Genomic DNA, 139,796 nt, shown 5'->3' with positions numbered 1-139,796 from the left:
TCTTGGACTGAGTTTGGGACCCCGTTGCCATGTGATGTTCAGAATGTGTCAAGAGAAACTACAGCATGAATGAATCAAACAGAAACAGTGAGAAAAAGAAAAAAATGTAGAAGGGGGGAAATAATCTTGCATGGGATGAGAGATGGAGCTTGGTCAAGAAAACCCAAGTACTGACCCCACACCTGTTGAGCAGTCAGTCATACATTGACTTTATCACACTGCCCAGTTCTGTTTTGTATTCAGAAAGATGCCTGTATCCAGAAGTTATGGCAAAGTTATTATGAGTTCTAGTTCAGGTTTTTCTTTTGTGAAATGCCAGAGCTCATTCCAGTCAGAATGGAACAGAATCCCTAATTCAGAATACTTTTGATATGAATGCAGATGTTAATCCAAGAATCTGTGTAAAAACTAGGAACACTTGCTTTAGTTTTATAAATGGATATAATCCCACTGAAATTAACAATACAACTCATCCCAGCTGCAGGATTAAATGTACATTCTCTGCTCTTTTGTGATCAACACCATTATTTAGTACCATGTCTTTAGTAATAATTGGCTAAATCCCCTCTCCTGTGCCTTTGACAGCAATGTCCCTGGCACAAGCAGAGCCCCAGGGTCAGTGCTGGCCAGAGCAGAGCCCAGGCTGTGTGCCTGAGCCAGCTCCTGCCCGTTTGGCTGCTTGGCTGGCAGGAGCCGCAGCCCAGCTCCCTGACTGGGGCACGGATGCTGAGCGATGCAGGCAGGGCTAGCAAGGAAGCTGCTCTGGGCTCGGGGAAGCTCTGTTTGCCTTTGGCCTGCAAGGCTGAGCCTCAGTTGTGCTGCCAAGCCTCGCAGCTCTCGCCCCACGGACAGACGCACAAGGCTTTTCCCAGCAGCTCCATCAGAGTAAATAAAACTGTGCTGTGGTTTCTTGTTATAAACTCTTTACAGAAGCTAATTACCGCTGGCACGGAATTAACCACCAGTTGTTGAAGTGAAATTTTGCTCCGCTCTGGATGCTGCCAGCGCTCACAGTATGGTGAGAGGAACGTGCTGCCCACAGGTGCTCTGCCAGGGCAAGATCAACCCCTCTGCCCTTCAGGTACAATTAAAAATCCTCTATTTACCTTTCCAATAAGCAGGGGATGAATCCCAGCGTCCTTGCCAACATTTCCCCTCTAAACAAGCTCCATTCTAACGCTCAGACTGCAGCAGCCTGCAAATGCTCTGGCACCTTTGCCTGTGTGCTCGATCTGCTCTGTTCCAGGGGCACATGTGGCGTGCAAGGCTGCAGGGAGAGGGTCCCTTTCAGGCTGCTTTGCTGCTCAGGGCTGAGCAGGTGTTTTTGTACCATTCTGAAGAGCTGCTCTGACTGTGAAAATGAAGGGGAAAAAAATCTGTCCTGTAGAGACCAACCTGTGAGGTTTGCACTTTATTTATGGGAAAATAATTCAGCAGGGTCAATGGGGCATCGGTTTACAGGGTGCCCTATCTCCACTGATGAGTAATCTGCTAATTAATAGCTTTGGAAATGCTGCCAAGGTGCTGCCAGGGTGATTACAGCACTCCAGCACAGAGCTTGTCCTCCAGACCATTACAGTGGTTACTGGGGCACCTTTTCCATGAGTTTCCAGATCAAGAATGGAATTCTCCTCATGTTCTTACTGGGTGTGCACCTCGTACTCGACACTTCTTTCCTCTTTCAGTAGTGGATGTGGATCCCAGTCCCTTATGACAAACTTTTCATTTTTATCACTGAAGTGCTATCTTTTCCTTGCTTCTGTCACCTTCAGGAAACCTGTTACCCAACTCTGGGTGCTCTTTGAGGAAGCAAGGATTAAGTAATAGGCAGCAACAGGGGATGTATGACAGTGCACTGAGAAACTGCATCTCTGGGGGACAGCGGGTTCCGTAAACGCCGCGCGGAGCAGGGCACCGCTGCATGCTTCCCTGTCTGCAGTTCCTTTCTGGGCGCTTTCTTCACCCCCTCGGCGTTCGTTCTCCTGCAACAGCAAGGGAGCGGCAAGGGGAAGGAAAGGAGGCAATGAGCACACATCCCAGGGGGAGGGGGCAGAGGAAGGTACCAGGGGTGCCCTTGTGCAACTGCCCTGTGCCCAGCAGCAGTGTGCCAACCGGGCCAGGGCAGCTTTCCTGTTAGACAAGGGCCTTGAGGAGGAAAGCAGAAGTGGGGCCCTGTGGCTTACAGGAATCAGCAGGGACCAACCAACGCCCTGTCCAGCCAGCACAGCCCTGCCTCTGCCCTCACCCACCATCCCGAGGGCTCCATCCGCCGCCCAGCAATGCTGGGTGTTGTTCAGCACGGCTAATGAGGGATCTCTGTCCCGGGTGGAGCAATCTGGAGACCATTCCTGCTGTGTGACTTGCCCGGAGCCCTGGGGGCAATTCCAGGGACCAGTTTTGCAGCCTGTTCACTCTGTTATTTTTGCTAGGCCCGGTCTAATAAGGCAGTGGCTGCTCAAGCGGAGCCTGGAGGGGCAGAGCCCCTTCTCCCCAGGGCACGGGGCAGAGGGCAGCGCTGCCTGGCCAGGGAGGCTGCGGGCAGCAGGGCCGGCCCCAGCCCCGGAGCCCCTTTCCTGCCCAGAGGGATGCCTGCCCTGCAGAGGAGCCCCTCGAGCTGAGCCCTCTGCTCCTTGTGCTGGACCCCGAGGGTCCTGTGGCTATGAATCTCTCCTGCTGGACCTGCCAGATGGAAACCCTGCCCTTCTCCAGAGCTTCAAGCTGTACACGTTGATTTCTGGTAGCTGCTGCAACCATACTTTTGAATGGCTAACCACAGTTGCATTTTTTCCCCTGAAATGACATGATTTTTATGCACTGTTGTATTTTTGCCAGGTGTCTGAGCTTTCCAAGAGCCATGGCTACCAGGCCCAAAGGAAACAATCTGTTTTTTCCTGTTACATCTGTCATCACAAAGTTTAAAAAGGACCTGGAAACACACCTGGAGAGCCACTCTCAAGACAAGATGTCAAACCTTGTATTCTCGGTGTCTTCTCAGATATTTTTGTTACTTAATTATGTTGGCTATAGTAATGCTTTGAAATTCTTGCTGTATTTAATTGTCAGTGACAGAGCTGATGTTTTAGTTTCTGGTTTTTAGAGTACAGTGAGTTGTGCTTGAGCTCCCTGCTCAGTCTGCTGAAGTTGAAGGGCTGTGGTTTGAAATGAACTTGTTTGCAGCTTAGATCTCTAATAAAAGAGGTATCCAGTATCGCAGGCTGCTGGACCACCAGCTTCATCTCCCAGCAAAGCCTGCAGGGCTCAGCTTCATCCTGGGAGTGCTCAGCACCTTGCTGGCTTAAATCATTTCATGTGAACGTGTGTGGGACTGGCAAATGCCCCCGACCCTGCTGGGCACACCTGGGTCATTTGTATGGATCATAAACGTGTTGAAGAGTGCCAGTGCTCACCTGAACTCTGCAGTGCTGCGTGCAGGACGGACAGAGCGCCAAAGCTGGCCCTGCCCAGCAGGTTCTGTGAGTGGGGGCCTTGTTTTGCACTGGGGAGAACATGGGGTTTGAAATGTGTCAGCCCCAGCACTGCCATTCAGCTGAGTCAAAGGCCCCAGCTGAGTGGGTGGATTTTTACAGAAGGCCTGGCTGATTTTTAGACCATTAGTAATGGAGCTGAGGAAGATAAGGTAATGAACAGTGTGCTCCAGTCTCATGCTGCAGAGTGCAGAGAGTTCAGCTGCAAGAGTTAAGAAAGAATGGGATTCTTTTCCCCATCTGTGCCATTGCACAAGAGCTGAGGTGCCTGAGCCAGGGGACAGCAGCAGGAGCTGGGTGTGGGACATGGGGGACATTGGTGAGCGTATGGAAAACACATTTCTCCTGACCCCCCACAGGTGGGATCTGGGCAACATTGCCCAGGGGACTGTGCCACGGTGCTGTGAAACACCTTTAGTGCTTGTGAGCACTTCACAAAGGGACCAAAGGCCACAAAGAAAGGGATCGTTTAATATTTGGATGCATCAATTGCAAAGCTTAAAATACGGGATTCTTTCCTCAGTGTGGTTTAGATGGATTAGTGTCATGTCTCAAAACAAGTGATCTGGATTTCTCTGTGATTGTGAAGCTGCTAGAAAAGTACAAAAATTGCCTTTGCTTTCTATACAAATCTTAGCAGTTTTCTTCTTAATATGTGCATCTGTGATTGAAGGTAAAAATTATCATGCAGATCTCTAGACGTGCTTCCAGCCAAGAAAATGGTGTAAATTCAGCTCTAATTTCACCTTCCAAAGAAAAGGTAGAAATGTTGAGTGACAGAGTGCACATAACTCTCCCTACATCAGATATTTTATTGAAGGCTCCATTGGGGCACTAATTTATTTTAATATTTTCATGCAGTGCTGTGCAGATCCCAGCCTTCTTCACTGTCTCTAGCCCCCCCAAATACATCAGCTAATGCTCTCTTCACACACAGCACACGCACAGGTGGTTATAGGCCTGTGTCTACTGTTACAGGACATTTTTTTCTTGAAGTTAGATTACAGCACAGTGCAAGTAATTAAACAGTGATCTCTACACAAATTAAAAGGGTTGGTGCATACTTTATTTTGGAAGCACAATTACAGTAATTTCAGTGCATGTTGACAGCATAACAGCACGCTCAGGACCCGGGGCCCATTGGGGATGTGTGAGTGCTGCTTGCACATGCAAATGTGAGGCTTACTCACCTCCTGCCTTTGAAGTGCCACCGCTGCACAATCCCCAGGGAAATGGGCCTGCCCTCCAAGGCTCCCCAATTTTCAAATGGTTTGGGAAACAATACTTGAAAATTAAGACTCTTCTTCCCATTTCCTGCTAAGCATCACCACATCTGAGCAACACACAATACACAGGTGAACAGATGTATTTCCCTTTTCTCCTTGCCGGGCGCTGCCGGAGCTGCCCTGGGAGGCACGGCGGGGCAGGCTGCCGCAGAGCAGCTCCCGGTGCAGTTCGTCACTGCCGGGCTCCTCACCAGCTCTGTGCCCGCCGTGAACAGCCCCTGGCACAGCTGGGGCCAGCCCGGGCACCAGCACACGCTGTGGGCAGGCGGGGTTAGAGTGTATTGGGGATTGAGCTGCTCCCCACGCCACTGCCCTGCTGCCTGGAGCGCACTCCCGGTGTTCTTCCCTCATGACCCGGCTCCAAGCCGGAGCGGGCGTCCTGGAGCAGGGCGAGGAGCCCGGCAGGCTTGCCTGGCTGATGGCATGTGCGGCAGGCAGGGGCAGCACAGCACTGAACACCCTGCCCGAGCTAAAGTCTGATCTCAAAATCAGCTGGGAAGGCAATGTGGTTCCGAGCGGCTGCTTACAATGTAGGTCAGTTGAATGCAAAAGTGAAAGCAGATGCACCGTGGGATTCCCACGTCTGCAGAGGGAGGGGATGCCAGGCTGCCAGCGCAAAAAGCCCCAGAACCCATGTGTGCCTCGTGCTTTGCGAGGAGTGACAAGCGCTGCCCTCCTGCCACGATGGGAAGTGGCAGAATCCAAGTGCGGGCATGAACGCGAGAGTGCAGCCCCCAGGAGGGGCGAACGGCGAGTGTTGCTGTGCGCACACATCCCCCTGCATCCCCCGGCATCCTCCGGCATCCCCCTGCATCCCCGGCATCCCCCTGCATCCCCCTGCATTCCCCGGCATCCCTCCGGCATCCTCCGGGATCCCATCCTCTGGGATCGCACCCTGCCGGGATCCATCCCTCATGGATCCATCCCTCCGGGATGCGGGTGCAGCCCCGGCCCGCCCGGCGGTGCCCGGTGGAGGCCGGAGGAGCCCGGTGGATCCCGGTGGAGCCCGGTGGAGCCCGGTGGATCCCGTGCGGTGCCCGGTGGAGCCCGGCGGTGCCCGGTGGAGCCCGGAGCCCGGTGGATCCGGGGAGCCCGGTGGACGGTGGAGCCGGCGGTGCCGGCGGTGCGTACCGGTGGAGCCCGGGGTGGTGCCCGGTGGATCCCGGCGGTGCCCGGTGGACCCGGTGGAGCCGGCGGAGCCCGTGCGGTGCCCGGCGGAGCCCGGTGGAGCCCGCGGGCGGAGCCGGCGGGTGGCGCGCGGTGCCCGCCGGTGCCCGCGGCGGAGCCCGGTGGAGCCCGGTGGATCCCGGCGGTGCCCGGTGGATCCCGGTGGAGCCCGGTGGAGCCCGGCGGAGCCCGGTGGATCCCGGTGGAGCCCGGTGGAGCCCGGTGGAGCCCGGTGGATCCCGGCGGTGCCCGGTGGATCCCGGCGGTGCCCGGCGGAGCCCAGTGGCCGCTCGGGGGCCGCAGGGACAGGACCGCTCCCGTCCCGGCTGCTGCCGCGGGGGCTGCGGGAAATCCCCGGCGCTGCCCGAGCCCGGCCCCGCCGCACCGAGCAGGGCCGGGGAGGCACCCAAGGGCACCACGGGGACCTTCTCCCCGTGCCTCAGAAATTATTAGTTCGTACGGTCGTTAATTGATATTAAATCTATGTGTGAATTTTAAACGGAACGCTGTAACACGGATACTCTTGCAGGATGTAAGCATTGCAATGCAAATTAATTTTTCTTACTTCCAAAGTGGATTCCAAATTTACATCCACACAGGGAATTAATTAGGATGAGCTGTTGCCTCTGCAAAAAAAAAAAAAAAAAAGCCTTGAAACCCACAGTTCTGTGGGTGTCCCAGGGCACCACAGGTTGATGGGACAGATCTTTGAAACATGCCACTTGCCTCAGCCATTGCTTTCAGAAAGTCAGAATGCTCTGAGCAGAAAGGCTTTCTTTGCATTAAACCACTGAGATCGATCACCTGATTTTAAATTTCTTCTAGACAGCATAATGTATTAGTAAAAGCTCCCAGGGGAGTATTAAAAGGAATTCTTTCTGCAGGCATGGAGATGTAGGTGTGTTGCTGTGGGGTAAGGTAAGGTGAGGTGTGCTCCTGCTGCACAGCATCTCTGCTGTGGTTTGCCTCGTGTTCTTGCTTTTACCCTGTGGTAAATGAGAAGCTCCCCCAGGATGAAACAGGAAGTATCTCTCTAACTTGAAACATCTTGGTAAGCGCTGCAGCAAAACAGTAATATTTTTATTTCTCCTTAATGACTCAAGAATATTTTTAATTCTCCCACATCTAATGTACGAGTGCCGTCAAATTCGGACTACAACAGCGTCCTGTGGCAGTGTGCTTCTCCATTTGACCAAAAAGAGCTGTCAAAGGAGGTGATGGATAGAGAGTTCAAGCTTCAGTGCTGAGGGAGGTCAGCCTGTGAGTGATGATCTGCCACTGGCCTCAGATCATGAGCTGTTTGCACAACTTGGGCTCAGGACAAGCCCAGGCTGAGGATGACAGATGATGCCATGTAAGCTGTCCCAGGTGGCTCATTCCAGTCTGATCCAGACCATCTGCACCCAAGGTCATGAGCACTCCAGAGCCAGTCACTGGAAGGGTGACAGGCTCAGTGGCCTCCCTCCCACTGCTCTGAAGGATGACAAAAGGGAAGATAAACAAATAACAGGAGTTCTCTGCCACTCATGGCCTCCTCTGAAGCTTCAGCAGTGGGAAGGGAAGGGGTGAGACCCTGCTGAGTAACACAGGCCAATGCTGCTTCTTCTCAGAAGTCACTGCCCAGCTGATGGCCCTGCTGGGCATGTGATTGCTGTATGCACAGATGAGAACAGTATCACACTCTTCTCAGGATTTAGCCACTTCCTAAATTTGTGGTTTGGTGAGCAGAATAGAATCTTGTGTTTGGTGGCCTCAGAAAGTGACTAAAATTAGAAATAGAGGTGGATGTATTTTTCAACTTTTTTGGATGGAGTGTCTTGGCTGGCATTTCCCCATTCTGCTCTTTCCTTGCCCTATGAGTTAGGTCTGTTTGGTCTGTGGCTGGCATTTCCTCATTCCCCTTCTTCCCTGCCCTGTGAGTTAGGTCTGTCTGGTCCATGGAGAGCCCTTCTCCCTGGCAGATGGTATCAGGCTTCACCACGTCTTCCTTGACCTTCCCTCTCTCTTCACTTTGGGTTGAGATTCAAGCAAAAACAGACACTGAAGTTTCACAACCCAGCTAACCCAATTTTCATCATTAATCCTCCCTCCTTTTTGCCTGGCCTTCTCTGGAAACAATCACATGGTGGAATCATGGTCATGGGGGAACTGTCTCGAGGGTTCTGGTAAAGTACCCACCCCTCTTCCCTGTGGTCAGGCTCGGGCTACTCCTCTTTGCTATATTTTCACTACAAAAAAAAGAAAGGAAACCGTTAGGTCAGCAGCCCAAAAAATCAGGGAAGGAAAAGGCTGCTCAGCCAAGGCAGGGCTGCAGGGAAAGAAAAGGAGAAGGAAGAGCCCCTTCACCCAGGCTGTGACTCTGGGAACGCTGCCACAGGGGCACTGGGTGCCTTGGCTGGTGCATTTCAGTGGGTGGGGAAGTTCAGAGTGAGGGGGCTCCCTGTTGTTTGTCCACACTCTGGGGTTGGCAAGGGTCTGGTGAATAATTGTTCCCTGGTGCTCACATCCTCTCCTCTGCTCAGCGCTGACTGCAGGAGAGCCACAGCCTCCCTCCTTTTTCCTCTTTCCCGTTTACTCATGATCTAAGTGTGGCAGCCCTGGTGAGTGTAATCTGCTCCTAATACTCACGTCTGGGGCCTGGTGCAGTTCAGCTGGTTCCTTTCAGATCCCCATGGCATTATTTTCTTCTGGGACTCAGGCAAAGCCTTCTCTGTGACACCATGCGAGGTGCCCCCTGCTCCCCTGCTCCCATCATCTCATCTCATCTCATCTCATCTCATCTCATCTCATCTCATCTCATCTCATCTCATCTCATCTCATCTCATCTCATCTCATCTCATCTCAATCTGCAGCAAGGCCCTCTCCAGACTTTGGCCTGAACACCAAAAGACCCTCAAGGGGAGATTTTCATTCCTCACCCCTATCATTGTCCATCTGGGTTTAATCCCTCTGCTCTCCCCAGAGACCTCTACCATCCATTTTGTGCTGAAGGGCCCAGTAAATCCAGAACTTTAGTTCTGCTCACTTCTGCTTCTATTTCTGTCAGAATCCACTGGACTCTGAGGTAAATCCTTTGGAGAAAGGAGATCATTTTAGTCAGTCTTTTTAAATCTCTGAAATTTGTGCTCATGTCAGGACCCAGAAGGGAAGAAAGTTTCATGTGGATGGGGCCTTTGCTGAAAGAATGTAACCCATGTCTGACTTTGTGACCTCATATTTTGGGGAGCTGCAGTTTGGAATCAAACAGCAGCACTAAAAATAAATATGTTTTGCCCTCATCTCCACACTGTTAGTATAAAAGGATGGCTGAGTGGGAGGACTGACTCCTCTGTGCTCCTTTTTCTTTCGGTTCTTTTTTTGTTTAACTCAAGAATGTGTCATGTTCACGTTCACGAGGCTTGACCCCACCCGGGCCTTTTCTCTTCTTTCCTTGCTCTCAAGCAGGACCACTCTGTCCCCCTTGCAGGCAGCCCTGGCCTCAGGCATAAGGTGCAGAGTGAGGGGTTCCTGCTCTGATTTCTCAGTGCAGCTTCTTTGCAGTTGTTCTAGCTCTGGAGCACCAGTACAAGTCTCCCCCATTCTCCTCCCTCCTGCCTTATCAGAAACCCAGCCCAAGACCCGTAAGGGCCACCTGCCAACACATAACTCTGCTCTACCATGGATGAAACTCTTGATACTGCCTTTTTTAACTTGTTTTTCAGGTAGTTCCTACCCTTTGAACGCTGTCATTTTTCAGACTGTCATTCACAAAGTTCATCGGGTCTCAACCACAGCCTCTGAACAGAAAAAATTTATGTGCCTCATTTTTGTGGGCTAGAGTAAAATAGAGCAGAAATTTTGAAAGTGCTGAATGTTTTCTGTCCTGGAGAATTCCTCTAGAAACTGCTACACATGCACAAAATACTGCTTCCAAAGTGGGTGCACAGAAATGTTCCCCTTCCTCCAGGAGTGGTTAAGCTGGGATTCCCAGCAGGAGATGACCATGAGCTCCAAGGCACTGTGGTGTGGCTGAGGGGGGCCAGGGTTACCAGAGCCAGGGGTAACAAATGGGTCTTGTAAAGGACATAAAATCTCATGTTTCTCAATTAGGGTCAGCCTGTTGGGAGTTGAAAATCCCTTCATGTGGAGCATCATGTGTGCCCTTAATGAGAATCATGGCAGCCCTTTAAGCTCAACACTGAGCTCTGTGATTAGCATGAGCCCTGCTGGAAGGAATGAAGGCAAAGGGCCAGGCCTGGCCTTGCCAGCTCCATCCCCACTCCCACCCCCAGTGCCCTGTCACCGAGTGCTTGCTGGGTGTGGGTGCTGCAGCACATCCCTGCACCGTGTTCTGCGGCAGAACGGGAATTCTGAGCTCCTCTGAGACAGAGGGGCCTGAATTAGAGCAAGGAGGCAAGAATCACTGGGCTCTGATGGCCAGGGGGAGTGCCAGCTCCAGTTCTGCTTGCAGGAACCTTTCGGTGGGCAGTCGCTCGTTTTTGGTCTCCTCCCAGAGAAAAGAGTGGTGTGTGTTGGGTCATTAGAGCAGTGCCTGCTGTGGGAACCAGGCCCACAGAAAGGACAGAAGGTCTCCTGGCAGCTAGGACACGGAGCAGAAGCTAATCCCACAGAAATGCACGTGTGTGTGGAAGATTTCAGAATGGCCAGCTTGAACAGAGAGGTGGAACCTGATCAAAGACAACAAACTCCATCATTGAAGCTGGTTTTGTAATTGTGGTGTTCTATTAACAAGCAGATACTGTTGGAAGGGCTGGTCGTGCAGATGTGTAACATCTGCACACATTAGGCCTCTGGAAAGTGTGCTGGTGATAGTTCATTCCAGAAATGTCATTGGTTTCTAGCTTTTCTCTTGACTGGAAAAAGGAAGAAAGCTTTTCCCAGGGTCATTTTTGGTGGAAGTGTTTTCTGGTTCAGACCAAAGGAATGAGGGGAGACAGACCCCAACAGCAGAGCCAGGGTTCAGTTCTCCTGGTGAAGATGAGCTCCACAGCCTTGTCACGAGGGTCACTGGTGGAGGAGAAGGACAGTGCAAAACCCCATGGCTTTGCTATTTCCCTTCGTTTTGATGAGTGTGTTCTGTGGTTTCTAAATTCCTTCCCAAGGACAGGTCCTGAGCTAGTAAAACGTGGAGGTTTGGGTGGGAATCTCCTGAACAGCCTGAGAGGGATATGGCTCATGACAGGCTGCTTGCTCAGCTCCAAAATTCAGGGAAACCTGAACTTTACACAGGGGACAAGAAATTTATCCCCCAGTGTGATCTTCCCTGGCCAACTCTGCTTTCCACCCCCCACGAGCAGTAAACTGAATGATCCTTTATGAAATGCAGACTTTATGGGTAACTTGGTTATTGATTGTTCAAGGGGATTTTTGTCAGGATGTTCCTCTATGACCTTGGGGTGGGGGGAAACCAGCCAGGCCAGCTAATGAATGATTTAATATCAGTGGTTTAAATTTACGCATCTGCACTTTGTCCAAACAGCTGTAAGTGCTTTAGGAAAGGTGATATTCCCCCATTTTGTGGAAAGAGAAACTGAGGCACAGTGCAGCTCAGTTATTTGTCCAGAATCACTTGCTGTTGGGAATAGAAAACACCATTCAGGCTCATGTGAGAATCATTAAATAATACTTCTTATTAAGGAAATTCACTCCTGTCCAGAATATGACTGAATTTTGAGATCTTAGAGACATATAAGCTCTGTAAGTTGGGCAAGGCAGCTCTTGGTTCTCTGTTCAGCTCTCTGCAGCGTGTAACCCTTTGTTTAAACACAGCAAGAACATTAACTAGAACACAGCTCTGCCTTTCCTCCTTTTGCCTTCTCTCCCAAATTCCACAGATCTGGTCTTATGTGCCCGAACCAATCCTCGTACTTGGGGCAATCAGGTGCTGTGGCCAGGGCGCGCTGATTGCTCGGGAGCGCCTTTGGGCGCTGCCATCAGCGCCGCGCAGCCGGGCCGGGCCGAGCCGGCCGAGCCGAGCCGGGCCGAGCCGAAGCCGAAGCGGGCCGAAGCGAAGCCGAGCCGAAGCCGAGGGCTGAGCGGAGCTGGGCTGAGCCGAAGCCGAGCCGAGCCGAGCCGAAGCTGAGCCGAGCCGGAAGCTGAGCTGAGCCGAAGCCGAAGCCGAAGCCGCTGGCCGAGCCGAGCTGAGCGGGCCGAAGCCGGAAGCCGAGCGAGCCGAGCCGAGCCGAGCCGAGCCGAGCTGAGCTGAGCCGAGCCGAGCGAGCCGAAGCCGCGCTGGGCCGAGCTGAGCCGGGCTGAGCCGAGCCGGGCCGAGCCGAAGCCGAAGCCGAAGCCGAGCTGAGCCGAAGCCGAGCCGAAGCCGAAGCCGAAGCCGAGCCGAGCCGGGCCGAAGCCGAGCCGAAGCCGAGCCGAGCCGAAGCCGAGCCGAGCTGAGCCGAAGCCGAAGCCGAGCCGAAGCCGGGCCGAAGCCGAGCCGAGCCGAAGCCGCGGAGCCGGGATGCGCCCAGCGCTCCGCGGCTCCCGTAACCGAGCATGGGATCGGCTCGGCCCCGGCAGCCGGCTGGCGACCGGGCTGGTCCTGGGCTGGCCTTTGGGCTTTTGCCTCGCTGGTTTTGTTTGCCGAGGGATGTGAGCACTTTGTCCCCGGATGAGCACTGAGGGATGAGCACTTTGTCCCCACAGATGAGCGGGGATGAGAACTTTGTCCCCAGATGAGCACGAGGGATGTGAGCACTTTGTCCCCAGATGAGCACTGAGGGATGAGCACTTTGTCCCCACAGATGAGCGCTTTGCCGAGGGATGTGAGCACTTTGTCCCCAGATGAGCACTGAGGGATGAGCACTTTGTCCCCAGATGAGCGCTTTGCCGAGGGATGTGAGCACTTTGTCCCCAGATGAGCACTTTGCCGAGGGATGAGCACTTTGTCCCCAGTGGATGAGCGCTTTGCCGACGGATGAGCACTGAGGGATGAGCACTTTGTCCCCGGATGAGCATTTGCCGAGGGATGAGCACTTTGTCCCCAGATGAGCGCTTTGCCGAGGGATGTGAGCACTTTGTCCCCGGTGCCAAACTGGCCGCTTCACACCAGCCACTCCGCAGCAGCTGATTGCACCACAGCTCCTGGAAAGCTTCTGACATCAACAGCTTTTTGAAAGACATGTTCAGGAGGCGATTTGGAGCAGTTTGGCTGGTAGGGGTGGGTTTGTCTAACTCCTGTGAATGCCCTCGGGCATACGGAGGGACTCTTGGGGCTGTCCTGTGCCGGAGTTGGACTTTGCTGTTCCTTCTGGGTCCCTTCCAGCTCAGGACATTCCATGATTCTGTGTCTGACCCAGTGAATATGACTCCAAAGACATCCTGGCTGGATCTCTATCTGCACAGTAGCTGCCTTGCATGGTGTTTGCAATCTGTCTGCCACCACTACTACACTATAAATGTAGGGTATACATGTAGGTCATCCTAAAAGCACAGCAAAATAGGATTCAAGTTACTTTGGCTTGGTGGGATTTATTTTGGGGTTTGGATATTTTTGGGGGGTGGGGTTTAAATGATTTTCCTTCAATATTTAACATTTCTCCTGTTTTGCTGGCTTCCAGCCAAGCCCTCCTTCCACTGCAGGTACAGAGAGCCGAGCTGGGCTGGCAGCCTGCTCCGCTCCCTGGGAGGGTGTGCCTGTCACCCCCTTGCAACTGGGACTTTCACCTCCCTAGACACCAAGGTATGGCACAAGACCATCCTTTAACTGTCACATGAGGTTCTGGGAATAGTCTCCCTGGTCCCAGAACACTTCCAGCACTGTTTATCTAAGCTCTCTCATGGTACGCCAGCACCAGGTGCTCTGTGTGCCTGAGGCCCCACGTGTTCTGGAAGGCTTCCTTGGTTTTTGTTTGTACAGAGTTATCCTGCTCTGCACAGTGGGCTCGGTGAGCCTCTCCCATGCTCTCTGCATATTCCTGCTGATGGAGAGAACCTTCTTGTGCTTTCCTAAATGACCCATGGCAGGATTGCTGTGACCACACTCCAGCGTCCACCTCTGGCCAAGCAGGCAGTGGGACAGGGCTGTGCCATGGCTCTTTGAGCTGTGTCTGCCCTGATCCTCTTAAACACCACCTGTGGGCATCTCTTGCTTCTGCACAGCCCATTCCTTCTCAGGCACCTGGCTGTGCATTTCTAAACGTGTTTGTTTTTGTTCCGCAGCAGCCACCATGTTGTGCTTATTCCAGTGAAAACTGGGTGAAATTCCACAGCCTCGTGTTATGCAGAAGGACAAACAAGGTCACATCCAGGAAACTATAAACAGAAACTGTACAAAAGTCAGCAGGGATGACTAGAGGAGAGGTGGGTGTATGAAACTGTCCAAATTTATGTGCCCGGTTTGGGAACTAAAGGTAAGGTTCCCCCGTGGAAAGAGATACATTTCCTTTGAATTGCCCCCTGGAAGAGAATTCCTTGACTCTTTCCCTAGGTGCTAGAAGGGTCTGGGTCAGCGCACACAGGATCAACCATCAGCACTCAGCTCCAAAGCAAACAGGTCCCAAAGGAAACAGCTCCCAGGCACTGTCCTGCTCGTGTAGGTCTCAGGCCAAATTGTACCAGGGGGAAAACCAGCAGAATGATGAGGCCAGGAAGAACAAATTACAGCTCTTGGCTACCACATCAACACCCTCATTTTTGTCCTTTAGAAGGACAATTATGTGTTTAATTGTTCTGTCATCTCAAATAATAGTCCCGAGCTGCTCTGTGGCACCTGGGCCGGCCGTGGTTTTGGTGGGAGCGCCCTGCGTGCTCCCCTGTATTTACACACAATCTGCCTTGTGCATTTGCAGAGATTACTCTCCCTTTCCAAACAGAAACCAGTGACTGGACCAAGCCCAAGCATTGTTTAAGAGTGGGCTGTGACTCTGTGATTTGTTTTCTTGTTTTGTTTGTAAAGGTCAGAGATGTAATGATTTTTTTGAGGTAAAAGTTGTACTCAGGTCTTTAACTGGGCTGAGATGGAGGGGAAGTGAAAAGTCTTGGTCAAAAGCATGGTATTTCTTTGTTGATTTCTCTCATCAAATATGTGCCCAAAGTGGAAGCTGGCTGTGTCTCCCAGAGGCCACATTACCTTCCCTAATGCCCCAGTCTGCCTGCCTAAATGTAACCCCTGCATGTGGGCTCACATCTGATAAAAATCCTGGTTCTGATCGGATTTCCCAGGCGTGCCAGACTGCTGTGAGCTGCAGCGAGGCATGTTCCCTAGCAAGCACTTCCCAGCACTGCAGCCCTGCCTTATCTGGGCGGTGAGTGGGCCAGGCAGGAGGATTTGGACTCTGCTTTGCACCAGGGATTTTCACTGAGCAGCCTCTCCGAGGCGCCTGGCAAAGTGACAGGAGGAGGAAACTGCTCACGACTAACAAATGCTTCCCGCTCCTCTGGGGTGAAAGAGACCTGCAGCGGATCATTCTTAGCTTGTTTTCAAGGCCATAGCATGTGTAACATTTTTAGTAAGGGATTGCTTGTTGCAGACGAGTGAGTCGAAGTGCCAGTGATATTTTCTGTGGGGTCTGATACTTGTGGGAGGTCTGGGCTTTCAGGGTTGTTTGCTTGGAAATACCATGGACATTGTACAGAAACACTGGTACAAAAAGGCTTAAGAACTAACCCCCACTTTTTACAACTTTCTGCATGCTCAGTAATAGCTACATGATGCAGACACACATTCAAAGTACAATTGTTGTTGGACATTCTTCTGAATATGTCAGATTCTTAAAACTGAGGTATTGAGAGATGGAGAAATGGTGTCAGTGAATGGTTTATATTGGAAAAAAACAACCAAGATATGTTTTTGAAACAAAACTTTTAATCGACTCATCCAATTAATTTTTTTTTAGTCCATCCCAATTTTCTTTTGTAAATTTCAAAGCAGGTACCAGAAAAGCTTCTGACATCTCAAAATTATTCACAGGAAAGGAAAAGCATTTCCTGTTGATCTCAGCTTGGATGCTTGAGGGAGTGTGACATTTTCTGCAAAACTGACAGAAAGCAGGTAGGATTTTCACTGCCTGCCAGGCAGGTTTGGAAACCTGCTTGATTTCCTTCCAGCTCACCCGCCCAGCTCCCGGGGATGCTGACAGAGGGAGCTGCGAGCCGGAGGCCCAGCCAGGTTCTGGCTGTCACCTGTCCTCTCCTGGGTGCCAGGGGGCGGGTGCCCTGTGCAGCCCTCGGTGGGCTCTCCCCAGCTGTGCTTTCAGACTGCCGGCTGTCCGGGCGCTGCTGGCGCCTCTGGGGCTCTGGGCAGCCCCGGCTGCTCCTGCCCTGCAGGGCGGGTGTGCCGCTCTCCAGCTGCCCCACGGCCTCTTCAGCTGCAACCCCGCGCTCCATTTTTCTCAGGAATGTGAATTTGGCCACAAATTCACAGCAATTTCACTGAAATAACTTTCGAAATTGAAATGACGCCAGTTGAGGAATATTCTTTAGGGTGTATCTAGGAGTGTTCTGTGAGAAATATTAATCCTTTGGAAGCTAGAGATGAATTGCCTCCTGGATCACTCTGGGAACTGAATCTTCCCATCCTTGAACACCTTCTGCCCTAACATCAGTATTTAGCCAAAGCTGATGTGGGTCAGAATCACAATACTCAAACCACATTGCTGGCTCACGTGGAATGCATCACCATCAGAAAAAGTGTGAAGATAAAGAAACCTGGTCTAGGATGCTGCAAATGTTTGGTTTCAGACATGAAATTTTAAATTTGAGGAAGTTATCTGGCAAAGAGCCTGGGGGGTTTGTGTCCTTGTTCCAGCTGCCTTGGCCAACAGAACTGCCACGGTGCTCACAGTTCCAGCAGCTGAGTGAGGGTCCCTCCGGGCGTGGCAGGAGAAGGTGGCTCAGTCCCACACAGCTCACTCACTCCCTGTGGCTGGGATGGGGGGAGAAACAGCAAGGGTAAAAGTGAGAAAATGTGTGGGTTGAGCTAAAGACAGTTCAGTAGGTGAAGCCAAAGCTGTGTGTGAAAGCAAAGCGACAGCAGGAATTGGCTGCCCACATGCCGCGGGCAGGGAGGTGCTCAGGAGAGCCAGGACAGCCGGGCTCCGTGGCACAGAGCCGTGCCTGGGCACAGGAACAGCATCACTCTGCTTGTCCCCTCCCTCCCTCTATCCCTCCTTCCCGGGCTCCCCGCGCTGCTGGGCACCGGGCCATATGGCCTGGATGTCCCTGCGCTCAGCTGGGCTCCCCCAGCCCCCTGTGCTCCCCCAGCCCCCTGGAGGAGCAGAACAGGCCTTGGCTCTGTGCAGGGGCTGCTCAGCAGTGAGGAAAACATCCCTGTGCTATCAGCACTGTTCCAGCACAACTCCAAAGCACAGCCCCACACCGGCTACCGGGAAGGAAATTAACCCTTTGCCAGCCAAGGCCAGCACAGAGATCTGTGGGAGCCCTGCAGAGGCTGTGCCATGTTCCTGACTGTCTGGGACCACAGGAGCTCATTTGGTGCAAGCAGTTTCCTGAGCTGTTCCCAGCAGCTGGAGGGTGAAGCCTGGAGATAAAATGTCTGTACAGCTCCACTGGAGAATCACAGGGACCCTGTGGAACATGGCTTGTGTTCAAAAGCTCACAACATTTAACCTCGCAGAGCTCTTGGGCACTGGGACCTGAGTGCTTTAGCCTTTACTAAACAAATACTTTTAATGATTTGAGTCTTAACAGGAAAGCCCAGTGGGGGCTGTTGAACTCTGGAATTCGCTGCAGGGGGGCATAGGAGAGATTAGAGGCCACGGCTAATCAAAGAAAATCTGCTTTACATTGTACTGCTGCTTGCACAGCTCCAATTCATATCTGTGACTCCCTTTTGCCTTAGAGGGAGCTGCATGTGTAGACTGACCCTTTCTGTGCTGAGCTTTCCTATCAAGATCTCCCAGGCCAGGCTCAGTTCCTCAGGCAGTGGATTCATGACCGTTTTTGCAGGGACACTTCTCTGCCTGCAGCCAGCCATCCCAGCTCCTGCCCTGCTCCTTTCTGGAGCAGCACACCTTTGCCATGGTTGTGGGCAAACGGAACTGTCAGCCAGAAGGAATTTTGCAGCTGTTCTGGTGGAGTGTGCAGCTGCACTGCCAGCTGTGCCAGCAGCACGGGGAGTGCAGGCCCCGGAGGTGAGGCCACAGCTTCCCTGGTGGAACCCAAACGCGATGGCACCGAGCTGCCAACGGCTCCTTCTGCCAGGCAGGGAGAGGGAGAGGGAGATGGAGCCTCAGGGGCTGTGCAGCCAGCAGCTCCTCAGCCCAGAAGCTGCAGACATTTGACATAAGAGCCTCCTGGCTGAGGTGTGGGTGTCAGCTGGTTTGTTCCAGGGCTCATTCCCAGCCAGCTCTCGCTGGGGTCTCACGGTAGCCCTGGGGCTGTGGGTCTGTGATGATCCCAGCAGGTCCCGCTGTGGAAATGTGAAACTCCACTGCCCACAAGCTGCGTGTGATGTTCCCACATCACTGCCAGAGCCCCTGCCTCTGGAGCACAGCTGGCAGGGCTCTGTGGCATTGCTGCACATCAGCTTTGGGCAAAGCCTCACCTAAAGCTTGAGGTAGTTGAGGTAGATGAGTTTGTACCAAAGCAGATGAGGCAAATGCACGTTGCTGTGCTAACTCATCTTCCTTCAAGCACTGTGGAGCAATAACTTTCAGAAACACAGTGGAAAGATGAAACCAGCGTGAAGAAACAGCTCAAACAGCTTCCTCTGTTTCTGCAGTGCTTCTCTAGCTGTGTTTGTAAACAGGTTTGAAAACCTGAGCTCTGTACCCACACTGATCCCTCAAATCCTCCTTGCCCCTGGCTAAAATTCACATTGATGGGCCTGAGCACCAGAGCACAGCCACACACACCCCTGAGTGTCCTTTGGCAGCATCTACATCCCAGTTGGAACATGTCTTTTAGAAGGCAGCTTTTTGCAGTTTCATACTTCAACTACCAACTAAACTCCTTATCAGTGTGATTCTATCAACAGGAAACTGGTAAGAAAAAAAAGAAGTACCCACCCCATAGCCCACGATGTTATCTAATCTCTGTCCAATCTGCTTTCTGCTTGGGGACACATGCAACAGGCTGCAGAGCCATGTGTCAGAAGGTCAGAGAATGCAGACAGGGGACAGCAGTGCAAACAACCAGCTGGGACCCAAAGAATCCAAAGTTGAAGCAGATTTTTAAAGCTGCTTAGTAATCAAAATATCTCACTGTGCAAATCAGCCTTTTTTTTGTGATCACAGCTCCTCTGTTTGTGCTCCCTGGAGTGTTTGTCACTGTGCCACAGGTGTGACAAGAGTCTCCTGAGCACGGAAAGAAACTCGGGACATGGGCTGTGGTGGGCTTGGCAGGCCAGGGTCAACAGCTGGACATGATGGCCCTAAAGGTCTTTTCCAGCTTAAACATTTCTGTGATTCTATGGTAGAAACACAGTTTGGGGTTAAACCATGTACCTGTACTTGGCAGGAAGAAAGTGGTTTCACTTACAGTAAAAAAGACTTTCTGAGCGCAAAAGTCAGTTCCTGAAGTGTCCAGCTGCTGCAGTTGTGTGGGGATATCAGACTTAGCTAAAAACTCTTACAAAAAGCATATTATAAAATGATGTATAGGTGTGCAGTTGCTACAGGTGGCTGATTGTTGGTCTTTGCAATTACAGCAGTCTGCTCTTGGCACTGGAAGATGCTCTAGAACTCCTTTATTTTTCTACATATTAGAAAATATTCACTCTCTGGTGCTTCTTTTCAGTTGAGGTTCTGTCACAGACTGGATGTCAGCTGCAATGAGTGAAACAAGGCCCCCAGGTGAGCCTCAGCCTGGCTAAAGCTAAGCCTGGTGCCTCTCCTGCCCCGCAGACAGGGTGCAGTGAGAATGACAAAACACAGGCCAAGGCACCTCTGACCAGCTGCAGCAGTGGCACAGCAACCTCGTCATCCCTTCCCACTGACCCCAGGGCTGCCTGAAACCTCTGCAATCCCATTATTGGTGTTAATCTGTTGGTGTTGTTGCACTAAGCATATTATTGAAGGACTGTACAGGTATGGTGAGCTGGAATTTGTGTGGGGCTGGGGAATTAAACAGATTAATGGAAGTGTGTGTGTCAACATCCATTTCCCAGGAGAATGAGGAGCAACCAAAGTGGGAAGGTTGAGAATGAGAATTCAGAATCAAAGTTTCGTAGCACTTTCATGGATTATGGAATTAACTAATTCCCAGTTCTTGGAATTGGTAGAGTAACAAAAGAGCCTAAGGCTAAATGTACACAATCCTGCCACACTGCTGGGGTGAATACAGAAAGTGACAATAGGTCTTCAGTGTGAAAAGGCCTAGAACATTTTTATTCAGAAAAAGTAATAATTGGAACAATTTGCTTAGCTGGTCTAGGAGATTTGCAGAGTTCAGTAGGAAAACTTGTTATCACCAAAGCAGCAATCACACTCCAAAGGACTTTAACCCACCTGCTCTCTTCTCCCTGGAAAGGATGAGGTGTTTGCTTTTTTTCTGGCTATGGCACTTCTTAGTATTCTATTTCTAAGCACTTAGTTATTTCAACAAAATGTGTCATTAAGGTCTGTTTTAGAAGGAGAGCTCTGACTTGGGTTTCACAATCCTGAAACCTATGAAAATTGTCCTGTTTTCCATTGCTGTGTTTGACAGCCAACGTTCAACCTGTGTTACTGGTGTCATCTCCTTGGCTGGCTGGCCCTGTGCTCACTTCCCTTCGAGTGGTTAAGGCAGTGGTTGGCTTGGGTCTCTAATTTAGCCATGGGAAACAGATCTTCCTAGCAATATGCTACTAGAAAACTCCCTAGAACTATTTCATGTTTTTTGCTTCCCACTCAGTATTATGAAACATTCATGGTAATTACTGAACACTGGCGAATGCTGTGCTCTGATGATTGTGCAGCAAGGCTGATAATATGCTTTTTATAGCATAGGTAAGTCCATAACAAGGACCTCTAAGATCCTCCTCTGCTCTGGGTGACACAGTGGGGTGGCACCTCACTGTTGTTTCTGCCCACAGCTTTAGCTAAAGAAACCCCTATTAGACATGAAGGGAGAGGGATTGTTTATATCACTTTAGAGCTAAAGATAACTCTAATTACATTCCTTTAAGGTGCCTTTATCAATGTCACTTCTTGTAGCAAGTTAATTTAGGCCTGTTAATTCAGTGATATTTATGGGTTTGGATTGGGGTCTTTCTGTAGAGATAGCTGTATGGGTGTGAAAATACAGAGTGAAACGATTGCATTAAAAGAGCCCACACATCCTTCCTAACTCTTGCTGCTTGCTCCTTCCAGCTTGGACAGGCTCCCAGCAGTCAGAGAGATTCTGTTGCACAGGAAATGCTGCTCTTGAGGATCTGCAGAGTCCAGGCGGGCCCTGGGATCTCCCATGTCCCAGAGCATCCTCTGAGGCTCAGGGGCAGCTGAGGGGAAGGGGAGTTGGGGAATATGAGGTGCTAGACTGTCAATTCCAGGTGTAAGTAGTTCTTTCTGAAGTTCGTGCTGGCTGAGGGAGGTCCAGCTCCAGGAGCCCTGAGCTGTGCTGTACCCAGGGTCCGTGTCACGGGTGGCCCTGGGACATGGACCTGCACAGAGCAGCCCAGACAGGGATGTGCGGGGTGGGTGAGGCCTCAGCAAAGAGCAGGGGTTACATAAACCCTGTCCCCTGCACTGCAGAGAGAGTGTTTGTGAAAGGAATGTGCCAGAGCCCACAAGAGGTGAAGGGACACGCAGAGCAGCCTCCACCCTCACACGCAGTCCCTGCAAAAACAAACAAACAAGACGCGACTGGCTTGGCCCCAACGGTGTCAGAGCCTGACTCAGGCCCAGCGTTCTGGCTGTGAACAAAGGGGAATCTGCTTTATTTGGGCAGGGAACGGACTGGCACCAGGACCTGGGTGCAGAGATCGGTGCCTGGGAGCGCCTGTGCCTGGCTGGGCACCGGGGCCGTGTGCCCGCGGGGGGGACAGCCAGGTGTGAGCACAGGTGGGCACAGACAGCTAGGTGTGAGCACAGGTGGGCACAGACAGGTGTGTGTGTGAGCACAGGTGTGTGTGTGTGAGCACAGGTGTGTGTGTGTGAGCACAGGTGGGCACAGACAGCCAGGTGTGAGCACAGGTGGCACAGACAGGTGTGTACAGACAGGTGTGCACAGACAGGTGTGTGCACAGACAGGTGTGTGCTGCACACAGGTGTGTGTGTGTGTGAGCACAGGTGGGCACAGACAGGTGTGTGTGTGAGCACAGGTGTGTGTGTGTGAGCACAGGTGTGTGTGTGAGCACAGGTGTGTGTAGGTGTGCACAGACAGGTGTGTGTATGAGCACAGGTGTGTGTGTGAGCACAGGTGGGCACAGACAGCCAGGTGTGAGCACAGGTGGGCACAGACAGGTGTACAGGGCCAGGTGTGTGCACAGACAGGTGTGTGCTGCACGCAGGTGTATGTGAGAGCACAGGTGTGTATGTGAGCACAGGTGTGCACAGACAGGTGTGTGCACAGACAGGTGTGTGTACAGACAGGTGTGTGCTGCACACAGGTGTGTGTGTGTGTGAGCACAGGTGTGTGTGTGTGAGCACAGGTGTGCAGGGCCAGGTGTGTGCCCCTGCTGCAATGCCAGGTGGAGCAGTACCTGCGGGCAGGCCCCTGAGGTGTCGGGGGCAGGGCTGTGCTCTGCATGTGGCTGTGCAGGAGTCTGGCTTTGTGTGCGCTGCTGCCTGCACCTGTGCAGGTGCTCGTCCAGCCCTGCAGTGCGGATACCCCGGGTGTCTGCTGCTCACGGCCCCAGGGCTGGGCTGTTTGTGCGCTGCTGGGCAGTGTGGGCAGTGCCAGGGTGTGGGGCTGTGCAGGGGCAGGGGCACAGCTGCCCTGCTCATTCCCTGGGACACTGAGGGCCCAGCTTGGCCAGGCACTGATATCCCTGCCCGGTCTGGCAGTTTCCTACTGGAAATTCTTCCTTTGCTCTGCTGGATCCATCTGTATTGTGTTTTATTTCTGTAAGTGCACAGAGCCACATCGTATTTCAGGGCAGACCTGAGTGGTTTGGGCCTTTCTGTGCCCCAGCTGGGATCCCTCTGGCAGAAGGGCTTCTTCCCTGGTTTCCCCAGCTATAAAATTAAACAAATCCTCAAAAACAAGTTAATTGCCAAGGACTGTGTAGTAACAATGATCAGTGTTTAATTGGCTTTAGATTCCAGACAATGTGTAACAAATTAGCCTCAGCCCAAGGAATCCATCTGTCTGCAGGCAAATTAAAGAGCTGCACACAGATCCTGATGACCCAGCAGTGATGTGGTGTGCCTCTCTTGTGTTATTCAAGTGCACAGTATTGTGGTTCACTTTTGACTTCATAATTAAAACAAGTCAAAATAATGCTCAATGATTTTAACTATTTTACTTGACTGGTTGTTCAAACAGTACCTGATTCTTGAAAAAAAAAAAAGAAAAAGAAAGAAAGTTAAAAGCATGTGCATGTGTAGAAAATAGTTACTGCCCAATTTTTGCATGCACAATTACCCCGATGGCAAATGCAATTACACACTGAGCACCTCCAGCTGCAGGCACACATTGGCAAGTGCTCAGCCTGGCTTTTTGTGTAGTCTGGTGAATTTATCTGGCATGAGAGGATTTCAGGAATGGAATGTCTCAGTCTGTGGACACAAGCAGCTCCCTTTCTGTAAGCCATGCCCTGTCCTGGCTCCCCTCAGGAGTGAGCCCTGAGTTCCATGCCCGTTGCCTGCTCTGGCCAGGGCCTTTTCCCTGGAAAGCAGTGATGAATTTTGCACTCCGCAGGATGCTCCTGTGGCCCTGTGGAGCACACAGCACTGCTGAGTGACTCAGGGACAGGTTCCTGCCCAGGACTGTGTCCTCATGAGCAGAAATGCCCTGGATCTGTTTGGATCTTTGCTAAATGCTCTGGGAGGGTCACTACTGGTGTTTGCATGGTGCTCCATGAGAGAGCACTACAATTACTTTGCTGGCTTACACAGTGGATCTGATTCTCCTGTAACTTATGGAAGCTTTGTAATCTTATCTGAGCTGCTTCATTTACCTCCATGCAAGAGAAAGGAGAATCCAGGCTGCTGCTGCTCAGAGAAGTGAGCAAGCTGGGACAGTGTTTGGCTCCATCAGCTCCTACTTTTTGAGTGTGTCCTATCAGTAAATAATTGTGTTCAATATGTGAAAAGAATGGGGCTGAGAGGATTCTCTGTGCAAGGATAGAGACAAGCAAGCCCTCCCATTTGTGACATGACCTTAGGCAGCCTGTCCTGCTGATGGACTCCTTAAGGGAAAGAGGAAGGAAGTGGCAGGGCTTAGCCCCCCTCCCTGGGGGCTGGTGAGTTCCCATGTGGTGGGAGAGCATCTGGCTGATTACACAACCTCCCCGCCAAGGCAGCTCCTGTGCCCTGCTCAGCCCCGCTGCAGGGCCTTCCTGGTCATTGCTCCTGCCTGTCCCTCCTCCTGAGCCTCAGAAAAGCACAAACCTCCCACTGAACCCTGCACAGAGCCCTGCTGGGGGCAAACACAGGGAAGTGCCACTGCCCCTCTCCTCAGGGCAAGGTTTGTCACTCGTCCCTCCCAGGGAGAGTCGGGGAGCAGCTCCCAGCTGGCAGCAGCAGGACCAGCCAGGGCCAGGACTTGTGGCAGCACAAGACCTTGGAGAGGAGGGCAGCAGTCCGCAGTCCTGAATTTAGCTGCAGTTCCCTGAGCCTGGCAATATCGGGGGGAAAAGGACTATTTTTAATGCTCTTCCAGCCTAGCATTATAAATCAGCAACTGCTCTGATTCAGTTACAGCACAAGTAGAAAGACGTTTTCTCCTGTTGCTGTGCCAAGGAATTCACTCGGAGATCTAAATGTCAGGGTCTGTCTTTTGTTTCTTGCTTGAAATGTGCCCTTATCTCCAGATCTGGATGGGAAGTGTTCTGCCATCCTGACAAGCTCCTCAGAAACTGGAGAGTGTTCCTGTGTTCATGCTGAGCTGAAGCTCCCATCCCCTCATGCTCTGCACAGCACCCAAGGCAGATGCTGTGCTGTGAGAGGAGCAGCCTGGTGGTGCTGGCACCCTCCTGGCACAGGGACACGCCAGGTGCTGCTGTTGGTTCTCCCTCCCCTGGCAAGTGTCATGCTCTTCCTAATCCATCTGGGAGCTGGGAAGCCTTTCTCTGCCATCATTTCCTTACAAAATATGTACCAAAATGTAGCTAGATAGAGATCTCTTTCCTCTGTTGAAAAATCCTTTCCACTGAAGGTTCCCAAGCAGCTGCAGCTGACAGAGTGAAGGCTCCCCTGGCCCATGCAGGGCTGGGCTTTGGCTTTGCCAGGAGAGCAGCGAGGCCAGCAGCGCTGATTGCCAGGTGCCAGAGCCCATTTTCCTCCTGTCTGCTTTGTTTTCTGTAGAATCCCACTGCTGCAGCTCTTCTGGGCAGGAGTGGGCTGAGCTGTAACCCTGACCACAGCAGGCTGACAGAGTCCCTGGAGGAGCCCAGTCCAGCTGGGCCAGAGCTCCCAGTTCATGCTGGGCCTGAGTCCATGGCAGGTGGTGGCTGAGCTGTGCTGGTGAGGTAACAGACACAGGTACTCCGTGCCTGAATCATACACAGAGGATTTGTTTACAACATGAACAACAAACTCTTTGCTTGTCCTTTTAGTCAAAGAAGAGTCACTATGTAAATGGGGTAATTTACCACTATTTAACTATATATCAGTTTTCACCTTCAAAGGCTGTCCAAGTGGTTTATTTACCATAAATTTAACCTTGGACTAAAGCTGAGATGCTTAGATACTCGAGTGATAGGGACCTTAGAAATGCTAAGGCAGAGATAAAGAGAGCTCCATCAGATTGAGGGAAATGAGAACTGTCTGGCCCCTTCACAAATACTGAGGATTAACAATAGGGATCTTTGTGCTTGGGCTGTAGGCGTGTTGTCAAGGTAAATGGGACCTGGCAGAGGGCCCTATTGTCTCCTTTCCCACAACTCATTAAGATTTACTTGTTTTATCATCAATGAATATAATCACCAGAGCTCTGATTATGCCACAAAGACATCCCAATGCCAGTGATTCATGAGACAGAGATTGTGTGAGTCATCACAAGGGTCTCCTCAGAGGTGTCCCCGTGCCTGCTGGGGGTAGGAACAGCATCTCAGAGTGGGCTGCTGGGCAGGGAGCAGCAGGCCGGTCCTTTCTGTCCTTTATCCAGCTCAGCCCTCACGTTTATCCAGCAGTGACACCCTTCCCTGGTGTGCAGCACCCACACCCCCGCAGAGCTGAGCTGCAATAGGGCTGGAGGCTGCTTTGCCTCAGAGGCTTTGCCAGAAATGATTGCAGCACATAATGAATCAGCTGGATCATGCTTACCTGGAACAGGTCTGCCAAAAACTCTGACCTGATTTCCTCTCCCCCCACTCTCATTTCACTGTGAGGAGCCAAATGGGCTCTGGGTGCAATACAGTGCCACTAGATAAGTTGCCAACCCACAAAATTTTGCAATAATACACTTTTGTCTTTCAGTAGCATCTCTTATCAAACAGGTCAGAGTTATTGTTACAGACCTCAGTGCAGCAGATAAGTGTTGTTCCCCAAGCTACAGAGGGCCAAATGAGATAGTGAAAGATGAACAAGACCTCAGAGTAGCTCAGTAGTAAAAGTAAGACCACTGTGGGCTGCTCTGCCAGCTGAGCTGTTGATGAGCATGCACCCAGTGATTCCCAGGTGCAGTGAGATCCCAGCACAGCTCCCGTGCTGCTCCAGGTGTTCGGGGGGCAGTGCAAGGTCTGTGAGCTCCTGAATGCAGGTGGGCTCGTTCCTCTGCAGAGGGAAGCTCAGTGCAGCTGTCCCAGCACCTCCCCTGGAGCCCAGCTCAGGAGCAGTTACCACTGCCCATGCCAGCCTTGGCAGAACCCATGACAGAGGCAAATTCAGAATGCCTGCTTGGACACACAATCTGTAATATTGGAATAGTGTGTGTAAACCCTGGCCTGTCTGTGGAAGGGGAGCAACCCTATGAAGCCTTTAGTCTGTAAATCTGGGTTTGTGTTTTCCTGGTGGTTATTTTGCTGGAGATAATGCTTGCAAACCAGCAAATATAACATACCTATCTCTCCTAGTTTCTAGCTGAACTGTGTATGTACCCTAGTTATTGAAGAGTTAATTACATAACTCATGTGTTGTTTTGTCCCCACTCCCATATATATGGTGTATTAGATAAAAAGACAATTTTTGAGGATTAACTGTCTCCAAAACATCTTTAAAATCACGTAAGTGGTCATAACTGAATTATTTTCTTGAATAAGATAAATTGTTTATTTGCGTCTATTTGGGTTTATTTGTATCTATTAAAAAAAATTGAGGCTAGTGCTGCATAATTTTGTGAAAGAAAAAACTGACAAAGCTTTTTTCATAAGTGATTTTTGCATCAATTGTTTCAGCAGAAGTGAAGTAGCCCTGAAATGGCCATCGTGCCACTTGCAGAATTGTGCTTCCCAGAAGCCAAGCACTGGACATCACTGCAGGCACGTCCTGCATTTGGACCTTGTCAAAATTAGTTCAGAAACTGGATGTGGTTTTTATCGATATGAATTTTAGCAAGAGAGTGCTTTTCAGAGTAAAAGTCATCAAGGCTCTTTGCAGGAAATCTTAACATGGCGTTTTTCTCCACATCCACTCCAAAGCTTTCCCATGAGTGAGACTCTATTGGTGTATTTTTCCAGCCATTTGAAAAACATATTTGCAATAATATGCAAAATAGAAGCAGGCAACACCTTACACAACCCAGTCTATAATGCAGCAGCCACCTTAGCTCCCAGCATATCCAAAGGCTCTATAAAACAGGGCAAACTTCAGGATTGTTTGCAGGACAAATCCAATGAAATTTTCAGTAAAGATTATGTTCAACATAGGGCAGAGAAAAATTCCTGCTGGTTTTCTGTGGGAAGAGATGGCCTTTTGGCCAAGCATCCTCCAAAAGGAGGTGGAATGTAACAACCAGTTTTAAATATCATAGTTTTAGCCCCTGGGTGGGTCGTACCATTGCCTCCCCCCAGTCAGATATATTTGGGCAGAATTCCCCCACTGGCTAATAGGAAAGTGCTTCTGCCTATGGATCACTCTCAAAATATTTGCCCCCACATAATTAGTGGTGTAATTAACAGTGGCCATCGAATTCCTGGCCCTGTGACGGGGTGAGCTGCCAGGACACTGTGAATGGAATATACAACAAAGCAGGGCAGGGGAAGGCAGGGCGGGCTGAGGCTGACCCAGAGGAGAGCAGGACGCCCCTGTGCCCCTCTGCCACGGGGTGTTCGTGCTGCTCCTGGCAAACACTGTCTCCTGGCTAGGCCCTGTGCCTCAGACTTGCACTTCTCATGCTCACCCAGCTGTACTTTGAATTGCTTTCCTGAAAACTACTGGGAAAATCCCAGCTGCCTCTGGGAGCTGAGGAAGGTCCTGGCTGGCATAATGAGGCAGAAGTCAATTGACTCTTTCAGAGTGCCCCTTGCTGATGCCAGCAGTGTAATTTGGTTTATTAGTCTGTATGGGCTTGATCTAGCTCTTGCTGAAGTGGAGGAGTGAATGCAGAGCCTGTCCTGACAGTCAGCCTTATCACCATCAGGAGAGATGGGGCTTGCAGCACTTGCTGTCTGCTGCCAAGAATTTGTTGTGTTCAAGTTAATGCCTGAGTTAAGATTAAGCTCTGCCTGATTGACAACTATTGCCATGGCAGGAAGCATGAGCCACGAGGAGCTAAGTTAGAAATTGGCCATTTTGTCTGGGTCGCCTCTGCAGATGGGGAAAAGGAGGAATGCTGCTTTGCTGGTGTGTGGAAATGCAGCACGGTGTGTGCAGGGCTGCAGGCAGGTGTCCCTGCACAGACAGGGCCCTGGCTGGCACCCAGCGCTGCTGGGGCACAAAGGGACAGGCAGGCAAAGGGGCTCCTTGGTGCCAGCCAGGGAGTGGGCAGAGCAGTGGCAAGGGTGGGGAGCAGGCAGGGCTCCAGCCCTGAGCCCTCTGGGGGAATGTGACAGTCTGGGACTGGCTGCTCATTAAGGGGCAGAGCAGTTGGGGATAAACTAAGCCTTGAGTCATCAGCGTATCTGTGTGTAGGAACAAAATCCCCCAGGACAGAACAGGGCCTGGCGAGGGGCCAGGCAAGGAGCAGGGAGAATGGGGGAAAGTAGAAGTGGTTTAGGGGTGGGCAGTGGGGCTGTGTGCTCTTATTCTGGGTGTCCAGTGAGGTTTCCCCACTGCTGGGTAGGTTCTATGATGAGAATTGTTTTAGAGTTCAATAATAATCAGAAGTTTAACTTTACAGCCCTTAACACTATGTCAGATGTGCCCTGTTCTTGGGTTTGTGCCAGGCCTGAGGTAGGTCAGATTAAGCATTCAAACACTTCAGCAGTGTCTGCTCAGTTCTGGGCCTGAGCGGCCAGGGAACATTACAGCGTTGGAACACAGAGCTCTGCAGGGATTGGAAACAGCAGCACTTCTGAGAAATGTTTTCTTCATTATGAATGTGTTTTGTTGGGTTGTTTTGGGTTGTTTTTTGTTTTTTGTTTTGGTTTGTGTTATGAGTTATGAATATAGATGGCAGGGACAGTTTCTGGCTCAGAGCCTGCAGCTGGTACAGACTGGCCAGGGATCAGTCCCTGGTGTCAGACACACAAAGGGCCTCGAGTGCTCCTGGTCTTTGCTTTGGTGCAGTTGTTGAGGGCCGTGCCCAGTGCACACAGGGCTGGTGGGTGAGTCTGCCCAGCCTGACACCCTGCTGCTACCTGCGGTGGCTCTATGGGAATAAGCAGGGATATTTTATTTTTCCATTAGAGATTACTATTATTTACAAGTATTATTGTTCCATTTCAAAGCGCAGCTCAGCAATTGCAACATTTCCCACTTCTCCCTTGGCATATCTGATGGCATTTCAGACTGGACTGGGCAGCGCTGTCAGGAGGGACCAGACGGGATGGCCCAGGTGGGAAAAGGCGCCGGCCTCAGTCAGGAGAGCATTTCTGACCCCCGGATTGCCAGTGGTTCTGGGCACTCAGGGCAGTGCCCGCTGGGAGCTGAGCCCCTTTGGGAGCAGGGGAGCGGGGCCAGGATGGCCGGGCTGGGGCAGGACAGGGATGGCCGGGCTGGGGCAGGATGGGGATGGCCGAGGCTGGACAGGGATGGCCGAGGCTGGACAGGGATGGCCAGGCCGGGGCAGGATGGGGATGGCCGGGGCAGGACAGGGATGGCCGGGCTGGGGCAGGACAGGGATGGCCGGGCTGGGGCAGGATGGGGATGGCCGGGCTGGGGCAGGATGGGCATGGCCGAGGCTGGACAGGGATGGCCGGGCTGGGGCAGGACAGGGATGGCCGGGCCGGGGCAGGACAGGGATGGCCGGGCCGGGGCAGGACAGGGATGGCCGGGCTGGGGCAGGACAGGGATGGCCGGGCTGGGGCAGGACAGGGATGGCCGGGCCGGGGCAGGATGGGCATGGCCGAGGCTGGACAGGGATGGCCAGGCCGGGGCAGGATGGGGATGGCTGGGCTGGGGCAGGATGGGCATGGCCGAGGCTGGACAGGGATGGCCGGGCTGGGGCAGGACAGGGATGGCCGGGCTGGGGCAGGACAGGGATGGCCGGGCCGGGGCAGGACAGGGATGGCCGGGGCAGAACAGGGATGGCCGGGCTGGGGCAGGACAGGGATGGCCGGGCTGGGGCAGGACAGGGATGGCCGGGCTGGGGCAGGATGGGGATGGCCGGGCCGGGGCAGGGCCGGGCTGGGGCAGGACAGGGATGGCCGGGCCGGGGCAGGACAGGGATGGCCGGGCCGGGGCAGGACAGGGATGGCCGGGGCAGAACAGGGATGGCCGGGCTGGGGCAGGACAGGGATGGCCGGGCTGGGGCAGGACAGGGATGGCCGGGCCGGGGCAGGGCCGGGCTGGATCTGCTGCTGCCCGGCACTCCTTGCCCTTCACAGCTCCTGCTGTGCCTCCCTGCCCTCCACAGTGCTCAGCCGCACCGGGAAGGAGCTGAGAGGGGACAGACACTGCAGGGAAAGGGCTGTGCTTTCCCCGTCCCTCCCGAGGGAACCAGTTCGGTGTCCAGCCTGTCTGAAGCCGGAGCTCTTCAGGCCAAGAACGTGTATTATCTAGTTTGTATTTTATGGCAGTATATGAATGTTTTGTTACAATAACAACGACAACAATAATAATTAGGGCCGTGAGAGCCCTGGAGGGCTGGAAGGGAACCAAGCCCTGCAGGTTCTCTCGGATGTTCGAGTTTGACGAGGTTGAACCATGCAGGTTTAACCCCCATGGCTGGTGCCCTCTCTCACCCTCCCCACCACCAGCAGGAAGTCTGAGCCCTGGCAGCTGGAGCTGGGATACCCTGGGGCTTCCCGAGGGAGGAACCCGCAGTTGCTGAGGAGGATGTGAGTGAAACTCTCTGAAATTTCGGGAGTGTGGGCTGAGGGTCGTGAATCATCCGAGCTCCAGCCGCTGCCAATGCCGAGTGGGACCGAGCCGGCCCAGAGCCGGGATCGGGGACTGCAGCCCTGTCCTCTGTGCCCCTCTGCTCGGGGGTCTCTGGGTGAGAGTGCCCTTTGTGCCCCTCTGAAAGCTCCATGGCGGCGCTGAAGCTGGCCGTGTCAGGTGTGCCATAGGTAACTGCAGCCGTCCTCTCCAGAACCTCAGTCCCAGCGTCCTTATCTCAGTCTGCCCTCCGGGTGACAGCAGGAGCTGCACTTGACACTGGAAGATGAAAAAGATGGCATTTTTCAGATCCCCACACAGAATACCTGTGTGTGCCTGGAAGGTCGGATGTTGCTGGTGCACCCGAGGGTCAGCAGTGCTGTGTTTAAGGTGCTGCAGTGAGCTGAGGCCCCGTTCATTTCCCAGTGACACAGCCAGGCAGTCGCTGTGTGGGACGGGGGTCCAGGCACCCCGAGTTCCCTGAGCGCTAATCCCAATTCCCACAGTGTTGCCTCAGCTAATCGCTGCCTCAGTTTTCCTCACTTGTAAAATGTGGGGGTAATAACTGTGCATACCTCACAGAGGGCTGTGAGGATTCATTAATTAAACGATGTTGGGGAAGTGCTTTGAAGATGAAAAGCCCTATATAAATGCTGGGTGTTACTGGTGCTTAGTGAGTACCTTCACAGCCACAAGCAGGGTGTGCCTGCAGGAAGCAGAGCCATAGGCTGAGGCTTATGGCTAAGTGCCTTTAAAAATAAATATGATCAGTAAATGCTCTAGGGAGGTCAGCTTCCCTCTCGTCCCCCTGGGGCTGAGCTCCCACCTCAAAGCAACCAGGGTTTCTCTTTGCCTCCTCCACTTCTGGAAAACCAGAAGAGGTTTGGGAGTGCTGAGGAGAGAGCTGTGCTTGGACTCGTGGTGGTGATGCTGGGAGCTGGGACAGCACGGGCAGGCAGAGTGCTCTGAGCCAAGAGGCCCAAAGAGCCTGCTTGCTTCAGAGCCAGGGCTGCACACTGGCACTGCCACTGGGGTGGGCAGGGGACACTGACACTGGCACTGGGTGGGCAGGGGGCACTGGCACTGGCACTGGGGTGGGCAGGGGACACTGACACTGGCACTGGGTGGGCAGGGGGCACTGGCACTGGCACTGGGGTGGGCAGGGGGCACTGACACTGGCACTGGGTGGGCAGGGGGCACTGGCCCTGGCATTGGCACTGGCTGGGCAGGGGGCCGGTGCTGCCATGACCGCCCTGCACTCAGCTAATGACATGCATGCTTTGGGGAGACAGAGGCAAATCTGTACTTGCTGCTTCTACACCTGTTGGACTGAAAACATAGATGCTGATTTCCTCTTCTCTGTGCCCCTGGAAAATCTAGTATTTAATATTCACCTGACTAGGCAGAAAGAAGAGAAAAGGGATTTTTGATTAGGTTAATTGTTTTTAATGACAGCCTGCCACATTTGACAGATCCCTCTTGTGAAGCCTCAAGACAAGCAGCCTGTTCTCTCAGATGCACTCTGTGCATTTCTGTATTTTGTAAGCTGAAGTTTCATTTTCTGATTTGGGCAGGGAGGTGAGTTCTTTCACAGGTTTCTCTGGGAACTCCAGACCTAAGCAATAACATGTTACCTGGGGGAAATATCCAGGTGGGACTAATGGCAGAAACTGGTAAGGGAAAAGCTGCATTTCCTGGCCTAAACTGGCCTTGCTGAGTGAAAATTAACAACTTAAGACCAAATGTTGAACCAGATTCAAATGCTTCTATATTAGACTGTGGCAAAAACTGGACATTCTTCTGGGACAGATGTGTTAAGTGCTTCAAAAACCCTGCGAGTTATTAAATGATATCTAACAGTAAAATCCATCAGATCTATGATTAGTTCCTTATAATCTAAAACTATAAAAAAAAAAAAAAACAAAAAAACATGTAAATACCTGAGTCCTAACTGAGGCTGAGAGCAGGGGTATCTATCACATCAGGAATTCTTACTGATGGACTGCTGAAGGGATCACAGGAACAAGGGGATGTTCCAAAGGCAGGACAGATGTGCTGGGTTTGAGGACACAGAGACCTGCAGGGAGCAGCCAGTGGTTAGCAGGCTCTGTGCAGTCTGAAGGGAGTTTGATTTCAGCCATCCTGGAATGCCCCTTGGTTTGTCCCTTATCATAGAGCCTATCAGGTGGCTGGGGCAGGCTGTGGAGCACAGGCTGGGACACAGGCCTGCTGTGATACTGCGAATCTTTGTGCCTCACTTTACCCATTGATTGGGATGATAGCCTTCCCAGAGTGTTGTGGTGATTAATTATTAATGTTAGTAAAGCGTTTTGAAGATGAGGAGTGCATGCTGGCTAAAGATCTTAATTACCTCAGCCTCATGATTAAATTTTTATATTTACATAATGAACCAGTCACAGAAGAGGTGCAGAGATGGTCTCTCCTGGTGGACAGATTCTTATGGCTTAGTTATCCCTGCCATTATCACTATCTAAGTCGAATCAAATCCCTTTTTCCATGGGGAATCTGCTTTTGGAGTGAGCAAAGCCCACATGCTCCATGTGAGACTGTGACATGGCAAACAGCCAGGGCACCTTGGCTAATTTCAGTCCCTGCCCATGAAACTCACCTCACCCAGAACTTGTTTCAACTTCTCCAGCTGTTCTTGGCATGTGTTGAGATTTCATAAAGTTGATGCCATCAACTCCCACACATATGGCAAGGCAGAGTGAGAGAGAAAACCCACACACAGTAACTAATATATAGGGAGAAGAGGTATTTGCATGGGAGAGCACAAACACGAGGCTTTTCTCGCTGGCTCCTGGCTGCTGTGCCGAGATGCACAGGGATATGCAGATGGGGAGGGTGACTCACAGAGCCCTTGCCAGTGCACAGCTCCAGGAAAACACTTGGTGCTTCCATGCATTAATCCTGCTGGTCAGAGGGGGCATTTTCACTGCTGCCCATCAGTGTGCAGGGCACGGGGACAAGGCAGCTGCTCCCTGACTCTGCTGAGGAGGGCCCAGGGTGGCACATGGCTGGGCCACTGTGGGAGCTCTGATTCACTAAACCATCTCCCCTTGGAGTTAGTTTTGCTGAGACGTTTTGCCTGTGATACAGAAGGTTTGTTCTCCTTGTGTGTCCTTTTTCCTTTTCCTTTGGAGACAAGTGCATAATTTTTCAAACTTTCAATGAGACTCATTTTCAATCCATAATTCATTATCAAGATGACACTCAATTATTATCAATTTACAATCTCAGGCGAGTCAGGAAAAGTCTGGAAAATGCAGGCAAGGGAGAGTTTGGTGACAAACACAGAGTGCAGGCAATAACAGCCATTTCCATATGCACCTTCAGGTCTGGGCACATCTCCAGGGGAATCCATGCTTGTCTCCTAGAGATGACTTCAGGAGAGGCAGAGGGGTTTTTTCAGCACTGAGCACTCACAGCAAACTTTTTCTTGGGAATTTGATCTGCCAGGTACAGGGCAGGGAGTTGGGGTGCGGGGGATAGAGCCAGACTGGGAGCAGCCCCAGGACTCAGAACAGCCCGGGGGATGAACCCCAGGCTCCTCTGCTCGCTCAGCCCCCAGGCCAGGGGGGCGAAGGGGCCCTGGACATGCTGGCTGTGTGGGATGAGCCCTTGGCAGTGCCCTCCCTTGCCAGTGTCCCCAGCTGAGACGAGACTCTCCCCTGGGAGCTCCTCAGCCCCGTGCACCTGCCCTGCCGTGGGACCTGGGCAGTGCAGCACCCAGCCCAGCACTGCAGCCACTGCCTCAGTCACTAATGGGATGCACACTTAGAAAGCATTTAAATCTCTTTTATAGTGAATGAAAGACTGCAATGAGATTTTGCTAATTAGCTCACTGCATACCCAGCGAGCCCTGTATCGTGGGGTTTATTGGACCCCAAGTATCAGGCTTTCCATTTCCTCTTCTATTTATATTCTCTGTTCAAATGCAAGCCACAAATCTTTCCAGGTGACCTGTTTATTAAGTGAATTTAGAGCACTTAGCATTTGCATTTATTAATTTTCTAGAAAAACTGGTATTACTAGTTACTGAGAACTAAGTGCTATCTCAGATTTCAGTGGATACCAGCTGCAATTCTTGGTAATAAGACTTTGGTGATGATTAAGCCAATGATGTGATTTTTCAGTGGCACCTGTAGCCAGCTCCAGCTTTGCAGTGACCTGGGAGGACTCAGCACCTCGGACAACACCTCCACAACCCCTGGGCTCAGATGAAAGAAATGCAAAGTCTGTATGAGCAGATTGTTCCCACCTGTGAGCACAGAGAGCTGTTGGTGTGACCTGGGTGTGCAGCTGCTCTGACCCCTGAGAGCTGGGAGGGGATGGCACCCTGGAATTATTTGTATGAATTGCCTGCTCAAGCAGAACCTCAGAGCCAAGTCCCTAAAGCTGCTCCTGTCCCAGTACGTGAGCATGATCTGATTGGATTTTTAGTGAGAATGTTTGGGTTTCTGAGCTCAGGCCCTGGGTTCTGAGATGCTCTCTTCTGAAGAAGAACCTGGGGTACCTCCTTCCCAGGCTGGGACTCACAGACCCCTCCATGCTCTGGAGTTCTGTTCTGTATTTCCTTGGTTGCATGATCAGAAATGCTCTTCCAGTAATTTCATCTCATTTCTTTTCAGTAATGACAGATCATTTCTCTTGACAAAACCACCTTTATATTCCTTTACTGGGTCACTGTTAACTCTTCTACCCTCTCCATAATAACACTGGAGATTTTTTGTAGATAGGCTTTCTGCCAGTCTCCTTCATAAAAATGAATTACATCTGGAGCAGGTAGGAACTTGGAACAATTCCTACCTCCCAGGTAAAATAACTCATCTGATGCACAGACATACCATGAATCCTGCACAGACTGAAGAGCCTGGGAAGGTGGAAGAAAATGTTTCTAATTCATAGCTGAATTTCTTCTGATGAAGGACATGTACAACCAACTGCAAGAAAACAAATGATTGTTCTGATTATTCTTCACTGTAGGAATAATTGGTAACATTGTTCTTCTTGGCAAAGATGAATAGTTGGAACCAGACTATTTCACAGAGACAAAATATCCACAGGGAGAGATTTTTGAGGCAGTCATAGGATGCACCCTACAGAGTGTGATTCTCATGACATTAAAGCTGTGCTAATGGTGCTGAGATTGACTTCTAATGAAGAGAGAAATGGACCTGATAAACACAGCGTAAATGTTCTATGGAAAGGACAATAAAAATATCACATTTTGGGCAAGGTCTGCCTCTCATTGAAGCCAAAAGGGTTGAATTTATTGAACTTATCCAAAATGGGAAAAAGAATTTATGACTGTGAAGGACGAAGAAGCGCTGCTGTGAGTCCGAGGCACTGAATAACTCCATACCACAGAAGAGATCCCCCAGAGTTTTGCAATAGTAACTGTTGTGTTACTTTGTGGAATTTTCTGATCCTTTGATAATGTTTCCTCCTTTTAACAGCAAAATCCACACTGCTTCTTGAAAGCTTTTAGAATATTTTTCCTTATGCTTTTATCCTCGGGAAGGCAGGACCACATTTGGTATTTAGGACAGGGAGCTGGCAGTCTGGATTCTTTTCAGCTTTGTCACCAACCCGTGGTATGGCTTTGATCTCCTCACTGCACAGCTCCACTTGGAGAAGGCCTGGGGAGGCTCCTGTGCCTCAGAGAGGGCCCTGGCTGTGCCCCCAGAGGCAGCCCTGGCACTGCCAGCTCCCGTGCTGGCTCTTGGCAGCCTGGCAATGCCCAGCGCTGCTGCAGAGGCTCCTGGAGCTGTGCTGGGGCTGCTCAGGGGTATCTGTGTGCGGGGCTTTCCCCCCTCTGGGATCCCCACGGGGCTGTAGCCCCACAGCTTTGGCTCCGCTCACCTCTCCCCCAAGGCCAGGCAAAGCAAGTGTTTATTTAGAAACAATTAAAATTGAAAATTTAGATACTAGACTGGGAGGAAGTAAACAAGTAAAATGTAAAGTAAACAAATATAAAAGATTTCAATTCTGGCCTCAGTTTTGCAACCAGAGGCCAATCTTTCAAACGCTGTCCCCTGGAATCTCAAAGAATGCTGACATGCTCAGAGACTGGCATCCACTGGTCCCAGGCTGAATATACACTGTGCTCCAGCCTTCTTTGGACAACCCTTTCAAGTTCTCCACTCTTCTATTTCCTAAAATTAGCTTTTATAATATAAATGGGTCTCTAATTGACTTTTACCAAAGCCAGCAGCAATGGATATTTTAGCAGTGGTTCCTCTAGGTTTAGACCTAATTGACCAGAAGGTGTGTGACCTCTGTAAATACACCTCTGGCCCTTCCTGGGAACCAGGTGCCTTATTATTTCTGCCTTCCTCCTAGCCAGCCTGCTGGCTACTGCTTCCCACCCACTCTGAGCTGCTCCCTTTGTTCCTTTATTCAGAGTTATTAGTCTCATTCAAGACACTGCTTACACACAGATTCCATTAACTTATGGCTTGTGGTGTTACCAGTTTCTTATAGAGACCTGTATATGCTGCTCTGTATGAGTGGAGATTATTGATTGCTAACCCTGTTCTGACAGGACTTGTCTGGGAGTGCAGTAATTCCTCAGCTTCATCCCCTCTCCCAGTTTCAGGCTAAAATTCTGAAAACCCCTCAAAATTCCTTCACTTTTGCTGCCTGCCTTGAAAGGAGTCCCTGAGCACCTCGAGGTTCTGTTGGCTGTGCTTGATTTTGGGAGCTTTGTTTGAGGTGGGGCTGCTGCCCCTGGGTGCCTTGGGGCTCTGACTGCTGGGATGTGGGGTGCTTGCTCTGGGGGAGGAACAGGCTGGAAACAACAAGCTAAATAAAAACATGGGCTTTCTGTAAATGCCTTCAACTTTAAAATGGGACTTTCAGTTTCTAAAGGCTGGCAGGGAGTTAGTTTTGAGTCAGTCTTTGTGTGGTCATTTTCATTCTGGAATGAGAGTGTTCTTGCACAGAATTACACTAAAATGTGTTGTCAAGAGACATTGTCTTTTGTTTCCATGAGTTTGCAAATATTCCCAAACAAGTTTGATGTAAGCCAGAGTGTCCCAGCTTTTATCTTGCTGAAGAAAAGCTTCTCCCTGAACACCACGAGCCCTGGGCTGGCTGGGAGCTCTGGAACGAGCACATTCCTGACCTGCCGGTGCCAGGCTCTGTGCCACAGCCCCACTGAGGTGGTTTGCAGCTGCTTCAGGGGGTCTCCTCTAGTGCTGCCATGTCGTGATGAGACTTTAATGAACTTTCTGAGCTGCCTGAATTCCTCTGATGAGGGGCGTTATATGTGTACAGTTTGTTTGTATTGTTGCCTAATTATGAGCAGCAATTAAGACTTCACACCTACAATTTGTATTCACAATTTGTAAAATTCCCTTGCCTGGAGTTCTCTGCTACTGCTGCCAGCAAGGCATACAGCAAATTTTATTCTTCCCCCCAGTGCCACAGAACAAGGCTCTTCATTAGCCTCCAGCAGCAGCACAAAGGCCCAGAGCCGAAGCTGCTGACTCGAAGCCACTGGTGCTTACGTGTCCCTGAGCAGGGCTTGTCCCCAGTCAGCCCAGAGAGTGGCAGTGACAGTGCCAGACTGTGCCCAGCACACAGCACCAGGCCTGAGCCTCGTCCTCACTCAGCCCAGAGAATGGCAGTGACAGTGCCAGGCTGGGCCCAGCACACAGCACCAGGCCTGATCCTGCAGGTGCCCAGAGAACAGCAGTGACAGTGCCAGGCTGGGCCCAGCACACAGCACCAGGCCTGATCCTTGTCCTCACTCAGCCCAGAGAATGGCAGTGACAGTGCCAGGCTGGGCCCAGCACACAGCACCAGGCCTGATCCTGCAGGTGCCCAGAGAACAGCAGTGACAGTGCCAGGCTGGGCCCAGCACACAGCACCAGGCCTGATCCTGCAGATGCCCAGAGAACAGCAGTGACAGTGCCAGGCTGGGCCCAGCACACAGCACCAGGCCTGATCCTGCGTGCCCAGAAACAGCAGTACCCCCCCACACAGCCCAGTCCGCAGATGCGAGAAAGCAGTGACAGTGCCAGGCTGTGCCCAGCACACAGCACCAGGCCTGATCCTGCAGGTGCCCAGAGAACAGCAGTGACAGTGCCAGACTGTGCCCAGCACACAGCACCAGGCCTGATCCTGCAGATGCCCAGAAGCAGTGGTGCCAGCGGCTCTGCACACAGCACCAGGCCTGATCCTGCAGATGCCCAGAGCAGGAGGGGCTCTGCCACAGGACAGGCTGGCCTGGGCACGGCCCCAGCCCTGCAGGGAGGGCATTTGCAGAAAATGGGTTGTGTGGGGCATTCTTGTGCTCATTCAATGCTGCACTCCCCAGGTACCACCAGCTGTCAGTGACTTTCCCAGGAGCTGGCACTGGTTAGGGCTGTGCTGTGTTCCAAGCACCAGTCCTAATCCATTTAACTGTGTCCATACACATCCTGAAATGGTTTGTGGAATGGGGAACACACTGAGCACATTTATACACATCCAATCTGCAATTCAGCTGTACTTTAAAAACATCACTTTGGAAGCAGTTCTCCTGGGGAAGGATAAAGCCAATGCTTTTTTTTTGAGCTTTCCTGCGGTGCTATTAGGTTGGGTGTGGTTGGGCAGTCCTGAGCAGGAGGGAGCAGCAGGAAGGAGCAGTCAATCCAGCTGTTAATGGCACTGTTTGGGGAGCTCCCAGTGCCACAGAGCCAGAGCACACATGCCTTACCCAAGCGTGGCACTTACTCATGGGAGCGCTTACCTTGGAGCCACAGGCACTGACCAGGGCTCTGGGCTGTATTATTAATTTTGTTGCTGATTGTGTATGTTGTGATCAGAGTCAGAGGCAAACCAGAGCATGGCAGCATTGTTTGGACAAACAGAACAGCACCAGTCCTTCCTTCGTGGATGCATCTCCTGGAAAATGCTCCTTTTCTGACTCTGCTCGGGAGTTTTGCAACAGTATCTGGGGAATATATTCCAATAGGAATGCCTCCAAATGGTGACTATAACATGAGTATAAAATGTTGTTAATAAATTAATTGACTTTGGGTTTTTTAGCTAGAAAAATAAACCCCGGCTCATGTTGTTTGAGTGAAACTCAATTCAGCACAGGCAACATCAAGAGCACAACCAGGATAAAAACTACCACACAGTAAATCAAAGAACAAGAAAAGTACAAGGCTATTAATGCTTTACTATAACATTCCTCACAGCCTCTCTGCACTGTGGATAACTGCAAGCCAACATTTTTCAACTGTCCTAAAGTATGTGAAATGTAAATGTTTAGAAGAATGTTTTTGTGCCAAGCTGAGAGTGATCATAAACATCAGCTTCTAATAGAAACATTTTCAGAAGATGCGCTCTGTGCTGCCAGCTTTTGAGAGCAACACCATGTAAATTAGGCCGGAGTCTCCTCGGATTCCTGACACTCCATTGCTGCCTTTTAATTGCCAAAAATTGTTGGATTGATGCTGTGTTTGAATTTAAAGTATGAACTGCAACTGTATTAAATACGCTGCTTAAATGTCGTGTGGATAAACAATAAATCACCTGCCTGGGATTTGTTCTGGGGACAGGCCTAAAGAAAATCTGGAGGGGAAAGAAGAACTGTTCTAATTATGACCCTTTATTTCTGTGGCATCACCAGTGTGCCTGGTGCTGTGCTGCCAGGTGGAGTTTATGGGCTGGATAACTCTGCCATGCTAATGATACACCCGCAGCAGAGCGTGACCGACTCCTGATGGGGCCACCCCACCCTGCCCAGCAGGGAGGGACAGTGCCCAGTGCCTGCACGTGCTGAAACTGAAACCCTGGCTCTGGCAGCACTCTGCTCCTTCTCAGTAATAACCTCCTCCACCATTAGCATCAGAGAATCCCAGCCACGATGTTCAGGTCCAGGAAAAAGCCTTGGGAACTGTAACCAGGTTCAGCTGACTGGTTTGGTTATATCATCCCAAGATTGCAAACAAATTCACATTTTGTAAGTGAAACATTTTAGCTTTGGGATTTAGAGTTTCCATTTTAGTTTAGTGCTTAATTATATTTTAAAAACCCTTAAAGCAAAATTAAATATTTGGATCAAAGTATCAAATGTCTTTCTTGTCGCTGCTGCTAGTGAATCCAATTTAGTATCTTGCTAGAAACAGAGCTATCTCTGATCACAACTCAGAGCATCTCCTTATATAATCAGTGTTCAAATTCTTCCACTTCCCATCGTCCATGACAGCAGATGGTCATTGATGACATGAGGTTAGACATGACATGGTTGTTAGTGGATTGTGGTTACAGATCTTTGCCGGGTTTATTTTGATAAAAGCCTTGAAATAACTTCAGAAAAATCTGGTTTTAGATAAACTTTCCAGGTTTTATGTACAGCCTGGCCCCTGTTTGGAAGCAATTTAAAAGGAGATGTTGGGAGGCAGGGAGGGCAGCTGTAGGTACTGAGCCCAGGTGCTCAGAGCAGGACCCCAAAGCCAGGGCTGGTTTGGAGCCCTCCCTGCTGAAATAGCAGTGCACAGAAGTGCAGCCCTGGCATTTCATTCTCAAGAGCAGCCATAGGGTTTTGGCTCATCCTTCTCTTGTTTCTGTGTCAGTGCTTTGGGATGTTCACATGGACAGCCTGCCTGTGGAGGTGTGGCAGGCAGGACAGTCCAGGGGCCCGTTCCCCAAAACCCTCTGGGAACAGCTGAACCTGACTGTAAAGCTGATGGGAAAAGCCAGGAGGAAACACTGTCACTGTGAGCAGGAGACGCTGTTTGAATTAATTTCCCCTTTTTACTGTTTCGGTTGCTACAGAAACAAATATGATGGAGTTAGCACCTGTGTCAAAGAAAGAGCTCCCAAGAATGAGCAGGAGAGGGCAGGGGACCAGCCAAGCCTCACAGCATGGGAGGATGGGGAAAGGACTGAAGAGCAGGGAATAAGAGGATGTGAGCTGTGCTCACAATGAAATCACTGGGAATTCTGCCATGGAAGCAGAACTGAGTTGTTCTTTCAGGTATGAAAAGTACTGTGAATGACAAACTGAACTCCCATTAAGAGGTTAGGACAGGAAGCTGTTTTCTTCCAGCGGTGAGCCAAGAAGCTGCAAAAGCTGAGTCCCTAAATGTGTGTGCTCAAGCCAAGCCTTGACAGAAGCCTTGCTTTCAGCATCCCCTGGGGGGGTCTTTTAATTCCCATTAATATCTCTTGCAGTCCTTCCACCTCTCCCTTGATTCCGACTGGCCTTCCTTCTCGTTTCCATCTGATCAAGGACTGCACTGCAATCCAAGGCATACAGGGATCAAGGATGTCTTTGCATTGTCTTTGAATCAGAGCAGGGAGGTCACAGTTCTTAGGTTTATAATCTGTTTTGCAGATGAATCAGGATATTTTGCTATTGTTTTGATTTGAGCCTCAGAAAGCCCTGGAAATAACACAAGCAGCAAATAGATAAAACAAGGTTTGTGCCAATGGGACAACCAAAATATGTCATCCCAATAAAAACAGGGCTTGGTGCAGAACTAGGAATGATGGATAAGTTAAGTATTCCCTCCTTGTGCTTTTACCACTCCATCGTGCAAACTCCCCCAGATTATCATAAAACTGTGCAAAGAGTAACAGCCAGCAGAGACCAGCTCTGCCTGGCTCCTGTGAGCCTGCCAAGGCTGTTGGGGTAGCGAGGGAAGGGACACACAATCCATTTTGAGAAGGTTTTTTCCCCCTCTTTTTGTCGTCTTCTTTGTGGTGGTTTGTGAAACGCTGGGAAGGAGCAGGACAATGAAGGGGAAATGTTCCAAGGAAGCCAGGCTGCTCCATGCCATTGCCCAAGCAGCACCCAGCGTACCAACACGGAGTGTGGGACACACATGGGGACTGCATTCTGCTGGCAGGAGCCTCCCCTCCCCTCTGAATCACAGAGCAGGGACAGGGCACACGCTCAGAGCCTCTCCATGCCTGGCTGGGGCTCTCCCTCCCTCCAGCACAAATGCAGGTGCAGAGTTATCGAGTGCAGAACGTTTTTGCACAATTTAGAGCCATAAAATGGAAGCTGCCTCTGAGCACTTGGCTCTTCCTCCCTTGCAAGTTTGGGCCAGATGCAAACGAGGACTTAAGCACTTGCAATTCCATAGGTTACTCCCTGCTCAGGATAACATTTCTTCCAGTAGCAGCAGCTTTGCGTCTGGACATGCCCAGAGCTGCTGGGATCTGAGCAGCTTAGTGCAGAGTTCCCACCTGAAACCCACGGGGATCCTCGGAGGAGGAAGGAGCGTTCCTTTTCTCAGGACAGCCAGAGAAACATTCTCAGGAACATTCCAGAGCCGGGGCACAGCAGCAGGAGCAGCGTGCTCAGGCTGAGGGGTTGGTGAGCGCTGCAAGCTCAGCACAGGGACAGTCCTGGGCTGTCGGCAGGAGAACAAGCATTCCCTCCAGGACTGGGACAGGGAATCTGAACGATGCCAGCACAAAGAAACAAAAACTCCAGGCCCTTTCAAGGAAAACATAAATGTAGTGAATTAGAACAAAACCAAAACAAAACCAGAAAAACAACCAACCAGAAAAACACACCACCAAAAAACTGAATAAACCACAGTTATTCTGCTGGCTAATATCATGAAGACATGATGGTACTTGCAGCTTCCTGCTTGGACCTGGCTTGCTCCAAAGTTATTTTGTGTGTTAATCCTGTGGTTTAGATGATGAAGATTAGGTCTGAGTGAGCTGGTTCAGATAAAAGGGGGAAAGGCAGCAACCAAACCTTCACCCAAACTCCAACCTAAACTTTTCGGAGCTTTAAATAAAATCAAAAATGTATTAACTTTTCTTTATTATTCATTTGTTTTGCAATTAAGATTTTATTTGTAGGTACTGTTATTCATCAGCTGCAGTTATTCATTGAGAGCTTTGGAAGTCACAGTGCTATGAGGAGGAGAGCTCTTACTCCTGCAAACACAACAACACACATTCCAGGTTCACAAAAGAGTGTTTCTGCTGCCTCTCCTGAACTTGGCTTTTTGATGGAACTGGGATTTTTAATCCTAGTTACTGCTTCCAGTGTAACTGCCACCATACCATGCAAGTTTCCTCCCAGTTTTGGTTTCTGTGCATCTTGGCCTGGAATGTTCAGTTACAGATTTCCTGATAAAGATCCCAGCTGACAGCCAGCAATTGGGCCAATGTTCCTCAAATAAATAGGAATATAAAATCATGTTCCAAAATCTAGGCAGAAATGAGTGATTGATTCTGAAAAAAATCCCCAAACCCAAAACTAAACAAACAAGAGCTGCCTGCTGCTTGGCAATTTTGAAAATTAAATTAATACTCTGTTCTTTTGCTTTACTACGTAATAATTTCAGTGCCTATTTTTAAATGGTTGCCTCAGCCAATAGCACACTTTAGTGCTTGATTAGCACATGTTTGGCACACAGAGCACCAGGGAAAACACACTTACTGCATTTCTTCTCAAGCCGAACCACTCTCTGCAGAGGTCAAATACACACACAACAAAGGCAGTGCTTGCCCCTGTGCAAGGGCACTGGGTGTGCTGCTCCAGCTCTGGTAGCTCCTGGCCCCATCCAGGGTAGGTCCCAGACAGGTCCTGGCAGCCCTGGGGTGCCTGGCAGCCCTTTGCACACACCGTGGGTTTGGCTGCAGGGAGTTGTCCGTGGGCACCTCTGTGCAGAGAATGCACTCTGCCTTGCTGCAGCCCATGGAAGCACAGCCCGGGCAGGAAAACCCACGGGGCTATCCCATGAGGGCTACAAACAAACCCCATCAGGGGTACAAACCCCATGAGGGATAAAAACCCCATGAGGGGTACAAACCCCAGGAGGGGTACAAACAAACCCCATTTGGGATACAAAACCCATGAGGGCTACAAACAAAGCCCAGGGAGGAGCTCTGGGCCAGGTCACCACCTCAGCATCTCACAAGGCAGCAGCACCTTGGCCTTTCCAAGGAGCAGGCACAGAAATGAGATGCTCAAACTGGAGCCTGGCTGTCGCACTGAGTCACTGGCAAGAGGCAAGTGCCTTCCAAAAGGGGCTGAGCTCCCAAATGGCAAGGAAATGAGGATTCTAACAGGTCAGCAGGATCAATCCAAGCCTTCCAGCCCTAAAGCTGGGTAAAGTGTCACAGGAGGGCACAAGGCTGCAGGAAGGGCTGTGTGCAGACTGCTCTCACACCTGCAGTCACTGATTTTGGGGGGACACAAAGGAGGGAGCTGCCTTCTGTGCCAGCTGCTGTTTGTGCAGTGCTGCAGTCAGAAATATTAAAAATGGGAAGAGTGAGCCAGCTCCAGAGAGTGACTTCCATCATTGTAACCAAAGAGCCTTTGCTTAACATTTGAACTTTCTGAGTGCTTATTCTAATTCAACCACAGAATCTTCTGAGAGTTCAGCAGTCACTAATTAAGACCTGCAAGGATTTATCTGTGGTTGATCCGTGCACTTGGCAGCTTTTGCTTCAGTGGGGCTGAGCACTGCAAGTGTCAGTGCAGGGAATAGCCCCAGAGGAGCACAGGGACCAACCCACTGCTCACCTTCAACTCCCCTGCCCCTTCCATGGCTGGCAGTGCTTCTGTGTGGCCTCGTATTTAGGGTGAAAACAAATAACCCACTTCAAAAATAAACTGCCCTAGGAAGTGTCTTTGAAAATTTTTAATGCCAAATTACAAAAACATAACATGCAAATGTAAATAATTTCCTCTGCAATGAATGCAGGAAATAAAGAAGTATGAACAATAGGGAATTGGACAAGTCTGTTTTATTTCCCTTCCTCCTCCATCTCCCCCACAGTGTGATTTAATAAATATTAATGAAAAAGAGAAGGAATAACACTTATCTATTAATTTTTCTGCCTTTATTTTCTGATCATGCCTAATTTAAAAGTGTTTGGGGGTTACATTTAGTCATATATATGGTTGTTTGAACCTTTTATTAGCCATGATTCATTCTGCATATCAGCATGGCATGGAGCTCATGCCTTCAGTGTGTGTCTGTTCCATGATGCTCAGTTATCTGCCTGCCCCAAGCCATCCAAAGGGATGGATTTGCATGGACACTGCTCCCCTGTGGAAGAGAATGCCAGGAATGACCGGTCTGGTACTACCTGCCCCGGTGAGCTTCCATTCAAATAATGCACATGCCACCAAAACAATTCAGATCAAAGCTCTGCCTTTCAACAGAATTCAAATGTAAGGACTTCTAAAGCAATTTTAGCAGTTGGCTTTACAAATGAACTTATGTCAGCTGCTCTGTATGATGAGTGACTAAATTACTCCTGTATCTAATCTTATCTCACTATCTGTCTGTCTGTTTTTCAGCATTTCAGTGCCCATCACTGCATTATCCAGGCGCCACCATAAGATTAAGGAGCTCTGCAGTGACATTCTCAACATGGTCTGTTCAAGGGTCATTAGCAGAGCCTTTCATTCTGGAAAAGGCCAGAGGAGGGCACGGAAGTGAGCCATAGAAGGAGAGGAAAAGGGAAAGGAGAAGGAAAGGGAAAAGGAAAAGGAGGCAGCAGCTGCTGGAGCCATTCTGGCTGTGCTCCCATGGTGTGGACGTGCTCACGTGGTGCTGCAGGCCAGGGGCCTCGTGGCAGTGGCCCTTGTGCTGCTGCAGGGACTGCCACACTTGCTGTGTGCTCCTGTCACCTCGCACTTTGGCTCCCATGGCCCTGCTGTCCCTGAGCTCCTCTCAGATGCCATTCCCTTGCTGGGGCTGTGTGATTCCAGGATGCTCCAGCCTCAGAGCAGGATATTTCTCTCGAAGGTCCCAAGCAGAGAGCAGGCACTGCAACTCAGGAAGCACCTTCTCTGGGAGGATACACTAGTTAAATTTTATTTTCCACACAGTGGGCAAATCCTCCCAGTTCCCTGTGTTTGAAGAAGCCAGAAAGGGTTTCAATGTACACAGAGCTACACAGGACCCATGGAATCAGGAGAGAGGACTTTGTCCCAGGACTGCCAGTGCTGCTCCCCCTGCAGCTGTGGTGTCTCTGGGGACAGCCTGGCCCTCGTGCCCTGGGGAGGTGGCACTGCCCATGCCCTGCTGCCCTGCTCCAAGCAGCTGCTGGTAAGTGACAATGTGCCAAAGCTGTTTCTCAGAAGCCTGGCTCGGTCCTGAGGGGCCAATGGCAGCGTGCTGACGTGCTGCTCAAACAAGCCCTGGAGCCCTTTTGCCCCTCTTGGTGCGCAGGCAGCCGGGGATTTACGCTGGGGGAGAAATAGGTGGTTCCAAAGTGAGAAGGAAAGAGCCAAAGTTGGAAGCCAACCACAGAACGTGGGTGTAAACGATTACCAAAGGCTTCCAGTAACTCTGCTATCATCACAGACTGGCTTTATGGGTATGGCCTCAAGAAGTTTCCCTCCACTTAATTAAAGAGGCAGATAAGTATCTAGGTGGAGTGTGCAGATAGGTTCTGAATGAGTTATCCACTAAGGCTGGTTCGCTGCACCTATTGTTAAAGCCAGAATATAATATCAGATTAATGCATTATATTTGCCTATTATAGCACTATGTCATCATTATATGACATGTTATAATTAAAGCTCTGCATTAGAAACAAAACTGTTTGGCTTGGGATAAGTTGCCTTTATGACTTCTGTGGTTATGATTTCCTCCTTTTCTTAACCCCTTAAAACTGCATAATATAGCTATTTGTAGCTGTATAAAGAAAGTTTCTAGTTTCAGATTCTAATCTCAGGTAATTCAATGTAAATAAAGTCAAAATCTGGCACATATTCTTTTCCTGTGTCAGAGTATTTGCTAGTGGAGGGAAATCCACGTTGTTTGGGTTGAGAGAATCCCAAAGATGGGCAGATTAAAGAAGAGGGTGCCTGACTCCCCATCCTTCCCAGCTGTCCCCAGCAGCCCCTGGGTTTGTCCCATTCCCCAGGATTCCAGGAAGCTGCTTGGCAAACTCTCACTCTTCCTTTTCCTTCCTGGAACCACGCAAGACAAGATTGGTTCTTAGAGCAGTTTCTGGCCACAGCTGCCGGGAAGCCAGAGCTCCCGAATGCAAACTGGAGCCTGGGTGTGGGATAGCAGCTTGGCTAACTGACTATGCTAATGGCCTTAATTAGCCATTTGCATATGCACGCTTCTCCATGTCAGTAGTTGGTGATTCATGTGGGCAAGTGCCAGCCCCAGCCCTGCAGCCAGGCTGGGGCACGGGGGCCAGCAGTGCCCCCAATGCACAGAGCAAGGGCTGGCACCAGGCAAGGCACAATTCCCGAAGCGGCCAGGCTGGGGCTGCTGCCCAGGCACGGCAGGGCAGGGCAGGGCAGGAACCTTCCTGCTGCTCTCTGGAGGCAGCTCCACCATCCGGGGTTTTGCAATGCTATATAAATCTAATTGCTGTCCCTTATGTCACTGGCTGGAGTGTGCCCTTGTTTGGCTCAGGGGTGACCCCCCTACTGAGGGTGATGATGAGGGGACCTGGGGTGGCATCCCCCTGTCCCCTCAGTCCCTCTGGGAGAGCTTGCTCTGTGCTGCAGTGCTGGCCATCCAGTCCTTGCCTTCCTGATTGGTGATGACCTTTCCCCTGGACTTGCAGAGAGCTGGATTTGGCCTTGGAAATTGGCTTGTGCACCGGGAACTGCTCTGTCATTTCTGTTTCACTTGGAAATGTGCACTGTCCTCCCGGGCAATCTCTGCCGTGCGGGAAGGCCCCAAGTGTAAGTGCCAGATGTGTCAGATCATCGGTCTGGGCACACACAGGCTTCTGATGGAGCTGCTGGAGACACGGTTTGAGCATTTCATCTAAAACAATAAAACTCCTGCAGCAAGAAGTAGACAAGTAAAAATAATAATGTGCAAAAATGTGATTTTAACTTTTGCCCTGAACAGATGTTTACCTGGCTTTTGCCACCGGTCCCGTGGGCACTGCTGAAGGGAAATCCCCTCTCTGGTGTCACTGAGGCAGGTAAGGCACTGAGCCCATCCCACCGAGGCTGCCCCATCAGGGGGGATGTGCTGGGCCACACTCGGGCACCAGCAGAGTCCTGTCCAGGGCTGCTTCACTTTCTGCTCTGCAGCTCCTGAACACTGCAAAACACGGCTCATTTCTGGGAGCATTTCCATCAGCCTCTTCCAGGCGCTTTTAGAACCCCCTTCAGCGCTCCCCATCCTGGCAGGGCAGGTGTGGGCATGGCAGGGTTTACTGTCATTGTCACTGTCCCTGCACCCCGTGCCCCTGCACCCAGAGTGAGCCTGGCACACGAGAGGGCCTGGCAGGGCAGGTGTGGGCACGGCAGGGTTTATTGTCACTGTCCCTTTGTCCCTGCACCCAGAGTGAGCCTGGAGTCACAGACTGGCACAGGAGAGGGCCTGGCAGGGCTCAGAGCAGCTCAGGGCAGCAGAGCTCCCTTCCAAGGCAGGAAAGGGAAGATGCTATCCAGTTCTGAGGGTGATCTTAAATTCCTGGAGATTATGGGGCAGGATAAAAATATGGCCCCTGCAGAGGATTTCCTAATGAGGCACAGGCTGCTCAGTGAGAGGAAAAATTACTTTCTAATAGCATCTGCCTATTTTACATGTATAATGAGCCAGACTCTGTGTGGTCAAATGACTGTCAGGGAAGGGTTTGGAGTGAGGGACAGTTGTGCCTTTGCAGCAACCAGTGTTACCCTGAGAGAGAGCAGAGTGGAAAAACAGAGCAATGTCTGCAGAAACCAGCATGTAACAAACCCAAGAGGTCCATTGGCCTCTTCATTACAGGAACCTGTGGATCAGCAGGTTGGGAAGGCGCTGGCTGAGAGCACAGCTCCCACCCTGATGAGCAGTGTCAGAGCTGCGGAACCGTCTCAGTTTGCTCCCCAGGCAGGGGCTCTCGGGGGGCAGCTGTAGGAAAGGGTGAGCCCAGTGTTCCTTTCCCCCCTCCTGGTGCCAGCTGCAGTGGGGGGGTCGCTGCAGAGGGCTCTGGGGGGCTGCAGCCCCCTGCCCAGCCCTGGGGGCTCGCTGGCACACAGGCACTGCTGGGAGGGCACAGGAGCACGTCAGGCTCATTCTGAGCTGCCCAGTGCTGCAGAGCCCTGCCCAGCCCCTGCCCAGCCCCTGCCCATGGGCAAGGTCAGGCACGCACAGAGCCCCTGCTGTCCCCTGCTACCCCTGCTCCGTGTGAAGCAAGGCTTTGCCTCTTTAAAAAAAAAAAGAGAGAGAGAAACATTTTTGCTTTGCCTGTCCCAGTAAACTGGCTCTCATGCCAGTAAAGCATTCCTAATTGGCAGGATTTAGAGACTGATCATTTCAATTTATGCCCAGAACAGGTAGGGCAGCAATGAAAGCCTCTCCCACCCAACCCCACCCCTTCTCACCAGCGCGCCTCAACCCTGCCCTGGAGGGACCACCTGGAGGGCTGAGCAGGGAGTTCCCATCTGTGCAATAGAGGCCCCGGCCCGCAGTAAATAGCAAACAGCAGCCTGGGCTTATGGCTCATTCGCAGCCAGTGGCCCTCTGGTCACAAATCTCCTGCACAGGAGCACCTGCTGCTGAAGTCCCCAGTCCTTTCCTAACACTGCCTTTAAGACAGTGTTGGCAGGAAACCCCAGAGTGAAATTTTCCCTTCCCATTTCCCTGAGGTCGGTGGGAAAATCATCCCTTGGCTGTTGGAAATGGTTCCCATCAGCGCCAGGCTTGCAACAGCCTCCCAGAGCCCTGGGCTGCTGGGGATGGCTTCCCCCTTCACCACGGGCAGATTTGCCTCCTTGCCCTTTTTGCCAGTCCCTTCCCACTGTGCCAGCCTTGCTCAAGGACTGTGTCCCCTGCAAGCAGGCACAGGCCTGTATGACAGGAGGGCTGAGTGCCTCGCTCCCTGCTGGAACTCACCTGTTGTGAGTGCCCCATCCCTCACAAGGCAAGCTCCCCTCACTCTGGGGAAGGCACAATCAACCCATATTTGTTACTGACAGAGGGAGAACTAGCAAGGAGCATTAGATTTCCCCATAAAGCAGGAGCATCTATTCCTCTAAATAAAACGCTTTGCAAAAATAAAAACTAAACCCAAGCACAGTACAAACTGGGAGCTATTAGCAAATCAGGCTTCTGCAATTGCAGAGCTAAAATCCAAATAACATTTTCCAGTAGCCATTAGCCTCACTCAGATTGCCCAATGCAGGCATCACTGCTTTTCTCAGCATCTGCTTTATCAGTTGTCTTCCAGCCCAGGGAAGTCCATGGCTCTTGGCAGCAGCTCCTGCTGATGTGCAGGGGTTATTGCTCAAGAGCCTTTGATCAGCAGCCAGGCTCTATCACACCGAGCTCTGAGCCCTGGCTGCCAGGGCTGGCCAGCACAAGGGCTGGGAGGGCTCCCTCAGTGCAGCAGGGTTGCTCTTGGGCAGCATCTCATCCAGCACGGCCCTGGCCAGCCAGCCCTGCCCTGAGCTGGCCACAGCTGCCCCAGCAGAGTGCCCGGGGCTGGGCAGGCTCTGTGTGTGTCTGCACAGCTCTGGGCACAGCCTGCAGCTCCTGTGCAGCCCTGCTCTGCTGTGCACTCACTGCAGGGCAGCTGCACCCGGGGCTGTGAGAGCACAGGCTGGATCCCACTTGTCAGATGCTTTGGTGGTTGAGCTTTTTTCCCTGGGAAATGCAGAAATGCCAGAGCCACTGTCATCTCCTTTTGCACAGCAAGTGACAGCCAAATCAGCTCTCTCAAACTGGAAAACACATGAAATGGAGTGCTCAGAATTTGCCGGGGCATGTGCTGCAAAACTGAGCAAGGCACAAAAGTTTTCCCAGAGACACCGTGATCTCAGACCCATGTATATACAGATCCATGTAAATAATCCCATGTAAATACAGATCTATGCATTTATCATTACTCATGCCAGTAATAATAGTTCCACTGAAATCACTACAGCTACGTGTATAAAATGAAGCACATGTGTAAGATCAGGATCTAAATATGGAACAGGCAAATTCACCTGCAGCTATGGCAACTGCACCTGGAGCTGCAGATGCACATACCTGCATGAGCCTCTCTTATGTTAGGGGCTGACTGATAATATAAAGATAGATGAAACACTGGTGGAAAAGGCAGGACCAGAAACTGTCTCTTTTGTTCCAAAGCTCCATATTTATCCCTTGCATCTTAATTTCTGTCAGTGCTCTGCACTCATTACCTGTGCAGCTCTGTAATTTGCTTTAAAAGGGGTTGAGGACACTGTAGCTGCTCTCAGACATCAAGGCCTTCTGCCATCTCTCCTACTCCTTCAGGTTTGAGGTCTCAGCCCAGCAGTCAGCACTATTCTTAACTTCAAGCACAGAAATGTGTTGTGCCACCCTGAGTGGTCATCAATAACTCAGCAGCAGGAGAGCAGCCCTGTGCAGAGTTTGGGTTTCTTCACGGAGCTGGCACCAAGGCTGGCTTGTGTGCTCAACTGAAGTGTTCTTGGCTAGGGGCCAGCCTGCATTCCTCTAAGCAACCAAACTCCTTGATAATGACTCCTTTTTTTCATAATTCTCCTCATCTCGTTGTGCCAAGTTATCCCCCAGATATTCTGCTCCTGGTACACTGAAGTGTTAGACACGCTAAAATATCTCAGTAAGTTACATTCTTGCTTTGGTCTCTGGCCCTCTGCGTTGCAAAAAGCAATAGACACAGGAGCTGTATTTTACTGTTGCAGGACACCTGGGCTCAGAATGCTGCCAGAACCATCCACCCGAGCTGTGTGTGGATGGCAGAGGCTGGGGAGAGGAGCAGAACTCTGTTTGTGCTGGAGCCACCCTTGTGCTCTGCAGAGCGGCTCCAGGCACTTTCTCTAGTTCTTGTGATTCCCTTCCTGAATTGCTGCAGCCAAGTAATTGTTTCATCATGTTGCTCTGAAATATTTTCCCATCGTGTCACCATCACATTCATCTCTCAAATGTTCGTTTCTCCTCTGCTCACTTATAGAGGATCTCTCCCAAAGCGTCGTGCCCAGGTGGGGAGGGCAGGCGGCAGGGGAGGCCCGGGGGGTTTTGGTGGTTTGGAGCCCTGATTCCTGTCACTGTCATTTCTAGGCACCACCAGCGAGCTGCTCACCACAGCCTTAATAACTGCTGTTGCAATCCACTGGCAAAGCCGCGGTATTTATAGCAAACAAACAAGTCTGGGTGCGGGTGGGGCCGGGCACGGAGCCTCCTGCCCCTCCTGGCCAGAGCCCTGCTCCTCCAGAGGGGCTGCACGGAGCCCCAGAGCCAGGGCTGAGCCTCCTCCCCTGCCTCAGCTCCCAGGGGATTTACTCTGCAAGTTGTAGGAAACTGGGAGACCTAACTAAACCTCTGATTAAACACCCTGGGCTCTGGGAAGGTGCTTTGATAGCTATGGAATGTGTGATACAGGAATCCCAAAACCAAGGGCCAACAGGACAGGGCAAGGTGAAAACCAGATGTAGATCTCAGTCTTTCTTACTTTTTAATTAGCTGGAAATTATTATTGGAATTCATTATTATTTATTGTTATTATATGAATAATTTCCATAGTAAATATATTTTGGGGGAAAATTCATAATAAATGAGAATTAAATTTGGCACTAATTTGTGAAATTGTGGCACCCAGTTGGAAGGTTTGGAATTAAATATGTCCCTGTTGTAAATGCAAATCAATGATCTTAAGCAAGTGTTAACCCACTTCTCCTCATTTAGAATTCCAGCCCTGTAGTTTCCCACATCCATCTACCAGCATGTCTAGGAGGGGAGAAAAGCCTTTTACTCAAAATGAAACATTTGAACCATTGAGCAGGTGGGGAAATGATCACAAAATTTCCAATTCCCAGTAGATCAAATGCAGCATTTTAGGGAATGAGGGCCCTGCCAGCCCTGGGAGCTGCAGTGCCCGAGCTGCATGGCTTCCATTTGACAGAGGAGCAGGATGATTTTATTTGACAGAGGAGCAACAATTAGTACAGAGAGATGCATGAATTTTCCTGCATCTTCTAAGAGTCACCAATGGAAAGCAGTGGGGAAAGTGGGAAAGCAGCATCACAGTGTCAGAACTGCACTGGGTTGCTCATGCTTTGGGCAGATAACAGAGTGATAATTGAAGAACTGCTTTCAAAGATGTAATTGTATTTTTAACATATATTTTTAATTGCTACATATGATTCGTTTTGCAGAACTAAGCACTACTGAATTCAAACACCTTATAAACCAGTGCTTTGGAAAGGGCATACCAGTGCCAAGGATTTACAGACTGACTTCCACAGAGAAAAAGCTCAGCTGGTTTAGTAGCAATAAGAAAGACCTGTAGAAATTGACCAATGTTAATACATCATTCGAAAAGAAATATAAAAATACAAATTAAAAGCCCAAATGAAATGCTGGTTATAAACTTGATAAAACCGAGAGCAGCTGTCCATGCCTGGAGTTCTCAGCGTGGTTTGCCTACCACGGGCTGTCCTGAGCAGCTTCAGGAAGGGAAGCTCAGCAAGCCCTGTCCGAGGCCAACTGAGACATTCCAAGTCCTGCTCTCAGCCAGCAGAATCTTATTTGTCATGGGAAACTAAATCAATATTTGGAGCTGAGACACTGTTTGGACAGGGATTTTCCAATCCCCCCCACTGCAATTAGAAAAGGTATTTGGAATCTTTTGTCTACTTTAGTGCTTGGAATTTTCTCAGATTCATTTACAAGCTATTTTTTCCAGACTATTATTTTCTAGGAAATGTTTTAATTACCTGGGTTTTTTCATATGCTGTTTTAGAGGGCAGAATATTTCATGGCTTCCATGCATTTAATAGCAGTAAAAAGATCCTGCAATGTAGTTAGTAATTATGAGGGTAATACAAGATTAAGAATGAAGGATTGGGGAATTCTCTTTCCAAGTCTTTCATGGATTCCTTCTGAGACGACTGTAAAATTGGTGTGTTTATGGCTTAATTTTTTTGTCTGTACAAAAAATCATTGCTGGACAAGGGTCCTCCCGAGCTAGATATCTGCCATCCTAATTGGGAGATACCTTGGAATACAGCAGTAACTAACTTAAACATCATTCTTTAAATTGCAGCCACGCCATGCTGGCTCTCCTGCACCGGGGCAGGCAGGGTTTAGGGATGGGGATTAGCTCCTTCATGCCTGGTAGAGCTCAATCTCCAAAACTGGACTAGTATTTAAACAGATATAAATACCTCCAGTACATCTTATCTTTCAATCTACCCTGCCTTCGAACTCTTGTTGGAAACTTTGTTATTTAGAAAGAAAGAAAGAAAGAAAGAAAGAAAGAAAGAAAGAAAGAAAGAAAGAAAGAAAGAAAGAAAGAAAGAAAGAAAGAAAGAAAGAAAGAAAGAAAGAAAGAAAGAAAGAAAGAAAGAAAGAAAGAAAGAAAGAAAGAAAGAAAGAAAGAAAGAAAGAAAGAAAGAAAGAAAGAAAGAAAGAAAAAGAAAGAAAGAAAGAAAGAAATGTATCTGAGGACACCTCCAGTCCTCCAGCAGTTCCACCTTGGGCAGCGCTGGCTCTGCCTGGGAGCGCCGTGTGTGAGTTTGGGTGACATTGTGTGGCCTCCAGCAGAACAAGAAAATGGGATCTAAGGATGTGGATAGGTTTCGTAATGATCCAAATAGTAGAATAAACAGCCAGGGGAGGCTGGAGTAATCATCGTCACGAGGGACAGCCAAGACAAGATCTAACGTCTGTCCTGCCTGCAAGAACTTGAGTCATGCTGCTGCAGGAGCGAGCTCACCCAAGAAATCTATTTTAGGGGCTCGTAAAAACAACTAAACAACTGAACTGCACTGTACAAATGAAAAAGAAAACGGGGGCAATCTGTGTGGGGCTAACGCTGCCCTGCTCACGGCCGCACAGCTCGGGGCGAGCAGGGAATGAGCAGCCAGTGTCAGGGAGGGCTCCAGCTGATGGACCTGCAGGAGGCTCTGATCCTGAGAGTCAAAAAAAGCAGAGCAGTTCTTCCAGTAGAAAACATGTTTTGCTTGAAGAGACACTGGAAATAAGCAACAAGTTTCGGATTTGTCCTGCAGCCCACGGCTGTTTGTGCGGAATGTATAGGAACAAACTCAAGGCCAATGTCTTTGTACTGAAACCCCCTTTTGTGCTCAGCTGTCAGAGCACAGGCAGCAAAGGAGCTTCTTTCCCCAGGCACTGGGAATGCGGATAGAAAAACTTCACACTTAAATTTGGCCTAACAGGAAAATGGAAAATGCTGACTAAGAGCTGATCTTTTGCCCAGCTCCCTCCACGTAACCAGCCCGGGTCTGTTCACTCCTTACAGACCTTACAGCAGGGAGTAGCAGCCGGCAGCTCCGGCCAGGCTGGCCTGTCCCAGCAGCAGGCACAGCCTTGGATCTCCCCAGAACAAAGTCCTGGCGGCCACAAACCTCCTCCTCCTCTGCCACCCCCACTCGTCTGCCCCTTGCCCCAGCAAACACCTCTCACCAGAGGATCTACCTGCAGTTCTTAGGAGTTTTTAGGAGAACGTCTCCGAGCAAAGGGAAGGGGGTGGTTCATGAGCCTCTCACCTGGTTGGGTCTCATGGGAGCTTCCTGAGCAATGCCCGAAATTACCGAAATCCAACAGAAATGCTACTTTCTCATGTTTGTTCCTGTAAACTACAAACATAAGAAATGCTGAATCGTAAAGAATAGAAACTCTGTAAAGAAAGAAAAAAAAAAACCAAAACCAAACACAAACACTCATTTCAGGCTTCCTCCCTTACTTTTTCTTCCTCCCTCCCACTTCAGACTCGGCGTTATTTGCCAAAGATTGGTCATGGTTTGGATAGCACATCTTGCTCTACACGTTCAAAACAGCATGAAGTGCAGAAAAAAACCCAACACAAACACCTCCTCCCCAAACAACACCCAAGCAGCAGCTAAAGCAGGTGATTAAAGGAAACAAAATGAGGCAACAAGAACCAGCTAAGGCTTCCAGCTCTGCTCTTTGCTGAGTTTCTCTTGGGGGTTTTGGGGTTTGGTTTTGATTATTGGGTTGGGTGTTTTTTCCCCTTTCTCTCAGAGAAAGCTAAAAGACCAACAAAAATCCCTATCCCTGATCACAGCATTGAGCCAGAATCAGCTGGAATGTCAACCCCATGTTTAATCTAACTTTAAACATGCCTTCAAAATAAAACAAGCTACTTTTTTTTAACCTAGTCATAAAGTTTATTAAAATTGTTCATTAATGCTTCAAATGTAGCAAGAATGCATAGATCCCAAAATATACATATGTATTTTCTTATAGAAATAGATTATTCTTTATAATAAAAAAACTGTAGGAACATCTTTAACAGATTACTCAATCCATGACTGACAGTTACACGAGATTGCATCATGTACACAGCATTCCCAGCCATGCTTAAAGGATTGCATCACTTTGCCCTTGCTCTCCTCTCGCTCTTTTAAATAACCCAGCGCCCAGCAGAGCCCGCCCGGGCCGGGGCCGGGGTCCCTCCGCGCCCCCTCCGCGCCCGCCCCGCTGCAGCCCCGGCCCCGCTCAGACCCCGCGCGGCGGCGGAGCCTTCCGCCAACATGTCGGTAAAGACAAACAAAAAAAAAAAATCCAACAACAACACAAATGAAAACCAAACCCGCCCGCCCGCCGCGGGCTCTCGCCCCCCTCGGCCCGGCCCCAGGAGCGCGGAGCGGGGCCGGCGGCTCCGCTCGCCCCGGCCGGGGGTCAGCAGCGCGGCGAGGAGGCGAGCAGGGGCTCGGGCAGCTGTTTGAACAAGTTCCTGAGGGTGCTCAGCTCCCGGGAGAGCTGCTCCACCTTCTTCTGCAGCCGCTCGTTCTCGGCCGTCAGTTCCAAGACTTTATGCTGCGTCTCCAGGTTGCGCATTTTGGCTTTGTCGCGGCTCTTGCGCACCGCGATGTTGTTCCTCTCCCGGCGGAGCTTGTACTCGTCGCTGTGCTTGTCCACGCACTTCTTGGGCTTGTTCTTGCCCGCCGGGGCGGCGGAGTAGCCCCCGCCGGCGGCGGCGGACTTGGAGGACTCGGAGGGGTTGGGGGTGCCGGGGGGGCTGGAGGAGGACGAGGTGGACAGGTTCCCGCTGCTGCCGCTCGGCACCGACTGGTAACCCAGGTAGGAGCGCACGGTGCTGCCGTAGGGCGAGGACATGCCCCCCGGTCCCGGCCCCGCGCCCCCTTCTTCCTTACGGGGCCCTTTGCAAGAGTCCAGGGTCTCGAAGACCGGCTCCACTTTGGTTTCCACGATCTGGGGCGGGAAGCAGCCCGGCAGCCCCCCCGGCTTGTGGCTCTGGCTGGCGCAGGGGTGGCTGTGCCGGGCGAGGCTGATGTAGGTGTAGTCGGGCTTCTTGCTGCCGCCGCTGCCTTTATAGTCCTCGGCGAAGAGATCGGAAAGGAAATCTTGGCCGGCGCCGCTGCTGCACGGAGGCTCAAAGTTGCCCCCTGCTGCTGCCGCGGGAGGCGGCGGCTGCGACGCCAAAGGCTCCAGGTACGGGCTGAAGTCGATGGCTCGCTCGTGGTCCCCGACGGTGAGCTCGGTCATGGAGCGGCCCCCGGCCGCCCGCGGGTGCAGCTTGTTGAGAGCAGCCAGACAGTCCGCCTCGTAATAGAAATTAGCCACTTCCATGGATTTAAAGGCGGGCGGCTGGATGGGGAGGCATGCTGCGTCCCAGGCCACCAGGCGTTGCATGAAAGCAAAGGGGGATGCGGGGAGGAGGAAACGACGCAGGGGGCCCCCCCCGGCAGAGGGTCAAGCTGCCGCCGTCGGGGTGGGGGGCTCCAGACCCTGCCGCAGTCTCTGGCCTGGGCACGGCCCCGCGGCGCTGCCCGGCCGGGCTGGATCAGTCCCTGCGGCGCGCCGGGGCTTCACCGCTCCGGCAGCTGCGGCGGGGGCTGGCGCGTCTCCTCCGGACCATCTGGTTCTGGGTCCCGTGTCCTAAAGTCTCTGACTTAGGAAAGTTCCTTTCCTCAGTTATTTATAGGGGCGGTGGATCCCATAGCAACAGGCGCGTCACCGCCTGGCCGCCTGCCACTCCGCACGCTCGGCGCTGCCGGTCCCGGCCCCGGAGGAGGCTCCCGGGGCGGGCGCGCCGGTGCGGTGCCGTGCCCGCCGGGCCGCCCACAACAAACCGGGCAGGGACGGACGGACGGACGGAGGGAGGGGCTGGCTGCGGGCCCGCAGGTGCGGGACTCGGGGCTGGCCAGGGCGGCAGCGGGCAGCGCTGAGCCCCGGGGCCGCGGGGACACGGGGACAGCGTGTGCCGGCACTGCCGCTGCTGCTGCTGCTGCCCCGTGCCCGCCCGGGCTCCGCTCGGGCACCGCAGAGCGAGGCAGTGCCCGAGGCTGGCAGCACCGCCGGGGCTGGGCACGGAGCGCTCTGGGTCTCGTTTCACCCTAGGAGAAATCAAGGCAGGGAAGATTTTTCCAAGTTCTTTTGGCAAAGCGGGGGGAAAGCTGCAAACCAAAGACGGATCCCGTTACTCTGCGTGCCGGGCTTGCTTTGGTGAATCCCACTGGCAAGCAGAAGTGTCCAGAGGGACGTGCCCAGAGCCACTTTGCACAGTGCAGGGCCGGAGCGGGGCACTGCCCCAGCTTCCTCCTGGCGGCCGCCGGCAGCCGGAGCCCAGCCAAGCCAGCGCTGCCAGCACCCATGGGGGCCTGAACGTTTGTCTTGGCATATTTGCTTTGCACGATATGGTGCAACTGTCAGGGCACACACGGGAACCGGGAAGAGGGAACGGGCGGGGGAGCCAAAGGAGATGGAATGGGGGTCAGAGGAGAGTGAGATTCCTGCATCAGAAGGTGGAATCCAAAAGTTTTGAGATTTGCAGGGTAACTTTGGGAAGGAAGACTGAATCCCGATGTCCGTTTTAATTAAAGACACCCACCTTGGGAATCAAACTTATATTTTCACTCTCTTACTCCCACATTTACCTGTCTACAAGCTGATGATTCATGCCCAGAATAAAGGACATTAATTTAAAACAAAACATATAATTAAAGGAAGTAGGAGTGTCCTCCCTCAGTAAAGAAGACCTAGCACTGCAGGGAAAATGACACTGCCTCTTAGAATAATGTGAAGCAATCCTGCGGTGTGGGAAATATTGTAACGTTAAGCCAGAGGAACAGGTATTGCATTATATGATTCAAACAGTCAACTGTTCTTAATGTTCAAACCTCAGAACTCTAAAAAGAGGAAGAATTCAAGAATCAGTCAGTGGATCATCCGACTTTTTCTTTCTTTCTTTTTTATTTTTCTTTTCACGTTTTAATAGGATTTATTTGTTTGTTTCCATAACAAAAGCTCCCTAACAGGTTTTCAGGCTTCAAATATTTCTAGTTCCATCTTTATCTACCAAGTTAATCTTTGGTGAATGCGCTAGAGATTAAATTGGAGCTGGGCCTGGCCAGAGAGCTGGGTCTGGAGGTTGTAGTTGGAGCCCATACCTTCATAAATACAAACATCTGTATTGGGTGCAAATACTGGCAAGTTGCAGTGAGCCAGGGCTTGTTCTTCTGGCTGTTTACTCCCTCATCCTGCGCCTTTATCCTGCATTCTGATCTGGCAGTTACATCCAGTGGCTGCCCTAACTGGCCCTTCCAACCGAACTCTTGAAAATCAGCCTCGTGTTTCCTACCCCAGACAGTCCCAGGGCCCCAGAGGCAGGAGCCCTCCTGGCTGGTGACCTGCTGCAGGCACAGCTGGTCTGCCCTGCCACTGCCCCACAGGTCTCCAGCTTGCCGTGGTCCTCAAGCTAAAGTCAAACGTTAAAGCTGCTTGGTAGAATTCCTGAACAGATTTTCAAGACGGTTTTGGAGATCTGAGTTTGCTCTCTTCAAATTTCTGTCCTATTCTCTGCTGCTCTGCAGCAGAAAGTTGTATTCCTGCCTGGGGTTAATCTTCCCTAACAAAATAAAGTCTGTGCAACTGTCATGTGAACCAGATTCTATCAGGGCTGGCGTGGCCCACACCTGCTCTCCCGGCCAGTGCTGAGTAATCCCGCAGTCACCCCGATCACGTCAGCTGGGGTGGTAATTCAGGTTGGATGCCCGGCTTGTCCCCTCCTTCCCTTCTCCCCCTCGCCTCCCTGCTCTACCTGGATCTCTTTCAACTTCCTCCAGCTCACCTCAAATCCCAACATCCACTCTCATGGAGCCGACGTCCGCTCTCAGCTTCTCATGGGAACCTTGTTGGCGGGACTAACCACTTATCCAAAACCCCAGCGTTCGGCGAGCAGGTTTTGGGCTAACTCTGGCCTCTTTTAAATTATTTCTGCACTTGTCACAACAAATGCGTGGCCAGAAGTGGGGGTTTTGAAACGGGAACAGGTGCAGGACGAGGCTCACACCACAGGACTGAGCCGAGGTCTGGGCACACAGGGCTCTGTCCCTGCGAGTGCCTGGCTTGGCCTTGCCAGATGTGCAGAGGCTGCTGATAATTGTCCTGGAAAAGCTCCTCAGAAGTGCTTTAGGCAGAGAGATGCAGACATTCCTGGTAAAGGGACCCAGGCACTGGCAGCAGCTCTTCAGCCTGTCTCCCAACAGAGCAATTTCCATTAGAAAAGCAGCACTTCTGTGAAAAGCACCTTCCTTCTAGAGATTTCATAATTTCTTTTTTTTCATAACTATTCAGCTGAGGGAGGAGACAGCAAAAGTCCCAAATTACTTAGTAAGAATATAACATCTTTGAGAAAAAATTTCTGATGCAATAGCATCCAGGTTCCTCTACATTCATGTGTGAAACAATCCAGACATGGGGAGGGGAACAGGAGGAGACCAGCCTGGTGAAAAGCTGGAGGGAAGAATCTCATCCTCACTGCTCATCCCTGTCATGAATTAAACTCTGCTCTCTCTTTGCACTGTAGAAGCCTCAACTTTGCAGCTCTGGGCTCAGACCTACAGTAAAGCATTGCAGAGGAATTTTCTTCCTGGAAATTTTCTTCTTTTCCAGGATTTCTTGCAAGCTTTCCAGTTCACATTCCAGGTCTACATCAGCTGCCTCTGGAATGACACCAGCTTTGGGGAGATGCTGTGAGTTTAGTGGTGATGGCTCAAACACTGCAGTGTTTATCAGAAGGTCTCTGGACCCAGGGTCATACCCTAGAAAGAGCCTGGCTGACAATCCTGATGTTTCTTGCTCAGCTTTGTCCCATTTATGATTTCCCTGGCAGCAGCTCTTGGCAGGTCAGTAAGATCAGAGCTGCGGTGTGGAGCAGCAGAGGGGCAGAGCAGGGGCAGCAGGGCAGGAAGGCAGTGCCAGCAGTGCCTGGGGTGCTGCGGGCGGTGTTGGAGGTGGCTGGAGGAGAACAGGAGGGATCCCAGAGCAGAGTCCCTGCCAGCAAGCACAGAAGGGCTCTGGGGGTAGGACAGGACCTTGCCTAAAACACTGACCTAAGTAGAGCAATGTTGCAATGAAGGCTATAAAATAGAGAAGTAACATTGAAATTTATTTCTGAGCATGTTGAGCTCTTTTTTTTCCCTTCTCCCTAGCCCCAGGTCTCTCTTTATTCAGCTGCATGCCATATGCCAACAGCAACTCACCAGCTGTACCTGGCAGAGCACAGGTTTGGAACCATGGCTCTCCACTTGCTGTTCTCTGCTGTGAAACAACAGCCCTTACTAAATGTCAGACAGGGACAATGTGTCAGCTCGAGAGAGGCTGGCTGTCCTTCTGCCTGCCCCAGCTCAGACCAGGCTCAGACTTGGCTTCATTTTAGCACAAGAAGGGATTGCCACATGTGCCCCGCAGTGGGAGGCTGTGCTGGCAGTCCCAGGGGTGGCTGCAGGCTGTGTCTCCTGGCCTCCTTCGCTGCCTTTGTTCCAGAGCAGAGTCCTCCCCCCGAGCCCTCCCTCACCCCGCTCCCGTGTGACACCGTGATGGGCTGGGACGTGGTTTTTGTTGGTCTTCTGCTGATTTTCTGCTCACCTCTGACCCAGCAGGCCTGGCCTTTCAGCGCTGCGTTGCTCAATCCCCTTTATCTCCTCGCCGCTCTTTGCCCTACTGGCCGCGCGGAGACGACACCTGGAGACTGACACCGGTGGGACAACATCGGCCAAATTCCCTCCCCGACCCGACGGAAAATTTTCCAGAGCAAATCTGAGGTCAGAGCACCCACTCTGTGGCTCTGAGAAACAAAGGGAGGAGGAAGAGTCAGAGCACACAAAGGCCCATGGAAGGGAACGGTGACAAAGCACAAGCCACAGTGTCCATCATGCATGGCAGAGAAAGGCCCTGCTGGGGCTGGCTGGCTGGAAGGATGTGAGTGTCAGTCTGAGCAGGGACAGTGAGAGGTGACTCTGTGTTTTACGAGTAGCCCATTTCCTTGTGCTCCATAAAAATGGCAGAGAAGTTGCTGTCCACGAGCTGTCCAAAAGTTCTCTGTAGTTGCCTGACATTTCCTGGGTAATTGCAGCCTCCTGCTTTGATGAATTTGTTACAGATCATGCAATTGTGACCTCTAATGTATCCAAGCTTTCAAAAGATCTATCATGGGAAGATGAATTCTATCCTTCCGGGGTACCCTGTGAAGTGTCAGAAGTTCCTAGTAACAGAACGTGGTAATTCACTTAGGAAATTTCTAAAAGAGAACTCTTCCGAGGTCCTGAGGCTGTGGGACAGACAGCTTGAACTCCATGGGGTGTACGGCAAGGGACAACATAAAACAAGGGAAGTCTGAGAGGGGGTGACAGGAGAAGGGGCTTAGCTGAAGAAATAGGATTTTTTTTCTTTATTGAAAGCATTAGAAGTCTGTGCTCTAGACTGTACAAATACTTGTTTTCCATCTGCTCTCACCCTGTGTCGAGCACCACAGGGAAAGTGGGGCTGCCAGGGAATCGGTTCGGGCTTGTTGTTCGTGAGTGCTGGCACTGGAACAGCCCCGGGGCCGGTCTGTGTCACCTGGCAGCTGGCGGTGTGGATGGGCTGCCAGGTGGGGTAACCGCGGTGTTCTGTCCTCCACACGCCGCGCTCCTCGGCCCCTGTCATCTGCCCACCTTTGCATTTCGGCTTTGGACGGGAGCCGTGGGAGTGGCTGCTCCAGCTCTGCCACCCACTGACACTTTCCCATGCCAGAGAGAGTCCGGCGAGGAACCGCAGCCAGTTCCTGCTCCCCGGTGCCCCGGGGCTCGGGCGGCCCGGCGGAGCGGGCAGGTGCGGGGCCGAGCGCCCGCGGGGGCTGCGCTCAGCCGGGGGACGCGGCCGGGACGGGGTCGGGTGGCACCAGTGGCACCTGTGGCACCAGTGCCGCTCCCGCCTCCCCGGCGCGGGGTCGGGGAAGGAGTTCAGTGTGTAACGGGATAAACGCCGCTGTCCGGGGATGGCTCCGGGCCAGCGGGCTCCGCTCAGCCGTGCGAGCTTTCCCGTGTCCCGTCCGGGTCCGTCCGGGCCCGGCGGGGCTGAGGCGCAGCAGGGCCGTGTCCGGGGCGCGGAGACCGAGCGACGCTGCCCCGGCAAGGGGACCCCCGAGCCCCGCCGCGGGCCACATCCCGATCCCGATCCCCGCCCCTCCCCGATCCCCATCCCGGTCCCGATCTCGAGCCCCACTCCGCGCCCGGCAGCAGGCTTGGAGCGCCACCTAGCGGGCGGGGCCGTGCCGTGCCGTGCCGTGCCGTGCCGTGCCGTGCCGTGCCGTGCCGTGCCGTGCCGTGCCGTGCCGTGCCGTGCCGTGCCGTCGTACGGACAGGTGCGGCTCTGGTCCCGCCGATCCTGAGCCATTTTCCAAGGACGTTTGATAGCCCATGCACAGCCCAACTTCGGTAGCAACGTGCCGGTGCTTGTTCCTCCCGACAGCCCTTCGGCCTCGACAAACCAAGATCACCAACACACCTTGGAGGGGACCTGGGATCCCGGGAACGTGCCTCAACCACAGCCGCTCACATCCTCCTCTCACTCACACATTCGTACGGGCACGTGTGGCCGCGGAGCCGCCGGGGATGTCCCGGCACCCCGGTCAACAGGGGCCCCGGGAGCAGCGAGCTGTCACCATTCCCGCTTCCCAGCACCGGGAGCACGGCGTGTGCCTTCGCCCAGCAGGCCGGGGGAGCGGGCAGGGCCACCACGGCACCGACCGTGGCCTCATTGCCGCCGTTGTGGCGGGGCACGGGCAGAGCCCCAAGGCACCGACCGTGGCCTCATTGCCGCCGCTGTGGCGGGGCACGGGCAGAGCCCCAAGGCAGCGACCGTGGCCGCATTGCCGCCGCTGTGGCGGGGCACGGGCACGCGCGGGCGCTGCCGCGGGAACACCGCCCCGCGCCGGCAGAGGGCGCGCGAGGCACGGGGCGGAGGGGGCGGTGCGAACGGGACCACCCGGGACCGCCCGGCCCCGCCCTGGGCCCGCTTCCGCCCCCATCGCGGACTGGACCGGGCCGCGCCCGCCGCCCCACCCTGCCCTGCCCCCGCCCGGTCCCGCCCGGTCCCGCCCCGGCTCCTCCCCGGTCCCTCCCCGGTCCCTCCCCGGCCCCGCGCCCGGCCCGGCCCGGCCTCCCCCGCCCCGCACTGCGCCGCCGGCCGTGCCGCCGCGCCATTGGCTGCTGCGCGCCGGGCGGCGCTGCCCATTGGCCGGGCGGGCGCGCGGCGGCGCCGGCGATTGGCGGGAGGCTCAGGGGCGGGGCCCGGCGCGCCCGCCCCCCGCCGCAGCGCGGCCCGTTCCCGTCGCTGCCGGGCGGGTCCGCGGGCCCTGCGCGCCCATCCCGGCCGGACATGGCCGAGAGCGGCCCGGGGGCGGCCGCGCCGCGGGACGAGCCCGCCGAGGAGCCCGAGGGCGGCGGGCGGCGCTGGGGCGCCCAGCACGCCGGGGCCCGCGAGCTGGCCGAGCTCTACTCGCCAGGTGAGGCGGCGCGGACGGGCGGGGCCCTCGGGCCGGGTGCTCGCGGCGGCTCGCCCAGGACCCGTTCCCCTCGAGCCCCGTTCTCGCCGGGCCCGGTTCTCCCGTGGCCGGCTCCGGGCGCCCCGGAAGAGCGGGAAGGGCCGGGTCGGGCGGCCCTGGGCTCGGAGCGGGGCTGCGGCACGGGCCCGGTGCGGGCGGCAGCGCTTGCGGCCACAAAGTGCCCGCGAGGGGCGTTCTGCCCTCTGGAGCCGGCGGCCAAAAGCGAACCTTCCCCTCGAGCGCAGGTGGGCAGCTGTGGCCCAGCACGAGGTGAGAGCAGCAGCTCTGCCCTCGGAACATTGCGCGGGGAGCTGCGGCGAGCCCTGCGGGCCTGGCACCGCACAGGGATGCTTCAGTCCCTGCTCCGCTCTTCCTGCACCTTGGAACTCCTCATCAAGCTTTAGTGGGCGTTTGGGTGCTCAGTAAATGGCTGTTTGGCTGCGCTGTGGAAATAATTGCAAACTCCTTGTAAAAAAAACCAACATAATTTGTTTTTAGCTCACTGCTCAGTGTGAGCAGTGCTGGGTATTCCTGCCATTCCTAGAGAATCCATTCTCTGGTGAAGAATTAGGGAAGGGAAGGTGTGTTTTCAGTGTCTTGTGGTTTCCAGCAGATCAGCTGAGCCCAGCTTGCACATCCAAGGCAATTCCTGCACAAGTAGGTGATCTTACTCACACCGAGCCAAGTGATGATAAGAAGTCCAAGGCCTTTGTTCGTTTGTGTGACTGGGGCAAGTCTGCCTGTTTCGGTTTCTTTTGCTCCCCAGGAGCAGGTCCTTTATGACACCTTTCAGCCACTGGGACTGATTCCTGTGCTTTACACAAAAGCACTCACTGACTTAACCACTGCTCTGGCTTATAAGGAAAAGATTTCCCTCCCCGAAGAGCTTGCTGCCCTTCTCGCTGGCTGTAGCACATGTACAGTGATATATCAGGGAGCTGAGGGTGTATTAGATATGCAGGTTTCTTCTGGAATTACATAAATAATTTACATAAGCAATGCCAGAATATGTATTATGGTGGAAGCGTATCATGTTCAAATTCTGAATTCATAAGAATGGGGCTTGCGTTGAATTGTGCAGAGTGAACATGACTGGAATATTTCCCTGGTTTCTTGAAGCACATACTTTGTGGCTTTGGCAGTTCATTCCTTCACAGGCTTTGGGGTTTGAGTGCCCTTTAAACACAAGTTATCAGCGCTGACTCAGTTCCTTGATTTGCCTTCCCAGTGCAGAGCTGAGGCTGCCTTTTTGAACCTGGATATCTCGACAGCCATGCCGGATCCCTGTGTTCAGACTACAGAGGCGTTTGCACACACTGAGCTCGGGGGACTTGCCAGCCTCCTTTCCAGCACTCAGCTAATTGTTCCACGAGGATCTACCCACTTAGCTCCTCTAATCAGGGTGTGGTTTTCTTATGAAGGAAGCGAGTGTTAATTAACTCTTACTTTCATTACTCCAGGGACCTCTTTATAGAATCACCCACATTGTGACCTGATGCTGCTGTCAAATATGGCTGTTCTTGTGTCTTAATTTAATTTTACTATTCTCTCCTCTGCTACTGCAGACAGTGTTAATTTATATACCCATGGCCCTTCTAGAACGTCTAAAACTGACCTGCCAAAGTCTTTGTTCACACTTTCAAATATTGCCTTGTAGGCACGTTGGAGATAAGACTGATCCTGCATTTATGTTCCTCCTTTCCCTGCTCATTGCGTGGTACAGTGAGAAGGAGGACTTGATTTAGCATTTAGGAGGAGAAATTTGATCAGGCATTAGGTCAGCAGAGAGGAGGAGTAGGACAGAAGCTGAGCACATGCCAGGCCTGAGTGTGCCTCTGCTCCTGGGGGAGAATGTGCCCCTTTCTGGAGCCCTCCCTGAGCCTTCCTTGCTCTGCTTTGCCTGAGGCACTGGGGAAGGGGCTGTGGGGTGAGGCTCCAGGGAGCCCTGGGCGAGAGGAGGCTGTGCTGGCTGACCCCCAGAACAAGCAGGCACTGGCCTGGCAGCTCCTGGGGGCATTAAGAGCTGCCTGCAGCCCAGGCCCTTCTGGTGACAGCTCAGATCTTCTTGGCCTTGGGTATTAAAGGTCTGTTTCTGTGCCCTAATCCTGCAGGTTTCACCCTGAGTGTTCCCTGGGCTCTGCCTCGGTGCCTCGTGGGGATGCAGCAGTGAAGAGCAGGGCAGCCTTCTGTGCTAACCTGATAGTGCAAGTGTTACCGTGCTCTGATGTGCCTGTTCCCTTTTTATAGGCAGTAAATGATTTTTTCATAGAGGTACAAAGTGGTACAGCAAGGTGCAGGAGAGAGTTTGTGCCAGTTCTTTCTCTTTTCTTGTTCTGTCCCTTGTCAGCTCAGAGTTTCTGGGAGTTGCCAGCGTTTGCCTGGGAGCAGGAAGGCACAGACAAGACAGCAGTTCAGGGAGACGCTTCAGGGGAATGCTTGTGACGTTAGACAAGCCATTCCAAGGCCACCAAAATGCAGAATGGTGAGAACAGTGCTTTTTCCTGTTAGTACAACAGCTTTATTCAAAATCTCAGAGCTTGTAAATATTACAGATCACAAGGTGATTTAAATATGTTTGAGGCCAGAAATTTGTTCCCAGAATCAGCCCTTCCAGCAACACTGAATATTGGATGAAATGCAAATTGAGAAAAGATGTGGCATGGAGGAACTTTATGCCAGCAATCTCAGGGAGAAGGAAACTAGGACAGTGTGAGATGGTGTCTGATTTGGCCCTGTTAATTGGACAAGGGCAGAGGGAAGAGGGTAGTAGTGGCTCGGGGAAGAGGAATGTCATTTAAGAAAATGTGTGCACCTCCCATGGATAAATAAGTTTCTGTTTCAGTTCCCCGTCAGACAAATGGAGCAAGTCATCCAGGCAGTGGAATGGTCTGTCTCTGTTATTTCGGGCTTCACATTGTCCTCTCAGATAAAAGTAAAACATGCTTTCTCCCTTGTTCTTTCCAACAGGAAAGAGACTACAAGAATGGATCTCTGTCATCTTATGCTTCTCTCTGATCTGCTTCAATTTTTACAATCTCCTCTTGTACCTGCGGCTGGAGCACACGCCCTCGGTCCTCGTTGGGATATGTAAGTAGGAGCTGTTTGCTGCTGCTCGAGGCAAGACTCCTGTGATGTGGGATCCTTCAGGCTTGACTTGCGATTGGAAAGGGAAAGGGACATCTGTGTCTGAGCCTCTGAAACTGAGGCCCTCTGCAATATGTGTTACTGCTTTGTCTTCACGTTTCACTGGCTTCTCAGCCTCTCAGAGGGGAAGTTTTGATGTAGCTGAGTAAGTTTGGTGTTCTTGTGTAGTCACTGCAAGAGTAAGGACTATTGGGAAGGAAAAGAGCTGTCAAAATGGTCAGAGTTGGGAGCAAAATACATTGCTCGACAAAAATATTCACAAGAACTTTCCAGAAAGCAAAAGCTCAAGGGAAATGTCATAAAAGGTGCTTGAGGCATCAAACTGGCTTCGTTTCTGGAGACTGCAGACTGAACACAAGAATTTTGGAGAATTGTGCTTTCATGTCAGGATGTGATGTTTGGCCTTTATTATCCTGAATGATGACTTTTTCCAGGAGTATAAGAAAAGTTGATTCCACCTCTTCTGTGGAGGAGAGGAAGGACCAGTGAAGGATTCTGATAGAATGTTCAGAAAAAAATAACTTTCCTATAACCTGTGTGGGGTGTGTGTTTTAGAAGAGAATGGTACTTGTTCATCATCAGTGCTGGGCATTGCTAATGAGTTCAAACTAAACAAACAAACCCCACCCAAACACTGCACTGGGTTCAAGCAGTGGTACATAGCAGAAGCTCTGAATTCCTGCCAAAGCTGGGACTGGGGATTCCTGGTGTCTGTGGAGAGGCTCTTGGGGCTGAGGGCAGCAGTGTCCTCGCTGGGAGTCACAGAGCTCTCTTGGCCTAATTCAGTGTTGCCTGCTCTCAGCTGATGAGGTGGAGGTGCTGGGAGGAATGGAGAGAACGTGGCACGGGAATGGGAACTGCTGCTTAGGGATGAGGGCAGAGCCAGACAAGGGAATCAGCAATGATGGGTCACCTGTGGTGCAATCTGTTTGCAGCTGGCTTTCATCTCAAAGTTAATGTTGATAAAAGCTGGAGTTCTCTGATATCCTGGTTACCAGTTTAACTGATAAAGCAGCCAATTCACTGATAGTATTATTTAAGTAGTAGTGAATGATTAAAGTAGCAGAATCTGGATTCTGTGTAAATAAAGTGGTGTGGAAATAACTGATAGTGTGTACAAAAATGAGTGCCATAAAATAGTAAGCGCTTCAGGCTATCTTGTTTTGCTGCCTTCAATACATTATTTCTCCAGGTGAAGTGTGAATGATGTCTGTAATTCACACTGAGTATTAGGTTTTATTGCATATTGTGCAAGTCATATCCATAAAAGTCCTGATTCCTAAATACGTGAGGAGCTCCACGGGCACAGTTGGGGATCCTGAGTCACCCTCAGGGTGAGGTGTGATCCATTGACAGCTTCCCTCAGGCTTCTTTGGAATATTGACCTTGAGCTGAAGTCATAAAACAAACATTCTGCTAATAAAGACAGAGCTCTAGAGCCAGTTCCTGCCAGGTCTTTGTCGGTCTGTTCCAATGGGCTGGATCTGTTCTGCTGCACAGACCTGTTCACTGCACAGGGACCCTCTGTGTGCTCTTGTGTAAATCCATGCTTTCCTTTAGGAAATGAAGCACTTTGAACACTCTGCATCACTGCACTGAGCCTAAACCCTGTGTGTGTCATTAAAGGCCGTGTCACAGCCTCTTTCTTTGTGCCTTTAGAGGCACATGGAATTGTAACATGAGCAATACTGTAAATGCCTTAACCTGGAGATTCCTGGGACAGGAGAGATCTGCCCCTGCTGTGGCTGGCAGTGGGGCAGCCCTCCCTCCCCGGGGGTCCCTCCCCGAGTGTCCCTCCCCAGAGTGTCCCTCCCGAGCGCTGTGGCAAGGCGGCATGCGGGTGGCACGCAGGTGCCCTGGCCCTGCTGAGTCACTCAGGGCCTGCAGGGGAGGGCAGCACTGAGGGGACACCTCGGTGGCCTCGCCTCAGAGCAGCTCAGGCTGTGTCATGTCCTGCTGACTAAAGATGAGCGTGCTGCACAGGAAGAGCCACGGGACTCGCTTGCCTTCCAGGCTGGTTTAGCAGAGATGAGACAATTTCCTTCCCTCCTCACCGTGAGAAAAAAAGGAAAAACAGTGGGCAGTGGATGGGTTTCTGCTGTGGCTTGTGTTCACTCCAGTCATGCCCTGCTCTGGATATCCTCAGCTGCTGGGCAGCCATGGAGCTGTTCCTTTCTGCAGGTCTGAGTTTGGTGTTTTATTTGCATGCACATAAACACCCAGTTAGGTCAGGCAGCCTGGCTGGGGATGGGGCTGTGAGGGGGCTTGAACATCCCCGTGTTTCCCACTGCAGCAGGACAACATCCCAGCAGTGCCACAGAGCCAGGGCAGCCTCTGCCACTGTAGTTGAAGGTTGGTAGTGCCAGGGACAAGACTGGCAAAGGAATTATTGTGTGGCAAGCAGAAAAGCCTCACCAAAACATGTAATATCAGGCTTGAAAGTCCTCATACCTTCAGGTGAGCTTGTGGTGTCCAGCATATTCAATATACATGAGCTGACTATAGAGTTCATATATTAATAACATCTAGATAAAAAGTTTGGCAAGTTACAGCATGAATCTTGGTTTTCATTTTCCTCTCCTTCCTCCTATTTTTGTATAGAGTTTTAAGCCCCTTTTTTCCAAGTTGGTTGACTTGTTTCAGGCATGTGACTGTTATCTGCAGCCACATTGGTTCATGACAGGCACTGTTGATTGCAGTCTTACAAAAAAAGAAGAGTTAACTTTGTGTTGTAACCTGTTTATATTCCTAGGAACTACCCCACACAGAGCAGATATCTTTTGGAACATCTTGTGACATGATACAAGTTACAATTAATAATTACTGCTCTCTTGAAAGATGGGGAGCTGATTTTTTTAACTCACTTGAGGTACATGTTTCAGTTTTGCAGACGTTATGGGTTAGCCAGAGAGAGCACACAGGAAGAAATCACTCAGTGCAGTTTCAGAATACAAAGTGGATCTCGTCAAGGCCCAGAACCTCTTTGTTTCAAGCTCCAGCAGCTCCGCAGGGCTGCCCTTGGTCAGCTGCGTTGCAGAGCCAGACATGAGCGTGTAACACACGAAAGCTGTGGCATGCCTTGGACAAAAAACACTCCGGAGACATCAGTGCTGGCTGAAGTGAGTGCTGGGCACGTGGCTCAGGTGTCCCCGTCCTGCTGCCTCACAGCTCCAAGGATGCCACTTGTGGCCACTCTCAGGTCCAGCTCTGACTGAAAGTGCCTCAGCTTTATTAGCCAAATTTATGAACTCTCCTTTTTTCTCTTTCAAGCTGCTGCAGTTTAAATTTATTGAAATGTCCAGGGATTATAATCTTAGCCTCGTAACTTGCCATAATATCAAACCCCTGCATTCTCTGTACTGAAAGTCACTCAATGGGAACTCCAGGTGACTAAGGCATTTTATTTTCATAAGTGACAAACAACTGGTACTTTGGCATATTGATATTTAGCCAACAAGATTCTTTTCTGTGTGAAGTTAACCATGCAGACCATTTAATGCTGTTCAACCAGTTCATACAGCCGCTGATTAAACACGGCTGTGCTTCCCGGTGATGTTGCACAATAGCATCAAGTTATTTAATAACATCGTATCCTGCTTTCTTCCTCTCCAGAGCCTCTAACTGAATTTTTACAGCGAATATGAAACTTTGTATACTTTGGTGTAAGACTTCCAGGTTACAGTTTGATCACTCTATCTGCACAAAGCTGAGCTTAGGCTGGGCTCATACAGTTTTGGTGAAGTACAGCTTTTAATGGTAAACGTGCCCAGCAGTTTTGTGTCTCGAAGCTCTTGTGGGGCCTCCTCCTTCTGTGGGCCTGGGAGCAGCCTGGCCACGGGAAGTGGTTTGAGAGTCACCCACAAGAGCAGAGCTTGCGGATTGTCTCTCACTTTGACTGAAGCACTGAAGAGATGGAGAGGGTCCTTTCCTGAGTCACAAACCCTGCACATTCCCTGGTTCCTGAGCCGGACACAAGCAGGACAGAGCTGCCCTGTGTCCATGTGTGTTTGGGGCAGTGGCTTGTGCAGCCACGTGTCCTGCTCTGGGGAGAGGCACCTGGTGTTTGAGGGCCCCACTGTGCCTGGGAGGTGCCCACACAGAGGATCACAGGTGTGGGGAAATGGGACACATCAGCATTTCCAGCAAATGTGTGTGGCAGTGGAGCGTTTGCTTGGATACTGGCTGGAGTCCATTTGTGCACCTTTGGGTTCTCTGTGTCCTGGGCTGCCTTCCTTCCTCCTTATTCTGCAGTCTACTTACAAACCAAAAAATCCCAGTGTTCTGAGCAAATCCTGCAGCTCATGTGCTCTGAGCATCACCTCCTCCTCAGGGATAACCCCTGGATGGGCCCATCCTCGCCCCTCTCTCAGTGAGCTGAGGGACAGCCAATGTGTGTGGGTCAGGAGTTCCCTGATGCTGCACTGAGCTGGCTTCTGGGGAGTGGTGAATCTATCATTTGCAGTTCTACACCTGAGCTGGGGTTATCTTGCTTTTCCTGACTGTGTGGTTAACATTTCACCCGTGCTCAGGGCTGTCAGTCTCCTCTCTCCCTCCCAGCCTCGATGACAGAGCATCGAGACCGTCTGCCACCTCTGGGCAGCAGCTGAGCTCCTGTGCCTTGGTCCTGCCATGCTCAGTGAAGGCAGTGCTGGGTGTGTGAGGGTGCTGAGCCCAGCTCATCAGTGGGATGTGCCCTCTGAGCCGGGGGACAGGACAAAACCACGCTGGTTCTGTGGAACATCAGCGCAGCTCTTGCTCTTTCATTGTGACTCACCCTCCACAGAGGAGCGCAGAGGAGAGAGCACACCCTGCTGCAGCACAGCTGGAACAAGATTGCTGGTAGTTAGGTTTTATCCCAATTGCTTTAGTATAATGCACTGCTCCAGGCACTCTCCATTCTTCCCTTTACCAGCTGACATCCAAGCAACACGAGGAGCATCTATTGAGCTGTCAGTATTTTGCCTCAATTTGCGTTGCTGTTCCTGCAGTTATGTCGCTGGGATGATGCAGCAGCTGGAGGCAAGGCAGGCTAATGGGGGCATTACCTCAGCGAGAATGGCATTTGAGTCTTGCAAAGAGAAGTGTTGTTTGGACATCTTCCCCTGAACCCAGGCTGCTTGCCCTTTCAGCTGCTGGGAGCAGATCTAAACGCTATTGTGTCCCACCCGCCCTTGCTGTAGCCTGCGTGTGTGGTCTGAAACAAGAACAAATGCACAGAATCTACTGCTTAGAAAATAAGCTGTCTTCAGTGTAATAAGGGGTAGATAAAGAATGAAGAGTCTCCTGCTGCATTTAAGAGTTTGGGCCAACTGGACAATGGATTCAACAGCAGGGGCTGATTTATAATAGGAGAAGAGCTTTTTTATTTCTTCTCCCTTTCTGAAAATGAAAGGTGAGGGGAAGGACTGCAGAGGTAAGGGGTCAGCTAAGCAAAAGGTACCCACTAGGGGAGGTATTTCTGTTCTGTAGGAGATGGGCTAAACACAAATACAGATTTAATGAAGATTGCTGCTGTCCAAATGGTGTCTTGCTAACTCTTTTTCCTAGTTGCCTGGCCGTATGTTTATTCAGACTGGGTAGATCTCACGGGGTTGTAAATATCTCAGTTAGAGGCAGATGAACAAGTAAACTTCTGAAATAAGTATAGATGTGACTGAGTCAGTAAAATGCTGTGTTTGTTTGACTGTGTCTCTCTCTCATTCCAGTTGCAGGAGTTATTACAGCCGACTTCCTCTCAGGACTGTTCCACTGGGGAGCAGACACCTGGGGATCTGTGGAGCTCCCCATCGTTGGAAAGGTTTGTGATTGTTCCTTAAGCTCGAGGAAGCTCTGAAGTGCCTTTTGCAGCAGTGCCAGTGCTCCCAGCGGAGCTGGGCTCTGTGCCTCACCCAGCCCAGGGCGCAGCCTGGGCTCTGCTGGGCAGGGCTGTGTTTGCACCTGGCCTGGGGGACACGTGTGGGGTGGCACTGCTCCCTTCTGTCACCTGCCTGAGGCTGGCAGTGTTGCAATCCCAGTGTTTGCAGACCCTGCAGGCTCTGTGGGAACAGCCTGTGGCAGCACAAGGGTTGGACCCTGGCTGGGCACTGTGCATGCTCAGAAAGTCAGGAACACAGATTTGGAGAGTTGTCCCTGCAGCTGAACTCCTAAACATTTGTGAAACATGAGGCTGCTCCAGGAAGAATCTTCCCAGTTCCCTCTTTTATGGGCCCCTGTTGTAGCACAGTGATATTGGAATGGTGGTGACTGAAGATTTAATTTGATGTGTATTATACACCTGCACCTACAAGTGCCAGCTGCTTAGTGGAATGTGCACTGGCTTCTGTAGTAGGCAACAGTCTGTTTTCTTAATTAAATTTCTTAATAGCTACCATTAATTACTCCTCACAGTGCAATATTAGAAGGATCATTATTTATATAAAAAGTGGGCTATTCCTTGTTATTATCCAGAGTTACACAAACTACAACAGCAGAATTAAAACTGTTGAGTTTGGATTTTTTGTTCACCTTCAATAGACTTAGTAGTCTTGAACCCCTGTATCTCTGGACCACAGTTAAAATAACTTTGAAAAACCCTACTGCTGGCGACTGCACTAAATAACCACGAGCTGAGGCAGCTCAGGACACCTTTGCACAGGCTGGACATGCTGGAATTGTTAAAGGCAAATCAGTAACTGTGCCCCACACAGTAAAACAATTGCTCTGTGTGTTCAGATGTGATTTCTGCTCCTGGAGGTGACTTCTGTATAGTCTGTTTGTCTTCCACTGCTTCATCCAGTCACTTAATTTGCATTTAGTCTGTTAGTGCTGGCATCTGTAGCCCATAAATATGGTAGGCTGAATCCTAATTTTTTAGTGGTTTTTTTTTCCTTGGTTGATTCTGCTTAGCAAGTGAATTTCACAGGCTCATTTTGCCTGTGAAGTTAGGGTGCTGATGCTTTGTTTTTAAGATTACATACTAAAAGTCCTAAGTGAAAATTTAGAAGAAGAAAACTGAAAAACAGAGAAAACTTGGATTTGTGTGGGGAAACTGAACTGCCTTGCAAATGTAAATCACATGATCTGAAGTGTCCTCATGACAAATGTTTGAATCCTGTTTGCATTCTTTGTACTATGGAATTCTCCTCAACTCAATCATCAGATTTGAGTGTATGACAGAGTTTGTTGAGGTTATTTTTTTGTAATATTTTTCTTTTCCAAGACCATTATTGAGTGTGGTATTGTGTTTATCCAATTGTTTTCCCAGGCTTTCATCAGACCCTTTAGGGAACACCATATTGACCCCACAGCAATCACCAGGCATGATTTCATAGAGACCAATGGAGACAACTGCTTCATGACACTGGTCCCCTTGGCTAACATGGCATACAAATTTGTGTCTTTTTCCCCGGGTAAGCTGCTACTTCTGACTGCTGTGGATTTAGTGTTCTTGTTGCTATTGAATGAACATTTGTCCATGTGAATTTTGGAGGAATCCATGGATGTGATATGACAAGAAATAGCTGCTGCAAGCATGGTGCTCCTGGCAGGAGGGAGGGAAACTTTCTTCTCTTTGAGGTGTGGTGGCAAAAGGTGGCACAGTGAGAGCTCAGCAGAGAATCTGGGGCTGGAGAGTTGTGCAAGGAAGATTAGAAGTTATGCTAAATACTTTTTTTATAAGAGGGACCAAGCTGTGAACATCTGGGGAAACTCATTGCTCCAAAGTGTGTAACACAAAACAATGCTTCATCTCTGTGCACAAGTACTTTATGTGAAAAGCAGAAGTCAAGAACTAAAGGGTCAAATTAATTTTATAGATGGTAAACTCAGTTTGACTTCCTGTTTATGGTGTGTTGACAGATTCTGGCACTTCCCAGCCTGTCTTGTGACATTTGGGAATTGCTTATGGCTCACTGGCTCGTGTGACACTTGTGCCAGAGCAGCTTTGGTGAGGCCTCTGTCAGCTCCTGCAGCAGCAGGCAGCCCTGGCTGGGCAGGAGGCTGTCCTGGCAGAAGTGTGCCCTCCACAGCTGCTGGTGGTGTTTTGCAGAGGCCCTGTGTGAGACCTGTCCCTGGGAGTGCTACGTCTTTGCCCTCATCATCTTCATAACCATGACCAACCAGATCCACAAGTGGTCGCACACGTACTTTGGCCTCCCCCGCTGGGTCGTGTTCCTGCAGGACTGGCACATCATCCTGCCCCGCAAGCACCACAGGATCCACCACGTGTCCCCCCACGAGACCTACTTCTGCATCACCACGGGTATGCCCCCTGCCCAGCACGGCTGGCACACCTGCAGGGTGGGCATTAATGCTCTCAGAGCTCCTGGGAGAGCTGCTGCTGGGGTTTGCAGAGAGAGTGTGGGGGAAGGTTTGTGATCAGCTGCAGGAGCTCAGAGCCTGAGGGAGCAGTCAGTGGTGCTGAGATCTGATTGCCTGGGGTCTTGGTGAGCTCAGGCCACTAATGGGGTTTGTTCACTAAAGCTGCTGTTCCTTCAAAAGAGCAGAATGTCTGCGGCTGCTCTGGAATGCTCATTTCTAAAAGCCAGGCTTCTGGATTTTCAGCTTCCACTCATCCTGACTCAGAGGAGTGGACAGGTTTGCAGAAAGCTTTAGCTTCCATTTATATCTGTACAGGTGGGAATGCTCAGTCACCAGTGTTGCACAATCCTAAATAAGTTATCAAGTTAATCAGACAGCTGGAAATTAACCACTCTGGTTCTTCATTCTGTCATTGGCGTCGACAAACGGTTCATGTGGGTTTTGAAACCTCTGCCAAGAAAAAAAATCTAATTCTCATTAGCAGAATGTCATGTAGAAACATGGTACAATTAAGAAGCCTGACTTGACAGATGGTAGCAAAAATCTTGCCACCCAAAGAGCTATTTTTAAGTCCTACTATGTCCTGAGAGTTTAAGCCTGACCATTATTAGCACTATTGGGCTGGTTGCTTTTTTTTCTTATTAAAAAAACCACGGAAGTTTGGATGCTATGACAAACTAATCCTCCTTCTCCTTTGCAATCCCTTAGGTTGGCTGAATTATCCGTTAGAGAAGATAAGATTTTGGAGATGTTTGGAGAACATCATCCAAGGACTTACTGGGGAGAAGCCAAGAGCAGATGATATGAAATGGGCTCAGAAAATCAAGTAACTTCTGCCAGCCTTCTGCAATCCTTAACTTGTTGCCAATGTTGTTTTTAAAAGAAAAAAGAAAATAAAGCCATCAGCCAAATTCAAGACCTGCAAAGAAATAACAGACTCTAAAGCACAAACTAAAAAGTGCTAACACAGACTACAATGAAAAGAACTAATTCTTAAAACAATACTTGAAATGAAGATGATTACTCTCACTGAGCACCTTTTTGTGTAGCCATGTCTGCTTACACCTTAGAACTTGCTTCGTCGCTGTATCCGCGAGGTACGGGCACGCCACAGGCACTGCAGGGGCACTGGGGGAGCAGGAAACGTGTGTTGTATCAACATTCCTGAGCACTTCCCAAACAGCTCGTTGCCTAAGACCTGCAGGGAGAGGTGACAGCTTTGTCACTGGGTGTTGGAGTGCTGTGTGGAGCAGTGGGGGGAGCAATGGAAGCCTATAAATCATGACTGCTCAATGCACTCGGTGATCGATCCACGTTCAGCTCTGTCTTCACTATCATGTTCAGCCTGATTGATGTCATGTGCAACAGACCAGAGAATCCCGCTCCTCCAGGGGCCACCAATCCTCAAGTGTCTTCAGTTTCCCTTAAAACAAAATTGTTCTACTCTCCACATGGAATTGAGCAGTTTCTGCATAAGCCTTCAACTTCAGGAGCCTCTGAGGAGAGGGAGGGCACCCTACAACACATGTGTCTGTTCGTGTGGAGTGCTCACTGCTGAGTCTTCTATTAAGTGTTTCCTACCCTGACAATAAATGTTTGAAATAGTTCTAGCATTGGGCACACTGCAAATAGCTGTATTCAAGAGCTCAAGGTATCAAACTCGTAATGGTAGAAGGGAAATGTCAATGACTGGTGTTTTGTTCTTTTTATTTTTTTTAAGGTGCTTGCTTGTTTCTGTAAATAATATAAAGCCTTAATCTCTTCTGGTGTAATGGAATAATATTTTAATGTGATGTTTGAATGTATATAATATATTTATAACAAAGCAGTTGGATAATACTAACCACGTTCAAGTCTTGTTGCTGTTTTTCATTGCTGCACTGGCAGCGCTTAGTGCAAGAGCTGCATCAGTGGTTGCGCACCCACTGTGCAGTCCCACACCTGAGACACCTGGCAGCCTGTCACAGCTTGTCTGGGTTGGAGTGATCACCTGCCAGCGTTTCAGGAGCCTGGCACCATGTTAGACCAGACTTCTGCACCTTTCAAGAAGTGTAAGTAATTCATTCTGCTCTGGATGCAAAGGAGTTACCCCAACTGCATTAGGGTGAAGAAGTTTCTCTAAAAACATCCAACAGGCACTTTATCAAGTTAGTGTGATTTGGATCTTGTTCAGTTCTTGCCTGACTGAAAGTTTAGTGATGATCAAGGTATGTTCCCTCCTCTAGCTGTAAATTGTGTTACATTCAAACTGCCTCTTCCTGAAGAGCAGGGTAAGATGGGTTTGAATCATAGGTTTAGACTGACCTTGATCTCCACTCCTTCAGATGTGGTGGATGGATTCTGAATGAGCTGGGACCTGGCAACTCTCCTTCAGTGGCAGTGCTGAAGGCAGGAGCTTCTGGGCTGGGTTCTGCACATTAAAAACACAGTTGCTACCTTGGTCACAAAATATTTCATCTAAGTGTTCAGACCCTTGGAGAACCTAATGCCATTGCATGGAACTCTGTTCTGTTCCCATTGCCCCAGTCACTACCAGGTCTCTGTGCAGCTTTGACATTGAAGAATTCTTCCACTTCAGCAGGAGTCCCAAACTGCCTTCAGTTGATTGTGGAGAGCTCTGGACAGAACTGGGTGGATGTTCAGGGCTCAGCCTGAAGCACTGGCTCCCCTGAGAGCTCTTTTCACCACAGGTTTAAATGCCAAGTGAGCTGCAGTGGTGCACTGGATGGAACAAATGGATTTGGGATGCAGAATTCATCAGAATTTGTACTTCCAAAGTGCTGTTTAAGGCATTGCTGCTGCCTTACTGGAAACAAATCTGAGCTACTCATACTGGTGGCTGCTGGGACTATTTATCTGTTAATCTTACTTAATTATGAGAAACTGGGACAGAGTTTTAATCTCCAGCTGCATTTTCCACGTGGATGCTGTGCTGGGCTCCTGGGGCAGCCCTGGCTCTGTGACCCCACACCCAACGTGGCTGTGGCTCCTGAGGTCCCTGTTCCACCCCTTCAGAGACGTGGATGCTCCCACAAAATCAGTATGGCAATTCTGGAGCAAAAGGCTGCGTGGATCCTTCTTAACAGCTGCAAATCTGGCTTAAGAAAATTTGTCTTAAGTTGATTAGGAACAGATTAGAGCTGAAGCAGAATAAGGCACTCCTGTAACTCCTCAGGGATGGATGGCCTGCATTTTATAATGCTTTTAAGTGCTTTTAAAAGCTCTGATTTCAGTCTCACCTCCATGGAGGACTCTGGTCAGGCTCCTGCTCTCAGGCCTCCAGCTTTTGCCAGGGCAGTGGTTGCCCTCCGTGAGTGGATCTTGTGCGCCCCAAGCAGCCCCATCCTGCTGGGGCGGTGGGCTCTGCAGTGCTGCCCAGGCTGGGCTCTCGGCCCCTCTGGCTGCTTCTCCTGCTGCCTTTTCCTCTTTCCTTCCCGCTACCTGTCCCTGCTGCTTTGTCCTGCCTCTTCCTCCTTTCTTTTCCTTTTCCTTTTCCTTTTCCTTTTCCTTTTCCTTTTCCTTTCCGCTGCCTTCGGCCGAGCCGTGCAGCCGTGGCTGCAGTGAGATGTGCCTGGGTAAATAAAAGCAGCCAGAGCAGCGTTGGTGATTTACAGCGGTTTCCAGGAACAATCGATGGCTCCCGTCCCCGCTCGGGGCTGAGGCTGGGAGGGCTCACTGCGCCACGGAGCTGGAGCTGCCTTGCGTCTCCAGAACGTTTTGCTTCGTGATTGTTCTGGCTGTTCTCACAGGCTCTTTTGGGGCTCAGTGTTCTGAGCGTGTGGTGCAAAGCGAAGTGAAGCAGAACTCATTTCCTTCCCATTTCTTTTAACTTTTTTTTTCGTATTATGCCGGAAGGGAGCGGGCTGGGGGAAGCTGGGCCGGAGTGTAAGGGGTGTGGCACACCCGCCATGGCGCTGGTGTCCCGGTGTCCCGGAGCCCCGGGGCTGCACCGAGCGGCGATAACGCCCGCCCGCGCTGCGGAGCCGCGGGAGCGCCGCCCGTGCACCACAGAGCTCCGCGCGCGCGCCCGCCCCGCCCCGCCGCGAGCTCCCCTTAGCGCGCCCGCCCGCTCCCGTGGCCGCAGTTCCCGCGTTGCGGTGACGTCAGGCGGGGGCGGGGCCGGCGGCGGCGGCGCAAGATGGCGGCGACCACGGGCGCGGGTGAGCGGGGCCGGGCCGGGCGGCGGGGCCGCGCCGGGGCCGCCTCGCCCCGGGGCACCCGCGGGGCCACGGCCGGGGACGGCGGGGCGGGAGGCGCCCGGCGGAGGGGCAGCTGCGGCCGGGGGAGGGGGCGGCGGCGCGGCCCGAGCGGGGCCCGGTGGGGCGGGGGGTGGAGCCGGAGCCGTCCCCGCTCCCGTCCGCGGGTCCCGGCGGGCCCGTCCGCGCCTCCCCGGGGCTGCCGAGGGCTCGCGGTGGGAGCGGCCCCGGCGCGGCTCCGGACGTAGCGGGGCCGCTCGGGCCCTGCCGGACTCGTGTCCCGGCGCGCCGGAACCGGGCCGGGCGGGCCGCAGCCCGTGGCGGGGCCGGGCCCCGGAGCCCGGGCCGCCGTTCGGGCTCTTCCCCTGCCCTGCTCCTCTCCCGGCCCGTTCCGTGTGGCCAGGGCTGGCCCGGGGCTCTCCTGCCGGCGGTCCCCAGGCTGTGGCCGCGGTCCCGTGGCTGAGATGGGCGCTCTAGGAGCCTTTTTGGCCGCTGGCCTCTCTGTGTTCCGCGGGAAGCGTGCAGCTCCCGTGTGTGCTCCGAGAAGCACTGAATTGTCTATTCCCTTCAAACCTGCTCACGCCAGCTTTAAGTAGTTACATACAGTCTGCCTTTGCATTTATCATTACATATTAAACAAAAATACTGCAACTAGATTTGGAGTGAGGTTTTTTTCTATTGACATCCTCTAATGAACTTCAGCAGATCCAGTAAATCAGAGTCACTTCTGTTGAGGCAGTTTCATTTTCCTGTTTTCCCAGTCCATGGAGGGTTTCACATGTGCCCCTGTAGTGCTTGTTTCCAAATTGCACCCTCCAAAGTTGGACTGTGCTCACCAGAACGTGACTGGTGGGGATATAATAGAAATATTTTGGAGTTCTTTTTGTACAGATAGTTCTCTGTCAATGACCACTCACTGGATTTTAAGGATAACCATCACAATGCACATAATACATATTAATCAATTAATAAAAACTCGGTTGAGTGCAGTGGTTGCTGTCCTGAGAGTTGTGTTACAGGTCTGTGTTTGAACGTGTGAGGTGTTGACTAAAGACACAGGAGCTGTAGCTTGGAGGAACGGACCCCTCTTCCCCTGTTAGGTCACATTCTCCTGCCTGCCCTGCATTCTCCGTGATCCTTTCAAGCTGCTGACTTTGCATTTTATGTTTGGCTGGAAGAACGAGGCAAATACTTTCCTTTTCAAGCCAGGGCAGCTCTGTGAGTGACCTGTTAGGTGCTCATGGAGGGCAGGTGTGGGACGGGGCTGGGCTGCAGTGATAGGCCTTTGGGACAGGCTGTTGTTACCCAGCACCTGCTGGCCACGTTGTGTCTGCTGCATTGTTCCCTTGTCCCCTGGGTTTGTGACAGGGGACAGGTTTTGTTCCCAGCTGTCCCGTGTGCTGGCAGCAGGGCCACAGTGTGGGCACCCAGCTGCTCTGGGGTGACTTCCAGAGCCGTGCTGCAGGAGCACTGCATGTCTGCAGCAAACCCAGCACTCAGTCTGCTGGCTCCGTGGGTGGCAGCTGGAGCTGGAGCTCGGGGGCTGCCCTCAGAGCACTCTGCAGTGCTGAGCAAGGACAGCCAGCCTCCTGTGCTGGTGGCAAGGGCAGCCCGTGCCCGGGAGCTGGCAGTGGCACTGCAGTGCAGCTCTGTGGGTCCCTGCTGCCCCTGCAGGGCAGGCGTGGCCTGGCACAGGCAGGGGGCCGCAGGTGAGCCCTCCCTGGGGGCTTGGGAACGTGCCTCAGTGCTGCCTTCACTCATTTGCGAAGCACAGTTTGCTAAAACTTGATTTGTGGAGTCTTAATGTGTTTGTATTTGTCTGTAAAGCACTGGAATATTTGTGATATCTTGAGTTCGTGGTGGTTTAGCAACGGAGCCTAAACACATATTGAAGATGAAAAATGCTCATCTGCCTTCAAAAGCAGCTACTGACCCAGAGGAAGAAGTGGTAACAAATGTTCCTGTAACCTAAAAAAGTCATAGGGCTGGTTCTGGCAATTAGACAGGTAGGTAGCTTAGATATTTGTATCTGTTAAGCGGGTAGGAATTATTAACAGGGGGGAAAACCCAACCCTCAGCCTGGAAGGAATGTTAGGGTGTGGGGTCTATCTGTACCACTGACAGAGGGGAATCCTGTGTTGCTGATGATGTGGGTTTCCCCCACACCCCATTACATATGAATAAAAAGAAAGGGTTGGCTTTAGTGGCTTTAATGAGGCTGTTGGTAGGAGACTCCGCTCTGTGTGTGTCCATGCCACAGACTGAGGTGTCCTGCAGGAATGCCCAGCTGCCAGAGGAGTCCAGGGCTTCCTCAGGGGCTCTGCACTGCCTGGGCTGCACTTACACGACAGACCTTGCACCACGGTGCTGTCCTGCACTTCTGGGTTTTACAGTGAGCCAAACCCAGCTGTGCTGGCCTGGGGGATGGTGTTTCTGTAGCTTTCACCCTGGGAAAGGTGTAATGACCTCACTTAACCCACCTTCTCTCACAGTTCAGTGTGGTGGGTCTGTTGCAGGGCTGTGAGGCACTGTGTTTACCAACAGCCTGGGAGTGCTGAGTGGTAAAATGGTTTGCCCAGATCTAAGTTTTTCCAAGTCTGAGGAAAGTGGAGAACTGCACGGGAACCAATCCTTGGGTGTATGGCTGTGACAGTGCTGGTACATGTGGCTTAATGCTCCTAACAGGGGAGAGCAGACACTGGGGTTAGTGCTGTGTATTGAAAGTGTTTCTAACCCTGTAAGCTTGGGGTTAGTGCAGTGTGTTAAAGTGTCTGTTTCTAAGCCTGGAGCATCCCTGTGCACTCACTCCAAGGGATGCTCGTGGGAAGCACAGGAGAGGGGCAGTGGCAGGGTTGTACAATACAGGTGTACCTGCCCTGCAGGTGCCCCTCGATGGCTCCTTGGAGTGACAGCAGTCATCCTCATCTCAGAGGAAGCATTGCCAGCACCAAGGGCTCTCTGGTACTCTAAGTGAAAGACTCGAGGGTAGGGAAAAAGTAGCTGAAGAGAAAATATCTTGAAACCTGTCTGCATCATCAGAGTAGAAATTGTGACTGTAAAGACAATGCAAGAAATCCAAAGTTCCTGTCTCCTGAAAGCTTCTGTGACAATTGCTGAAAGCCTTTTATTTGGTTTTAAGTATTCCATCACTTCAGAAACTTTATATACCATTGTGACAAGGAATGCCTTGTGTGTTTTTTACTGTCCCAGTGCTGCAAGGATTAGCTGTCCAATTCATTATCTGCAGTCAATGCAAAGACATGAAACACAGACTGGAAAGGATGTAATTAAGGCTGAGTATCAAACACACAGAAACAAGCAACAGAAAGCATCTTACTATGTTGAGCAACAGAGGTGTTTAAAGCTGTTGGATTTCAGCTCACTCGAGTTACAGTAAATCAGGAACTAGTATAGAAAGCAGAGTTTAAATTGTCCAGGAAGGCCAATTTGATAAGTTGCTTGTTACAATGAAGATGTGGAGAAACCTTCAGTAAAAGACACTTCCTGTCCTTGGAGCCCCATTTTCTGGGTGCTTTGCTGAGGTGTGCTGTGCCCCGTGCCTGTGCTTTAGTCCTGAAGAAAAATGCTTGTAATTGGATCTCACTTTAGAAAAGAGAGAGAAACAGGTTGTTGAAGTTTTTGAGAGGTGTGGTTTTTGTTCTGCTGCCACTGATCAGAAGGATTGGAGGAGAGGATCTCCCCAAGGCGCATGGCCTGCCTGGTTTCACAGTGCTGTTCTCAGCTTCACAAGGTGTCCGGATGTGAAATTGCTTTGGCTATGTAACTGAGGAAAATTGAGATGGAAAAGTGTAGTCTGTGAGTAAGATGAGAAAAATCTCAGCCTGATAAGATCAGCCTTAAACTTGTTGCGAGACACATTCAGTTGTGTATCTGTATCTTTAGTAGTGCTGCATGAAAAGGTAAATCTGAGAGTGCTTTAAGATCTTTAAAAGTCCAAGCTGGCATTGCGCTGTCATTCAGGATAATTCTGTTCTTCCTTTAGTGAGACTCTGACCAGGTCGCCCAGTCAATACAGTTACGATTTAGCTTTCACTGGTGTGCTGTTGTAATTAATAGTGAGTATCTCCTTTTGCTCTGAAATAGGTTTTCAGTTCCATTTCTGGGAGTATTTCTGTGAGGTTAGGCAAGGTACAAGTGAAGCAGTTACTGAGATATTACTGTATTTATGTTTCAAATGAAACTGCTATTTGAGAGTCATCTGGAACTATAGTGAGGGCTAAATTACAATGCATAACTGAAAGTACTTTAGACAAGCTGATTACTTTTTAATTGCCTCTCACTTTATTTAGGCTTTCTTGTGTTAAATGAAGAGCTCTTAGAAAAACAGGTTGGTTTGGTTACTGCCAAGGAAGTCTCCATTGCTACGCTGAGAGGGTTGTGCAAGGTATTTATTGGGGGGTGGGAGGAGGAAACCCCGGGGACTCCTGGTGCTGTCAGGGGGCACAGGACATCTGACTCTGCAGCTGGCATGCTCAGCATGGACATTATTTGGCAAATACTGTGTGTGCCTAGGACAGATCTGGCCACTTTCTAGGAATCTTGGTGGACAGCAAGCATGATGGTGATGTGTTTGTGTATGATCACAAATGATAAAGTTTGTGTGAGGTTTGGGTCCCAGCAGGATGTGGTAGCAGACCATGAGTGCTCCAGGCTCCTGCAAATGAGGGGGAGTTGGGGTTGCCTTAATGGCCTGGTGCATCTTTTCAGACTGACCAGAAGGGTGAATCTGGTCTTTATTCTGCCTTGCTTAAGGGAAGTTTATTTATATAAAGCATTTATGGTCATATGGGCATAATATTTTATATTAATATGTATGATTCTCTTTCTGTTGAATGAATTTCCTGAGAATGTCTCAGGGAGGGAGCTGAATTGGCACCTTCTGTAGTAGCTGAGGTGGTGGTCCTTCATGTTACACCCTGAGCTTTAGAATAGGGGTAACACATGCTAAGAAAGCAGCTGTGTGACAGGGTCATTTCTTTTGAAATTACCAGTTATCTGCCATGATCATTTTCTGTGAAGTGCATAAAACTCCAATCTGTGTCCTTCCCTGTGGGCACCCCCTTGCCATGGTGCCCCTGCAGAGCTCCCGGGGAGCAGTTCCTGTGGAGTGAACACTCACTGCTGTGAGCCATTTCCGTGTGGCAGGAGTCCTGCACAGTGTGACTCGCCAGCTCTCCGGAGACCTCACACTTCCAAAGAGCTCTGAAATCCTGTGTGACTCTTTTATGGCTCTGATTCATGCTGGATTCACGCTGAATCAGAGCAGCTGTATCTGGGGAGAGCTCAGCAATTAAGTTGCCTTCTCTTCCCATAAGGTTGTAAAGCCAAGCCCAGCTCTGGGTAGCAAATGTCAGAACTAAGGCTGCCTTTCAGTCCTGCTTGTGGCTGCTCAAATGTCTACGTGGTGATGTCATTTTTAATTACACGCTCACTTAAGGATTCCTGCTTGGCTCAGTGAACAGGGTGTGATGCTCAGAGGGATCACTCAGAGTTGATGCTCAGAGGAAGGGTGGATGGGCAATACTTTTTGTTTTCTTCTTTGCTGTGTGGCTTGTGTCTGCCCTAAAGCTGATTCCTCCTGGGTTATTTAGCTTGGTCTCAGTAAATACCTGTAAATTGTCTTTGCACCACGGATAACTATGAAGTGATGTTATTGAGGAGCGAGGCAGACTGAGATGATGCTTGTTAAATATTGTGATGTTGTGGTGTAGAAGTGAGAGCATTTTTTGGCATTCATGTGACTCCAGATGAGTCTTCCCCTGGCTCCAGCTGATGGCTGCTCTGGCTGGGGTTCTGATAACAGCCACAGGTTTCCTCTGTGGCATCCCCTGCCCTGGGGAAGAGCTGCTGGGCTCCCTCCGGAAGGACCTTCTGTTTGCCCTTCTCCCCTGGCCCTTTTTCCCCAGGGCACCGGCAGGCAGGGCTGGAGCCCAGACAGCAGTTTAGCTGTGAGTCATTCTCCATCAGCAGCTCTCCCGTGCATCCACTGCAGCAAAAATAGGGAAACAGGTGAGGTGTGTGCAAGCAGAGGTTGAGCCTTGTCCTTCAACTCGTGCTGCGTGGTTTGTGTCCCCCAGCTCTCTTATCCCGGGTGTGGGAGCTGGACTGCTCTGCCTCCCCAAACTACAGCACAGACAGTGTTGGGATAGAATTACAAACGGGTTGCTCTCTGTCATGGCTCAGGTGTGGCTGGCAGACTTGAGCCCTCGTGTGTCTGGGGCACAGAGGATACACACTTCACAGCTTAAAGATTTTGTGGGAGAGTAAACGCTGGAGTTTGTCGTGCAGGGGATGTGGCACTGGTGCCCAGGAGGTCCTCTTGCCACCCAGGGTCTGGGGCTCGGGCAGTCTCATGGCAATGGCTTCACTGGCTCCAGCTGACTCATTTCCTTTCACAGCCAACGAGCTGTGTTGCTCAGCAGCCATGGAAACAGCAGGGTCTGGCTGGGAGGGGATTTGGCAGGGAGCTGTGCTCAGCAGCCCCCGGGTGGGAGGTCTGGTTGTGCCAGTACAGGTCCGGTGTCTGCTGGCACCGCTCTGCTGGATGAGTTCTGTGCTGCTGCTGCAGCTAGGACTGAGCCCTGCTGCCCAGGATGTTCTTGGATATGATCACCTTAGATGTGTATCCAGTTCCTCTAGTCGTTAGCTGGTTTACTTTCTTTGATGCATGCTTTGTAGTGAATGAAATTTGGACGCCTCTGATTATGCAGCAAAATCATCTCTGCCATTAAGTTTCCTTAGGTCATTAATATATTTAAAGGAGAATTTAAAACTACCAGATCCTCTGTATTTAGTCCGTGGCCAAGGAGTGCTCCATGGGCTGCAGGTGCATCTCTGCTTCCCCAGGGCCATCTCTGCCCATCCTTCACTGGCTTTGGTGTCTGCACAGCTGTTCCTCTGGCATAGTCTCACTCTTCTCTCCAGCTGCTCCTGTGCACTAACTTTGTCCCTTCCCAAACACTTTATCCCAGCAGTGCTGATGTCCTGGGCCTTGGCCAGCAGTGGATCCATCCTGGAGCTGCCCAGGATTGGCTCCAGCACACAAGTGGGGAGCTTCCAGCAGCTTCTGATAGGAGCCAGCCCTGTAGCCCCCCACCACCAAAAGCTGGGGCACAGACCCCAGGCTGAGGAGCAGCAGTGGACTCAGTGCAGTTCTGCTCTGTGGTTGATGCCTGGGGTGCAGATGCCTTGAAGAGCAGTGAGACCCACTGTGGCCTGAGTTCAGGGTCCCCCTTCATCACAGGCTTGGCTGTGACCTTGGCTGTGTCACCAAAGCTCTCTGTGCCATTGTTTTCCATTAATGTAATGGAAAGGAGAAGGAAATCTCCCTGGTTTGCTGTCTGTTTTGAGGAGAAATGTGCCAGCAATTACAAAGTGCTGAAATTCCTTGGTGGTGCAGGTCACAAGTACAAAGGATGCTATTGCTGCTGACAAAGCCCACTTCAATTAACTTCAGATTAACCTACTAATGTTATGAAAGAGTTTTATTTGCTTTGAAAGGTATTTTTAAAGCTCTGAGTGAGTCAACTGCTGTCAAGCCTTTCATGGTGTCATTTTGTAGAAACTTCTAAATTTTTATACTATAAATCATATAGACAAGTGCTAATTAGAGCTCCACAATACTGGGTCTACCTTTGAGGGAACAGAGATTTCCTTTCATTTTACTGCCTGCTGTAACATGTGGCCTGTCAGCCTTCTGGAATGTTTATTTGGGGATACCTTGATTCTGCTTGTAAAATCCAAGCTAAATATGGGAATAGCTTTTTTGTAATGTTGAAATATTGTCATTCACAAAGTGGTATTTTCATGGTTTTGCCCAAAATGTGATCCGTAAAATGACCAAAAGTATCAGAGAAATTACTCTAGCTTTTTTTCTTTACAAGATTTCTCAACTGAAAATATTTTTCTGATTGTTTCAGGAGTAAAAGTTCCTCGTAATTTTCGTCTTTTGGAAGAACTTGAAGAAGGTCAGAAGGGAGTAGGGGATGGAACAGTTAGCTGGGGCCTTGAAGACGATGAAGATATGACACTTACGAGATGGACAGGAATGATTATTGGGCCTCCAAGAGTAAGTATCCACTTAAATACTAAAATAGTACTGTTACATTTTTTTCCCTTTCTCCTAACTTCACCACTGAAGTCGAAAATAAACAAAAGACAAATGAGCGAAAAAACACTTTAGGAAGTGATTTATGTTGAAGTTCTTTATAATAATAGATTTCATGTGTCTGTATGGCTTTTTGCTTATAATTGGAAACATTTTGGTGCCTTTCTCTGGTTAGTTCTGTTACTTGTCTGCTTTATATTTGCAGATTCAGTAAGATATAACTTTCAAGATCCCAGAATTCTAACATGCTGTACCCTTGAATCCAGCAAGGTTCAGAATCCCTCAGCTAGTGAGGTTACAAATGGAGCTGCTGCAGGTGCCAGGGGATGCTCTGTGCTGGTTTTTCTGCTGCTCCTGTTCAGTTTATGGGGTGCTGTTTATTGCAGCACTACTGATAGCTCTTGTGGAATTTCAGCTGACTGAGGAAACTCAGATTTTAGTGTTTTCAGTCTCTCTCTCTGAATGTCCTCTCCCAAAGCAGCATCTGATAATGCAGTTGGTCTTTGTGGGAGTATTGTTGTATTCCCAGCCCCACTAAACTGTGGGTTTACACTCTAGTAGAGAACTTGAGGACTTCATTGTGTGCTGAATATGTGCCTGTGTTCTAAAACCAGAACTTGTCTGTTGTCTTCAGTTTCACTGTTCTGTTTCGTTAATATCCTTTGATGGAGTGCAGGTAGCCAATTCTCCTTCCTGCATTCTCCTTCCTGCAATGGCAGATGTCTTCTACAGCTGGCCTCAGTATCATTTCTCAGTAATTCCAGGGGTCATTATATGGAAATCTTTACAGACCTTTAATCACGTTCCTGCTCTCTGTTCCCATTCTGTCAGTTGCCTCTTTTGACACACAGTGAGATTGTACAAGAACATGTATTATGAAGGCATTATACATGCAGTGTTTTCTGTCTCGCCCAGAAGTGTTGTTTACATGTTGTCTGCCTTTGCTAATCTCTCCCCAGTCACGAGCATTTCATTTGTTTATGATGTACCCAAATTGTTTTCTAGAACAGCATTTGATTTTAGAACATTAGGAGAGTGCTAATGAGCCTGCATTAAGGCTGTGAAGAAAGCTCACTGTGTGCCTAGGGTTTATGGAAAATTTAAACAACCTTGAAATCTAATTTAGAAAATTAAATAGGAATTGAAATGTGCAAACAGGAGCGTGCAGCCTTGCCAGCAGTGATGGAAGTTTGCAGATCTTGTCGTGCTGCAAACCAAGGACCATCACAGCACAGGAGTCAGCTCTGCCTCTCCTGTTTTTCTGACACACTTAGGAATATCGATCTTCTTGCCAGATATGTTGGGACTTCTTTTGAGCTACTTGCTTGAAGGCTGCAGATTGTATTGGGAGAGATCCTGGGGACATGCAGCCATTCCTGTTTGCTGTCATCCTTTTAACACTGCTCAGATTCAGTTATTACCATTTTGGTTCTTAGCAGGATATGGAAATACTGGCTGGGACAAAAGCTAAGTCGTGTTTCCCTCTGGGTGGAAAGCATTAGCAGATGGAGGGAGGACGTTGTGCTGGATTCCAGTGGGAAAAAGGAGCAGCTGTGCAGAGCTGAGTTCCTGAGTGCTGCTGTCCCGAGGTGTCCTGCAGGGGTGTGGCATTCCCGGGCTGTGAGTGATGTCCCACAGGCAGGAGTCACCTTGCTGACACGGGCTGTTCCAAAGCAGGGCCACTGTCAGAGCTGCACCTTGACCTGCACTTCTGCACTGGCTGTGCACAGCTGGGCTCCAGTGCCAGCTCCCCGTGTGGGGTGGCTGTTCCACAGACCCCACAGGGCTGGTCCTGCTCCGTGCCCCAAGACCAGCAGAACTGTTACCCTGCAGGAACATTTGATACTCTGAACATTGTAACATGAACTCAAACAGGGAACCAGCATAGTATCCACGTGGCTGCCCACACTTTTGGTAGTTCCCATGTTCCTAAAGTAGCCACTGCTTTAACCAAATGCTTATTGAACTGCCTGATGTAATTGTTTCCCCCTTTCTTTTCCCCTCAGACAATTTATGAAAACAGAATATACAGCCTTAAAATAGAATGTGGGCCTAAGTATCCAGAAGCACCTCCATTTGTAAGATTTGTAACAAAAATTAATATGAATGGAGTAAATAGTTCTAATGGAGTGGTAAGTTTTTTGCTTTTATTCATTTTAATGTTGTTGTTTTTTTGTGCAGCTCCAATGCTTTGTTTATACTTGTGCTTGCTTAGCTCCTCATTGCTTGTGATGCCCTTTGTTGGAGAAGGAAAGGGGGTAGAAGGGAAGTGGACAAGTGGAGATTTGTTATGCTTTTAGGAAAACACTTGCTTTTGATTTCTCCCACTCAGATTTCATGTGGGATCTTTAGTTGGGGGTGGGGGCAGTTAAGTGTAACCAGTGCACCAATTCTGACAGGAATGGTCTTTTTGTCTGTTTTAGGTGGACCCCAGAGCCATATCAGTCCTAGCAAAATGGCAGAATTCTTATAGTATCAAAGTTGTTCTGCAAGAGCTTCGGCGTCTAATGATGTCTAAAGAAAATATGAAACTTCCTCAGCCACCTGAAGGACAATGTTACAGCAATTAATTAAAAAAAAACAACAACATGCCCCCCCTTATTCAATTTAAGCTGTCTTCATTTTCCACAGTAGTAAATTTTCTAGATGCATCTTGTAGACCTCAAAATACTGGAAAGGAAGTTCCCATTCAAAGGAAGTTTTTCTTGAGATACTGTAAATGATACTAATTTTTTTTTTTTCATTTGAAATATAAGTTGTGCTATAACAAATAATCCTGTCGTGTAACCACTGTCCACATAGCTGAACTTCTGGTATCAGGAAAAGTCTATTTAAATTTATTACTGTCAAGACCAGTGTGGCACATCCAACTTAACTGTGAAAGGATCCATCCCACAATCACCTTGCTGTGTGTCTGGCCTGGGTTATTTTTTTCTTTCTCTGTCTTTTGCAATAGAGTCAAAGCTCAGGGCTATTTATTAGAGTAGACACAAAGGTTTTTGCTTCCAGTACTACACTGGGCTGTATGGACTACTACTGGGGATGTGTGCTAACCTCAGTCATCCCTCCCTTTGTGCTCGCTCTAGTAAAGGCTGAATGTGACTGTGGTCGTTTTTGGGTTTTTATTGTTTTTTTAAATGCCCTGATAATGTGGGGCAAGCTTTCCTTCTTTCCTTTGGCCAAGGCATAGATTGTATTTCTCTTCCCGGTCTCTCTCACCAGTGATGTGAGCTTTGGGTGAGGGATTCAGGGTTCTTTTTATCTCTTCCCTCTTCCCCTCTTTTTAGTGGGGGTGCTGCTTTCTTTTTGCCCCTCTTGGTGACTCCTCTCGCCCCTGGCCCAGGGGTGAGCGTCGGGGCAATAACTTGACCTGTTCCCTCCTGCTTATCATTTTGGTTTTGCAACAAATTTAGTCTTCACCAGCCTGGGAAACAAGAGTATCTGTTCTGCTGGCAAGCGTGGGTTTTCACTTCCCTCCAGCACTGCTGCCACACCGCCAAGCTGGCCACGGCCGTGCTCTTAGATAGGCTTTGACATGGGAAAAGAGCAGTAATTTACCAGGATTGCCCAAACCTTCTGCTGCCAAACCTCAGTGGGGGAGACTCGGCACCTAGAGATTCTGGACACGCTCCAGGTACCCTCGAATCACTGTGCTTTGGTGCTTTGGATTGACCCAAGAATGTTAATTAACAAAATGTTGCACTTGCGTTTGCCCCTTCTAAAGATGTGACAACCACAGACAAATCAAATCCGGGTGGTAGATTTTATTAGGGTTCTGTAAGTCTTAGAAATCTCTTCAGTGAAGATTTTGGGGAAGCGGTGGCACAGCAGATTAAGGACCTTGATTGGCTTTGCATCCTGGCAAATCACTGCCTTTTCTGGTTTACTCTTCCGGACCACTAACTGCTGCAATGTGGATGCAAGCTTACAGGAAACCAACCTAGTGTGTCCTAAGTTTTATGAAAAATTCAGTGTTTGTGTAAAAAAAAAAAAAGGAAAAATAAGGAAAAAAAGAAAAGAGTAAAAATAAACACATTTTAAAGCAGCAGCTGTCAAGTCAATGAACAATTGATGTTTCCATTAACTTCTGAGGAAAATATTAGTTGTAAGGATTTAACATCCTCTGTACTGAAAGTTTAACATAACAGTATTCCATAAGCAGCCTTTTTATTGTATCAGACCATTGCCTGATTTTAATATAATAAAAAGTGTGCATTAATATTAGAAGGCTTTAATTGTATTTATGTTTAGAATTTTGATCCCTTATGGAATTCTTGATTTGTTGGAAGTATCTTCCTACAGATCACGTTTAGCTGACAGACTGTAAACTGGTGGTGAAAGGCAATTGTCTCTATCCAGCTGCTGCTGCTGCTGTGCCAAGGAGCCTCTGTAGCTTTGGTGTAAGCCTCAGGCTGCCCCTCAGGCCCTTGCTAGCGTCAGGTGAGGCCCAGGGGCTGCCGAGGGGCTCCCGGTGCTGTGCTGGAGTGCCGAGGAAATGGAATCCCTCTGCAGCTGCACGTTACACTGTCTGTCAAGGTCAAGGAGTATTTCACAACGTGAAATTTTCAGTGTTTTCCTCAGATAGTGAAGAGTATCTGCCTGCAATGTGCCCTGCAACAAGCTGAGCTTTCCTCCCAGTCTGGGTAAAAACAAGGCTGTGGAATGTTGGCCTTTTCCCAGTGGGAGGTGTCTGGAGATTGCTGGAAGGTCCTGATGCATTCACGGCAGAGATGGGCTGAAACCAGGTTCTTCCTGGGCTGGGAATGAAGCAGGGAATGGCCTCGTGATGCTCTGTGACACTTGCTGCTGGTTTCTGGGCTGAATGAATACTGCTGGCTCCTGGGGCAGGCCCGAGGGTGTCTGAAGACAATGGGACTGATACTGTGTGTGTGTTTATTTCAAATAGCTTGGTGTCAGAGGTGGTAAATGGGCATTGGAACAACGTGATAATTACAGTGGGCTGCTTGATTGTCTCTTTTTCAGAGTGCCCATGCCCTCCTTGGGAGGTTGTGGTTGGTGCATGTTTGGGACCTCCCTGAACCTTCTTCTTACTTCAAGTAATATTTTAAAGCCGTGAAATTGTCTGGTTTGCTTTGCAAGCTGTACAGGTGAGAGTGTCCCACCCTGGCTGAGAGCTGGGAGTGGGAGCTGTGCTGGCAGGAGCCACCTGCTCAGACAAAGTTGGATGCTGCTTTAAAGAAAGGGGTTCACTGTGGCTGTTCTCCCCCAGGAGTTGCACTCTCTGGACACCTCAGAGCTCCATTGCTGTTCCCACAACCAAGTTAAGGCAGTGTGGAATAAAAACTGCTTGGGAGTCAGCTGCCATTGGAGCTGTATGGTGGCTCTGTCAGTGTGTGTCACCTGTGAGGGGAAGGGACCATTCACCCCAGGCTGCTTCTTGTTGGTGCTTCAGAAATGAGGTGTGGAAACAAAGCCTGTCACACCTGTGCTTACCCAAACTCTGGCAGCGCCCAGCAAAGTGCTCAGGTGATCCTGCCAGCCCTCAGTCTGTGCCCCAGCCCACTGTCTCTTCAGAGACACCTGTGAAGGGATAATAACTAAAATAAGGGCATTGGCCATGAAACAAACGTGCTTGGAGCAGGTGCTGCTGGAGGTGGCTGAGCAGTGCTCGGAGGAGGCTGCTCTGAGCCGGACCCACCGGCCCTGTGCCCGCTCTGCAGAGGGTCCCTGTGCCCACAGAGAGTCCCTGGTGCTGCCCTGTGCCCACAGAGGGTCTCTGAGCCAGCCCTGTGCCCACAGAGGGTCTCTGAGCCAGCCCTGTGCCAGCACAGCCCCCGCAGCCCTCTCGGGCCGGGGCAGAGCAGGACGGCAGAGGGAGCCCCAAGGCTGCCCAAGGCTTTCCATGCTGCTGCTGCTGCTCGGGTTACACGGTACTGCCTCGTGTGAGAACCACTTCTGTTATCCAGAACCGCTTCAGTTCCAGACGCCTGTGTGCGGTGACTGTCCCACTGACAGGCATTCACTTGATTCACTTGCTGGGGGAACTCGAGCACCCAGTGAGACCTGAATTGTTAATAAAGACTAATGGTGGTTTGCATCTCGGTGTGCTGGAATGAAGCTCTCTGTGTGCATGTAGGGAGTATGTGCTTAAATGTGCCCTTTCTGCTCACTTACAACCCTGTGCAGTGCTTTGTATTTGAAATTTCAGTTTCTCCACTGTCATTATAGTAACAATTCTGAAGCCAGGCTGTGTCTGCAGCCTCTGTGAGACACTGGTGTTGTCAGTGGCTCATCCCAGCGTGGGACAAGGACACGGAGCAGGAGGAGCAGCCGTGCCCCTCAGCCCTGGCAGACCCTGCCCGAGGGCAGCTCTGGGGCTCCATCACAGAGCCCGGAGCCCCGTGGGGCTGCAGGGTGGGTGTGAGCAGGGCAGAGCCCCGAGCTGTGGCACCAAACCCCCAGGCTGGGCAGGGCATGTGCTCCTGCTCCCTTGCCAGAGCACTGCCAGGCTGTGGGAGCTGTTGGCTCACCTTGGTGTTGGTGGGAATTGGCCATTCAGCCTCTGAGGTGGGTGCTTTTCCTGCAGGACAGTGTTTGCTGCACAAGGAGCAGCACAGTGAGCTCCATGTGTTTGTTCAAGCTGGCACCGCCATGCCCTGCCACAGGGGAGTTCCAGTTCTGCAGGTACCTGTAAATGTGTCTGCATCAGGCTCTACCTACCTTGAGCTGAAAGAAGCTGAAGGGAAATTGATACTGATCATCTTAATATCTAAACTTTTTTACTTACTATTTTCTGTTTAAGAAGGTTTTTCTGATGGCTAAGGGTTTTCCTGTCAGTGGAATTGCCATGTTGCATTAATCTTGGCTAATGTGCTCTCCCAGCGCTCTCTAACCTGGCTGCTGACTGAGATTCAGGTCCCTTAATAGCTCCTCGTTTTCCCTGGTCGTGCTGTACACATTGCTGGAGAATGTGCTGAAGCCTGCGAAGAGCCCCAGTAAAGGCAAATTTAATTCAGGCACATGCTTAAGTGCTTTGTTGGACCAGAGCCAGTGTGCTCGGCCTCTGCTAGGAAAGAGGCTTTTTTAGCCCTTGTTGAGCATCTTCTTCCTTGTCCTCCCTTCTTGGTGCTGCATCCCTGGTGCTTGTGCCTTTACCTTTTCCCTGATTTGTCCCACATTTGTTGTCACAAAAATGTAAAGAGCAGAAGAAGATGTTGAGGATAGGGTGATAAGTGGAATGCTCATCATTTTATATCTGCCAAGCATCTTGTCACCTTTTTTCATCCTTATCTCCTTTTAAATAAAGCCTACAAAGGTTTTTCAGAAATGTGGGTCCTGTTCTATTTTTCTGCCTCTTGAGCCAGGTTGTTGGTGGCTTTGCCCTGACATGCCTGGAAAGCCCTGCAGAGCCTTGATGGGTGATAGGAGGAGAGAGTAAATGTCAAATGGTCTAAAAGTCTCTTCCCCCTTTCTATTGCTCAGCATCTGTTCTTTTATGTTGTCTTGCTTTTTATCTGTCCACTTGCCAAAGGATGTTTCAGGATAGCCAAAGCTGAAGATTCTTTGGGAGGAAGAAGCCAACCAAGCAGGAGTTTTGAGAAGAAAAGTGATACAAACTTCTGAGCCATCTTCATCAGAAACAATGGGGCCATTTCCCCTCCTACTCGCCCTGCTCTAAAACCACGTGTTCCTAACTGTCTTGATCGTGGTCTGCAGATCTTTAGAGAAAAGGATTTTTGTTTGCCTCGTGCTGGGAACTTTCTGGGACTGATTTGCTCTAAGTGAGGCAGAGGGAGGACAAGCCAGGGGAGGCAGGAGAGCTGCCCCAGTCCTGTGCACGGGGCTGGGGCAGAGAGGTGGAGAAATGCGTGCTTCGGTGGCTGGCAAGGAGCTGCTGTGTGTCCCCTTGAGAAGGGAGCAGGCAGTGGCACACCTTGAGCAGTGCTCCTGGCACTCTGGTGGTGCCCAGCTGCAGCTCAGGGCACTCACTGGGCGTGCTGGGGGTGGGCTCTGTGTGTCAGCCCGGAGAGAGGAACAGCCACAGCAGGACAGAGTTCTCAGCAAGGATCTGCCAAACTTCTGTCCCTCTGAAGAGACCTCTTAAATCCCTGGGCTACCAGATTAGAAGCTGTCCAAGGTTAGCGGCCAGATGTTTCTCAGCTGTTTGGACTGGTTTCCAGCTGAGACCAAATGAGTGGCTGTCCAGCATGCACATATTAATATAAACATTTTAGAGGCCTTGCCTTGAGTGAGCCATTAAAAACTTCCCACGATCCTGTAGCGATGCTGCTCCTCGAAGAGAGCAGACTTTGTCCCTCGCACTCGAGTGGCTCAGGCTCTGCTGCCACCTGCTCCGAGCTGGGCTGGGCCTCCCCCTGCTCTCAGTGGCGCCAGAGCAGTGTGGTCCCTGGAATTTGATTATTTGTGTTAGCAGATAATTTAGGCCAGAAGGCTGAGAGTGTTCCCTTCCTTCCCTGCATGTCGTCATGCTTCCCAGCAAAACACAGTCCCAGGTCCTGTGTCCCTTCCCCACCCCTTGCCCCAAAAGTACAACAAAACCCTTTCAATGTCTCTTCTTGTGCAGGGGCACTGCCCACTCGTTTTAGGCTTGGTTTTTGTCTGTGCAGGCCTACACAAGGAGAGGATTTCATTAACTCCACCATGCAGAGTCGTGTTTTAAATTATTACAAGCATTAAAAAAAAGAGTTGGTTTTTGATGTGTGGTTCTTCTAAAATATTCCTAATGCCACCCGTGAGCTCTGGTGTTCAAACAAGAGTGACAAGAACTGACCCCTGTGGTCTCCCATGGCCACAAACAAGACCCTTCTGACACTTTCCATCATTTTGATGAGATTTTAGTGCCTTGGTTCCCCCAGACCTGGCTGTGGAACTGCCCAGGGTGTGGAGTGGGAAGTCCCCCAGTGATGTTTTTAATGAGATTATGGCATCAGCTGGGCCCTGCTGACATGTGCCTTGGCCCAGCTGTCCCACCCTCAGCAAAGCCTTGGGCTGGCACCTGGGCTTTCCTCCCATGGCAGAGCCCAGAGTCTGGCCTGGGGAACAGCTGTAATTGCACAAGGAATTTTGGTGTTGTGTACGGTGACACCCCTGTGCTGATGTGTGCTGGTGTGAACGAGAGCAGGATCAGCTTCCTGATTGCTTTTCAGGGGTTTTTAGGAGCGTCAGGTGGCTGAGATGCTCTGAAGGGAGGGGTGTGATGAGGTGGCTTTTCCCAGCCCCTCAGCCCCGGGTGTGCCCCTGGCTGGGCCCTGTCTGTGTTTCCCACAGCTCAGCCATGCCGAGAGCGCACATCCCTTGGTGGGAGCGAGCATTTGCCAGCACGGATCCCAGCCAGGGCCCAGGAGCCATCAAACCCGGGCTGGGTGTTTAATGTGCCCCTCTCCCTTCCCTGCAGCTCGGCATCCCCAGCTGAGAAAGGGATGCAGTTTTCTGAAAAGAAAAATGAGAAGTTCTTTTCCCCTCTCTCTAGCACAGAGGCATTCCTGTGAGTGGGAATTGTCAGCCCTGGATGATGAGATGGGTGTTTTCAATCATTCCACTTCCTTGTATTTCTTGCTCATTTTTTACCCATTTTGATTTATTTTTAATGGCCCTGACACCCTTGTTTATAATAATAAACAGCAAACGTGTGGACACAATGAGTCTGTTTCAGGTTCAAGTGTTTTTAATAACCTTGCAGCAAGAAATAGACCCGAGCCCAGATCTGCAGAAACCCGAGGAAGACTCGGTGCTGCTGCAGTGAAATCCGATTTCGGGGTGGCTGCTGTGCAAACAGCCCGGCCAGCGCCGCGCTGACTCGCGGCCAGCCCCAGACAACACTGCCCTTTGTATCGCCCCAACCCTCGCTCCCAGGCAGCGGTTTTGTCTTCCAGACGTGACCTGATTCAAGCGAAGGCAAGGCAAGGGGCAGGTATAGGTGTTTTTTGTTATTATTATTGTTTATCAGTGCCTGTGCAGCCCCCTGGGCACACGGAGCAGGGCAGGGTGAGTCCTGTCTGGGATGTGGCAGCAGCACAAGGCAAAGGGAAGAAGTGACAGTCAGCATTGTGAGGCCTCGTGCTGCTTAATCAAGTAAAACCTTATTGGCTATTTTCAGTGGTGTAACAGCTTTGAGGGAGGTGTTGTTTGCCAAGGAAAATACCCAGGTGGGTTTGCCAGCAGCCAGATGGGCCCCGTGTGCCCCACAGAAACCAGGGGATGGCTGCTGGAAAACACTGCCCGGGCTGGGAGGTGGGGATCGGCCTTTTGGGAAAGCAGGGCTTTGATGCTGGGGAGCACAGGATGGTAACCCTGCCCCAGGGCCCCCGCAGGGCTCTGAGGGCAGCACAGGGTCCGGGTTTGGGGGTCCCTGGGAGCCCTGGGGAGCTGGGACAGACCCCCATGTGGTCCCCATGTGGCCCCCAGCCCGGCAGCTCGTGCCCTGTCCCATGTGCACAGGGGAGCTGAGCTGCCCTGCCTGTGCAGGGGAGAGCCAGGGCTCTCCTGCTCGCTCAGGGCTGCCCATTGCCCTGGCAGAGAGGTGCCAGGTCCCAAAGAGGTGCCCGGGAGGGAAGTGTGGGCAGCTGTGGCTCCCTGTGTGTGTGCCTGGTGTGCCAAGGGTGGATGGAAGGGGGTGCCCATGGAACCAGGGCCCTGCTGTGCTGGGGACTGCCTGTAAATGACCCCGGTCTGTTCGCAGAGGACATCCAGGAGTCCCTGTGCTGGAGCAGGTCCTGCCCAGGCTGGGAGCAGCCCCGAGTGCGCACCGAGCCGTGCCCGTCCTCTGCCAGAGCTGGGAAATGCTCTGCCTGCCCCTCTGCAGCCCTGCCCGAGCCAGCCCTGCTCAGCCCTTGGTCTTTACAGGGTCTTCTGCCCTATTTATCTTCCCCAAATGTCATCTCCCTTCCCCACTCCATGCAACACCCCCCAAAAAATAATAAACGGCGGCAGGCTCTGTAAACAGAGCCTATCTGCAGAGCTGTTTGAAATGTAGACAGGCTCAAGTGAATGAGTTGAGCGAGGCCCTAAATGCTGCGCTGTCTGTCAGCGTGCAGGGCTGAGGGTGAGCAGGGAGGCTGCTGAGGCCTGCCAGGGAGATGGATGGGGCCTGGCAGCCGGGGTCACTGCTCCAGGAACCACGTCCCGGCGTGACCCCGCGCAGATAAGCGGGCTCTGCCCCGTCCCCATGGCTGCATCCTGCTGCCCTGACCCTCCCCTGGCCTTCCCCAAACCCAGCCTGCAACAAAACGGTGGGAGAAGGGCCTGGGTTGGCAGAAATGACTTCTTGTCCCGGCCCTGTGCCAGGGTTTTGGGGCTGGGGGCTGCTGCTGTCCCTGCACGGGGAGGATTGGCTGCTGGGGGCAGTGCCATGTGTCCCCAGAGCATGAGGCACTGCAGGGACATCCCAGCCCAGGCAGGACAAGGTCTTCCCCACCTCCCGTAATTAAACAGCAGCCTCTGATGCATGTGGAAAAGGAAGGGGAGAAAGAAAAAAGGATCAGCAAACCCAAGCCCTTAGATTACTGTTTACCCCCTCGAGGAGCACAGAAGTATATTGTCCATTTAATAGAAGCCTATAAATCACTGAAAAACATTTATAAAATAATTGAAGGTAATGGGAACCATTTGTTTAAATAACATCACGTTCATGCCCCAGAGGTGCAATAAAAGTTAGATTAATTGATAGGATTTTATATCTCGCTGTGAAAAACTGAGTCACATTCTAGACACCGACAGTTTGGGAAAGTTGCAAATTCATCAGGCACCCAGCTACTATCAAAATAGTCTCTTCCATGTGAAGAGGCACATTTATATGACCCTGAAGGGTTTTGGGATGAGAACTATTTACTTAAACTGTGAAGTGAACTAGCCAGTGTGAGATCCTGACCCAGATTGGGGTTTTTTCCTTCCTCTTCTATCTGCTGTTGCATTTTTTTCCCATTATGATAAAAAGCAAATAAATATCTCTAAAGCAGAGGCTCATTCCCAATCCAGGGCTATAGTGTCCTGCATCCCTCTGTGCCCATGGGAATGGCATCTCAGAGGCACCAAGGGAGGGGCTGGAGCAGGGCTGCAGGGCCGGGGCCCATCCCGGGCTGCTCCCCCAAAGCTTTCCCGGCCCCGGCCCAGGGCAGGGCTCGCTCTCCTCTGCTCCAGCCCGGGCCAGCAGCAGGCTGCTCTCACTTGGGAACCGTCTGAGCCTCCCCTTGTCCCTGCAACTGTGTCTGGTGGTTTATCTGGTGCCAGGCAGACAAGTGGACAGAGCAGGAGTCTCTCAGAGCAGAAGGGCCCTGGGCTGGGAGCTGTGGGCAGGGACTGCCCAGCTCTGCCACTGCTCTGCCCTCCCAGAGCTCCCTCACTGCCCACACTCTGCTCTGCTTTTGCCTGGCTTTCCCCAAGCTCCATTTTCACTTCTTTTCTCTCCTTCCACCAACGCTGGCTTGCCTGAGAGCCAAAGTGAGCCTGAGTTCTGCCAGGAGAGGCTGTGGCACTGTCACCCCCCGCTCACCCCCGCTCACCCGGGGCTCCTGGTGCCGCAGCGGGGACATTGCCCTGCTCCAAACTCTCTGGGGCTCAGCAGCTCCATCCCCCCCAGGCTGCAGGGGCAGCACAGGTGCCCCAGAGGCGCCCTCGGGGTGGGTGGCACAGGGGGGCCCAGCCCAAGCCCCTCCTGGGAAGGAGCAGCCCCAGCCACCCTCGGCAGCGCCGCCGAGCCCGGGCTGCGCATCGGCTTTTGATAAAGGCTCCCTGTCAAACAAGGGCTGAATAAATCATGATGTGTTACCAAGACGCATTACAGCTTTTAAAACAACCACCATGGCATTCTACCCCACGGACTGATGAGTCTGGGGATGCCAGATCCCTGGCGCTCCGCAGCCTGGCTGGAGCCAGCTCACATCTGGAGTGCAGTAAACGTACCCAGAAGCAAGAAAGCAGCTCTGTAAGGGTCAGGAGTACAGAGAGCGGCTGCTGACTCCAGGCGCCACCCCAAAACCCACATGCATTTCCTTGTGTAAACACATGTGGCCAAAAGGCAGCCATGGTCACCTTTCCCCAACGTGAGCCCTATAAAACCGCCAGCAAAGTGAGGAACAATGTCACTATTATTGTTTTAGAGGAATTCCTCCGGAGCAGAAAGGCATAGCCGCGCTGCCGACAAGGGTGTCTTTAAAAGCAGGGCTCACAATTGACTCCAGAGCCGAGGGGAGGAAAGAATTCCCCGGGGCTGATCATTTGCAGTTGTTGGGGGCTTCCAGAGCTGCCCGATAACCTGCTGGGTCCTGCTGCCAGAGGCACAGCTGGGCACAGCTGGGCACACCCAGCCCTGACACGCTCCTCACCCCCGTGGGGCTGGTGCCAAGGCAGCCCACCCCAGGGATGGGTGCTTTGGGGCCAGCCAGGGGAAACGCAGGGCGTTGGATTTGGATGCTGGTGGGAAGCATCCACAGAGCCCCTTCTATCTCAGCAGCGTGCAGGGGATGGACTCGCTTGGAGCCAGGCAACTGCTCCCAAAGCTCTGCTGGTTTATTGCCCCAGAAGAGGATTTCTCCCCCAGCCAGTATCAGCTGCATCTGCAGCCCTGCTGATGCAATCTGAAGTGGCATGCTTTGGCCTGAGAGTTCGCTGGACCTAGAAAAAACCACGGGTGCCTTCACGAGGGGCAGACCAGGGCAAACATTTGGGGTCTGGGCCTGCTTTCTCTTGGGGGGTCAGTGGATGGAGACCTTGTAGCTGCTTCTCCCTGGGGATTTATTGCCTGTCTGTAAAACCAGACACGGGCTGCCAGAAGCAGCAGGAGCGATAACCTGGAGCCAGACCCTGCTGGAAATGGGGAACCACGGCCTGGAGCAGCCCCAGCTGCAGCCTGTGGGCACTGAGCACAGCCCCCAGCGCTGCCCAGGAGGGCTGGGAGCTGCAGCGGGCACAGGGCTCCTGCCAGCAGGGTGCCACCCCCTGTCCAGAGCCCCAGAGGGTCTCTGTGTCCCTGTGGGAGCCCAGGGCTCGAGGGTTTGGGGACAGGACAGGGAAGGGGCTGTGAATATGTAGGGAGGTGCAGATAGGATGACTCTCCAGGCTTAACGCCTGATTGGGATGACCTTGCTCCTGGATCAGGGCTGTCCTCTAGTGACCATAGACGAACATTTGAATTTCACTGATAAGCCCATCAAATAGTTGAGTGTGTTAGAGGCTGTATGAATGCACTGCAGAAAGTTTCTCCAGTGAGTCAGGGTCCCAAAACCTTTCTTTGGGGAGCTTATCTTATCAGGCAGGGATGCCTCGCTCCCCAGGAAACAGGGCCAGCTCAGCCTGAGTAATGAGGCTCTGAGCAAGAGCATTGCAAAACTAGAGGTGCTTTTTAAAAAGTCTGACACGGCAGAGAGAAGGGTGAGCAGAGAGGAAGAGGAGGCTTAGTCACGTTGGCCATAACCCAACACCCCGGTGCTTCTCCAGGGCGGGGTCTTCAATGTCCTTCCTAGGACAAAGCTGCACATCTGCCTTCCCCCTTCCCTGTGAGAGAACCTGGGGGCTGTTCCCAGCCAAATCCGCTCCTAATTCCCTCCATCAGGGCTGGGGCCAGCGGGAGGGAGGGAGGGAGGGAGGGAGGGAGGGAGGGATGCTGCCGGCCCCATCCCGGGCAGCCGCGTTCCCCCGCGGGGCCGAACCGAACCGGCCGGGCTGGGGCCGGGCTGGGGCCGGGCTCCCTCGGTGCCGGGGGCTCCCGGGCACCGCCCGTGCCCTCGCGGAGGGGCCCCGGGAGGATGGGCTGTGGGGAGCCGCCGAGACGAGCAGCGAGCCGGATCCCGAGCGAAAACAAACCCTGTGGGCAGGCGGCGAGCTGCCTCTCCCTCCCGCCCGAGCTGAGCCCAGCCTGAGCCTGAGCCTGAGCCCAGCCTGAGCCTGAGCCCAGCCTGAGCCCAGCCTGAGCCTGAGCCTGAGCCCAGCCTGAGCCTGAGCCTGAGCCTGAAAAGCCCCTGTGATCCTTCAGGTCCCCCACCACCGGGAGCCAAAAGCTGGTGTAAATAACGTGCAAATGCTGGCTCAAGCCTTTAACCAGTCTTTAACCAGCTAGTGCTGCTGGGAAAGAGCAACAGCAGCGTCTGGGGAGTCCAGAACCATCCCCAAAAGGAGCAGTGCTAGGAGTGCACAAGGATGATGCCTCTGCTGCTCCTCCTTCCTCCCGGGGCTGATGGAGATCATGAATTTCCACCTACTTGGGAAATTCTTCCCAGAGTAAGCACCAGCATTAAATTAAAGCCTCCTTGGAGCCCTCCCCTGAAAGCCAGCGTGCCCCAGCACCATCCCAGCGTGGCCCTGCACAGGGGCCCTTTGGGAACTCCTGGGAACGGGCCCTTTAGGCACATGTGGGGCACAATTCCTGGGGCTGGCTGCATGGGAAGCCTCCAAACTGCAGGGAGCCTTTGGCTGCTGTGTGCCCAAATCCCTGCACACCCGCACACAGGAGATGGAGCAGGACTGAGGGACCGGCGCTGCAGCGGCCAGAGCAGCCTGGCCACGCTCTGCTCTCAGGGAGGGGGACAAGGACACAGCAGCAGTGACACGTCCTTGGCACTGAGCAGCTGGTGTGGGACCCCTGTGCCCTCCCGGGGTGAGGGTTGGGGCACCTGCCCCTCAGAGGCTCTGCAGCACACAGCTACAGGACCTGTGGGGTCATTACTGTCATTATCTCCATTTTCTGTGTTTCAGATAAATATTTACCCTGAGGATGGGGATCTGGAGGTGGCTGTGGAGGAGCTGGCAGTGCTTGCTGCTGGGCTCTGTGAAGGTGGAAGAAAAGGAACTTTTTAATGTGGAATTTTCATAGTTGATGATGAAATAAGAAGAAGGGTCTCTTTTGCCATGGCAGAGGGAAGTGTCACTAGTGATCAATGGCATTGTGACTCCTTGTTGAAACGGGGTCAAAGCCATTGTGCAGGAGACATGTGGGGCCAGTTCTGCCAGCTGTCCAGTGTCTGCTGGGGACTTTGGCACGGGGCTGCTGGGGGTCACAGCCTCATCTCCAGGTGTCCTGCAAGGCTTCTCCTGCTCCAGCAGCTGAGCAGGGCAGGTTTGGCAGGCTCCAGTGGTGTCTGTGGGGCTCAGGCCAGCTCTGTGTCCCAGGGCTGCATCCCAGCTGTGTGCCCAGGGTCAGACCCAGCTCAGGCTCTGCCCTACAGAATGGGGATGGGATTTTGGGAAGGGTTCAAGGGCAGGTCACAGGGAGCCTTGCTGAGGGCTCTGCCAGGCTGTCTGTTCTTTAGCACCCCGGGCAGCCCCAGACTCCCAGCACGGTGGAATACACGTGCAGAGGAGCCGAGGAGCAGCTGTGGGGGACAGACAGTGTGCAGCTCTGGGGGCCCTGTCCCCAGGCCTGGCCTGGGACACAGCCCATCGTGCCACCCCCTCTGCACACCACCAGGATCCCAGCCCGCCTCTCTTTGTAGTGCTATTTTTAAAACACCAAAGGAGAACTCCCACCTCTGTCTGCTGGAAACGTGGCGTGTCCCCCGCAGCCAAGAGCTCTGCTCATTTTCAAACCTGCCCGAGTTAGCCTTAGATATAAAACCAAACAAGCAAACTGAAAGGGGCTTGTTGTGTAAAAAAGTTCCTCCGAATTAGCTCTATCTGGCTTGTGATCCCTTTTTGATTGAATGCTTAATAGCAGCCAGGTGCAGGCAGCGGGGCCGGCTCTGGAGGCAGCCTGGGAGCGCTGGGGCAGCCCACGGGTGCTCGGTGTGTGGGCTGCCCCTGCCCTTCCTCTGCCTCCCGCCCAGCCACAGGGATCCCGGCCCAGCTCCCTCCCCTCGGCGCTCAGGCAGCCAGGCGATGCACACACGTGTGGGAGCGTGAGTGTGTGAGTGTGTGCGCTGTCTGTGTGTGTGTGAGTGTGTTATCTGTGTGAGTGTGTGTGTGTATGTGTGAGTGTGTGTGTGTGTCTGTGTGTTTGTGTGTGCACAAACAGATCTCTGGCTGCCGGCTGGGCAGGAACGTGGGCATGGACACGGACACAGGCACAGACACGGGCACAGACACAGACACAGACAGAGACACGGACACGGGCACAGACACAGACACGGGCACAGACACAGGCACAGACACGGGCACAGACACGGGCACACGGACACGGGCACAGACACGGGCACAGACAGAGACACAGACACAGGCACAGACACGGACACGGGCACAGACACGGACACGGGCACAGACAGAGACACAGACACAGGCACAGACACGGGCACAGACACGGACACGGGCACAGACACGGGCACAGACACAGGCACAGACACGGACACGGGCACAGACAGAGACACAGACACGGGCACAGGCACAGGCACGGACACGGGCACAGACACGGACACGGCCACAGACACGGGCACAGACACAGGCACAGACACGGACACGGGCACAGACACGGACACGGGCACAGACACGGACACAGACACGGACAGAGACACGGACACGGGCACAGACAGAGACACGGACACAGACAGAGACACGGACACGGGCACAGACACGGACACGGGCACAGACAGAGACACGGACACAGACAGAGACACAGACACAGACACAGACACGGGCACAGACACGGACAGAGACACAGACACGGACACGGGCACAGACACAGACACAGACACGGGCACAGACACAGACACGGACACGGGCACAGGCACAGGCAGGGCTGGGCAGGCTCCCCGAGTGCAGCACGCAGGGATGAGTGTGCAGCCCATGATGAGCAGTTCTGGGGGCAGCTGACAGCTCTGTGCCATCCCTGCACGGCCCAGGGCCAGGAGCCCTCCCTGCTCCCAGGACCCTCACCTGGCATCCCAGACCTTTTCCCAAACACGGCTGCTGTGTTTGAGCCCTGTCCCTGCTGTGTGTGTGCAGTTTTAGTGCATTCATTTTAGAAACAAACTGCCTGCGTTGATGATAATAAAAAGTGGATGCCGGGGAGAGACTGTCCAGAAACTGCCAAGCTGAAGACGTTGCTCTTCTGGAGCCTGCCATGTCCCTGGGAGCACAGGAGCGCTCCTGAAGGCAGGAATATCAACCTGGCCAGTTCTGGGGCAGGGCACAGCAGTGCCATGCTGCTCGCTGGCCCCTGGTCCCTGTCCCTATGCCCGGCTGTGGGAGCAGCTCTGCCAGGCAGCTGAAGGTGCCCGAGCTGTTCCTGCCTTCATGTGGCCTTGGGGTCCTTTCTATCCAATGACCCTATTGCCAGTACAGTATTTCTTTTCCTTTCCTATCCCCCTGTTTCTTTTTCCCAAGTGATGCAATTGCCAGCAAACACTGTCCTAGAGAAAGATCTACAGCGTGTCTCTTCCAGCTGGAGCTCCTGTAGTGCTGGCTGTAGCCTCTCTGGTTACTGAACTTCCAAACACTCCAAAGAAACTCAATGATTTTATACAAACAATTTCCTTGTGCCTGAAAATACAGGATTTGCCAGAGCTCTTTCAGGGTGTCAGCATCCAGGAGGATGGCAGAGGAGAGGGAATTGCTGTGGCAAACACGCTGAGCCCTGCAGAGCCCAAGGTGAGCTGGAGCCACACGTCCCTGGGCTCCAGGGCTCTGGGCTGAGGGCCTGGGGGCTTTGCCACCATCTGCAGGCAAGAGCTGGGCTGGCACCACTGGGTGAGCTGTCCACTGTCAAAAAAAAAAAACATCTGGACAAAATTAAGCTGTCAAAACACTCTGAGTGCACAACTCTGTCTGTGTGATGGTGCCCAAGAGCCTGGCACTGGGTCTGCCCTTGGCTCCTGCAGTGACAGTGCTCAGACAAGGCTTCCTGCATCACTGACACACAACTGCAGTTTTCCACCTGCACACAGGGCTGATCGCACCTTCAGGCTGTGGAAAGGAAGGTAAGATCCAAGGGGGAAAGGTGCCGTGCTGAGCCATGTCATTCATTGCTATCCCAACGTTTCAGGTGTGTGCAAATGGCTGCAGAGAAAAATCAGCCTAAGGTCTGTTCCTTCTCCTGGAGGGGAGCTGTTTGTAGGATTAGGGCATATTTAGACATGGCAGAAGTGGGATTCCTAAACAAAGGGCTGGGGGAGGTGAGTCCCTGCGCTGCTGCCACCGCTCCCACCACAGAGGGATTCCAGATCCACTGCCTACCTGCCTGCGGGAGTAAAACTGTCCAGACCCACTGCCCAGAGCTCCACACTTCCATTTTAGGAGCTGGTGGAAACAGGGTGAGCCTTTCTAATCCCCTGCTTTCCTAGCAGAGCGGGGAGGTGGGCTGGGAGCAGGCTGCTGCCTGCGGGGGCGGGAGAGCCCTGGGGCTGCTGGGCACAGACCGTGCCACAGCGAGGAGCTGCTCCTGGTCCTGCAGCAGATCCTCCCCTGGGGCACCAGGATCGATCCTGCAGCAGATCCTCCCCTGGGGCACCGTGCCCACTCTGGCCAAAGCTCCAGCACGTCCCAGGCTGCTTCCCTGCCTGGTGCACTCCAGCCAGGGCCCTCGGCCTGCCAGTGCTTTGTGCTGGTCATGGGATGGAGCATCCTCTCCATTAATTACCACGGAATAAATTAAATGCTGAATTGCAGCACGGCAAACCCTTAATAGAGATTTTCTTTGGGACTGTGCAGTTAGCACAGGGGGACATGCAATCCTTGGAGCTGGTGTGCAGGAGCAAATTCCTTCCTATGGAAGGAATCAGGGCTGAAGGAAGGTGTCAGAGCCAGCTGTCACACAGCGACAGGGCTGGGCCAGCCAGGGTTTGGCCTGAGTTTAGGAAATAAAGGTGTGTGATGCCAGATTGGTGCTATGGAGTGAGGAAGGGATGCTGCTGAGGTGTTTGGGTGCTGGAGGCGGATAGAGCTGCACCACAGGCACAGGGGGGATGGTGGGCCCTGTCCCCTTGGCTGTGTGAAACCTCCCTCTGAGCAGAGCCCTTGGAAATGTTCTTCCTCCTCCTCCTCCTCCTCCTGCCGTGGTGCTGCGTGTGCTCAGCTGGGTCCGTGCACGTGCAGGGCTGTGCTGTGTGCGTGGGGCGAGGTGCACATGCAGGCAGGTCCTGTGCTGGGCTTGGCTTGCAGGGCTGCACATGCAGCTCTTTTCTCTACGCCCACAATCAGTTTAGAAGCTCTGGCCAAAGCTTCATCCCCTGTATGGGAAGGTTTGGCCTGCAGAGACACATTAGCACGAGGCCAAGTGGGAAATATGAAAAGCTGTCTGTGTGAGAGCAGCTCTGCTCACTGCCAGTGCACAGCCGTGGATTTTCCATCCTTTGGGCTCCGAGAGGTCCCTGTGCCACGAGCTCTGCTCTGGTGCTGCCTGTGGCTGGGCAGCTGTGCCCAGTGAGCCCCTGGTGCTCCCATTGCTGCAGGGGTGATGGTGACAGAGGGACAGGGGCCTTGGAGCCCATTTGCCCCTGTGCAAAGTCAAAGCTGGGACCTGTGCTCTTTGGCTTTCCGGCCCTGGGGCTCTGAGCGTCCATGGGAAGTGCTGCCACATCCCCCAGCTGGAGGGAATGGAGCTGGCCCTGCTCTGGGTGCTGCTGCTGGATTGGCAGTGTTGGCAAAGCACCAGCTCCAGCAGCCTCAGATGGACCCTGGCCACCCACAGGGCACCGGGGGATGCAGGGCTCCCTCTTGGCCCTGGAAACGAGGGGTGCAGGCAGCATGCTGCCACAATGCCCATTTGGCACTATATTCCCTTGGCAGTTAGTGGAAAAGATTTAAAAATCATCTCTCTGTAAAACTCAGAATAAAAAAGGGGAGTGGGGGAGTGAAGGAGCCTGGTGGTGCGCCAGTGCTCGGCTGGCTCAGGCACCCTCCGAGGACAGAGGGCAGCGCTGGGCGGCAGAGCTGCCCGCCTGGCACCGTCTGTGCCACAGCAGGAGCCAGCCCCGTGCTGCCCGCGCCCCCAGCCCGGCAGACGCTGCTCTCACACGTGCACTGAAGGTGTGGGGCCTCAGCTCGCAGCTCCCGCCCCTGCCCCTGCGAAACTTAATTGTTTTCTGCAAAGAAAAAAATCATTTGGGGAATAGATGGGAAGGAGAGATAGCGCCAGGCAGCCATGGCCTGTTCTCCACCTGTTGTTATTTTGGTCTGGCCCAATCAACCTGCTAGCCAGGCTGGAGCCAGAGACCATCTGGAAAAACTGCCGTGTTTATAAAACTGACATGGAGCAGCACCCCAGGGCCCTGACCTCCCACACAAATCTGGAAATGATTAAAATGGCCCTGGCTGCCTCGGCGGCGGAGCTGCCTGCGGAGCAGCCCCCGCCCGCCGGTGGAGTTCTCATCAGCGGGGCTGGGAGCGCCCGGCCCGGGGCTGTGCGGGGCTGTGCAGGGCTGTGCAGGGGTGTGCAGGGGTGTGCAGGGGGTGTGATGTGCCAAGGGTGTGCAGGGGATGTGCCAGGGCAGCCCACCCTCCTGCACCTTTCCCTGCACTCACACCACTCCCTTCTCAGCAGAGCTGCTCTGCTCTCCCCCCTGGGAGCACCATGCCCGTGATTCCAGCAGGGCAAACCCCGGTGCCCAGGGCAGCCCCTGTGAGCCCCAGAGAGCTGCTGAGAGCTCTGCCAGCTCCTTCTGTGGGCACTGACCTGCACGGCTCCAGGTCACTGCTGCAGGACTGGGCCATGTCCAGCCCGTCCCTGGGAGCACCAAGGCTCTGGTAGGGCTCTGAGCTGGGCTCCAGGTTTGGAGGAACACTCCCAAAGGCTGCCGCCCTTCCCTGTGTGCTGCCTCAGACCTCCCTGCTCTGGGATCTCGATTATCAAAGCAGCCCCGTGTCCCCAGTGCAGCAAAGGGTGAGTGACACCACGGCCCAAACTGAAGCCACACCGGACCTTGCTGACCTGCCCTGGCCTGGGGACGTGTGGCTGCTCCCAGCCCTGCCTGGCCTGCTGGCCAGCAGCTTAATTAGAGAGGTGTGAATAATGAATTATCCGTGACTCTGAGCCATCCATGGAAAATTCAAATCAACCTGCTCTGCGGTTACAGGACGTCAGCAAACTCTCTGCCAAGAGAGAGCAGGGGAGAGAACAGCCAGCCGTGCCTTGGTGGGGATCAGGGCTGGGTGGAGGTGATGGGCTGTGCAGGGGGGGATGCTCGGCCCCGGGGGTGTGAGCCGGGGCTGGGGCTGGAGCTGGAGCTGCCGGGTTGGAGCTGCCGGGGCTGGAGCTGCCGGGGCTGGAGCTGGAGCTGCCGGGGCTGGAGCTGCCGGGCTGGGGCTGCCGGGGCTGGAGCTGCCGGGGCTGGAGCTGGAGCTGCCGGGGCTGGAGCTGGAGCTGCCGGGTTGGAGCTGCCGGGGCTGGAGCTGGAGCTGGAGCTGCCGGGCTGGGGCTGCCGGGGCTGGAGCTGCCGGGGCTGGGGCTGGAGCTGGAGCTGCCGGGTTGGAGCTGCCGGGCTGGAGCTGGAGCTGCCGGGGCTGGAGCTGCCGGGCTGGGGCTGCCGGGCTGTGGGATGGTGCTCCCCGCTCCCACCTCACTCGCACGTGCAGGCTGGGTGGGCACGGTGTGAGTGCAGCCCAGGCCAGCAGCTGCAGGGGCAGGCAAGTCCCCCTGCATGGGGAGCCGCCCCTGGGCCCCCTCCAGCTCCAGCAGAGCAGGTGGAGCTCTGTCCTGGCGCAGGATGGAGCCAGGTCCTGCTGGCTGGGACAGCTGGTGCAGAGCAGGGAGGGTCCCCAGCCCCACGGCACACGCGGGGTGACACAGCTCCTGCCGGCACTCAGCGCTGCTGGGACTGACAGCAAAGCTTTGCCAACCCGTGCTTCACCCCAGCACCAGGGCACCTCACCCCCGGCCGGGCCCTGGCCTTGGAGGAGCCCTTCGCCTGTGTTTGGCTTGGTCCCTCCCTGCTTTACCTGCCCGGCCCCCACGCCCTGCCGCCGCTGTCGTTCTGTGTTATCAGGGGAGGCTCACGGGGACGGGGACAGGAGCAGGGGGGCTGCTCGGGCCGCGCAGTGCGGCTGGGGACAGCCAGGAGCTCGAACTTGGCACAGCCGGGCAGGATGCTCTGGGCAAAGCTTGTCCTTCCCTCGGGTGCAGCCCTGGCTGTGAGGGGGCAGCTCCTTCCCCCCTCTGCAGCCTGCCCGGAGCTGCTCCGAGTGCTGGGCAGGGCTGCTGGGACAGACACAGCCCCAGCACCTCCTCCCAAAGCAGGAAAAATGTGCAGAAATGTTCAGCCTGAATTTCAGATGCTTCAGTTGGCTGCTGATAACGAGGGGCAGCCTCATGCTGCTGCCAGGACAAAGGCTTTGAAGCAGAAAAGAGACTTGTCACGTCCTTGTCCAGGGCCAGCTCTGCCCGTTGATCTCTCTATCAGATGAGTAAGCCCGTGTTTATTAACCCAGAGCCAAAGCAAACACGTTCTGAGTGCTGAAGAAGCTCAGGTGAGTCCTTTTGTCCCCCCAGGAAATGAGCTGAGCCCTGGCTGGGGACAGCCCCGCGATCCCAGAGCAGCCCTGGCCCAGGCCCTCGTGGCTGTGCGTGCCTCAGTTTCCCTGCCTGCGGAGGGCAGGGCAGCCTCCACAGTGGGTCCATCGTGGGTCCCACCCCAGAGCCCTCTGGCTCCACCACTCACCTGCCCCAGGGGCCGTGGGCACAGGGCACCCTCCTGCCCCAGCCCCTGTGCCTGCAGAGATTATCAAATCCCCTTTGCAGAGGGACGGCCCGGCTGATTGCCCGGGAGAAAGGAGGTGATAACAGCCGGGAGATAACATAAACCCCCGTGGCAGCCCCTGCACACACCCACCTGCGGCACCACGAGGGACTATCAGCCCCTGCTTCACTGACATCTGTTATAAATGACAATTAAAACCTGACAGGAACGGATTTTGTGAGTAAATTGCCCTCCAGGGAAGCTCAATACTTGGAAACACAAGAAAAACCTGTGGCTGATTCAATCACTGGGATGATAAGTGGGTCTGACCTGGGTTCCTTCTGCCTTGGTACCAAATGAGCATCACCTGAGCTCTGAGGGGAAGCTCTGGGTGCTGGCACCCACCTGCCTGGGCAGCCAGAAGTGAAGCACTGCACCAGGACAGGAGCATTTCAGTGCTTTTTCCCCGGAGCAGAGTTGAAATGACTCACACTAATGGGGGTTTTGGCACGATGAGGTCTGTGCCTGATTGTTTTCAATAAGCTTCACAGTTTCATTTCCACATGAGTGTTTTGGTTTATTTTCCTTCAATTTTTATACTAAGAACTGTGCTAGGTACTTCTGCTTCACATTTTCCTTTAAATGATGTGCTAAATACGTTGTGAACGCAGTACATTACATGGGCATGGTCATTTGGATAGCACAAAATCCAATTTGGTACAAATGGCAGCGTAGGAATGAGGAGAGAGCATCCCTGTGGTGCCACCTGGAGACCTCATCCCCTCATCATTCCCACCCTGGCCAGCCCCGGCCCTGCTCCCTGCGCCGTGGGAGCTGGGGTGGAAGCAAGCGGTGCTTGAGGAGCTTCGCTGGGGACAGGGGAGGGAAGGGAAGTGACTCTGTCACCGCCGGGCTGTGCCACCAGAGGGGCCCCCCGTGTCCAACCAGCGGGCACGCTGCTCACCCTGCCCAGCACCCAGCCATGGGGAGCAGGGACAGACAGACTGCTGGCCTGGCCAGCACCTGGAGCAGGGACAGACAGACTGCTGGCCTGGCCGAGCAGGGACAGACAGACAGACTGCTGGCCTGGCCAGCACACAGCCATGGGGAGCAGGGACAGACAGACTGCTGGCCTGGCTGAGCAGGGACAGACAGACAGACTGCTGGCCTGGCCAGCACACAGCCATGGGGAGCAGGGACAGACAGACTGCTGGCCTGCCCGAGCAGGGACAGACAGACAGACTGCTGGCCTGGCCAGCACCTGGAGCAGGGACAGACAGACAGGCTGCTGGCCCAGCGTGGCTCTCGGTGAGCAGCACCAGGCCGGGGTTGGGCTGCACCTTGCAGGGCTGGGCAGCAGCCAGAGGAAGCTGCAGCAGCTGAGGCCGTGCTGGGAGCGGGAGCGGAAGCCGGGACAGCCCCAGCCACGACCTTTCCTCCCTCTGGGAAGGTGCTGCCTCAGCAGGAAACGCCTGGGGCTCTCCAGGCTCTCCTGGGGGCTGCTGCTGCTCCCCAGGACCGTGCCAGCTGCTGGGCTGCCCGGGAGGAGGCTCGGAGCAGCCCTGAGCAGGAGCATCCCCGGCAGGGCTTTGGGGAACAGGGCTGGCTGTGTCACAGCCACACACCCTGTCACAGGATTGCTCTCGTGGCTGAGAACAGGCACCTGCAGTGAGCCGGGGTGCAGGGCTGCCCATGCCGGGCCAGGCTGCTCCCACAGCACAGCACGGGGATTTCTGCCCTCACAGTCTCATTCAGTCTTGTTTAAGTGGTAAATAGATTGCCTGGGAAATTAGGGCAAGGATGGGAACAGCTGACGTTGAATCCTGATTTCTGTTCTCCATCCACTCTGATGTGATCCTGGGGAAGAACAGCATCCTGCTGAGGGTGTGGAGCTGCCAGCCCCACTGCAGGCATGCCTCAGCATCCCCCAGCCCTGCCCGCTCCCCAGGGAGCTGTGGGCATGGATTGCAGGTGGCCAGAAGGACAGAGCCTGGCTGGAGCGGCAGGGCCCAGCACGGGCAGTGCGAGGTCCTGGGTGTGAATGCTGCAGAGCAAAGCTCAGCCCGAGCTGTGGGGATCCACTCTGTAAAACCTCTGTGCCCCCTCCAGCTGAAAATCAAAATGTTTGCCCAAGGAACAGCCTATCTCACCCAAACCTCAGCCCAGGTAAGTCCCCAGTGGCACCCAGGGACGTGGACGTGGCTGGGGGCTGCCAGGATAAGGGCTCTCCTGGCACAGCGCTGGCGCCAGAGGGGCTGCACGGCAGCGGGGTCAGCCCCTGTAGGTGACACACCGAGGAGCACCGGCGTAGGAAGCAGGGGCCCGTTCCGGTGAGGAAACGGTGCGAATGCTATTTATTTGCAGAGTTTTGTTTTCCTCAGCGCCGGCATGAGTCAAACCCTTCCTGCCAGCATTCCGCCGGCACGGAGCCCGGCGGGCACGGCTCGGCACGGCTCGGCACGGCTCGGCACGGCTCTGCGGGCTGGGAGCTCGCTGGCGGGGCCCGGAAGGTGACGATGCTGCCCCGGGCAGGTGCCGCTGTCACCGCAGATGTGTCTGACCCCGAGCGCTCCCCGGGGCTTTCCAGGGAGGCTCCGGGAGCCGCGTGAATCACGGGCTGCCTGGAAAGGAGGAGAAACGCTGGGACAGGGGTGGGGGCAGGCTGCAGAGCCCCGAGGGAGCGGGGCTGCGCTGGGATCAGCTCCCTGCAGGACGGATCGCGCTAATTCGGGGCGGGACCGGGCGGACGCCCCGGCTCCTCACGCCGCCGCTGCCACCAGCCCGCATCCTGTCCCCCGCAGCCCCCGGAGGGAGGCGAGGGTAAGAATAGCTCGGCCGTGCTTCCCGGCTCCGAGCCAGGGATTTCCTGAGCAGGGCGGTGCCCGCGGCCGCCGGGGACGCGGCGCCTGCCCGAGCACCGGCGGCTCCGGTGCCCGCGCCGTCCCTGCGGCTCCGGCCGGGGAATCGCATCCCTCTGTCCCATCCCAGCCGAGGGTGGCCGTGAGCGGCTGCAGGTGCCGCCCCGGCCGTTTCCGCGGGAGCCAGAGCACGCAGCGGGGTGGGAAGGGGACCCAGACTGGGGAGCCCTGCCACCGTTCCGGGGCCGAGCCATTTCAGCTCGGAGAAGGGCTCCTTCAAGGTGAGGAAACGGGGACATTCAAACCCAGACTGGTGACAGCCGTCAGTCAGAAACGCCCTGCCAGGAACACACGATGGTTTCCCAGTCTGCTCACTTTTCCCCAGAGATGCTCCAGCGTGGGTGAAAACAAACCAAAGACAACTTAGGGGGCTTTAACTTCTGCAGTGGAGAGACGCAGCAGCCCCTGCCCTCGGCCTGCCCTTCCCCTGCAGGGATCCCACACTATCCTGCCCTGCTGTGCAGAGGAACGGCCGCTGCAGCCGCGGAGCCCTGCAGAGCCCTGCAGAGCCCCGCAGAGCAGAGGCGTTTGTGTGAGCAGGAGTCGCTCCCGCCGCTCCCCGCCCCGCTGCTGTGACCCACCGCGTCCTGCGGGCCAGGAAACAGGTGGGATAAATATTTGTGCACACCAGAGTGAGATTTCCCTTGAAGGCCGTGCAATGTGTTTCCCTCGCCGTGGTGTCAGTGGAAGGTAAGGGCAGCACAGCAGCAGGTGCTGCCAGGGCAGTGTGGGACTGGTGCTGCCTCCTTCCCGGGGAAAGCCAGCCCTGTACTCTTACCTCACCCAAAGACAGGCTCAGGAAACGGCTGGGGGCTGCAGGAAAAGCAATCCTGGAAAAACCGAGGTATTTAACTGCTGTGGCTCAAACCCAAGGCCCGTGGGAGGGAGCCCTGCAGGGTAGGAGCCAGCACACCCGACCCAGGAGAGCCAGAGGGATCAGCACAACGGCTCCCGTGCTGCTGGGATGGAGCAAAGCCTGCTACAGGCCCAGTGTGACATTCCCCAGGATCTGTGCCTGCCCTTGGCAAGGCTGGTTCAGAAAACCATGGAGGGCCCTGTGCCCCAGCCCAGCCTGTGCCCACCACGGGGCCAGAGCAGAGGGACAGAGGGACAGAGGGACAGAGGGACGTGCTGGCAGCACCCCAGGGTGGGCAGCACGCAGGAGGTGCTGGCAGTGTGGGAGCAGATGTTACCAACGCCTGATGTGGCTGCTCCCCTGGGATGTGCCCTGCCTGCTGGGAGGGACCAGGGGGAGAGCACAAGGCAGCACACGGCTCTGCTGCCTCCTGACACCAAGGCTTGCTGGAAACAATGTGCTGGTGGGGCTGGAGCACACCCAGAAGCTCTTGCTGTCCCCTTGGAGAGGGGTGGTCAGGATCTGATCTGCTGAGTCCATCAGCAGCAGTGTGAGGGAGGGCAAGAGCCCTGCAAACCCTCTGTGGTGGGAGCCTGCAGCTACAGCGCCCAGCTGCACTGGGGAGGAGTAGATTCAGAGTCTATCTTTATCTAGAACCCAAACTGAACAAATCTGAGGTCTCAAACTTCATGTGGCTCATTTCAGAGCCGGTCAGTGAGAAAGGAGCGGGAATTTTCTGCCCGAATCAGTGGGTGAGGAGGGCCGGGGCAGCACAGGATGCAGAGGCCTCTGAGCTAACTCGCACTCCTCGCAGCCCCAGCATCTGCTCTCTGACCCCGCGAGCTCGGGTTGCTGGTGAGCCCGCTGCAGCTCCTTCCCCCTGCGGGATTTCCTGCTCCTCCTGCCTGCAGAGCTCCCTGGCCAGGAGCAGGTGGGCACCCGCTCCCCCCCAGCGCTCCAGGAGCGGCTGAGCCCCGTGATCTGGGGGCTGCAGGGTGGGGACGGGCTCTGCAAACCAACAGTTTCGCAATAGTTTGCTCAAGGGCTCGTGACTGAGGGCTCAGGTGCTCCAGGCAGGGGGAGCAGCCCTGTCCCGGCTGCCCAGAGCCCAGCCTGGCCCGGGGGGACAGCCCTGCACCCCGAGGGGCACAGGGACACTGCGGGAGGCTGGGCCCCCCCCGCTGGCTGCTCGCACCCTGCCAGACCCAGCAGCATCCCCAGGGCAGCTGCTCGCGCTGCGAGAGCAGAGATCCACCGGCAGAAACAGCGCGGCAGCTCCATCCTTTCCCCTCCTCTGACTCTCCCCCTTTTTTCCTCCCTCTGCTTCCCCCCTTCCCCCAAAAGCTCTTTGTCTGCAGGCTCTGCGGAGGAAGCAGACCTTCTGAAAATAAACTCTCTCTGCTTTGATCTGGTTTATGGGCACGCACTGTTTATAGCTCCGTGTGTACGACTTGACACCTTCCCACCTGCGGCCCCAGCAACTGCTTCTTATCACAGCCACTTTGGATATTAACAGGGCGGCAGGAGGGGGATCTGGAGGTCCCCAGGGCCCCCCCACACCCCACTGCCCCTCCCCAGGCAGGAGGGAGACAGGCTGCTGTCTCCCTGCATGTGATAATTGCATCAGCCCATGTTTATTGGGATGTTTATCTCCAACAGCAAAGGTGGGAGGGTCCTCATAGGTTGGATCCATCCCCTCCCCACAGGAATTAGCTCCTTTTGACCCGTCCCTCTGCACGGCCCAGGACACCACTGGGCTGCCGTGCCTGTGCTCTGGCCTGGTGGATACACACTTGTGGGCAGTGGGGGCAGGGAGGGCCTGGAAAGGCCCAAATCTGCTCTACTCTGACCTGCTGAGGGGGCTATTGAAGCAGGTGTCACCCACCTGGCTGTGGGACTGGGGCCCATGGAGGCACCACAGCCTGGTCGTGGTCAGCACTGCAGCACCCCGTGGGGCTGTCACCCTGTGAAGGGTCTGGGGGACGAGCTCAGGGCACGGGGGCTTTGCTTAGGCTCACCACAGACCCAGGGTTTCCGTCAGTGCCGTGGCACAGAGGGGACACCAGGGCCAGCCCTGAGCCTGCTGTGCAGCCCTGCAGGAGGGAGGCACCACTGCCTGCTCCACCGAGCCTTCTGCTGCCATACAACTGCCTGGAAAGGGCCCAAGGTGTTGCAATAAAATGTCTGTTAATAAACAATGTCAAGTCTGGGCTGCACTTACAATCGTCTTTTATCCAGGCTGGCCCTCAAAACATCCCAACAGGGCATCTCTGCTGCTAGCACAGGGAGCCCCAGCAGGTCCCTGGGATCCCCACGCTGCTCTGCTCCCTCACCACCCCAGCAGGGCCTGGGCACTGCACCCGCCCTGCCTGAGCACCCCAGTGCCCCAAGGGACCCCAGTGCCCCCTGTCTCCCACCCCTACCTCTCCACTGCCCCCAGGCAGCTGCTGCCCCAAGCCCAGTGCTGCAGAGGTGGCCCCAGGTGCCACATCTGGCCCTGTCCCACCTGTCCCTGTCACCCCTTCTCTGCATCCCACAGATGTCTCTGCCCACTCTGCTCAGCTGGCAGCTGCAGAGCAGTACAAGTGACGCCAAATTCCCCCTGTAACACCCAGCTCGGCTGGCTGCACAGAAGAACAGTGGAGGTTTTGAAAATTTCCCCTTCAAAAAGTGGAGGAAAATGAAATTTCAAGGCTTATTCCCAAGTCTTGGATTAGATCAGCCTTGGTCAGTTCTTCCACCCTCATTCAGACACTTCTGAAATATTTTGTTTTCACTTTGAGCATATAGAATGTTTTTAAGTGCATTTAATTAGCTTATATTTCATGGGGAAAAAAAGAGATCATTGGGACTTGGAAAAAATGGGACTTTTTTACAGAGCTCCAATGGTGGGGCCATATTTTCAAGTAGAGAAATGAATCAAAGTCCACTCTTCCCCACCATATTGATTGCAGCTTTCTTTCTAAAGAAACACCATTTCTTTGAACCATTTCTGCTAGCTCTGGTAGCAGCTCTCACTCCAAAGCTGCTGCTGCACAGAGAGGGCTCCACTCAGAACTCCCACTTAAAGCAGGTGCAGGGCAGTGGGGGCACTCCTTGCCATGAGGCGTTTCTGGGGTCAAGCAGTGCAGGAGGCAGGGGATGCTCCTGGGACCCCGGGGCCACCTGTGCTCCTTGGGGCCACCTGTGCCCCTTGGGACCACCTGTGCCCATCGGGGCCACCTGTGCCCATCGGGGCCACCCGTGCCCGGGCAAGGGCCCAGAGCCGAGCCCTGGGGCAGCAGGGAGCCCTCGGGGCTGTGCAGAGCCCCTGCTCCAGGGCCAGGCTTAGCCGGCCTCGGGTGTCCTGCACAGGGGCTGTTATCAGCACCGCTCAGGGTTGAGGAGGGCTGGGACAGACAGACAGATGGGGTTGCTCCTGGCTGCGGAGCGCTCGGGACAGAGGCAGCTCTTGCTATGGAGCCTCCTGAGGGCACACCAGCACAGGCAGAGGAGGAGCACTCGTAGCCAGCTCTCAGGGCAGCTCCTGGGCTCTGGGGAGCAGGACTGCAGAGCGTGGCCACCCACAAGGTGTGCAGAGCCAGCTGTGCAGCGCCACATCAGCCAGGTGTCCACACCGACCTCTGCGTGCTGTGCAGGCACCTCTGCCTTCTCCTGCCAGCCCTGTGTTTGGGTCCTGAGGGCCCGAGGATCTTCCATGGCCACACGCCCAGCTGTGCCCCAGAGCCTCCATGCCTGTGCTGCGCTCCCGGGCCAGCAGCAGCCCCTGGGTCAGCACTGACACCCCCGGGCCAGCAGCAGCCCCGGGCCAGCACTGACACCCCCGGGCCAGCAGCAGCCCCGGGCCCAGCCGCAGTCACAGCACACTATCAATCACTGCGGCCACACCGCGCCTCCCACCCCAGAGCTTCTTGAAAGAAACTCCGAATTTTCAACACCTACTTAAGGCACTTGAGGCCGCGTCGCCGCCGGCAGACGTGAGCTCATGCCGGCGCTCGCAGGCATGTGCCACCCTGCTCCAAGGCTGACGCCCTCAGCAAAACATCTCCCGAGCTCCTGGCTGTGCCAGTGGGCGCCAGACGGGCACCAGCTGAGGAACAAAAGGTGGGGCCACAGGTGGGCCCCCTCGTCTGTGGGGCTCCCAAGGGCTCGTGGTTTTAAACATGAAAGTCTCAGAATAATTAACCAGGTGGACACAGGAGAGACCCCGTGTCTGCCTGCCCTGGTGACACAGGGACAGTCCTGCAGCATCACTGAGTTTGTCACTCACCAGCACAGGGGTTGGGAGGGGGTACAGCATCTCCCCAGAGAGGTCCTGCCGTGCTGGAGCACCCCTGGCACAGACACAGGGTGCAGTTCTTGGGATTGTGCTTCTGTCCTCTCTTGCTGGTCTGGTTTTCCCTGCCCTCCTGGCAGCCAGGACATTCCCTCCCCAGCTGATGCCTGAGCTGGGCAGAGAAAGAGGAGGGTCCCATTTGAGTGGGAAGCTCAGAGGCAAAGGGCTTTCAGCTGCTGCTGTGCCAGGCTGTGGGCAATCAGGTCCTGGAGCTCCTGCCAAAGGTTCAGTGTCACCTGCAGGCACTGCCACCCGCAGGCAGGGAGGCACGTGGGTGCCCCTGAGGCGTGCAGAAATGGAGTGGGTGGCACCAAGGGGGGCAGCTCGGCCCTGTCCCTCTCCCTGTCCCTGTCCCTGTCCGTGCCCCTGTCCCTGCCCCTGTCCCTGTCCTGTCCCTGTCCCTGCCCCTGTCCCTGCCCCTGTCCCTGTCCCTCTCCCTGTCCCTGTCCCTGCCCCTGTCCCTGCCCCTGTCCCTGTCCCTGTCCCTGTCCCTCTCCCTGTCCCTGTCCCTGTCCCTGTCCCTGTCCGTGCCCCTGTCCCTGTCCCTGTCCCTGTCCCTGTCCCTGTCCCTCTCCCTGTCCCTGCCCCTGTCCCTGTCTCTGTCCCTGTCCCTGCCCCTGTCCCTGCCCCTGTCCCTGTCCCTCTCCCTGTCCCTGTCCCTGTCCCTGTCCCTGCCCCTGCCCCTGCCCCTGTCCCTCAGCCCTGCAGCTCCCCGGGTGCTCAGCGCAGGGGCAGTCCCTTCCCCTGCGCTGGATGAGCACAGCCAGAAGTGGACGGCTCTCTGGGTTTCTCACCAGCCCTTGGCTACCACAAAAGTTTTCTTCTGGCTAACCACAGCCCGGATGCGTGTGCAGGTCCCAGGCCCCAGGGGATGAAAGCCTTTGGTGATTTCCCGTGCCTCATGCAAACCAGGCCCGTGAACACCACATGAAAGGGAGGGGGGCAGAGAGGGCACAGAAAAGGTTCCCAGGAAGAAAAAAATTTGTGCCCTGGAAATGGGCCACGTTGAGAAGCCAAAATAACACTGAGATACCAAGCTGTCCCAAACCAGCTGGGAGAGAGAAGCCCCACGTGCAGGGCCACCACACAGCCTCGATACACAGATTTCCAAGGCATTTATGGTGTGTGAAACAGAAGAGGTGCCTGACACCAAACACAACTAGGGTGAGGTCCCTCGTGGGGCAGACCCTACAGAGTGCCCCAGAGAAAAGGCTGGAGCTGGGGGGGCTGCTCAGCATCCCAGGGCAGACTGAGGCTAGGTGGGGATAAAGGGGTTAAAAATGCAGGAAAAAGCTGCAAATGGATTTCACAGATGGCCCTTTAGCCACAATTGCAAACCTCCCCAGGTTGCACTCTGGTTGTGTGGGCCCCGTGGGTGCAGGGACAGGGGGGCAGGAGGCACTTGGAGACCCCCTCCCATGCAGCACCCCCAGGAGACAGCACGGGGCAGGGGCTGGGACAGAATGTGGCCTTGGTTCCAGCAGGAGGCATGGAAAATAAGAGCGATGAGGTCACTGCAGAGCGGCCGTGTAGGATGTGATACAGGAGAGGAGTGGGGAGCACAGAGGAACAAGGAGCTATTGTAACCTTGCAGAGCAAGGAAAAACCAGCTGTGGGATGGCAGGTCACCTCCTGCTCACACCATTTGGGATTTGGCTTGTCTGAGGTCACACACAGCGGGACAGAAGGGGACAGGGCAGGAGCGGGTGGTGGAGGCCAGGCGGGAGCTGGCGGCAGAAGCGTGGGCACGGCTTTTCCCTGCCCTGCTGGGCGAAAGTGCAGCAGGTACTGGTGCAGCCAGCTCAGGAACAGCTGGAGAGCACCTGGCACCGTGCTGGGAATGCCCCGTGCACGGATCTGCCCCGTGTTCAGCCCCGTCCTCCCGGCCCCCGGGGCATTCACTGGACAGGCCATGGTTTGGGGCTGCTCGGAATCACCCCCCTCATCCCTCCACCCTTCGGTTTTCAGCTGTGCCGCGCAGTGCCCGGCGGGCGGAGGGTGACTCCATTCTCCGTGCCACGGGGAGCCCCAGCGTTACCCCAGCATGGGCAGGGGGCGCCCCGGGGGCCATCCCTGAGCGGGGCTGAGGCTCCAGCCCCGGAGCAGCCGCCTTCCCTGGGTCTGCCCGGCCCCGTGGCCGTGGCGGGGAGCCCCAGACTTTCTGTCTGCACGGGGACTTCCCGTCCCCGCTCGGCGCTGCCGCCGCGAAACCAAAGAGCGGCTTGTTCGGGCCCGGAGCCGCCTCCGCGCTGACTGCCCCGCTCTGTTCTCGCTAGCAATAATATACCCAGAGCTCTGCGCATAAATTGAGTTTCCCAGAGCCAGGCTGGTGCGGAGACTTTAATGGGAAGGAAAATAAACTGTGTACTCGGCACGCGGGGAGGTGTGGTGCTGGCAGAGGGGCGCCGCCAGAAGGCTCCTCTTGGCTCCTTTTTCCCCCGATTTGTTTGCTGTGCTCGCTCCCCGGGATGCCAAGGAAAAGAGAGGCGATCTGAAGTAGCTGGTTGAGAGCTCTGGGATCTCTGAGCTGCCGCAGCAGCCAGCCCGGCCCCGGAGGAGGAGGCGGCTGCTCCGGGAGAAGCTGCTGCTCTCCTCCCCTCGGGCTCCGAGCGGGCTGCGCTGCTGCGGGCACCAGGAGGGATGTGGCTGTGCGGGCCCGTGCCAGCGTGTTTGTGATTTCTCAGCACAATGCTGCGATTCAGAGCCCGGGGAAGCGCATGAGTCACGCTGAACTTCCCCGGCCACTCACCGCTGGGAAACGCTCGCATCTGCTCAGCCACCCTCGCAGTGCCTCCTGCTCAGGGCTAATTCCACGGCCTCTCCCTTCCCGCCTGCTCTGGAGCCGGCGGGGGCTGCTCCAGGAACAGCAGCAGCCCAGGGACCATGGGGCAGGGGAAGCAGTGAGAGAATCCAGGAGCGGGGGGAACGGCGGGGTTTGGACGCGGGAGAAGAGCACAGCCTGTGTTTAATTGCTTGTCCGTGCGCGGTGGACACCGGCCAGGACAGCGCGGCGTGCTTCCAGGCCGGTGGGACCTGCACCGCCGTGCCCGTCCCCCCGGCAGAGTAGGCTCTGTTGACTTAACTCTGCAGCTATTGCTGTTTGCGAAGCCTCTGAAGCCCTCGGGAGAAGAGCAGGGCCTTCGGATGTGCCCGTGACTCAGGGAATCCACCCCTCCGTGACCGATAATGATCCGAGCGGGAGGAGGAGGCTGGGGGCGGTGGGCATCCCCCACCCGCGGGCAGCCCCGGGCGCAGGAGGGACCCGCACGGGCTTCCCCGGGGCTGGGAAAAGTCCGCAGGGTCGGGAAACAGCGTTTCCCTTTGAACACGCTGTCAGTTTACAACAAATGTCAGAAATACAAATGGGAAGTGAAATCCCACTTTTAGAAAAATATTTGCTTTGAGCTGAACGAGGCTTATTAAGGGAAGGGGGGTTTGGGTTTCTTTTCGGCGTGATGCTCCTCTCATCCGTCTCATCCCCATCCCAGGGAAGGCAGCCTCCCCTCGCTGGTGCATCCCCAGGGCCACGTGCTGGCGGTCACGTCCCACCTGTGTCCCCTCGCTCCCTGCAGAGCCGCGGGGATGCCGAGGGGCGATCCCGGCCCAGGCGGGGCCGGGGGACGGTGCCGCTGTGCCCGAGCCCTCGGGCAGCCCGGGGCAGGCCGGGCCCGTCCCGCTGTGCCCGAGCCCTCGGACAGCCCGGGGCAGGCCGGGCCCGTCCCTCTGTGCCCGAGCCTGCGACAGCCCGGGGCAGGCCGGGCCCGTCCCGCTGTGCCCGAGCCCTTGCACAGCCCGGGGCAGGCCGGGCCCGTCCCTCTGTACCCGAGCCCATGGGCAGCCCGGGGCAGGCCGGGCCCGTCCCTCTGTACCCGAGCACAGGGCAGGCCGGGCCCTGGGCGGCCGCCCAGCCGGGGCAGGCCGGGCCCGTCCCTCTGTACCCGAGCCCATGGGCAGCCCGGGGCAGGCCGGGCCCGTCCCTCTGTACCCGAGCCCATGGGCAGCCCGGGGCAGGCCGGGGCCGTCCCTCTGTACCCGAGCCCATGGGCAGCCCGGGGCAGGCCGGGCCCGTCCCGCAGCGCTGCCCGCCGGGGAGGGAGCCGGGCCGGGGCCTCCGTCTGCGCCACATCCTGCTGAGTAACACCGGGCCACGGCCATACATGGGGAAGAGGCGGCCGGGAGCCACGCTCGCTGTCAGACCTCTCCCTCGCTCAGTAAATAACATTCCTGCTAACGCTGGTATGCAGGAAACTTTCCAGCTCCCCACTCCCGACAGCATCGGGCTGCGTGGCCAGGGTGCAGCGGGGGCTGTGGGGCAGGGGCTGCACCCCGGGGTGCAGGGGGTCCCTGCTCACCCACCGCTCCCTGCTCCGCCCACACGGGCAGCGTTGGACTTTGGGGAAACATGGAAACCTCTCAAATGACTTGTGGTGCCCTGTGCCCCTCGGGGGTGAAGAGGGGCTGCCTGTGAAGCCCTGAGTTCTCTAAGGGACCAGCGCCCCTGCAAAAGCCCCAGCTTGAATCAGCCCAAACATTGCAGACCTCTCACAGCACTCCCGCTCCTCTGCTCCTGTCGTGGTGCAGCAGCCACTGAGGCTGGCAGCCAGGAGGGGAAATTTCACTTTTGCTCCTCAGCAGCCAGGCCTTCCCCTGAGAGGGTGCAGACACCTCCCCACTGCCTGGCTGCCGACCCACACCTTCCAGGGAAATCACAGCCTCACCCAAACCCACCCAGCCAGGCTCCCAGCTCGCTCTATGGCCTCAGAGGGAGTTCCACGGCTGGGGGATGAGCCCACATGTGGCTGCAGCACAACCTGAGAGCCTTGAAGAGAGGCCTCTCTGGCCATTCCCACTGCAGATCCAGGTGGATATGGTATAAAGGGTGCTTAAGCCTGGGTAGCTATGTGTTCCATGCACCACGGCATGTCAAAGTGCTGGGGAACAGGAATAGGAGCCAGAGCTGCAGGACTCAGCATGGAGATGGCCCCACTCTCCACTCAAGCCCTTCCTGGCCACTGGGCAGAGGAAATGTGCACTGAGGGCTGCTGGGGATGAGCCATTTCCTCCCCAGGGCCTTTCCTTCTCTCCTTTGGCCTATTTAGGCATGTAAGGATCAGTGGAGCAGAGCTTGGCTGGCGTGGGGCAGGGGCTGTGCAGAGCTGCAGGTGCTGCTGGACCCCGAGGGCACTGCCAGACCTGCTGTGGCCCTGTCCCCGTGGGCTGGCCGTGTTTGGGAAGTGGGTTTGTGCCGAGCGGTGCTTACCATGAGGGGAAATGAAAATAAAAGTACAGCACTTCCAACTGTCTCCAACACCATGCCCCCAAAAGCAGTGGGACGGCTGTCCCAGTGCTGCTGCAGCCCAGCCAGAGGGATGGGGACCCGGGGAGCCGTGGCTGGGCCCGGCTGCACTCTCTGCAGGAGCCCGGGATGCCAGAGAGATAATGAGGGGGGATGTTAAACATTACTGCAGTCACAGGGCTATTTATCTGACACCAGCAGAGGCAGCCGGGAATCCTCCAGGGTGCACAGCTCAACTTAGACCCCATTAAAGTTCCTTTTGTTCCCTGTGTTTGGGCTGAGGCTGGAGCAGCCCCCGAGTTGCTCCTGCGGGAGCTCAGCTCCCTGCAAGGGCAGCTCCGCGTGCCCAGGGCAGATCTCAGCCCCAGGCGGGCAGAGCCGAGGGACAGGGCCCTGCAGGGTGGGCACAGAGCAGCAGAGGAGCCAAGGGTGCCCTGGGGCCATCCCTGCAGGGTGGGCACAGAGCAGGAGAGGAGCCAAGGGTGCCCTGGGGCCATCCCTGCAGGGTGGGCACAGAGCAGCAGAGGAGCCAAGGGTGCCCCGGGGCCATCCCGGGCCCTGCAGGGTGGGCACAGGAGGGAGATGTGGAGGGGTTTTTGCAGGGCCAGGCTCGCTCTGCCAGCCTGCAGCTCGCAGCGCCACTGCTGCCAGGATGCTCTCTCCTCTGCTCTGACATTTCAGGGGGATTTTTTTCTATCCAGAAATAGGAAAAAACCTGAACAAGTTCGGGGATTTTTCTGTACCTGGGCAGCAGAGCTGCCACTAAAGAGCTTGCACTTCCAAGCCAAGCCTGCTGTGAACTGGAAACGCGTTTCATTCCGGGGGGGAACACACTAAAATGAGACAATTTGGAAACTTTCCAAATATCTTTTGAACCCCTGAGTTCCTGCTCTGCACTTCCCCACTGGCCACTCCTACATATGGCTTTGGGGCTATAAAAGGGCCGTGGCTGGGGCAGCAGTGCCATGGAGCTGCTTTTTCCAGCCAGGTTTGCAGTGGCCAAGGTGGGTGCCCAGCAGTGCCAGGGGATGCAGCCAGTGCAGGTGCCATTGCAGTGCCAGGGGATGCCAGCCAGTGCAGGTGCCATCGCAGTGCCAGGGGATGCCAGCCAGTGCAGGTGCCACCACAGCATCACCCACTGTGCCCACTGCCCCCGTGGGTGAGCAGGGGCTGGGTGCTGCTGCCCAAGGCTCGGCAGGGCAGGGCAGGAGGGCAGCCAGGGGCCGGGGCACTGGGATCCAGAAGCAGAACAGACAATTTCCAAGCCGTGGTGATGGTGAGCAGTGATGAGCCGGGGCTGCTTCAAAGGGAACCAGCTTTAACTGGATCAAACCCCGAGCCAAAAGCATAAACACTAGGAGGAAGTTTGGCTAAAGTTAAATCATGTTTTATTTAAAAATCTCCTTCTCCCTGTTGTAAGATGGAAACTCTACATCTGAAAAGTGAAACTAAGATTGGAAACAGTCTGCAGTCATTAAGTTTATGCTGCTTTTATTTTCTTCAGCTTCTCAAGTAAAATATCAACTGGCTCCACTGTCAGGGACAGGAAACATTAGTAATAAGTTCATAGATTTACATTTTCCCCAGGGAAATACAGGAATATCAGAGATCAAAAGTTGGAGAAAGGAGTTATTTTTATACAGTGATTTGCAACTAGTATTCATTGAGGGGAGTAAATAAATTACAGGCCCTTCACTTTGGGGTTGTTTAAGTTCTTTTTCTTTAATGCTGTCCCTTTTAACTACTGTAGAGAGTCTGTCAGGCCTTACACAGAGCAGGAAGCCTTCCCTGCCTGCACGTTTTCCAGCAAACACAGTTGGTCAGCAAACCTGCACAGCAAACTCAGTTTGTTGGTGTATGAGATTGTGGGGGCTCGGGGTAGGACATGGGACAGGCCAGCCTGGCACACGGGGACAGCCTGGCACACGGGGACAGCCTGGCACACAGGACCAGCCTGGCACACAGGACCAGCCTGGCACACAGGGACAGCATGGGGACACGGCTCTGCTGGCCAGAAAGGTTCATCTGGGGGCTGTCAGAGCCAGCGAGGGCTACCTGTGTGAGGTACCCCTGCTGCCAGAGCTGGGGCTGCTGGGGGCTCCCCTCTGCTCTGCCAGCCTTGCTCACTGGTCTCTGCTGCCTCAGCCAAGCCAGGGCAGTGGCCCTGGGCCCTTGCTCTCCAGGAGGGTGGGGGTGGCCCCAGGGGCTTTGCTGCCACCCAGCCCAGTCCTCCCCACAACCCAGTGGGTGGCTTGTGGCACCCTGGCCCCTCGGGGTGTCTTGGCCTGGCTCATGTCCCAGCCCAGGGACAGCCAGTGCCCCGTGCCAGCTCTGCTGCCACAGCCCCTGCTCTCTGGAACTGCACCACGGGGAGCCAGAGCTCCTGGTGGCCGGGTCCCCCTTGCCCTCCAGGTCACTCACAGGGGCCAGGCTGCCCTGGCAGGCTCTGGGGAGGCAGGGAGCCAGTCCCAGTTCTGGTGGAGACGCTGGAAAGTTTGACCAGACATTTTGTCTAGTGTCATCAATTAAAGGTGAGGCACAGGCTGGCTGGGCAGGATAATGAATGATGGGTTTAAGTACAACTGGAAAAACAATAAAATACTCTATTAGGGTGACCCAGCTGTGAACAATGAACATTAAACAACTTCACGCGAGCGAGCTGCCGCAGCCACGCTCAGCCCTGGTGCTTGATGGATTCCTGTTTGGAGAGCGCCTCACAAAGCCACTCTGCATCCTCCCCAGGCTGGGAACCCCTCTCCTTCCCCTGCTTAAAAACACATCCACATAAAATGTGCCTTAAGAATCCCTAAAGGTTCATTAATGCCACAAGCAGGGGAGGAGAAAAGAGTTGGAAGATCTTGAAGTACATGTCGGAAACACTCCAGAGAAAACTGTAAATGCTGCTGGGATGAAGTGCAGGCTCTGGAGGATCAGTCGTGCTGGAAGACTATTTATTTTCCAGTCTATTTTAAACACTGGACTGTTTCAGATAAGAGTTGCCTGTGGTGGCAGACAGGATCGTGGGACTGGTGTGCAGGAACTCATGCCAGATTCATTTCTGGGGAGTATTTCCTCCCTGCCTTGATAAATCTGCCTTGTCTGCTGTACCAGGTTACTTCCTTTGGAGTTCTCTCTCCTTATTATTACTTATTAAAGTTGCCTGCAAATAGCACTTGGGCTTCGTGCAACATCCTGTACGACAATCCATCCTTCTCGTTATCTCAAAGCTGACAATTCCCACCAGGGCCAGGGAGGGTGGGTGGAAAAATGCCTTGAGAAGAAACAGAAATGGCCATCCCTTCTTGCAGGGCTGGAGAAACCACGCTGGGGAGGCTGGAAAGGGCAGGAGATAAGTGGGGACTTCCCCCTTCAGGGACAAAACCATGAAAGGGAAGAACAGAAGAAGACACAAAGCTGGCAGCACCAAGGAATATCTCCCCTCGCCGCTGGTACCTGGTCCCAGGCCGGTGTTCAGAGGGGTCAGGGAGCCCCCTGCGACCTGCCCTGGCAAACGGCCCCCCTTGGCGAGATGTTATCTGGGAAAGGTGCTCAGGTTACAGAGCTCTGTGCCGGGCTTTCCCTGCAGGCTGGGCCCACAGCTCCACTCGTGCAGAGGGGCCCGGGCAGGGTCACCGGGCCCTGGACTTTGGAACGGGGCTGCAGCCCTTGCTGCAAGGAGGAGAGGCAGTGCCTGAGGGACTGGGGCAGTGCCTGGGGCTGGGTGCTGCCAAGGGGCTGCAAATGGCACTGGCTGGGGATGCTGAGCTGGAGCTGCTCTGGGGATGGCTCTCTCTGCCTTCCTGGCCTCCAGGGTGTCATCCCTGGCACTGTGAGCCGTTGGGTTGCTGCTCCCAGCCCTCATCTCACCCAGCTCTCTCAGCCTGATGGAGCTGACAAGTCCAGCTTGGGCTGGGGTGCTGCCCCAGGGAGCTGTGCTGGTGTGTGAGCCCATTTCCCTGAGCATCACTGCGGGCACACAGCAGCACTCCCAACCCATCCTGCCAGCCCTCCTAGCCCTGGCGCCTCCCTTGGCTCCCAGCCTGAGCCACCCCTGTCGGGCAGTGCCCCCGGCCCTGGTGCGGGCACGGTGTCCCTGCTCGGGGGGCAGCACTGCCCTGCCCATGTGGGCCTAATCCCAGAGCATCTGCTTCCCATCGCAGCCTCCCGGGGCAGCTTCCCGGGCAGCCTCCTGCCAGGTGCCAGCTTTATGTACGCAGGCTCAGGAGAGCCGGGCAGCAGCCGGGGAGGGGGCCCTGCCCGGGCAGGGAGGGGGCCAGGGGGGCCAGGGCACGCAGGGGGAGAGGGGAGAGGCGCCTCCTCCCGCGGGGCTGCGGGGAGCTGGGAGCGAGCTCAGAGGCGCTTGGCCCGGCACAGAGCGTGGAGGGCTGCCAGGGACTATTTTGGGAAAGCTCTCTCATGGTAACATCCCCAGCCCGGGCAGCACCAGCCCTGCTGGCACAGCCTGAGCCCCCCAGAGCTGCAGGGTTGGTTGGTGGGGCAGCTCCTCCTGTGGGGACGGGCAGCCCCAGCGCCAGGCTGGAATCCCAACCATCACTTCCCGGCCTCAGCTCCTAGAAATGGCAAATCCTGCTGGTGCCAGACGACGGATGACTCCTCCAGACGTCTTGGAGAAGCCTCTGGAAAACTGTCTCTTCAAGGAAGCTCAATTTTGGCTTTCTAAATTGAGACTCCCCAAATTAGTTTTGGAAGCATTAGCCATTATTATTTTCCCTCTGTTTAATCACAGTATTTTCCCTGCTCCTCAGTGATAATAGACATCCAGGGTCTTCATGCTCTCCCAGAGAGGCCACACACTGCCAGCCCCCAGCTCCCACACTGCGAGCATCCCACCGCGGTGCCAGCGCTGCCATCACCTCATCCACAGGCAAGGACGGGTGACACCGAGCAAGAGACTGTCACTTCTGGCCTTGGCGAGGGGCAGGGAGCGCTGCAGAGCTGGCTGTGCTCTAAACCCCAGTGTGCTGCAATCCTGGCTCTGCTGTACACCCACCAGGGAGCTCCGTGCTGGGGATGCTGAGGGCCCACAGACCCCGCTGAGCACCTCCCTGCAGGGTGAGTGACAAGGAGGTGGCGGTGACACGCTGGGGACAAGCCCATCCCCATGGCCAGGGGTGCTCACAGCAGCAGCTCACCCTCTGAGAGCGCTTCAGCTGCTCAAGGAGAACCTCAGAGCGCTTTGATCTGTGAGGAGCTCCTTGGTGTGAAGCAGGCACGGGCGATGGTGGCTGCAGGGTGAGCCCTCAGCTGCGTCTGTCCCCGCTGGGGAGTGGCAGAGCAGGGGTGCCAATGTGACACCTGCAGCACCCAGAGCAGGGGTGCCAGTGTGACACCTGCAGCACCCACAGCAGGGGTGGCAGTGGGACACCTGCAGCACCCAGAGCAGGGGTGCCAGTGTGACACCTGCAGCACCCAGAGCAGGGGTGCCAATGTGACACCTGCAGCACCCAGAGCAGGGGTGGCAGTGGGACACCTGCAGCACCCAGAGCAGGGGTGCCAGTGTGACACCTGCAGCACCCAGAGCAGGGGTGGCAGTGGGACACCTGCAGCGCCCAGAGCAGGGGTGGCAGTGTGACACCTGCAGCACCCACAGCAGGGGTGGCAGTGGGACACCTGCAGCACCCAGAGCAGGGGTGGCAGTGTGACACCTGCAGCACCCAGAGCAGGGGTGGCAGTGGGACACCTGCAGCGCCCAGCTGCTCCCTGCCCTCCCTCAGTGCCACGTGGAGCTTTGCAGGTCTCTGCCAGCCCAGGCTCCTGCAGCAGCAGGACCAGCTCCGGTGCCCAGAGCCCAGCCAGGGCTCACTGCAGGAGCTGCCCCCAGTGCAGCCCCCAGCTGGGAGGGGGAGCATGGGGAGCGTGCAGGGCTGGGGAGGGGAGGTGGGGCTGCCGCAGCAGTTCCTTGGCACACCCTGTACCAGGGAGCACCTCTGCCCCGGTGCTGTGCAGCCCTGAGCTGGGGCACGCCAGGAGCAGCTCCTGAGTCTGCGCTCACAGCCTCCCCCAGGCTCCCTCCCTCCCACCACCCTTTATTTATGGGACAGCTATTTCCTTTCGCAGAGAAGTAGCCAGCGGTACGAAATGGCAAAAGGCTTTGAATGAAAACAAGGTGTTTGCTAAAATTGGGGGAGATTTGAAGTGTCCGTGGGTGACAGTGTGTGATGTGCCAGCCCCTCCTTGTCCCCAGCAGCAGCAGGGACTGTCCCACAGGCACGTGCCAGTTCTGCCTCCCGGGATGCTGTGCATTTGAAGGAAACCATGTGCCATCTACCAGAGTGTCTGCATTCAGGCCCTCATCTGAGTCACAACTACCAATAACTGTGAATTTTTCCAGCCAGTGTGGCCCCATGTTGCTGCCCTCCAGCTCTGTGGAAGAGATGATGGAAGGTTATTGCTGTGAAGTGAGGTTTAGGAGAGAAAATTTAGATTATATTGATCACAGACAGCAGCTGCTGTAACCAGGGCAGTAAACTTTTCTATGCCAGTACATCTTTTGACATAAAGTACCTTCTGTCTTGAGATGAATCTTTCACAAGCCTAGCAAAGGTTGTTTTTGATGGGATGGGGAAGCCCAGCTCCTGCCATGGCCGCAGGGCAGGAAGGGGGCAGCTGGCTGATGGGTGCCCTGGGGAAGGTGGCTGTGTGTGTGAGAGGCTGAGGCCCCAAGCCCCAAGCCACGGGGACACCCCTGAGGATGCTCTGGCCATTGGGGTGGGGGGACTTGGGGACCTGGTCCCTGCAGGACCCACAGCCCTGAAACCAGCTGGAGGGGCAGGGGGACATTTCCCAGCGCTGTGGGGCTGCCCTGGGCTGGGCTGGGCTGGGCTGTGAGCTCCCTGCAGCTCTGCATTGCTCTGGCACCCCGGGATGGCAGCAGGTGCCCTCACAGACACGGGAAGGGCTCTGGGCGCTTCCTGCCCGCTCAGCCGGAGCCGCGGGCAGGCGGGGCAGCTCAGCGGCACCGCTGTCCCTCTGTCCCTCTGTCCCTCTGTCCCTCGGTCCCCGACATCCTTTCCTGACACTCGGCGCTTGCTGCCCGCGGCCCTGCCCCGCTTCCTACCGTGTCACCGAGCGCTGCGGCTCGCACAGCCTGTGGGGAGGAGAGAAACCAGAACTAAAAGGGGGAGCTTTTCCTTCTGCCCCCCTGGACCAAAGCAGGCTCAGGCTGGGCGGGCAGCGCCCATCCCCAATGGCCGGACACCGAAACTCCCTTGTTCCCCGAGTCACGGGCTGGTTTCAGAGAGGCACAGGTGCCCTGCCATCCCGAGGTGCCAGGGCTGCCCGCTGCCCCTGTCCCAGAGAGGCTGCCCTGGCACTGCAGCACGGTCACTCCCGCTCTGCCTGGGCAGGGCCGCTCTCCAGCACCGCTTTCTGCCTCGTCAGGAAAGCGGGAACAGCGATCAATGGCTCTAGCCCTGGCTTTAGAAAGTGGATTAAGGCCAGTGAATAGGAGCTGTCTCTCTAATGAAGTGCTATTACCAGCAGGCTAATTGAGTAATGACATAATGCAGGCCCTTGAAGCTCTTCACAGCGGCCGTGACTCCGTGCCACAACACGCCGCCACTTCCTCGCCCTGCCCGCTCTGCCTGCAGCACATCGGGGCACAGGAGGCTCCATGGGCAGCACCGTGCTCCGGAGCAGCCACAGACACAGCGTCGCCAGCATAACCCTGCGTGGAAAATGCGGAGGTGGAGGGAAACCCGGGGTAATTAGCTCGGGAGCCGCCAATCTCCTCCATGTGAAACGTGAGCCTTTTACTGGGGAAAGTAAAACAGGCCTCACATTGCTTCCAGGGAGCCCGTAAAACAGGAGGTGATCCGTGCTTACGTGCATTATGCTAGATTTAAAACACTTTCTGATGATTTTCTAGGCACATCTCCAATGAGCTGCAGCACAGCACTGCTGCTGCAGGGTGGGCACAGGCTGGCGGCTCCCTCTGACTGTGGAGAGGACAGCAGTCACTGCTGCTGGCCCTCGTGCCCATCCCCGGGTGATGAATTAATGAACCAGCTCTATGGCAGGTGGCCTTCACTGTGCTGGGGCTGGGGCAGCCCTGCGGTGAGCTGGGCATCGCCCTGTGCCCCTGCGGTGAGCTGGGCATCGCCCTGTGCCCCTCTGGCGAGGTGGGCATCACCCTGTGCCCCTGCGGTGAGGTGGGCATCACCCTGTGCCCCTGTGGTGAGGTGGCCATCGCCCTGTGCCCCTGCGGTGAGCTGGGCATCACCCTGTGCCCCTGCGGTGAGGTGGCCATCGCCCTGTGCCCCTGCGGTGAGGTGGCCATCGCCCTGTGGCCCTGCGGTGAGGTGGCCATCGCCCTGTGCCCCTGCGGTGAGGTGGCCATCGCCCTGTGCCCCTGTGGTGAGCTGGCCATCGCCCTGTGCCCCTGCGGTGAGCTGGGCATCATCCTGTGCCCCTGCGGTGAGGTGGCCATCGCCCTGTGGCCCTGCGGTGAGCTGGGCATCGCCCTGTGCCCCTGCGGTGAGGTGGGCATCGCCCTGTGCCCCTGTGGTGAGGTGGGCATCACCCTGTGCCCCTCTGGTGAGGTGGGCATCACCCTGTGCCCCTGTGGTGAGCTGGGCATCGCCCTGTGCCCCTGCGGTGAGCTGGGCATCGCCCTATGCCCCTGTGGTGAGGTGGGCATCACCCTGTGCCCCTGCAGTGAGCTGGGCATCGCCCTGTGCCCCTGTGGTGAGGTGGCCATCGCCCTGTGCCCCTGCGGTGAGGTGGGCATCACCCTGTGCCCCTGCGGTGATGCGGACATCACCCTGTGCCCCTGTGGTGAGGTGGGCATCGCCCTGTGCCCCTGTGGTGAGCTGGACATCACCCTGTGCCCCTGCGGTGAGGTGGGCATCGCCCTGTGCCCCTGTGGTGAGGTGGCCATCGCCCTGTGCCCCTGCGGTGAGGTGGGCATCGCCCTGTGCCCCTGCGGTGAGGTGGGCATCACCCTGTGCCCCTGCGGTGAGGTGGCCATCGCCCTGTGCCCTTCTGGTGAGGTGGCCATCGCCCTGTGGCCCTGCGGTGAGCTGGGCATCGCCCTGTGCCCCTGTGGTGAGCTGGGCATCACCCTGTGCCCCTCTGGTGAGGTGGGCATCGCCCTGTGCCCCTGTGGTGAGCTGGGCATCGCCCTGTGCCCCTCTGGTGAGGTGGCCATCGCCCTGTGCCCCTGCCCCGCTGCTCTGGGGGCAGCTGGGGCACGGGCTGGGAGAGGGGATGCCTGGAAAGGTGAGTGCAGGCACTGCAGGACCACGGTGATGCTGCCACCCAGACCACCCGCACCCCAGGAGGGACAGCACTTTTTTGTGCCCTCCAGCCTCCCCAGGGCTGCCCGGCCCTTTCCTTCTGCATTTGCTGTGCTTTATCTGCACGGGAAGGCTCGCACCTCCCCAGCCCCACGCTCTCAGTTCATCAGCCGATTAAAGATTAATTTGAGATTATTGCTCATGTCAATAGCCCACAGGCAGGAAAACAATAGCTACACCTGCAGCTTGTTTGTGAGCCCTGCTCCTTCTGGAGAGCTGTTAATGGACAGAGGCTTTCCTGGCACTGCCTGATGACAGCCTGAGCCCTGCAGGGCACCTGCTGCCCTTGTCCGGGCAGGGAGAACCTCACCCACCTCCCGAGGCCTCCTGCATCCCAGCTATAGCCTGGGGGAGAGCCACGGTGTCCCTGCTGCTCACCCTGTGAGCCACCCCAGCCTCTCTGATCATTCCCTGCCCCAAATCAGGAATGGCCACCCTGCCCTTGGCTTCCAGAACCAGCCTTTCCTTTCCCTGCATTCTGCCTGGCCCCTGTTTGCTTTTCAGCTTTGTCTAGCTAAGGAAAGAGCCAAAAGAAGAACGAGGCTGCTACACTTTGGAAGGGCTGAGCTTTGGCTGCCTCCTCCGGGGGCTGCACACTCAGATGCTGGGAGTGCTCCTGCGAGGCTGAGGGGGATGCAGGAGATCACAGAATTGTGAGAATGTTTCTATCAGATAGTTTGCAGTGATACAAGAAGAAAGTGGGAATTTTTTGCTTTCTACTGCTCTGGAGGTGGGAGGAGGCATTCTGGGGGTCCCTCACAGCACAAGGACCAGGTGTGCCTCACGCTTGTCCTTGGGAGAGATGGGGACAGAAAGGGGTGAAAAAGGAAATTCTGGGAACTGCAGCCCCCAAATGACTGAAGAGATGAAGCTTAGCCTTTGCAAAGATGGGTATAACCCTCCTGCTTTCCTTCTCATGGCCTCTGGGATGCTCCAGATGCCTGCAGAGACAGGACAGGATAGTTCAAACGGTAGCATGGAAGACTTAAATCTCTTTTCAACCCGGTATCTCCATATGGGTCTGCCCCAGAGGGCTCCCACAGCAGGGCGGGATTCCCAACACCCTTAATTCTACATCGGGTCAGGGAGGGGGGAAAGCACTGGTCCTCTCGGGGAAGAAAAGGTGCTTTGTGGTTTTCCTGGAGCCTTCGAAAGGGCTCCAGGAGCTGAGGGATGTGTGTGCTGGTCTCAGGTCCCGCGGGGTGCCGTGGGATGAAGCAGCGCAGTTCAAACGCAGCCCCATCTGCACCCTGAGCGGTGCTACCTGCAGGGCCCTGACTGAATCCATCCTGCTGTACAGGGCTGGCAGCACCCCGAGGTACCTGCCGGCCCCTGACTGAATCCATCCCCGCTTTAGGGGGCTGACACCACAATCTGCCACAGATGGTCACACGAGGTGGCCACCAAATGGTTCCTGTGCCGATCGCCGCTGCCCCCGCCCCCGCCCGCGCTCCCGAGCTACCTGGCCGAGCCCGCTGGGGTTTAGGGGGGCATTGGGCATTAAACTGAGAGAGGGGAAATTGCTGAGCCCTTGTCACGGCCTCCAGGCTTCATGAGCAGCGCTGGTTGCCGGGTGGGCACAGGGACCAAGGCAGGGCGCTGCTGCCGGGGTGCTGCTCTGCCGCTTCCCTTCAGAAAGTGAAATGAAAAGGAAATTGCCACTCACCCTCAGGCCCAGCTCCGGGGTGCATTTCTCCATCACAGAGCCCCAAAGCTCTGCAGGGCAGAGAAAGGCCAGACAGGATCACTCATGTGTGGAGCTGGGCCCAAGGGTGTCCAGGCCCTGGTCCTCCACCCTCTGCTCACCCCAACACCCCTCAGGTAGAGAAAAAGAAATACTTCTGCAGTAGTAAATTGAGCAGCTGCTGAGAAAAGGAGAGATCTGGATCACATTCATCACCCTGCCAAGGGACAGCAGCTGGTCCAGAGCTGGGCAGCACCTGGGGAGGCCCGAGGGGCGGGACATCACCTGAGAGCCGTGTCCCCAGGGCACACGGGCTGGGCAGGGCAGGCAGCAGATGCAGCAGCAGCCGCCGAGTGCCAGTGGGTTGTGCTTTTGTGATTCAGAACAGGCAGCATTTCTTTTTTGCAGTGTTTTAAGGCTGCATTTGTGTTTGAATGCCAGTGGGTTTGTCAGTGGAGCCTAGGCTGCTCTCCACCCGGTTTATACCTTCCCTCTAAAGGCCTGGCGTCCCAGCCAGGCGCTGGACAAAGCCAGGAGCACAAGGGAGAGCAGCGAAGCTCGCTGAGGAGGAGGTTTCTCACAGCTCTCACCGCCGGCCTGACCAATATCAGCTGGAGCCCATTGGGAGGGAGCTGGCAGGGGTCCCGGCGGGTCCGGCGCGGGAGGGAGCGAGAGCCGGAGCGACCCGGGAAGGGTCGGGGTCCCGGTGCGGCGACAGCCGTGGCACACGGGGCGGGGACAGCGCCGTGCGGGCCCTGCTCGGCTGTCAGAGCCGCACAGCCAGCCCGGCCGGGGCTGCGGGTCTGCTGCTCCCAGCGCACCCGCCCCTGACCCTCCTTCCCCGCTCCTGCAGGTGGTCCCTTCCCAAAACTGCTCTCTTTCCCCCCCCTTTTTTTTTAACTGTTTAGCTGCTTTTGCGGCTCCAGGATTTTATGGATGGAAAGCTGAAAGTAATTAGTGCCCCTCCCCCGCTTCCTGTTGGGAAAAGGAAGAAAAGCACACACAAGAGCAAACCCAAAACTTCCTGCCCTGCTTAATAATCGAGTAATGAGTCCAACTCGGCTGGGAAAGTCAGTTTATGCCCGGTGAGCCCTTAATTAAAGAAGGGCCGAGCAGCAGCTCTGCTGGCTTTTACAGCCACACACATCTTCCTGCTCCGGGCAGCCCCTGGGGGAGCCGGAGCCCGCAGGGATGGGAGCCGGAGCACGCGTGTCCTTTCATTCATGGCTGGAAGCAAGGTCCGGCAGATGGCACCGAGGAAATGTGGGCAGGACAAACGCTCGGCCCTGGGGGAGCAGGCAGGAAGCCTGGTTGCGGTCTCTGAAGCACCCCAGGTTTGGGGGAGGCTGGGGCGGCGCAGGGCAGGTGGTGTGGGGCCCTGGGAGTTTCACCGTGGGAATCCTGGAGGCAGACAGACACTGGAGCACCCCGCAGCGCCTGGCCCTTGGTGCCCCCCAGGCGGGGACAGCCCCCCGTGTGCCGGAGCCCTGCGGTGACAACGGGATGTGGCAGCTCTGCTGCCGCACCACCCACACCGGGGCAGCCTGGGGCTGCAGGCGGCCCTGGTCCCTGCCAGAGCCAGAGCAGCTCCCCGCCCCCGAGGGACAGAGCCCTGTGCTGCTCCTGCCAGAGCCAGAGCAGCTCCCCGCCCCCGAGGGACAGAGCCCTGTGCTGCGGCAGGGACCGGCTCCCCAGGCCGTGCCCAGGGGCTCCAGCAGCGCCCTGGGGACACCAGCGCCCACCCGAGCGGGCTGGGAGGGACACGGCAAGCTCTTGTGCTTTCCACACAAACCTGGAGATCTGTGCACGCCCAGCCCGCCCCAGGGCACAGCTGCCCGGCAGGAACTGCCTTTTCCTCTCCACACATCCCCTCCGGCAAACGCCACTTTCCAGGCACCTGCAGCCAGAGGCCAAGAGCACCGGGTGGGTGGGAGGAAAGCCGAGCCCAGCGCCCGGGGCCGCGCAGCACTCCCCCCTTACAGCTGCATGTTCACCCCAAGCACCCACAACACCCTATTATAAATTAATGATTTTATTGAAT

The 139,796-nt window shown here is 53.9% G+C and overlaps 4 protein-coding genes across 4 annotated transcripts in view; 2 read left to right on the top strand and 2 right to left on the bottom strand.

Annotated features, from left to right (window-relative positions):
- Positions 1 to 57,391: 57,391 nt before the first annotated feature.
- Positions 57,392 to 59,149, bottom strand: CEBPB (CCAAT enhancer binding protein beta). Its single transcript, XM_030963261.1, has one exon. The coding sequence runs from the start codon at positions 58,896 to 58,898 to the stop codon at positions 57,924 to 57,926; it is 975 nt and encodes a 324-aa protein (XP_030819121.1). The 5' UTR covers positions 58,899 to 59,149; the 3' UTR covers positions 57,392 to 57,923.
- A 6,665-nt stretch (positions 59,150 to 65,814) lies between these two features.
- On the top strand, positions 65,815 to 79,357 carry LOC115911907 (transmembrane protein 189-like). Its single transcript, XM_030963180.1, has 6 exons — positions 65,815 to 66,033; positions 69,040 to 69,159; positions 74,922 to 75,013; positions 76,460 to 76,604; positions 77,243 to 77,455; positions 78,223 to 79,357. Exons 1-6 carry the CDS (start codon positions 65,907 to 65,909, stop codon positions 78,342 to 78,344), a joined length of 819 nt encoding a protein of 272 aa, XP_030819040.1. The 5' UTR covers positions 65,815 to 65,906; the 3' UTR covers positions 78,345 to 79,357.
- Positions 79,358 to 81,629: 2,272 nt separating this feature from the next.
- On the top strand, positions 81,630 to 94,062 carry LOC115911910 (ubiquitin-conjugating enzyme E2 variant 1). Its single transcript, XM_030963181.1, has 4 exons — positions 81,630 to 81,674; positions 89,651 to 89,799; positions 91,845 to 91,970; positions 92,262 to 94,062. Exons 1-4 carry the CDS (start codon positions 81,653 to 81,655, stop codon positions 92,406 to 92,408), a joined length of 444 nt encoding a protein of 147 aa, XP_030819041.1. The 5' UTR covers positions 81,630 to 81,652; the 3' UTR covers positions 92,409 to 94,062.
- Positions 94,063 to 139,771: 45,709 nt separating this feature from the next.
- The window catches only part of SNAI1 (snail family transcriptional repressor 1), a 3,658-nt gene continuing 3,633 nt past the window's right edge, over positions 139,772 to 139,796 (bottom strand). Inside the window, exon 3 of the mRNA XM_030963189.1 lies at positions 139,772 to 139,796. This exon is cut by the window's right edge and continues 1,291 nt beyond it. The gene's annotated coding sequence lies outside the window, so the exon portion shown is untranslated.

This window comes from Camarhynchus parvulus, chromosome 20 (genome assembly GCF_901933205.1).
Source record: "Camarhynchus parvulus chromosome 20, STF_HiC, whole genome shotgun sequence".
NCBI lineage: Eukaryota > Metazoa > Chordata > Aves > Passeriformes > Thraupidae > Camarhynchus > Camarhynchus parvulus.
Note: the sequence above shows the minus strand (reverse complement) of the source record. Positions and strands in the feature narration are given on the sequence as shown.

Bases quoted from the DNA above. Each gene is read 5' to 3' on its own strand.
- CEBPB (XM_030963261.1), bottom strand. From the start codon at position 58,898: ATGCAACGCCTGGTGGCCTGGGACGCAGCATGCCTCCCCATCCAGCCG.
- LOC115911907 (XM_030963180.1), top strand. From the start codon at position 65,907: ATGGCCGAGAGCGGCCCGGGGGCGGCCGCGCCGCGGGACGAGCCCGCC. The intron at 66,034-69,039 runs GTGAGGCGGCGC...TCTTTCCAACAG, and splicing joins GGCCGAGCTCTACTCGCCAG to GAAAGAGACTACAAGAATGG. The intron at 77,456-78,222 runs GTATGCCCCCTG...GCAATCCCTTAG, and splicing joins CTACTTCTGCATCACCACGG to GTTGGCTGAATTATCCGTTA.
- LOC115911910 (XM_030963181.1), top strand. From the start codon at position 81,653: ATGGCGGCGACCACGGGCGCGG. The intron at 89,800-91,844 runs GTAAGTATCCAC...TTTTCCCCTCAG, and splicing joins TGATTATTGGGCCTCCAAGA to ACAATTTATGAAAACAGAAT. The intron at 91,971-92,261 runs GTAAGTTTTTTG...TGTCTGTTTTAG, and splicing joins TAAATAGTTCTAATGGAGTG to GTGGACCCCAGAGCCATATC.